Source organism: Phyllobates terribilis, unplaced genomic scaffold, assembly GCF_046119375.1.
Source record: "Phyllobates terribilis strain yellow unplaced genomic scaffold, ASM4611937v1 Scaffold_2__4_contigs__length_985480577, whole genome shotgun sequence".
Lineage (NCBI taxonomy): Eukaryota > Metazoa > Chordata > Amphibia > Anura > Dendrobatidae > Phyllobates > Phyllobates terribilis.
In genome coordinates, this window is record NW_027362762.1 from 513,406,945 (window position 1) to 513,551,123 (window position 144,179).

A 144,179-nucleotide genomic window follows, 5' to 3' on the forward strand; every position below is an offset into this window, starting at 1 on the left:
AGCTGGGGGCTGATATTAATAGCCAGGGAAGGGAGCCATGAATATTGGCCCCCTCCCAGGCTAGAAACACCAGCCGTCAGCCGCCCCAGAAATGGCGCATTCATAGGATGCGCCAATTCTGGCACTTAGCCTCGCTCTTCCACGCTGCCCTGGTGCGGTGGCAGGGGGTAATAGGGTTGGGGTTGATGTCAGCTTATAATGCCAGCTGACATCAAGCCCAGGTTAGTAATGGAGAGGCGTCTATAAGACACCCCCATTACTAACCCCATAGTCAAAGTTAAAAAAAACACAAACACCCAGAATAAAGTCCTTTAATTGAAATAAAGACACAATCCTTTATTGTTCTAAATTAAACCATACTTACCGTCACGCCCATTCCAGCTGAAGCCAACGATCTCCTGCAATAAAAGAAAAATAATAAAGCAACCTCATCCTTACCTTTCCATGGTTCCCACGACAGCTTCAGCTCTGCTACATCGAGATGACAGGCTGGACCGCAGCAGAACGCTGCCATCCAGCCTCTCATCCCGCAGACACTGAGAAGCGCAGGCTTGCTTGCGCTGCTCAGCGTCTCTCTGTGACGACATCCAGATGAGCCGAGTTCATGTCCAATGAACTCGGCTCACCTCATGCACGTCACTGACAGCGTGGGAAAATTCTCAAGCTGAAGCGGTGAGTGCAGGAGAATTCTCCCACGCTGTCAGTGACGTGCATAAGGTGAGCTCATGTCCAATGAACTCAGCTCACCTCCTGCACGTCACTGACAGCGTGGGAGAATTCTCCTGCACTCAGCGCTTCAGCGTGAGAATTCTCCCGCTGAAGCGCTGAGTGCAGGAGAATTTTCCCACGCTGTCAGTGACGTGCATAAGGTGAGCTCATGTCCAATGAACTCAGCTCACCTCCTGCACGTCACTGACAGCGTGGGAGAATTCTCCTGCACTCAGTGCTTCAGTGTGAGAATTCTCCCACGCTGAAGCGCTGAGTGCAGGAGAATTTTCCCACGCTGTCAGTGACGTGCATGAGGTGAGCCGAGTTCATTGGACATTAACTCGGCTCATCTGGATGCCCTCACAGAGAGACACTGTGGAGCGCAAGCAAGCCTGCGCTTCTCAGTGTCTGCGGGATGACAGGCTGGATGGCAGCGTTCTGCTGCGGTCCAGCCTGTCATCTCGATGTAGCAGAGCTGAAGCTGTCATGGGAACCATGGAAAGGTAAGGATGATGTTGCTTTATTATTTTTCTTTTATTTCAGGAGATCGTTGGCTTCAGCTGGAATGGGCGTGATGGTAAGTATGGTTTAATTTAGAACAATAAAGAATTGTGTGTTTATTTCAATTAAAGGACTTTTTTCTGGGTGTTGTGTTTTTTTTAAATACTTTACTAGAAATTCATGGTGGTCATGTCTAATATTGACGTGACCCCATGAATTTCGGGCTTAGGGCCAGCTGATAATGCCAAGCTGGCCCTAACCCCTTTATTACCCAGTGAGCCACCGCATCAGGGCCCTGGATGAGTTGGGTACAGCGCCAGAAGATGGCGTTTCTATGAACGCGCCATTTTCCGGGGTGGCTGCGGACTGCAATTTGCAGCGGGGGTGGCCCAGAAAGCTTGGGCCTCCCTGCGCTGCGGATTCCAGCCCCCAGCTGCCTAGTTGTACCTGGCTGGACACAAAAACAGGGCGAAGCCCCACGTCAATTTTCTTTTAATTATTTCATGAAATAATTAAGAAAAAAAGGGCTTCCCTATATTGTTGTGTCCGGCCAGGTACAAATAGGCAGCTGGTGGTTGGGGGCAGCCCGTTCCTGCCTGCTGTACCTGGCTGGACACAAATATAGTGCGAAGCCCCACGTCAATTTTTTTTAAATTATTTCATGAATTTCCTGAAATAATTTAAAAAAATTGAAGTGGGGCTTCGCACTATATTTGTGTCCAGCCAGGTACAGCAGGCAGGAACGGGCTGCCCCCATCCACCAGCTGCCTATTTGTACCTGGCCGGACACAACAATATAGGGAAGCCCTTTTTTTCTTAATTATTTCATGAATTTCATGAAATAATTAAAAAAAATTGAAGTGGGGCTTCGCACTATATTTGTGTCCAGCCAGGTACAGCAGGCAGGAACGGGCTGCCCCCAACCACCAGCTGCCTATTTGTACCTGGCCGGACACAACAATATAGGGAAGGCCTTTTTTTCTTAATTATTTCATGAATTTCATGAAATAATTAAAAAAAAAGTACGTGGGGCTTCGCCCTATTTTTGTGTCCAGCCAGGTACAACTAGGCAGCTGGGGGCTGGAATCTGCAGTGCAGGGAGGCCCAAGCTTTCTGGGTCCCCCCCCGCTACAAATTGCAGTCCGCAGCCACCCCGGAAAATGGCGCGTTCATAGAAGCGCCATCTTCTGGCGCTGTACCCAACTCATCCAGGGCCCTGGTGCGGTGGCTCACTGGGTAATAAAGGGGTTAGGGCCAGCTTGGTATTATCAGCTGGCCCCAAGCCCAAAATTCATGGGGTCACGCCAGTATTAGACATGACCGCCATGAATTTCTAGTAAAGTATTTAAAAAAAACACAACACCCAGAATAAAGTCCTTTAATTGAAATAAAGACACAATTCTTTATTGTTCTAAATTAAACCATACTTATCTCCTGCAATAAAAGAAAAATAATAAACCAACCTCATCCTTACCTTTCCATGGTTCCCACGACAGCTTCAGCTCTGCTACATCGAGATGACTGGCTGGACCGCAGCAGAACGCTGCCATCCAGTCTGTCATCCCGCAGACACTGAGAAGCGCAGGCATGCTTGCGCTCCTCACTGTCTCGCTGTGACGGCATCCAGATGAGCCGAGGTCATGTCCAATGAACTCGGCTCACCTCATGCACGTCACTGACAGCGTGGGAAAATTCTCACGCTGAAGTGCTGAGTGCAGGAGAATTCTCCCACGCTGTCAGTGATGTGCATGAGGTGAGCTCATGTCCAATGAACTCAGCTCACCTCCAGCTGACGGCTGGTGTTTCTAGCCTGGGAGGGGGCCAATATTCATGGCTCCCTTCCTGGGCTATTAATATCAGCCCCCAGCTGTCTGCCTAGCCTTTGCTAGCTATTAAATTAGGGGGGACCCCACGTCATTTTTTTTGGGGGGTCCCCCATTTTAATAGCTAGTAAAGGCTATGTATTCAGCTGGGGGCTGATATTAGTAGCTTGGGAAGCTCCGTGGGTATTACCCCCTTCCCAGGCTTCAAACATCTGCCCCAGCCGTCTGCTTAACCTCCGCTAGAGCCTAAAATTAAGGGGAACCCCACGCCAATTTTTTTAATAATAAATCCTTTATTTTAATACTAAATGACAAGTACAGTAACCAACACTATCACTGTACTTCATATATATGTGACTGACATGTTTCTATCTATCTAATCTATGTGTGATGCTCTATCTTTCTGTTCTAAATTGTCGGGTACCGCTGCTGAATTGCCGGCCGGCTTTTTTAAAGAGACAGTGCATGAAAACACTATTATTTTTTTAAATAAATCCTTTACACTAAATGACAAGTACAGTAAGCAACACTATCACTGTACTTATTATATATGTGACTGACATGTTTCTATCTATCTAATCTATGTGTGAAGCTCTATTCTTTCTGTTCTAAATTGTCGGGTACAGATGCTGAATTGCCGGCCGGCTTTTTTAAAGAGACGGTGCATGAAAACACTAATATTTTTTTTAATAAATCCTTTACACTAAATGACAAGTGCAGTAACCAACACTGTCACTGTGCTTCTTATATGTGTGACTGACATGTTTCTATCTATCTAATCTATGTGTGATGCTCTATTACTTCTTGTCTAAATTGTCGGGTACCGGTGTATGCCGCTGCTGAATTTACCGGCCGGCTTTTTTAAAGAGAGTGTCTTCTGAGCAGTTTGTCAGCTTTTGGACACCTTTGCAGGTGTTTTCTATGTGTTTCTATGTGTTTTTGTTTGCCTGCCATTATTTTTAACGGTGTTCGACGGTGTTCTAAGGTGTTCGACGAACAGTTCGATGAACAGTTCCTCGAACATCCCGGTGTTCGACGAACCGAACCGAACCCGAACACTACGGGGGTGGCTCAACACTACTGATGATGTCATCTGATGATGTCATAATCAACTGATGATGTCATCTGATGATGTAATCTAATTATTTCATCTGATGATGTCATCTGATGTCATAATCAACTTATGATGTCATCTGATGATGTCATAATCAACTGATGATGTCATCTGATGATGTCATCTAATGATTTCATCTCATGATGTCATCTGATGTCATAATCAACTTATGATGTCATCTGCTGTTGTCATCTGATGATGTCATAATCAACTAATGATGTCATCTAATCATGTCATAATCAACTGATGATGTCATCTCATGATGTGATCTGATGATGTCATTATCAACTGATGATGTCATCTCAAGATGTCATAATATACTGATGATGTGATCTGATGATGTCATCAGATGTTGTCATAATAAAATGATGATGTCATCTGATGTCATAATCAAATTATGATGTCATCTGATGATATCATAATCTACTGATTATGTCATCTGATGATGTCATAATTAACTGATGATGTCATCTGATGATGTCATCTGATATCATAATCAACTTATGATGTCATCTGATGATGTCATAATCAACTGATGATGTCATCTGATGATGTCATCTGATGATGTCATAATAAACTGATGATGTCATCTCAAGATGTCATAATATACTGATGATGTGATGTGATGATGTCATCAGATGTTGTCATAATAATATGATGATGTCATCTGATGTCATAATCAAATTATGATGTCATCTGATGTCATCTGATGATATCATAATCTACTGATGATGTCATCTGATGATGTCATAATTAACTGATGATGTCATCTGAAGATGTCATCTGATATCATAATCAACTTATGATGTCATCTGATGATATCATAATCAACTTATGACGTCATCTGATGATATCATCAGATGATATCATAATCAACTGATGATGTCATCTGATGATATCATCAGATGACGTCATAATCAACCAATGATGTCATCTGATGTTATCATCAACTGATGATGTCACCTGATGATGTCATCTGATTGTGTCATAATCAACTGAATGATGTCATCTGATGATGTCATCTGATGTCATAATCAACTTAAGATGTCAAGTGATGATGTCATCAGATGATGTCATTAACAACTGATGATGTCATCTGATGATGTCATCTAATGATGTCATCTGATGATGTCATAATCAACTGATGATGTAATCTGATGATGTCATAATCAACTGATGATGTCATCTGAAGATATCATCTAATGATGTCATCTGATAATGTCATCTGATGTCATAATCAACTTATGATGTCATCTGATGATGTCATCTGATGATATCATAATCAACTGATGTCATCTGATGATGTCATATTCAACTGATGATGTCATCTGATGATGTCATAATCAACCGATGTTGTCATCTGATGATGTCATCTGATCAATTCCCACTCATCTTATGATGTCATCTAATAATGTCATAATCAACTTAAAATGTCATCTGATGATATCATAATCAACTGGTGATGTCATCTGATGTCATAATCTACTTATTATGTCATCTGATTATGTCATCTGATGATATCAGAATCAACTGATGATGTCATCTGATGATGTCATTATCAAGTGATGATGTCATCTGATGATGTCATAAAAACTGATGATGTCATCTGATGATGTCATCTGTTGATATCATAATCAACTGATGTCATAATCAACTGATGATGTCATCTGATGATGTAATAATCAACTGATGATGTGATCAGATGATGTCATCTAATGATGTCATCTGATGATGACATAATCAACTGATGATGTCATCTGATGATGTCATCTGATGTCATAATCAACTGATAATGTCATCTGATGTTGTCATCTGATGATATCATAATCAACTGATGATGTAATCTGATGATGTCATAATCAACTGATGATGCCATCTGATGATGTCATAATCAACTAATGATGTCATCTGATGATATCATAATCCACTGATTATGTCATCTGATGTCATAATCAACTTATAATGTCACCTGATGATGTCATCTGATGATGTCATAATCAACTGATGATATCATCTGATGATGTCATCTGACGATGTCATAATAAACTGATGATGTCATCTCAAGATGTCATAATATACTGAGGATGTGATCTGATGATGTCATCAGATGTTGTCATAGTGAAATGATGATGTCATCTGATGATATCATAATCTACTGATGATGTCATCTGATGATGTCATAATTAACTGATGATGTCATCTGATGATGTCATCTGATATAATCAACTTATGATGTAATCTGATGATGTCATAATCAACTGATGATGTCATCTGATGATGTCATCTGATGATGTCATAATAAACTGATTATGTCATCTCAAGATGTCATAATATACTGATGATGTGATCTGATGATGTCATCAGATGTTGTCATAATAAAATGATGATGTCATCTGATGTCATAATCAAATTATGATGTCATCTGATGTCATCTGATGATATCATAATTTACTGATGATGTCATCTGATGATGTCATAATAAAATGAAGATGTCATCTGATATCATAATCAACTTATGATGTCATCTGATGATATCATAATCAACTTATGACGTCATCTGATGATATCATCAGATGATATCATAATCAACTGATGATGTCATCTGATGATATCATCAGATGATGTCATAATCAACCAATGATGTCATCTGATGTCATCATCAACTGATGATGTCACCTGATGATGTCATCTGATTGTGTCATAATCAACTGATGATGTCATCTGATGTCATAATCAAATTATGATGTCAAGTGATGATGTCATCAGATGATGTCATTAACAACTGATGATGTCATCTGATGATGTCATCTAATGATGTCATCTGATGATGTCATAATCAACTGATGATGTCATCTGAAGATATCATCTAATGATGTCATCTGATGATGTCATCTGATGTCATAATCAACTTATGATGTCATCTGATGATGTCATCTGATGATATCATAATCAACTGATGTCATCTGATGATGTCATATTCAACTGATGATGTCATGTGATGATGTCATAATCAACCGATGTTGTCATCTGATGATGTCATCTGATCAATTCCCACTCATCTTATGATGTCATCTAATTATGTCATAATCAACTTAAGATGTCATCTGATGATATCATAATCAACTGGTGATGTCATCTGATGTCATAATCTACTTATTATGTCATCTGATTATGTCATCTGATGATATCATAATCAACTGATGATGTCATCTGATGATGTCATTATCAAGTGATGATGTCATCTGATGATGTCATAAAAACTGATGATGTCATCTGATGATGTCATAATCCACTGATGTCATCTGATGTCATAATCAACTTATAATGTCGCATGATGATGTCATCTGATGATGTCATCTGCTGATGTCATAATCAACTGATGATGTCAACTAATGATGTCATCTGATGTCATAATCAACTGATGATGTCATCTGATTATGTCATCTAATGTTGTCATTTGATGATGTCATCTGATGTCATAATCAACTTATGATGTCATCTGATGATGTCATCTGATGATATCATAATCAACTGATGTCATGTGATGATGTCATATTCAACTGATGATGTCATGTGATGATGTCATAATCAACCGATGTTGTCATCTGATGATGTCATCTGATCAATTCCCACTCTTCTTATGATGTCATCTAATTATGTCATAATCAACTTAAGATGTCATCTGATGATATCATAATCAACTGGTGATGTCATCTGATGTCATAATCTACTTATTATGTCATCTGATTATGTCATCTGATGATATCATAATCAACTGATGATGTCATCTGATGATGTCATTATCAAGTGTTGATGTCATCTGATGATGTCATAATCCACTGATGTCATCTGATGTCATAATCAACTTATAATGTCGCATGATGATGTCATCTGATGATGTCATCTGTTGATGCCATAATCAACTGATGATGTCATCTGATGATGTCATTATCAAGTGATGATGTCATCTGATGATGTCATAATCCACTGATGTCATCTGATGTCATAATCAACTTATAATGTCGCATGATGATGTCATCTGATGATGTCATCTGTTGATGCCATAATCAACTGATGATGTCATCTGATGATGTCATCAGATGATGTCATAACCAACTGATGAAGTCATCTAATTATGTCATCTGCTGATGTCATAATCAACTGATGATGTCAACTAATGATGTCATCTGATGTCATAATCAACTGATGATGTCATCTGATTATGTCATCTAATGTTGTCATTTGATGATGTCATCTGATGTCATAATCAACTTATGATGTCATCTGATGATATCATCAACTGATGTCATCAGATGATGTCATAATCAACTGATGATGTAATCTGATGATGTCATCTGATCATGTAATCATAAACTGCTGATGTGATCTCATGATGTCATAAAAACTCATGATATCATATGTTGATGTCATCTAATGATGTCATCTGATGATGTCATAATCAACTGATGATGTCATCTGATGATGTCATAATCAACTGATGATGTAATCTGATGATGTCATCTAATGATTTCATCTGATGATGTCATCTGATGTCATAATCAACTTATGATGTCATCTGGTGATGTCATAATCAACTGATGATGTCATCTGATGATGTCATCTAATGATTTCATCTCATGAAGTCAACTGATGTCATAATCAACTTATGATGTCATCTGCTGTTGTCATCTGATGATGTCATAATCAACTGATAATGTCATCTAATCATGTCATAATCAACTGATGATGTCATCTCATGATGTCATCTGATGATGTCATTATTAACTGATGATGTCATCTCAAGATGTCATAATATACTGATGATGTGATCTGATGATGTCATCAGATGTTGTCATAATAAAATGATGATGTCATCTGATGTCATAATCAAATTATGATGTCATTTGATGTCAACTGATGATATCATAATCTACTGATGATGTCATCTGATGATGTCATAATTAACTGATGATGTCATCTGATGATGTCATCTGATATCATAATCAACTTATGATGTCATCTGATGATGTCATAATCAACTGATGATGTCATCTGATGATGTCATCTGATTATGTCATAATAAACTGATGATGTCATCTCAAGATGTCATAATATACTGATGATGTGATCTGATGATGTCATCAGATGTTGTCATAATAAAATGATTATGTCATCTGATGTCATAATCAAAGTATGATGTCATCTGATGTCATCTGATGATATCATAATCTACTGATGATGTCATCTGATGATGTCATAATTAACTGATGATGTCATCTGATTATGTCATCTGATATCATAATCAACTTATGATGTCATCTGATGATATCATAATCAACTTATGACGTCATCTAATGATATCATCAGATGACGTCATAATCAACTGATGATGTCATCTGATGATGTCATAATCAACTGATGATGTCTTCTGAAGATATCATCTAATGATGTCATCTGATGATGTCATTTGATGTCATAATCAACTTATGATGTCATCTGATGATGTCACCTGATGATATCATAATCAACTGATGTCATCTGATTATGTCATATTCAACTGATGATGTCATCTGATGATGTCATAATCAACCGATGTTGTCATCTGATGATGTCATCTGATCAATTCCCACTCATCTTATGATGTCATCTAATAATGTCATAATCAACTTAAAATGTCATCTCATGATATCATAATCAACTGGTGATGTCATCTGATGTCATAATCTACTTATTATGTCATCTGATTATGTCATCTGATGATATCAGAATCAACTGATTATGTCATCTGATGATGTCATTATCAAGTGATGATGTCATCTGATGATGTCATAAAAACTGATGATGTCATCTGATGATGTCATCTGATGATATCATAATCAACTGATGTCATAATCAACTGATGATGTCATCTGATGATGTAATAATCAACTGATGATGTGATCAGATGATGTCATATAATGATGTCATCTGATGATGACATAATCAACTGATGATGTCATCTGATGATGTCATCTGATGTCATAATCAACTGATAATGTCATCTGATGTTGTCATCTGATGATATCATAATCAACTGATGATGTAATCTGATGATGTCATAATCAACTGATGATGCCATCTGATGATGTCATAATCAACTAGTGATGTCATCTGATGATATCATAATCCACTGATTATGTCATCTGATGTCATAATCAACTTATACTGTCACCTGATGATGTCATCTGATGATGTCATAATCAACTGATGATATCATCTGATGATGTCATCTGACGATGTCATAATAAACTGATGATGTCATCTCAAGATGTCATAATATACTGAGGATGTGATCTGATGATGTCATCAGATGTTGTCATAGTGAAATGATGATGTCATCTGATGATATCATAATCTACTGATGATGTCATCTGATGATGTCATAATTAACTGATGATGTCATCTGATGATGTCATCTGATATAATCAACTTATGATGTCATCTGATGATGTCATAATCAACTGATGATGTCATCTGATGATGTCATCTGATGATGTCATAATAAACTGATGATGTCATCTCAAGATGTCATAATATACTGATGATGTGATCTGATGATGTCATCAGATGTTGTCATAATAAAATGATGATGTCATCTGATGTCATAATCAAATTATGATGTCATCTGATGTCATCTGATGATATCATAATTTACTGATGATGTCATCTGATGATGTCATAATAAAATGAAGATGTCATCTGATATCATAATCAACTTATGATGTCATCTGATGATATCATAATCAACTTATGACGTCATCTGATGATATCATCAGATGATATCATAATCAACTGATGATGTCATCTGATGATATCATCAGATGATGTCATAATCAACCAATGATGTCATCTGATGTCATCATCAACTGATGATGTCACCTGATGATGTCATCTGATTGTGTCATAATCAACTGATGATGTCATCTGATGTCATAATCAAATTATGATGTCAAGTGATGATGTCATCAGATGATGTCATTAACAACTGATGATGTCATCTGATGATGTCATCTAATGATGTCATCTGATGATGTCATAATCAACTGATGATGTCATCTGAAGATATCATCTAATGATGTCATCTGATGATGTCATCTGATGTCATAATCAACTTATGATGTCATCTGATGATGTGATCTGATGATATCATAATCAACTGATGTCATCTGATGATGTCATATTCAACTGATGATGTCATGTGATGATGTCATAATCAACCGATGTTGTCATCTGATTATGTCATCTGATCAATTCCCACTCATCTTATGATGTCATCTAATTATGTCATAATCAACTTAAGATGTCATCTGATGATATCATAATCAACTGGTGATGTCATCTGATGTCATAATCTACTTATTATGTCATCTGATTATGTCATCTGATGATATCATAATCAACTGATGATGTCATCTGATGATGTCATTATCAAGTGATGATGTCATCTGATGATGTCATAAAAACTGATGATGTCATCTGATGATGTCATCTGATGATGTCATAATCCACTGATGTCATCTGATGTCATAATCAACTTATAATGTCGCATGATGATGTCATCTGATGATGTCATCTGTTGATGCCATAATCAACTGATGATGTCATCTGATGATGTCATCAGATGATGTCATAACCAACTGATGAAGTCATCTAATTATGTCATCTGCTGATGTCATAATCAACTGATGATGTCAACTAATGATGTCATCTGATGTCATAATCAACTGATGATGTCATCTGATTATGTCATCTAATGTTGTCATTTGATGATGTCATCTGATGTCATAATCAACTTATGATGTCATCTGATGATGTCATCTGATGATATCATAATCAACTGATGTCATGTGATGATGTCATATTCAACTGATGATGTCATGTGATGATGTCATAATCAACCGATGTTGTCATCTGATGATGTCATCTGATCAATTCCCACTCTTCTTATGATGTCATCTAATTATGTCATAATCAACTTAAGATGTCATCTGATGATATCATAATCAACTGGTGATGTCATCTGATGTCATAATCTACTTATTATGTCATCTGATTATGTCATCTGATGATATCATAATCAACTGATGATGTCATCTGATGATGTCATTATCAAGTGATGATGTCATCTGATGATGTCATAATCCACTGATGTCATCTGATGTCATAATCAACTTATAATGTCGCATGATGATGTCATCTGATGATGTCATCTGTTGATGCCATAATCAACTGATGATGTCATCTGATGATGTCATTATCAAGTGATGATGTCATCTGATGATGTCATAATCCACTGATGTCATCTGATGTCATAATCAACTTATAATGTCGCATGATGATGTCATCTGATGATGTCATCTGTTGATGCCATAATCAACTGATGATGTCATCTGATGATGTCATCAGATGATGTCATAACCAACTGATGAAGTCATCTAATTATGTCATCTGCTGATGTCATAATCAACTGATGATGTCAACTAATGATGTCATCTGATGTCATAATCAATTGATGATGTCATCTGATTATGTCATCTAATGTTGTCATTTGATGATGTCATCTGATGTCATAATCAACTTATGATGTCATCTGATGATATCATCAACTGATGTCATCAGATGATGTCATAATCAACTGATGATGTAATCTGATGATGTCATCTGATCATGTAATCATAAACTGCTGATGTGATCTCATGATGTCATAAAAACTCATGATATCATGTGTTGATGTCATCTAATGATGTCATCTGATGATGTCATAATCAACTGATGATGTCATCTGATGATGTCATAATCAACTGATGATGTAATCTGATGATGTCATCTAATGATTTCATCTGATGATGTCATCTGATGTCATAATCAACTTATGATGTCATCTGGTGATGTCATAATCAACTGATGATGTCATCTGATGATGTCATCTAATGATTTCATCTCATGAAGTCAACTGATGTCATAATCAACTTATGATGTCATCTGCTGTTGTCATCTGATGATGTCATAATCAACTGATAATGTCATCTAATCATGTCATAATCAACTGATGATGTCATCTCATGATGTCATCTGATGATGTCATTATTAACTGATGATGTCATCTCAAGATGTCATAATATACTGATGATGTGATCTGATGATGTCATCAGATGTTGTCATAATAAAATGATGATGTCATCTGATGTCATAATCAAATTATGATGTCATTTGATGTCAACTGATGATATCATAATCTACTGATGATGTCATCTGATGATGTCATAATTAACTGATGATGTCATCTGATGATGTCATCTGATATCATAATCAACTTATGATGTCATCTGATGATGTCATAATCAACTGATGATGTCATCTGATGATGTCATCTGATTATGTCATAATAAACTGATGATGTCATCTTAAGATGTCATAATATACTGATGATGTGATCTGATGATGTCATCAGATGTTGTCATAATAAAATGATTATGTCATCTGATGTCATAATCAAATTATGATGTCATCTGATGTCATCTGATGATATCATAATCTACTGATGATGTCATCTGATGATGTCATAATTAACTGATGATGTCATCTGATTATGTCATCTGATATCATAATCAACTTATGATGTCATCTGATGATATCATAATCAACTTATGACGTCATCTAATGATATCATCAGATGACGTCATAATCAACTGATGATGTCATCTGATGATGTCATAATCAACTGATGATGTCTTCTGAAGATATCATCTAATGATGTCATCTGATGATGTCATTTGATGTCATAATCAACTTATGATGTCATCTGATGATGTCACCTGATGATATCATAATCAACTGATGTCATCTGATTATGTCATATTCAACTGATGATGTCATCTGATGATGTCATAATCAACCGATGTTGTCATCTGATGATGTCATCTGATCAATTCCCACTCTTCTTATGATGTCATCTAATTATGTCATAATCAACTTAAGATGTCATCTGATGATATCATAACCAACTGGTGATGTCATCTGATGTCATAATCTACTTATTATGTCATCTGATTATGTCATCTGATGATATCATAATCAACTGATGATGTCATCTGATGATGTCATTATCAAGTGATGATGTCATCTGATGATGTCATAAAAACTGATGATGTCATCTGATGATGTCATCTGATGATGTCATAATCCACTGATGTCATCTGATGTCATAATCAACTTATAATGTCGCATGATGATCTCATCTGGTGATGTCATCTGTTGATGCCATAATCAACTGATGATGTCATCTGATGATGTCATAATCCACTGATGTCATATGATGTCATAATCAACTTATAATGTCGCATGATGATGTCATCTGATGATGTCATCTGTTGATGCCATAATCAACTGATGATGTCATCTGATGATGTCATCAGATGATGTCATAACCAACTGATGAAGTCATCTAATTATGTCATCTGCTGATGTCATAATCAACTGATGATGTCAACTAATGATGTCATCTGATGATGGCATCTGATGTCATAATCAACTGATGATGTCATCTGATTATGTCATCTAATGTTGTCATTTGATGATGTCATCTGATGTCATAATCAACTTATGATGTCTTCTGATGATATCATCAACTGATGTCATCAGATGATGTCATAATCAACTGATGATGTAATCTGATGATGTCATCTGATCATGTAATCATAAACTGCTGATGTGATCTCATGATGTCATAAAAACTCATGATATCATGTGTTGATGTCATCTAATGATGTCATCTGATGATGTCATAATCAACTGATGATGTCATCTGATGATGTCATAATCAACTGATGATGTAATCTGATGATGTCATCTAATGATTTCATCTGATGATGTCATCTGATGTCATAATCAACTTATGATGTCATCTGATGATGTCATAATCAACTGATGATGTCATCTGATGATGTCATCTAATGACTTCATCTCATGATGTCATCTGATGTCATAATCAACTTCTGATGTCATCTGCTGTTGTCATCTGATGATGTCATAATCAACTGATAATGTCATCTAATCATGTCATAATCAACTGATGATGTCATCTCATGATGTCATCTGATGATGTCATTATCAACTGATGATGTCATCTCAAGATGTCATAATATACTGATGATGTGATCTGATGATGTCATCAGATGTTGTCATAATAAAATGATGATGTCATCTGATGTCATAATCAAATTATGATGTCATTTGATGATGTCATCTGATGATGTCATCATCAACTGATGATGTCATCTGATAATATCATCTGATGATGTCATAAAAACTGATGATGTCATCTGATGAAGTTATCTGATGATTCCATAATCAACTGATGATGTCATAATCAACTGATAATCAGATCTGATGATGTCATCAGATTATGTCATAATAAACTGATAATGTAATCTCATGATGTCATAATCAACTGATGATGTCATCTGATGATGTAATTATCAACTGATTATGTCATCTGATGACGTCATCCAATGATGTCATCTGATGATGTCATCTGATGTCATAATCAACTTATGATACAACCTGATGATGTCATCTGATGATATCATAATCAACTGATGTCATCTGATGATGTCATAATCAACTGATTATGTCACCTTAGGATGTCATCTGATGATGTCATCTGATTATGTCATATTCAACTAATTTTGTCATCTGATGATGTCATCTGATGTCATACTCAACTGATGATGTCACCTGATGATGTCATCTGATGATGTTATCATCAACTGAAGATGTCATCTGAAGATGTCATCTGATGATGTCATAATCAACTGATGATGTCATCTGATGATGCCATCTGATGATGTCATAATCAACTGATGATGTCATCTCATGATGTCATCTGATGATGTCATAATAAGCTGATGTTGTCATCTCAGGATGTCATAATCAACTTATGATGTCATCTGCTGTTGTCATCCTATTATATTATAATCAATTGATGATGTTGCCTGATGATGTCATAATCAACTGATGATGTCATCTCATGATGTCATCTAATGTTGTCAACTGATGATGTCATATGATGTCATAATCAACTTATGATGTCATCTGATGATGTCATCTGATGATATAATCAACTGATGATGTCATCTGATGATGTCATCTGATTATGTCATCTGATGATGTCAACTGATGATGTCATAATCAACTGAAGATGTCATCTGATGATGTCATTATGAACTGGTGATGTCATCAGATGCCATAATCAACTTATTATGTCATCTGATTATGTCATGTGTTGATATAATAAACGACTGATGATGTCATATAATGATGTCATCAGATGATGTCATAATCAACTGATTATGACATCTCCTGCGCATCATCCTCCTCCTCCTCCTCATGTTCAGCCTCCATCTCAGATATCACCACATCAGTTACAAGCTGGAAGCACTGCAGTACTGCCTCTGCCAAGCGGCAACAGGCTGTGCTGAAACTCATAAGCTTAGGTGATAAACCTCACACTGCTTGTGAGTTGTGGACAGCTGTGAAAGAGCAGTCAGATCTGTGGCTGAGACCACTGAACCTACATCCAGGCATGGTCATGTGTGACAATGGCTGTAACCTGGTGGCGGCTCTGAGGAGAGGCGAGATCACACACGTACCATGCCTGGCTCATGTGCTTAACCTCGTGGTTCAGCGGTTTCTAAAATCGTACCCCGAGTTGCCAGATCTGCTCGTCAAAGTACGCCGCCTTTCAGCTCATTTTCGAAAGTCGGCTACAGCTTCCGCCGCCCTTGCTGTGTTGCAGCAGCGTTTGCAGCTTCCGTCACACCGACTGGTGTGTGATGTCCCCACACGTTGGAACTCTACGCTCCACATGTTGCAAAGTATTTGTGAGCAGAAGAGAGCAGTTGTGGAGTACCAGCTGCAACAAGGTCGTCGATATTCAGGTCAGACTCCACACATAAGACCTCAGGAGTGGACCTGGATGTCTGACATATGTACCATCTTAACAAACTTTGAGGAGTTCACCAAGATGGTGAGTGGTGATGACGCCATCATTAGCGTCAGTATTCCACTTGTCTGTCTTTTGCAACGCTCTCTGCAGAGAATTAAAGAGGAGGCATTGCAGCCAGAGTATGATGAGATGGATCAAGAAGCCGTAGCGGTCGATTACACACAGCCCAACCTTATCTCATCCCAACGTGCATTGGGGGACAATGAGGGAGAGGAGGAGGAGGAGGAAGAACAGGAGCTTGTATCATGCACTGTAGACGGTAATACCTATACAACTGTCATACTGTCGGTTCAGCGTGGGTGGCCTGAGGACAGGGGGGAGGAGGAGGAGGAGAGCATGGTCAGTCGTCATCTTGGTGAGGACACGGAAGTCTTGCCCATTATCAGTCTGGCACGCATGGCTGACTTTATGTTACGCTGCCTTAACCGTGACCCTCGCGTTGTCAAAATGTTGGGTGACAGTCATTACTGGTTGGTGACACTTTTAGACCCCCGCTACAAGGAGAACTTTCACTCTCTTATTCCTGAGGTGGAGAGGTCTACAAAAATGGAGCAGTACCAGAAGGCCCTTGCTGCAGAACTGTTAAAAAAATTCCCATCTGAACACGCTAGCGGCAGAGGTCACAGTTCGTTGCCCAACCAAGGCGTACATGTGAGAGAGACGCAACTCCAATCCAGCAGAGACAAGGGAACACTGTCAACATTCTGGGACAGTTTTCTCAGGCCCTCCCTTCGGACAGACCCTGAGGCGCGGGGTACTCTCACAAGGAGTGGAAAGTTTCAAAAGATGGTGAGGAAGTAGCTTGCCGACCGTACCAGTGTCCTCCGTGATTCCTCTGTGCCTTTTAATTATTGGGTATGCAAGCTGGACACTTGGAATGAACTTGCTCTGTATGCCTTGGAGGTCCTGGCCTTCCCTGCCACTAGCGTGTTATCGGAGAGTGTTTTTAGTGCCGCTGGGGGAATTATAACTGATAAGCGCACTCGCCTGTCAACTGACAATGCTGACAAGCTGACCCTTATCAAAATGAACAAGGGCTGGATTGGGCCAGACTTCTCATCACCACCAAATGACAGCAGAGTAACATAAAGTCAAATCCACTGTGTTATTTCGGGAGGTGTATTTACATGCACCGCTTCACACCCACACATGGGTATACGCTTCCTCATTTCGGCTGTTTTATGTTCTTCTCCTTATCCTCAGCCTCCACCACCACTATACCACCAGGGTGACCGTGGTCCGTGTTGCATCATTGAAAGTTCCTCCGTCCTTATTTTTGTCATCTTTTGCTTGGAAGGCATAGGCAAAGACGATGGGAGACCCACTCCCCAATAATGGGAATAATGTTTGTAATATGCTGTACTGCATGGCTCTTGTAAGGGGCATTGCAAGTTCCTCCGTCCTAATTTTTGGCAGCTTTTGCTTGGAAGGCATAGGCAAAGACTATGGGAGACCCACTCCCCAATAATGAGAATAATGTTTGTAATACAGTCATATGAAAACGTTTGGGCACCCCTATTAATCTTAAGCTTAATGTTTTATAAAAATTGGTGTTTTTGCAACAGCTATTTCAGTTTGATATATGTAATAACTGTTGGACACAGTAATGTTTATGCCTTGAAATGAGGTTTATTGTACTAACAGAAAATGTGCAATCTGCATTTAAACAAAATTTGACAGGTGCATAAGTATGGGCACCCTTATCATTTTCTTGTTTTAAATACTCCTTCCTACTTTTTACTGACTTACTAAAGCACTTTTTTTGGTTTTGTAACCTCATTGAGCTTTGAACTTCATAGCCAGGTGTATGCAATCATGAGAAAAGCAACTTAAAGTGGCCACTTGCAAGTTGTTCTCCTGTTTGAATCTCCTCTGAAGAGTGGCATCATGGGCTCCTCAAACAACTGTCAAATGATCTGAAAACAAAGATTATTCAACATAGTTGTTCAGGGGAAGGAAACAAAAAGCTGTCTCAGAGATTTAACCTGTCAGTTTCCACTGTGAGGAACATAGTAAGGAAATGGAAGAACACAGGGACAGTTCTTGTTAAGGCCAGAAGTGGCAGGCCAAGAAAAACATCAGAAAGGCAGAGAAGAAAAATGGTGAGATCAGTCAAGGACAATCATCAGACCACCTCCAGAGAGCTGTAGCATCAACTTGCTGCAGATGGTGTCACTGTGCATCGGTCAACTATACAACGCACTTTGCACAAGGAGAAGCTGTATGGGAGAGTGATGCGAAAGAAGCCGTTTCTGCAAGCACGCCACAAACAGAGTCGGCTGAGGTATGCAAAATCACATTTGGAGAAGCCAATTTCTTTTTGGAAGAAGGTCCTGTGGACTGATGAAACCAAGATTGAGTTATTTGGTCATACAAAAAGGCGTTATGCATGGTGGCAAAAAAACACAGCATTCCAAGAAAAACACTTGCTACCCACAGTAAAATTTGGTGGAGGTTCCATCATGCTTTGGGGCTGTGTGGTCAATGCCGGCACCGGGAATCTTGTTAAAGTTGAGGGACGCATGGATTCCACTCAGTATCAGCAGATTCTTGACAATAGTGTGAAAGAATCAGTGACAAAGTTGAAGTTACGCAGGGGATGGATCTTTCAGCAAGACAATGATCCAAAACACCGCTCCAAATCTACTCAGGCATTCATGCAGGGGAACAATTACAATGTTATGGAATGGCCATCCCAGTCCCCTGACCTGAATATCATTGAACATCTGTGGGATCATTTGAAGAGGGCTGTCCATGCTCGGCGACCATCAAACTTAACTGAACTGGAATTGTTTTGTAAAGAGGAATGGTCAAAAATACCTTCATCCAGGATCCAGGAACTCATTAAAAGCTACAGGAAGCGACTAGAGGCTGTTATTTTTGCAAAAGGAGGATCTACTAAATATTAATGTCACTTTTCTGGTGAGGTGCCCATACTTATGCACCTGTCAAATTTTGTTTGAATGCAGATTGCACATTTTCTGTTAGTACAATAAACCTCATTTCAAGGCAGAAACATTACTGTGTCCAACAGTTATTACATATATCAAACTGAAATAGCTGTTGCAAAAACACCAATTTTTATAAAACATTAAGCTTAAGATTAATAGGGGTGCCCAAACTTTTTCATATGACTGTATGCTGTACTGTATGGCTCTTGTAAGGGGCATTAAAAGCGTCTTGTTAAGCTACTGGGACCTCCACATCTCTTCCAAGGGGCATTAAAATCATCTTGTTAAGCGACTGGGACCTCCACGTCTCTTCCGAGGGGCATTAAAACTGTCTTGTTAAGCTACTGGGACCTCCACATCTCTTCCGAGGGGCATTAAAATCGTCTTGTTAAGCTACTGTGACCTCCAACACTTTTCCAAGGAGCATTAAACCGTCTTGTTAAGCTACTGTGACCTCCAACACTTTTCCAAGGAGCATTAAACCGTCTTGTTAAGCTACTGTGACCTCCACGTCTCTTCCGAGGGGCATTAAAACCATCTTGTTAAGCTACTGTGACCTCCACCACTTTTCCATCGGACATTAAAACCGTCTTGTTAAGCTACTGTGACCTCCAACACTTTTCCAAGGGACAATAAAACCGTCTTGTTAAGCTACTGTGACCTCCACCACTTTTCCAAGGGGTATTAAAACCATCTTGTTAAGCTACTGTGACCTCCACCACTTTTCCAATGTTCATTAAAACCGTCTTGTTAAGCTACTGGGACCTGCACGTCTCTTCCGAGGGGCATTAAAACCATCTTGTTAAGCTATTGTGACCTACACTTGTCTTCCGAGGGGCATTAAAACCGTCTTGTTAAGCTACTGTGACCTCCACCACTTTTCCAAAGGGCATTAAAACCGTCATGTTAAGCTACTGTGACCTCCACCACATTTCCAAGGGGCATTAAAACCATCTTTTAAGCTACTGGGACCTCCACATCTCTTCCGAGGGGCATTAAAACTGTCTTGTTAAGCTACTGTGACCTCCACGTCTCTTCCGAGGGGCATTAAAACCATCTTGTTAAGCTACTGCGACCTCCACGTCTCTTCTGAGGGGCATTAAAACTGTCTTGTTAAGCTACTTGGACCTCCACGTCTCTTCCGAGGGGCATTAAAACTATCTTGCTAAGCTACTGGGACCTCCACGTCTCTTCCGAAGGGCATTAAAACCATCTTGTTAAGCTACTGGGACCTCCACATCTCTTCCGAGGAGCATTAAAACCATCTTGTTAAGCTACTGTGACCTCCATGTCTCTTCCGAGGGGCATTAAAATTGTCTTGTTAAGCTACTGTGACCTCCACCACTTTTCCAAGGGGCATTAAAACCTTGTTGTCAAGCTACTGTGACCTCCACGTCTCTTCCGAGGGGCATTAAAACCGTCTTGTTAAGCTACTGTGACCTCCAGCACTTTTCCGAGGTGCATTAAAACCATCTTGTTAAGCTACTGTGACCTCCACCACATTTCCAAGGGGCATTAAAACCGTCTTGTTAAGCTACTGCGACCTCCACGTCTCTTCCAAGGGCCATTAAAACCGTCTTGTTATGCTACTGCGACCTCCACGTCTCTTCCAAGGGCCATTAAAACCGTCTTGTTAAGCTACTGTGACCTCCACGTCTCTTCCAAGGGGCATTAAAACCATCTTGTTAAGCTACTGGGACCTCCACGTCTCTTCCGAGGGGCATTAAAACCGTCTTGTTAAGCTGCTGGGACCTCCACGTCTTTTCCAAGGGCCATTAAAACCGTCTTGTTATGCTACTGCGACCTCCACGTCTCTTCCAAGGGGCATTAAAACCGTCTTGTTAAGCTACTGTGACCTCCACCACTTTTCCAAGGGGCATTAAAACCATCTTGTTAAGCTACTGTGACCTCCACCACTTTTCCAATGTTCATTAAAACCGTCTTGTTAAGCTACTGTGACCTCCACCACTTTTCCAAGGGACAATAAAACCGTCTTGTTAAGCTACTGTGACCTCCACCACTTTTCCAAGGGGCATTAAAACCATCTTGTTGAGCTACTGTGACCTCCACCACTTTTCCAATGTTCATTAAAACCGTCTTGTTAAGCTACTGGGACCTGCACGTCTCTTCCGAGGGGCATTAAAACCATCTTGTTAAGCTATTGTGACCTACACTTGTCTTCCGAGGGGCATTAAAACCGTCTTGTTAAGCTACTGTGACCTCCACCACTTTTCCAAAGCGCATTAAAACCGTCTTGTTAAGCTACTGTGACCTCCACCACATTTCCAAGGGGCATTAAAACCATCTTTTAAGCTACTGGGACCTCCACATCTCTTCCGAGGGGCATTAAAACTGTCTTGTTAAGCTACTGTGACCTCCACGTCTCTTCCGAGGGGCATTAAAACCGTCTTGTTAAGCTACTGCGACCTCCACGTCTCTTCTGAGGGGCATTAAAACCGTCTTGTTAAGCTACTTGGACCTCCACGTCTCTTCCGAGGGGCATTAAAACTATCTTGTTAAGCTACTGGGACCTCCACGTCTCTTCCGAGGGGCATTAAAACCATCTTGTTAAGCTACTGGGACCTCCACATCTCTTCCGAGGAGCATTAAAACCATCTTGTTAAGCTACTGTGACCTCCATGTCTCTTCCGAGGGGCATTAAAATTGTCTTGTTAAGCTACTGTGACCTCCACCACTTTTCCAAGGGGCATTAAAACCTTGTTGTCAAGCTACTGTGACCTCCACGTCTCTTCCGAGGGGCATTAAAACCGTCTTGTTAAGCTACTGTGACCTCCAGCACTTTTCCGAGGGGCATTAAAACCATCTTGTTAAGCTACTGTGACCTCCACCACATTTCCAAGGGGCATTAAAACCGTCTTGTTAAGCTACTGCGACCTCCACGTCTCTTCCAAGGGCCATTAAAACCGTCTTGTTATGCTACTGCGACCTCCACGTCTCTTCCAAGGGCCATTAAAACCGTCTTGTTAAGCTACTGTGACCTCCACGTCTCTTCCAAGGGGCATTAAAACCATCTTGTTAAGCTACTGGGACCTAAACGTCTCTTCCGAGGGGCATTAAAACCGTCTTGGTAAGCTGCTGGGACCTCCACGTCTTTTCCAAGGGCCATTAAAACCGTCTTGTTATGCTACTGCGACCTCCACGTCTCTTCCAAGGGGCATTAAAACCGTCTTGTTAAGCTACTGTGACCTCCACCACTTTTCCAAGGGGCATTAAAACCATCTTGTTAAGCTACTGTGACCTCCACCACTTTTCCAATGTTCATTAAAACCGTCTTGTTAAGCTACTGTGACCTCCACCACTTTTCCAAGGGACAATAAAACCGTCTTGTTAAGCTACTGTGACCTCCACCACTTTTCCAAGGGGCATTAAAACCATCTTGTTAAGCTACTGTGACCTCCACCACTTTTCCAATGTTCATTAAAACCGTCTTGTTAAGCTACTGGGACCTGCACGTCTCTTCCGAGGGGCATTAAAACCATCTTGTTAAGCTATTGTGACCTACACTTGTCTTCTGAGGGGCATTAAAATCATCTTGTTAAGCTACTGTGACCTCCACCACTTTTCCAAAGGGCATTAAAACCGTCTTGTTAAGCTACTGTGACCTCCACCACATTTCCAAGGGGCATTAAAACCATATTTTAAGCTACTGGGACCTCCACATCTCTTCCGAGGGGCATTAAAACTGTCTTGTTAAGCTACTGTGACCTCCACGTCTCTTCCGAGGGGCATTAAAACCGTCTTGTTAAGCTACTGCGACCTCCACGTCTCTTCTGAGGGGCATTAAAACCGTCTTGTTAAGCTACTTGGACCTCCACGTCTTTCCGAGGGGCATTAAAACTATCTTGTTAAGCTACTGGGACCTCCACGTCTCTTCCGAGGGGCATTAAAACCATCTTGTTAAGCTACTGGGACCTCCACATCTCTTCCGAGGAGCATTAAAACCATCTTGTTAAGCTACTGTGACCTCCATGTCTCTTCCGAGGGGCATTAAAATTGTCTTGTTAAGCTACTGTGACCTCCACCACTTTTCCAAGGGGCATTAAAACCTTGTTGTCAAGCTACTGTGACCTCCACGTCTCTTCCGAGGGGCATTAAAACCGTCTTGTTAAGCTACTGTGACCTCCAGCACTTTTCCGAGGGGCATTAAAACCATCTTGTTAAGCTACTGTCACCTCCACCACATTTCCAAGGGGCATTAAAACCGTCTTGTTAAGCTACTGCGACCTCCACGTCTCTTCCAAGGGCCATTAAAACCGTCTTGTTATGCTACTGCGACCTCCACGTCTCTTCCAAGGGCCATTAAAACCGTCTTGTTAAGCTACTGTGACCTCCACGTCTCTTCCAAGGGGCATTAAAACCATCTTGTTAAGCTACTGGGACCTCCACGTCTCTTCCGAGGGGCATTAAAACCGTCTTGTTAAGCTGCTGGGACCTCCACGTCTTTTCCAAGGGCCATTAAAACCGTCTTGTTATGCTACTGCGACCTCCACGTCTCTTCCAAGGGGCATTAAAACCGTCTTGTTAAGCTACTGTGACCTCCACGTCTCTTCCAAGGGGCATTAAAACCATCTTGTTAAGCTGCTGGGACCTCCACGTCTCTTCCGAGGGGCATTAAAACCGTCTTGTTAAGCTACTGCGACCTCCACGTCTCTTCTGAGGGGCATTAAAACCGTTTTGTTAAGCTACTGGGACCTCCACGTCTCTTCCGAGGGGCATTAAATCTGTCTTGTTAAGCTACTGGGACCTCCACGTCTCTTCTGAGGGGCATTAAAACCATCTTTCTAAGCTACTGGGACCTCCACGTCTCTTCCGATGAGCATTAAAACCATCTTGTTAAGCTGCTGTGACCTCCATGTCTCTTCCGATGGGCATTAAAATTGTCTTGTTAAGCTACTGTGACCTCCACCCCTTTTCCAAGGGGCATTAAAACCTTATTGTTAAGCTACTGTGACCTCCAAGTCTCTTCCGAGGGGCATTAAAACTGTCTTGGTAAGCTACTGTGACCTCCACCACTTTTCCAAGGGGCATTAAAACCGTCTAGTTAAGCTACTGGGACCTCCACGTCTCTTCCGAGGGGCATTAAAACCATCTTGTTAAGCTACTAGGACCTCCACATCTCTTCCGAGGAGCATTAAAACCATCTTGTTAAGCTACTGTGACCTCCATGTCTCTTCCGTGGGGCATTAAAATTGTCTTGTTAAGCTACTGTGACGTCCACCACTTTTCCAAGGGGCATTAAGACCTTGTTGTTAAGCTACTGTGACCTCCACGTCTCTTCTGAGGGGCATTAAAACCGTCTTGTTAAGCTACTGTGACCTCCACCACTTTTCCGAGGGGCATTAAAACCGTCTTGTTAAGCTACTGTGACCTCCACCACATTTCCAAGGGGCATTAAAACCGTCTTGTTAAGCTACTGTGACCTCCATCACTTTTCCAAGGGGCATTAAAACCATCTTGTTAAGCTACTGCGACCTCCACGTCTTTTCCAAGGGCCATTAAAACCGTCTTGTTATGCTACTGCGACCTCCACGTCTCTTCCAAGGGGCATTAAAACCATCTTGTTAAGCTACTGTGACCTCCACGTCTCTTCCAAGGGGCATTAAAACCATCTTGTTAAGCTGCTGGGACCTCCACGTCTTTTCCGAGGGGCATTAAAACCGTCTTCTTAAGCTACTGGGACCTGCACGTCTCTTCCGAGGGGCATTAAAACCGTCTTGTTAAGCTTCTGCGACCTCCACGTCTCCTCTGAGGGGCATTAAAACCGTTTTGTTAAGCTACTGGGACCTCCACGTCTCTTTCGAGGGGCATTAAATCTGTCTTGTTAAGCTACTGGGACCTCCACGTCTCTTCTGAGGGGCATTAAAACCATCTTTCTAAGCTACTGGGACCTCCACGTCTCTTCCGATGAGCATTAAAACCATCTTGTTAAGCTGCTGTGACCTCCATGTCTCTTCCGAGGGGCATTAAAATTGTCTTGTTAAGCTACTGTGACCTCCACCCCTTTTCCAAGGGGCATTAAAACCTTATTGTTAAGCTACTGTGACCTCCAAGTCTCTTCCGAGGGGCATTAAAACTGTCTTGGTAAGCTACTGTGACCTCCACCACTTTTCCAAGGGGCATTAAAACCGTCTAGTTAAGCTACTGGGACCTCCACGTCTCTTCCGAGGGGCATTAAAACCATCTTGTTAAGCTACTAGGACCTCCACATCTCTTCCGAGGAGCATTAAAACCATCTTGTTAAGCTACTGTGACCTCCATGTCTCTTCCGTGGGGCATTAAAATTTTCTTGTTAAGCTACTGTGACGTCCACCACTTTTCCAAGGGGCATTAAGACCTTGTTGTTAAGCTACTGTGACCTCCACGTCTCTTCTGAGGGGCATTAAAACCGTCTTGTTAAGCTACTGTGACCTCCACCACTTTTCCGAGGGGCATTAAAACCGTCTTGTTAAGCTACTGTGACCTCCACCACATTTCCAAGGGGCATTAAAACCGTCTTGTTAAGCTACTGTGACCTCCATCACTTTTCCAAGGGGCATTAAAACCATCTTGTTAAGCTACTGCGACCTCCACGTCTTTTCCAAGGGCCATTAAAACCGTCTTGTTATGCTACTGCGACCTCCACGTCTCTTCCAAGGGGCATTAAAACCGTCTTGTTAAGCTACTGTGACCTCCACGTCTCTTCCAAGGGGCATTAAAACCATCTTGTTAAGCTGCTGGGACCTCCACGTCTCTTCCGAGGGGCATTAAAACCGTCTTGTTAAGCTACTGGGACCTGCACGTCTCTTCCGAGGGGCATTAAAACCGTCTTGTTAAGCTACTGCGACATCCACGTCTCCTCTGAGGGGCATTAAATCCATTTTGTTAAGCTACTGGGACCTCCATGTCTCTTCTGAGGGGCATTAAAACTGTCTTGTTAAGCTACTGGGACCTCCATGTCTCTTCTGAGGGGCATTAAAACCATATTTCTAAGCTACTGGGACCTCCACGTCTCTTACGAGGAGCATTAAAACCATCTTGTTAAGCTACTGTGATCTCCATGTCTCTTACGAGGGGCATTAAAATTGTCTTGTTAAGCTACTGTGACCTCCACCCCTTTTCCAAGGGGCATTAAAACCTTATTGGTAAGCTACTGTGACCTCCACCACTTTTCCAAGGGACATTAAAACCGTCTTGTTAAGCTACTGTGACCTCCACCACTTTTGCAAGGGGCATTAAAACCGTCTTGTTAAGCTACTGTGACCTCCATCACTTTTCCAAGGGGCATTAAAACCGTCTTGTTAAGCTACTGGGATCTCCACTTCTCTTACGAGGAGCATTAAAACCATCTTGTTAAGCTACTGTGACCTCCATGTCTCTTCCGTGGGGCATTAAAATTGTCTTGTTAAGCTACTGTGACGTCCACCACTTTTCCAAGGGGCATTAAGACCTTGTTGTTAAGCTACTGTGACCTCCACGTCTCTTCTGAGGGGCATTAAAACCGTCTTGTTAAGCTACTGTGACCTCCACCACTTTTCCGAGGGGCATTAAAACCGTCTTGTTAAGCTACTGTGACCTCCACCACATTTCCAAGGGGCATTAAAACCGTCTTGTTAAGCTACTGTGACCTCCATCACTTTTCCAAGGGGCATTAAAACCATCTTGTTAAGCTACTGCGACCTCCACGTCTTTTCCAAGGGCCATTAAAACTGTCTTGTTATGCTACTGCGACCTCCACGTCTCTTCCAAGGGGCATTAAAACCATCTTGTTAAGCTACTGTGACCTCCACGTCTCTTCCAAGGGGCATTAAAACCATCTTGTTAAGCTGCTGGGACCTCCACGTCTTTTCCGAGGGGCATTAAAACCGTCTTGTTAAGCTACTGGGACCTGCACGTCTCTTCCGAGGGGCATTAAAACCGTCTTGTTAAGCTTCTGCGACCTCCACGTCTCCTCTGAGGGGCATTAAAACCGTTTTGTTAAGCTACTGGGACCTCCACGTCTCTTTCGAGGGGCATTAAATCTGTCTTGTTAAGCTACTGTGACCTCCACATCTCTTCCAACCGGCATTAAAACCGTCTTGTTAAGCTACTGTGACCTCCACATCTCTTCCGAGGGGCATTAAAACCGTCTTGTTAAGCTACTGTGACCTCCACCACTTTTCCAAGGGGCAATAAAACCATCTTGTTAAGCTACTGGGACCTCCACGTCTCTTCCGAGGGGCATTAAGACTGTCTTGTTAAGCTATTGTGACCTCCACGTCTCTTCCGAGCGGTATTAAAACTGTCTTGTTAAGCTACTGCGACCTCCACGTCTCTTCCGAGGGGCGTTAAAACCGTCTTGTTAAACTAATGTGACCTCCACCACTTTTCCAAGGGGCAGTAAAACCGTCTTGTTAAGCTACTGCGACCTCCATGTCTCTTCCAAGGGGCATTAAAACCATCTTGTTAAGCTACTGGGACCTCCACGTCTCTTCCGAGGGGCATTAAGACCGTCTTGTTAAGCTAATGTGACCTTCACGTCTCTTCCTAGGGGCATTAAAACCGTCTTGTTAAACTACTGTGACCTCCACGTCTCTTCCGAGGGGCATTAAAACTGTCTTGTTAAGCTACTGGGACCTCCACGTCTCTTCCGAGGGGCATTAAAACCGTCTTGTTAAGCTACTGCGACCTACACGTCTCTTCCGAGAGGCACTAAAACCGTCTTGCTAAGCTACTGGGACTTCCACTCTTCGAACGGGCATTGCATTTCCTCCTAATTTTAGTCAGCTTTTGCTTTTCAAAGCATAGGCGAAAACTAAGGGAGACCCACTCCCCAATATTGGGTTGAAGGTTTTTAGTACGCTGTAATCTACGTCTGTTTCAAGGGGCATTGCAGTTCCTCATAATTTTTTGAAAGCCTTCCATTCACTGCTTAGGCCAACAGTGCACAGGAGACCCAGTTGCTATAAATGGAAAAAATGGTTTAGTTAAGGCCCTCTGACCTCCATGTCACTTCCAAGGGGCATTGGAGTGCCTATAATTTTTTGGTAGGCATTGCACTCACTGTATGCCCTATAACTGTGTAGCCGAACCGCTACTTTTGCTGCAGAAATATATCCTACAAGACATGTGTGGTTAACTGGCCTGATATTGATGTGAATGGTCCCTGTTCCTCCTGCTCTTTCTCCTTTGCCACCACCTCATCCATCATTTATCACCTGAAGCTTTGTTTTAACGGGAATCATAGAACTTGGATAGTAGCAGGAAAACATCCAGCAATCCACGGAGGAGGTAGGATATGCGCCAAAACGCTGACCACCTCAGGCCTAGCCGCTACTACATACATGCGCTTGCATTCCAAGAAAAAAAAGCAGATGCTAACTTTTATCATCATCATGCTCCTCACCTTGGCACTCTCAACTCCCCTGATGGAGAAGCCAGGGCCCAACAGAGGAGTCTGGTTCTCTGGTTGGCTCGTCTAATGCTGCCGTAAAGCAGGCCAGGCTAAGAAAAGTGTGGGGAAGGTTACCAGGACAAATAGTGGCGGCTGGGGACCGAGTATGGATACCTCACTGCCGAAGCAGCCATGAAGTTGTGGCCAGCTTCAGCCTCCTCCTAACTAAAAGGCCCATTTCAAGTGCAAGCTAGCAGTATGGTATTACAGCCTGATGGTGTGTGGGTGACAGACTGCATGTTTGCGCTTGCATTGCAAGGAATGGGGGAGGTACAATTGAACACTGCTCTGGGACAAGGACTTGCACAGGGATACTTGCAAGTCTGCATCTTGTGATGCGGCAAGGTTCACTTCTGATGGGCATACTTTTAGGCAGTGACCTGGGTGTCAGAGATGCTTCCAGGGGTCTTCCCTATGCTGTTCCCATGTCTTTTCAGCACTGTATGCATGTGTCACACAGCACATGGCCAGATAAGATTGTAAAATGTTAAAATGACATTTCCCGGTGAATGCATTTGTCACGGTTGAAAACAATACAAAAGTGCAAAAACGCATAAAAAATGCAACTTGTGAACATAGCCCAAGGTGTGGAGGAGTATTTTTTTGGGGGCTATTTATTTTACCTTATACACAAGTCTTTACCCTGGAAAGGAACTTCCTTAACATATTTCACAGGAAAGCAGTTTCAGTTTCGTTTTTGAACGTTTTATTGTGAGCCCTTAAAAGTGGCTTAATACCTCTGACCACGTTGTTGACAGCAGTGACCTGGGGGCCATAAATGCTTTCTGGGGCGATCCCCAAGCTGTCCCCATGTCATTTGAGCACTGTCACTATTGTTTTGGGCACTTGTTAGGCTTTTAAAAGACTGCCGGGGGTGCCGCCGCAAAAACGCTCGGGTCTCCCATAGACTAACATTGGGCTCATTGCTCGGGTCGAGCACCCGAGTATCACGGCGAGCTCTGCCCGAGCTTCGAGCACCCGAGCATTTTAGTGCTCGCTCAACTCTACTGATGATGTCATCTGATGATATCATAGTCAACTGATGTCATCTGATGATGTCATAATCAACTGATGATGTCACGTTAGGATGTCATCTGATGATGTCATATTCAACTGATTATGTCATCTGATGATATCATCTGATGTCATAATCAACTGATGATGTCATCTGATGATGTCATCTGATAATGTCATAATCAACTTATGATGTCATCTGATGATGTCTTCTGATGATGTCATAATCAACTGTTGATATCATCTGATGATGTCATAATCAACTGATGAAGTCATCTAATTATGTCATCTGCTGATGTTATTATCAACTGATGATGTCATCTGATGATATCATCTGATGATGTCAAAATCAACTTCTGATATCACATGATGATGTCATCTAATATCATAATCAACAGGTAGTAACTGACCCAACGTGGCAGGAGGACATGCATAGCGAGGCCAGCAGCACACAGGGTGAGGGAGGCAGAGTACCCCAACAGGCAGGAAGAAGCAGTGTGGTGACCGCACACAGAAGGCAGGCAACAGTTCCCCATAACACCAACACGAGGGACGTTGCCAGTACAACCTGTAGGTCTTCCAGAGTCTGGAATTTTTTTAAAGACTCTGCTCATAACCCCAAAAAGGCCATTTGTACCACCTACCATGCCAGCATCAGCAGGGGTGACAAAACTACCAGCCTGACCACCATCAGCATGATCAGGCACATGGCAGCAAAGCACCCGACTTTGTGGGGTGAACCCCAGGGTCCACAACCAGTGACAGCGGGTGTCACCACTGCTTCTTCCGCTGTTGTGCGTGCAATAGAACCACCTGTGGTGTATGCAAGGCAATCCCCTATCCATAATGCATGCAAAGATGCCCCCTCCTCTCAGTCTTCACTTGTTATGGCAGTTTCTCAAGAAACAGCATCAACGTCCACGTCCACGTCCCACCGCTGCGTTCAATTGTCCATATCCCAGACCTTTGAACGAAAGCGGAAATTCGCAGCTAACGTCCCACAGGCCACAGTCCTAAATTTGCACATTTCACGACTGCTTGCATTGGAAATGCTGCCTTTTAGGCTGGTGGAGACGGAATCCATCCGCAACCTTATGGCGGTGGTCATCCCTCGGTACTCGGTCCCCAACCGACAATATTTTGCCCGGTGTGCAATCCCCGCACTACACAAGCACGTGTCCCAAAAAATCTGCCGTGCACTCAACAACGCAGTTACTGGGAGAGTCCAACGGACACGTGGACAAGTGCTTGTGGCCAGGAATGGTACATCTCCCTGACGGCACAATGGGTAAACATAGTGGAAGCCGGGACCCAGTCGGACCTTGGGACGGAACATATCCTCCCCACACCGAGGATTGCGGGCCCTATGTCAGTCAGAATTGCCCCCACAGTGTACAGCTCCTGCGCATCATCCTCCTCCTCCACCTCATGTTCAGCCTCCATCTCAGATATCACCACATCAGTTACAAGCTGGAAGCACTGCAGTACTGCCTCTGCCAAGTGGCAACAGGCTGTGCTGAAACTCATAAGCTTAGGTGAGAAACCTCACACTGCTTGTGAGTTGTGGACAGCTGTGAAAGAGCAGGCAGATCTGTGGCTGACACCGCTGAACCTACATCCAGGCATGGTCGTGTGTGACAATGGCCGTAACCTGGTGGCGGCTCTGAGGCGAGGCGAGATCACACACATACCATGCCTGGCTCATGTGCTTAACCTCGTGGTTCAGCGGTTTCTTAAATGGTACCCCGAGTTGCCAGATCTGCTCGTCAAAGTACGCCACCTTTCAGCTCAATTTCGCAAGTCGGCTACAGCTTCCGCCGCCCTTGCTGTGTAGCAGAAGCGTTTTCATCTTCCGTCACACCGACTGGTGTGTGATGTCCCCACACGTTGGAACTCTACCCTCCACATGTTGCAAAGTATTTGTGAGCAGAAGAGAGCAGTTGTGGAGTACCAGCTGCAACAAGGTCGTCGATATTCAGGTCAGACTCCACATATAAGACCTCAGGAGTGGACCTGGATGTCTGACATATGTACCATCTTAACAAACTTTGAGGAGTTCACCAAGATGGTGAGTGGTGATGACGCCATCATTAGCGTCAGCATTCCACTTGTCTGTCTTTTGCAACGCTCTCTGCAGAGAATTAAAGAGGAGGCATTGCAGCCAGAGTATGATGAGATGGATCAAGAAGCCGTAGCGGTCGATTACACACAGCCCAGCCTCATCTCATCCCAACGTGCATTGGGGGACAATGAGGGAGAGGAGGAGGAAGAACAGGAGCTTGTATCAGGAGCTTGTATCATGCGCTGTAGACGGTAGTACCTGTACAACTGTCATACTGTCGGTTCAGCGTGGGTGGCTTGAGGACAGGGGGGAGGAGGAGGAGAGCATGGTCAGTCGTCATCGTGGTGACGACACGGAAGTCTTGCCCATTACCAGTCTGGCACGCATGGCTAACTTTATGTTACGCTGCCTTAACCGTGACCCTCGCGTTGTCAAAATGTTGGGTGACAGTCATTACTGGTTGGTGACACTTTTAGACCCTCGCTACAAGGAGAACTTTCACTCTCTTATTCCTGAGGTGGAGAGGTCTACAAAAATGGGGCAGTACCAGAAGGCCCTTGCTGCAGAACTGTTAAAAAAATTCCCATCTGAACACGCTAGCGGCAGAGGTCACAGTTCGTTGCCCAACCAAGGCGTACATGCGAGAGAGACGCAACTCCAATGCAGCAGAGACAAGGGAACACTGTCAACATTCTGGGACAGTTTTCTCAGACCCTCCCTTCGGACAGACCCTGAGGCGCGTGGTACTCTCACAAGGAGTGGAAAGTTTCAAAAGATGGTGAGGGAGTAGCTTGCCGACCGTACCTGCATCCTCCGTGATTCCTCTGTGCCTTTTAATTATTGGGTATCCAAGCTGGACACTTGGAATGTACTCGCTCTGTATGCCTTGGAGGTCCTGGCCTGCCCTGCCACTAGCGTGTTATCGGAGAGTGTTTTTAGTGCCGCTGGGGGAATTATAACTGATAAGCGCACTCGCCTGTCAACTGACCATGCTGACAAGCTGACCCTTGTCAAAATGAACAAGGGCTGGATTGGGCCAGACTTCTCATCACCACCAAATGACAGCAAAGTAACATAAAGTCAAATCCACTGTGTTATTTCGGGAGGTGTATTCACATGCACCGCTTCACACCCACACATGGGTATACGCTTCCTCATTTCGGCTGTTTTACCTTCTTCTCCTTATCCTCAGCCTCCACCACCACTATACCACCAGGGTGACCGTGGTCCGTGTTGTCATCATTGAAAGTTCCTCCGTCCTTATTTTTGTCATCTTTTGCTTGAACGGCATAGACAAAGACTTTGGGAGACCCACTCCCCAATAATGGGAATAATGTTTGTAATATGCTGTACTGCATGGCTCTTGTAAGGGGCATTGCAAGTTCCTCCGTCCTAATGTTTGGCAGCTTTTGCTTGGAAGGCATAGGCAAAGAATATGGGATACCCACTCGCCAATAATGGGAATAATGTTTGTAATATGCTGTACTGTATGGCTCTTGTAAGGGGCATTAAAACTGTCTTGTTAAGCTACTGGGACCTCCACATCTCTTCCAAGGGCCATTAAAACCATCTTGTTAAGCTACTGGGACCTCCTCGTCTCTTCCGAGGGGCATTAAAACTGTCTTGTTAAGCTACTGGGATCTCCTCGTCTCTTCCGAGGGGCATTAAAACTGTCTTGTTAAGCTACTGGGACCTCCACGTCTCTTCCGAGGGGCATTAAAATCGTCTTGTTAAGCTACTGTGACCTCCACCACTTTTCCAAGGGGCATTAAACCGTCTTGTTAAGCTACTGTGACCTCCAGCACTTTTCCAAGGGGCATTAAAACCATCTTGTTAAGCTACTGTGACCTCCACCACTTTTCCAATGTTCATTAAAACCGTCTTGCTAAGCTACTGGGACCTGCACGTCTCTTCCGAGGGGCATTAAAACCGTCTTGTTAAGCTACTGTGACTTCCACGTGTCTTCCGAGGGGCATTAAAACCGTCTTGTTAAGCTACTGTGACCTCCACCATTTTTCTGAAGGGCAATAAAACTGTCTTGTTAAGCTACTGTGACCTCCACCACCTTTCCAAGGGACATCAAAACCGTCTTGTTAAGCTACTGTGACCTCCACCACATTTCCAAGGGGCATTAAAACCATCTTGTTAAGCTACTGGGACCTCCACGTCTCTTCCGAGGGGCATTAAAACTGTCTTGTTAAGCTACTGTGACCTCCACGTCTCTTCCGAGGGGCATTAAAACCGTCTTGTTAAGCTACTGCGACGTCCACGTCTCTTCTGAATGGCATTAAAACCGTCTTGCTAATTTACTGGGACCTCCACGTCTCTTCCGAGGGGCATTAAAACTGTCTTGTTAAGCTACTGTGACCTCCACCATTTTTCTAAAGGGCATTAAAACTGTCTTGTTAAGCTACTGTGACCTCCACCACTTTTTCAAGGGTCATTAAAACCGTCTTGTTAAGCTACTGTGACCTCCACCACATTTGCAAGGAGCATTAAAACCATCTTGTTAAGCTACTGGGACCTCCACGTCTCTTCCGAGGGGCATTAAAACTGTCTTGTTAAGCTACTGTGACCTCCATGTCTCTTCCAAGGGGCATTAAAACCGTCTTGTTAAGCTACTGGGACCTCCACGTCTCTTACGAGGGGCATTAAAACTGTCTTGTTAAGCTACTGGCACCTCCACGTCTCTTCCGAGGAGCATTAAAACCATCTTGTTAAGCTACTGTGACCTACATGTCTCTTCCGAGGGGCATTAAAATTGTCTTGTTAAGCTACTGTGACCTCCACCACTTTTCCAAGGGGCATTAAAACCATCTTGTTAAGCTACTGTGACCTTCACGTCTCTTCCGAGGGGTATTAAAACCGTCTTGTTAAGCTACTGTGACCCTCCACCACTTTTCCAAGGGGCATTAAAACCATCTTGTTAAGCTACTGTGACCTCCACCACTTTTCCAACGGGCATTAAAACCATCTTGTTAAGCTACTGCGACCTCCACTTTTCTTCCAAGGGGCATTAAAACCGACTTGTTAAGCTACTGCGACCTCCATGTCTCTTCCAAGGGGCATTAAAACCGTCTTGTTAAGCTACTGTGACCTCCACGTCTCTTCCAAGGGGCCTTAAAACCATCTTGTTAAGCTACTGGGACCTCCACGTCTCTTCCGAGGGGCATTAAAACCGTCTTGTTAAGCTACTGTGACCTCCACCACTTTTCCAAGGGGCATTAAAACCGTCTTGTTAAGCTACTGTGACCTCCACCTCTTTTCCAAGGGGCATTAAAACCATATTGTTAAGCTACAGGGACCTCCACGTCTTGTCCAAGGGGCATTAAAACCGTCTTGTCAAGCTACTGTAAACTCCATCACTTTTCCCAGGGGCATTAAAACCGTCTTGTTAAGCTACTGTGACCTCCATCACTTTTCCAAGGGGCATTAAAACCGTCTTGTTAAGCTACTGCGACCTCCACGTCTCTTCCGACGGGCGCTAAAACAGTCTTCTTAAGCTACTGTGACCTCCACGTCTCTTCCGAGGGGCATTGAAACCGTCTTGTTAAGCTACTGCGATCTCCACGTCTCTTCCGAGGGGCATTAAAACCATCTTGTTAAGCTACTGTGACCTCCACCACTTTTCAAGGGGCATTAAAACCGTCTTGTTAAGCTACTGTGACCTCCACCACTTTTCCAAGGGGCATTAAAACCATCTTGTTAAGCTACTGCGACCTCCATGTCTCTTCTAAGGGGCATTAAAACCATCTTGTTAAGCTACTGGGACCTCCACGTCTCTTCCGAGGGGCATTAAGACCGTCTTGTTAAGCTACTGTGACCTCCACGTCTCTTCCGAGCGGCATTAAAACCATCTTGTTAAGCTACTGCGACCTCCACGTCTCTTCCGAGGGGCGTTAAAACCGTCTTGTTAAGCTAATGTGACCTCCACCACTTTTCCAAGGGGCAGTAAAACCGTCTTGTTAAGCTACTGCGACCTCCACGTCTCTTCCAATGGGCATTAAACCATCTTGTTAAGCTACTGGGACCTTCACGTCTCTTCCGAGGGGCATTAAGACCATCTTGTTAAGCTACTGTGACCTCCACGTCTCTTTCGAGGGGCATTAAAACCGTCTTGTTAAGCTACTGTGACCTCCACCACTTTTCCAAGGGGCATTAAAACTGTCCTGTTAAGCTACTGCGACCTCCACGTCTCTTCCGAGGGGCATTAAAACTGACTTGTTAAGCTACTGGTACCTCCATGTCTCTTCCGAGGGGCATTAAAACCATCTTGTTTAGCTACTGCGACCTCCACGTCTCTTCCGAGGGGCATTAAAACCGTCTTGTTAAGCTACTGGGACTTCCACGTCTCTTCCGAGGGGCATTAAAACCGTCTTGTTAAGCTACTGCGACCTCCATGACTCTTCGAACGGGCATTGCATTTCCTCCTAATTTTAGTCAGCTTTTGCTTTTCAATGCATAGGCGAAAACTAAGGGAGACCCACTCCCCAATAATGGGTTGAAGGTTATTAGTACGCTGTAATCTACGTCTGTTTCAAGGGGCATTGCAGTTCCTCATAATTTTTGGAAAGCCTTCCATTCACTGCTTAGGCCAACAGTGCACAGGAGACCCAGTTGCTGTAAATGGAAAAAATGGTTTTGATAAGGCCCTCTGACCTCCATGTCACTTCCAAGGGGCATTGGAGTGCCTATAAATTTTTGGTAGGCATTGCACTCACTGTATGCCCTATAACTGTGTAGCCGAACTGCTCCTTTTGGTGCAGAAACATATCCTACAAGACATGTGTGGTTGACTGGCCTGATATTGATGTGAATGGTCCCTGTTCCTCCTGCTCTTTCTCCTTTGCCACCACCTCATCCATCATTTATCACCTGAAGCTTTGTTTTAACGGGAGTCATAGAACTTGGATAGTAGCAGGAAAACATCCAGCAATCCTCCGAGGAGGTAGGATATGTGAAAAAACGCTGACCACCCAGGCCTAGCCGCTACTACATACATGCGCTTGCATTCCAAGAAAAAAAAGCAGATGCTAACTTTTATCATCATCATGCTCCTCACCTTGGCACTCTCAACTCCACTGATGGAGAAGCCAGGGCCCAACAGAGGAGTCTGGTTCTCTGGTGGGCTCGTCTAATGCTGTCCTAAAGCAGGCCAGGCTAAGAAAAGTGTGGGGAAGGTTACCAGGACAAATATTGGCGGCTGGGGACCAAGTATGGATACCTCGCTGCCGAAGCAGCCATGAGGTAGTGGTCAGCTTCAGCCTCCTCCTAACTAAAAGGCCCAATTTCAAGTGCAAGCTAGCAGTATGGTATCGCAGCCTGGGGGTGTGTGGGTGGCAGGCTGCATATTTGCGCTTGCATTGCAAGGAATGGGGGAGGTACAATTGAACACTGCTCTGGGACAAGAACTTGCACAGGGATACTTGCAAGTCTGCATCTTCTGATAATGCAAGTGTGTCACCCTACCTGGATGCCACAAGTGTAATTAAAGCTGTGTCTGAGAGCAAGGGGGAGGTTCTCTGGTTAGGGGAACATTAACATGCAATGCCTCCTGTCTCAGGCCAGTAGGGGGAGCAGGCTGCCCCTATAAAAGCTGGTACTGGGGACAGGGTTAGAGAGAACTGGATTGCCTGTCTCAGCTCTGAGACGTGTCCCAGAGTGGAGCAGGGACAGAAAGTTGATTGCACCTAAGAGGAAGTGTGGCAGTAGGAGAGAGCCACCAGCCAGAGACAAGAGGCGAAGAGAGCCTGTCTTGGCAGAGAAAAGACTTCATTTTACCAGACTCTGGTGTCTGAGGCTGGAAGGATTCCACATCCCCCAGCAGAGAACCAGTCCGCAAGGGACTGTACATTCCTTGGCCTAAGAAGCCTGGAGGCCCTGCCACGACCGAAGGGACCAGTAAAGCCGTACAAGGCTGGGAGCAGAAAGGAACCCACGTCGCAGGCCATACAGGCGAGAAAGCACGGAAAGCTCGGAAACGTGGGCTGTTATCCTATCAGGAGGAGATAGTCAGAAGGAGCGCAGAAAGCACGGTAGGCCTACACCCTCACCCTGACCAGGGCCAATTTCCCCGTTGCTCTCAGACATCCAGGTCCCCTCCTAGCTGGGACTGCTTGTGGGTCAGTTTACCTGTTTAGTAAAGACCCTGGACTGCAACCTGTTGTCTGTGTGCTCCTTGCTCCTCCAGCACTACCATCACTCCCACCATCCACTATACTGCCCTGGGGCCGCACTCTTCCCGTGGGGAGTCACACTACCATAGCTGCACACCTCATCAGCCCCAGCGGTCTGCATGCAGCGGCGGTTCCTAATAACCGCAATCCACGGGTGGCGTAGTCGGACATAATCAATATAACGGACTACCACTGGCCTGACCACCCTGAGCCACGGAACCGGGTTGCCACTACTACTCCCATCGTTCCCTATTGCCCGGATCCGAGTGCCCCACGGCCCAGGGGGCGAGTCAGCTTTGGCGTAGTCGGCAGGATTTCGTGCCCGCAACCACCGGGTACTGCGTGCCTGAAAAAGACTTTTGTAACTTACCTGTGGCAAAGTTTCCCGCCGTCCGGAGTCTTTTCCCGCCATCCGGAGCCGATTCCCGCCATCAGACACCATCTTGGACCGTTTCCCGCCGTCTTCTGCCGTCTTCCCGCCATCTGCAGCTGTTTCCCGCCATCGGACGCCATCTTCAGGACGCCGCGCGGGAAGAAGAGGGGCGTGGACGTCAAAACCGCGCGAGATCCGAAGCTCCGCCCCACGCTCCGACGCTGCGCAAGGTCCTGGAAGGGAGAGAGAGCGACGCTGACGTCATCAGGACGCGACGCCAGGTCCTCGTCCATAGCAGCAGCAGCGGAGCCGCGGCCTACAGAATCGGATCGTCGGAAGGTATTCCACGCTTAACTAGGGGGGAGGAAGATGTCGGACACAGAGGAGCCCACTGCCACCAACGCAGCTGCAGCAGCGGTGATGCCCTTTTCCCTGCCCTACATCCCTGGAGCGGCCTGGCTGCCCAAATACTCAGGGGAGCCCCATGCCCTAACTGACTTCAAGGAAAGGCTATACAGTTTGTTCCATGTTTACCCCTTGACAGAGGAACAGAAGGTCAGCATATTAACAGGGCAGTTAACTGGCGCAGCCCAAAGGGAGGTAAAATCATGGCCCACTGAGGAGAAAAGGACTGTGAAGGGTATTCTGGCCCGGCTGCGGGGTACCTTTGACACACGTACCTCCGCTGAGATTAAAATGAGGTTCTATGGATGTAAGCAGCGGGCACAGGACAGCATCAGAGACTATGCCCTAAATCTGCAGGAAGCCTTGAGGGCTATTCAACAAACTGACCCTGGCAGTGTGCAGGAAACGGATAAACTGCTAACAGAACAATTCATAGAGGGTCTGCTGTCTAGCGCCCACAGGGCCCAACTGCGCCTCATGTTCTTTCAGAACCCCGACCTGACCTTTGCCCAATTTAAGGACAGGGCCATAAGGGTGCTCCGTGAATCTGCAACCAGTGGCGCTATAAACCCCCGGTGCCCTGCTATCACCTACCACCAGGAGGCGGCGCCCTCCTCTATGGACTCCGTGGAGGCTGATGCACAGGCCCTGAACCAAGCCCCGTCGAAAGACCTGAACCACCAAGTCCAAGAGCTGACCAGGAGCGTTGCGGCGTTGACCAGGACCGTCCAAGCGTTGCAAGTGGACCCGTCAAGACCCATCGAGCTGGCTTCAAGTCCGGAGGATGTCCCGTGGCATCGACAGAGGAGGAAACCGTCGTTCCGAGGGAGGCCCACAGACCGCTACGCAGAGGATGGACAGCCCATTTGCCGTCGATGCAACCAGCCCGGACACATTTCCAGGTACTGTAATTTAAACGGGTCCAACCTGGGGCAGAGGGCCAACCCCCAGGCATAAGATCACCAGGCCCTTACAATTGGCGTAATAAGTACGTTGGGGGGCGCCCGGTTTTACCCGTTGTGCTGGACGGTATCCCCATGAGCGCCTTGCTGGATACTGGGTCACAAGTAACCACTATCCCTTATGTACTTTTTAAGCAGTATTGGACTGATGCTGATATCACACGGTATCCAGACAGTAACTTGAGCATCATCGCCAGTAATGGCTTACCCGTGCCGCAGATGGGGTTCAAGGAGATGACCATTAAAATTGGTAAAGTTGAACTGCCGGCACAGGGAGTGATTATTGTGGACATTGACCGTCATGAAAGTCACCCTAAAATAACTGTGGGTACTAACATAATTGAAAATTGTCTTTCAGAGGTAATTGTAATTCTACAACAGGTGGCGGTGAATGCTAGTTCCAGCCAACAGAGAGTCCTCAACAAGGAGATAAAAGCCCTGATGAGACGGCAGCAGGTAGAACTGTCTGGTGGTGAGATCGGTAGCGTAAGACTCAGTGATCCATTCCCCATTTCCATGCCTCCCAAAAGTGAAATGATGATCTGTTGTCGGACTGCAATCGGGTTGAGAGGTAGAGACTACCAAGCCATGGTAGAACCCGTGTACTCAGACAGCAGGCCCACCATTTTGACAGCCAGGGGGGTGGTTTATGTCCGTCATGGGAGGGTGCCCGTCCGCATCCTCAACATTGGGGAGAGGGAAGTACACTTACCCAGGTACGCTACACTCGCCAAACTGTTTGTTGTCAAACACCAAGCTATCAGGGCCGTGGAACCCTTGCCTCCATCTCCTCAGGCGGAGGGTAATGGCTCCCAGAAACAAAAGGAGGACTGGTGCCAGAAACTCCACATGGGTGCTGACTCCACTCCCCTGCACCAAAAACAAGGAGTCTACCGGGTGGTACAGGAGTACGAGAGAGTCTTTAGTAAGCACCCGCTAGACTTCGGCAGAGTAAAAGGGATAGAACACCACATCCCCACAGGGAGCCACCCACCAATAAAAGAGAGGCACAGACCTGTACCCCCTGCACATTATCAGAACGCCAAGGGTATGCTAAGGGAGATGAAAGAAGCTGGGGTCATTAGAGACAGCTGTAGCCCCTGGGCAGCCCCCTTGGTTCTGGTCAAAAAGAAAGACGGCACCATGAGAATGTGCGTGGACTATAGACAAATCAACCGTATCACTCACAAAGACGCATATCCGCTGCCTAGAATAGAAGAGTCTTTAACCGCACTAAAATCTGCTAACTTCTTTTCTACTTTGGACCTTACTAGCGGGTAGTGGCAGGTTCCTGTGGCAGAGGCTGACAAGGAGAAGACCGCCTTCACCACCCCGATGGGACTGAGCGAATTCAACTGCATGCCTTTCGGGCTCTGCAACGCACCAGGGACCTTCCAGCGGCTGATGGAATGCTGTCTAGGGCACCGAAACTTCGAGACGGTCCTCCTTTACCTGGACGACGTGATCGTCTATTCGAAAACCTACGAGGACCATCTAAAGCACCTGGCCCAGGTGTTCGAAGCCCTGGCAGGCTATGGCCTGAAGGTGAAACCATCGAAGTGTCACCTGCTGAAACCAAAGGTCCAGTACCTAGGGCACGTGGTAAGCGCGGAAGGAGTGGCCCCCGACCCTGACAAGGTCACGGCAATCAAGAGCTGGCCAAGCCCCTCGAACATCAAAGAGGTGAGACAGTTTCTCGGGTTGGTAGGCTACTACCGAAGGTTCATCCCCGGGTTCACCAAGATGTCAGCTCCTATGCAAGACCTCCTGATCGGACAGTCCAAGTCCAGAAGTCAAAAGCCACCCTTCAAGTGGGATAAACCGGAAGAGGAGTCCTTCCGCCAGCTAAAGTTGGCCCTCACTGGGGACGAGATCCTGGCCTACCCTGATTATGGCCAGCCTTTCATTCTCCACACAGATGCCAGTAATGTGGGACTGGGAGCCGTACTGTCCCAAAACCAACAGGGCAGAGAACGGGTGATCGCGTACGCCAGCTGGAAGCTGAGGCCCACTGAGAGGAACCCGGAGAATTACAGCTCCTTCAAGCTAGAATTCTTGGCGGTGGTGTGGGCTGTGACGGAACGCTTCAAGCATTACCTGGCCTCCGCAAAGTTCACCGTGTACACGGACAACAACCCGTTGACATACCTGGACAATGCAAGACTGGGTGCCCTGGAACAGCGGTGGATGGCCCGTCTCTCCAACTATGATTTCGTGATCAAGTACCGGGCAGGCAAAACCAACGCCAACGCGGACGCCCTATCAAGGATGCCTCACTTACCTGAAGGTGACGAAGACCCAGAAGAGCTGGAAGAGGTAGAACTCCCTGCGTTTCACCGGTATGGAGCCGCTCAACACTCTCACCGCGTGAAGGAGGAGGATCTAACAACGGTGATGATGAATCCCCTACCTCACCACAGCTGGGCCGAGACCCAAGATAGTGACCCTGCAGTCCGCCTGGTGAAAGATCTGCTGACCCGGGAAGACGCCCGCCTAGATCCAGATGCCCCAGAGAAAGCCAAGCAGCTGTGGAAGGAGAGGAGCAAGCTGTTCCTCTACGAAGGCAAGTTGTGCGGAAGGATTGTCAACCACCGGACGCACGAGCTGACCTGGCAAGTCGTGGTCCCAAGGCGGGATGCAGCTATGGTCCTGGGGGCTTACCATGACAGAGCGGGACACTTCGGTTGGAAGAGACTGGAGTTCCTGCTAAGAGGAAGGTTCTTTTGGGTCGGCATGAGAGGAGCTGTAGAAAAGTGGTGCAGAGACTGTGGCCCTTGTCACCTGAGGAGGAAGGACCGCACCAGCCAGAAGACACCCTTGAGGCCCATCGTCACCACGCAGCCTCTTGAGCTGGTAGCTCTGGACCACGTCAAATTGGCTCCAAGCCGGTCTGGATACATCTATGCCCTGACAATCGTGGACCACTATTCCCGTTTTCTAGTGGTGGTCCCGGTAAAGTACTTGACAGCCCAAACAGCGACCAGAGCCTTCCAGCAATATTTCTGCCGTCCACACGGGTATCCGGAACAGGTCCTGACAGACCAGGGTCCAGCGTTCGAGGCTGAAATCTTCCAGGAGTTCTGCAACCTCTATGGCTGTAAGAAGATTCGTACAACGCCTTACCACCCCCAAACCAACGGGATGTGTGAGAAGATGAACAATATAGTCATTGATCTCCTGAAGACGTTGCCCCTGGAGGAACGCAGCCTGTGGCCAGAAAAGTTGCCGGACCTGGTAGACATGTACAACAACATCCCGGTGAACGCTACAAACTGCACCCCGGCTTACCTGATGCGAGCTAGACCAGGTAAGCTGCCCGTAGACCTGGAGATGGGAGTCCTAATACCTGAGGACACCTCCCCGGATGCGGACTGGGATACGGAAAGGCAACTGCAGTACAAGAAGGTACAGGAGAGTGTGGAGAAGAGCCTGGCCCAGGTGAGAGAGAAGCAAGAAAGACTCTTCAATCAACACGCCCCTGCTGGTCCCCTAGAACCTGGTGAGCAAGTCCTAAAGTGAAAAAGAAGGCTACATAAGTTGGACGACCAGTGGGAAAGGGAACCCTACACCGTACTGCAGTCTGACCACGACAACCCAAAGGTGTGCGTAATCACCAAGGACGGAGGAGAAACCACTAGTGTCGTCTCCAGAGACCACCTCAAAAGGTGCCCCGAGCAACTCCGTAGTGCAGAAGAGGATCAGAGTGACCTTGAACCCGCAGAGGACAAGGAAGAAATAATCAGCACCGTTCTCGGAGAGTTCCCTCAGTCCTGGACTCGCATAAATGATGCTATAGTGGTACTCGTCCTGCATTTCCTGCAACCGGCCCAGCAACAACCAACACCAGAGCCGGAAGGTGAAGAGGAGCAAGCGGTTCCAGAGGCAGAAGAGCCTGTACCAGCAGCCCAGGAGAGTCAACACTCTGCTGACAGTGAGCCTGCCATGCCTGCGGTAAGCCAAAGAACCCGCAGACAGCTGCCTGCCCTACCTGTACACCCAGCTGGTAGCTGTACCCCTAACGCTAGTGGGGAAAGCCAGGTTAGTCCACCACCAGACAGTGGGCTACGTAGGTCAACCAGGAGCACAAAGGGACAGATACCCGCTCGCTGGAGAATATAGAGTGTACTAAAATTGTAAATAACCCTGTTGCCAAATGTTGAAATGTTTGCCAAAGTTACCTGCATGTTTATTGATAGTGTGTTTCAGTTTCTTGCAGCTACCGTAAGGACTCAAAGGTTATGGACTTTTATAACCGGGACCTGGTATGGACTGCATTCTGAGCCTAACCCAGGAATGAACTAAGACTGTGAAGGACTTGGGGTAGGACAGACCCCCACCTGGTTAAGGCTCCCGTTGTTTTTGGTGATATGGACACCCGGTCACAGGCCACACTGTGACCTTAAGAACTCAATTTGTGCGTCATCTGTCTATTAATGTTTTATTGTTATGCATATTGTCTTTGTTTACTGTTTAGTCCCGGAGTACTAAATTTCACTAGGGGGGAATGTGTCACCCTACCTGGATGCCACAAGTGTAATTAAAGCTGTGTCTGAGAACAAGGGGGAGGTTCTCTGGTTAGGGGAACATTAGCATGCAATGCCTCCTGTCTCAGGCCAGTAGGGGGAGCAGGCTGCCCCTATAAAAGCTGGTACTGGGGACAGGGTTAGAGAGAACTGGATTGCCTGTCTCAGCTCTGAGACGTGTCCCAGAGTGGAGCAGGGACAGAAAGTTGATTGCACCTAAGAGGAAGTGTGGCAGTAGGAGAGAGCCACCAGCCAGAGACAAGAGGCGAAGAGAGCCTGTCTTGGCAGAGAAAAGACTTCATTTTACCAGACTCTGGTGTCTGAGGCTGGAAGGATTCCACATCCCCCAGCAGAGAACCAGTCCGCAAGGGACTGTACATTCCTTGGCCTAAGAAGCCTGGAGGCCCTGCCACAACCGAAGGGACCAGTAAAGCCGTACAAGGCTGGGAGCAGAAAGGAACCCACGTCGCAGGCCATACAGGCGAGAAAGCACGGAAAGCTCAGAAACGTGGGCTGTTATCCTATCAGGAGGAGATAGTCAGAAGGAGCGCAGAAAGCACGGTAGGCCTACACCCTCACCCTGACCAGGGCCAATTTCCCCGTTGCTCTCAGACATCCAGGTCCCCTCCTAGCTGGGACTGCTTGTGGGTCAGTTTACCTGTTTAGTAAAGACCCTGGACTGCAACCTGTTGTCTGTGTGCTCCTTGCTCCTCCAGCACTACCATCACTCCCACCATCCACTATACTGCCCTGGGGCCGCACTCTTCCCGTGGGGAGTCACACTACCATAGCTGCACACCTCATCAGCCCCAGCGGTCTGCATGCAGCGGCGGTTCCTAATAACCGCAATCCACGGGTGGCGTAGTCGGACATAATCAATATAACGGACTACCACTGGCCTGACCACCCTGAGCCACGGAACCGGGTTGCCACTACTACTCCCATCGTTCCCTATTGCCCGGATCCGAGTGCCCCACGGCCCAGGGGGCGAGTCACAAGGATCACTTCTGATGGGCATACTTTTAGGTAGTGACCTGGGTGTCAGAGATGCTTCCAGGGGTCTTCCCTATGCTGTTCCCATGTCTTTTCAGCACTGTATGCATGTGTCACACAGCACATGGCCAGATAAGATTGTAAAATGTTAAAATGACATTTCCCGGTGAATGCATTTGTCACGGTTAAAAGCAATACAAAAGTGCAAAAACGCATAAAAAATGCTACTTGTGAACATAGCCCAAGGTGTGGAGGAGTATTTTTTGGGGGGTTATTTATTTTACCTTATACACAAGTCTTTACCCTGGAAAGGAACTTCCTTAACATATTTCACAGGAAAGCAGTTTCAGTTTCGTTTTTGAACGTTTTATTGTGAGCCCTTAAAAGTGGCTTAATACCTCTGACCACGTTGCTGACAGCAGTGACCTGGGGGTCAGAAATGCTTCCTGGGGCGATCCCCATGCTGTCCCCATGTCATTTGAGCACTGTCACTATCGTTTTGGGCACTTGTTAGGCTTTTAAAAGACTGCCGGGGGTGCCGTTACAAAAATGCTCGGGTCTCCCATAGACTAACATTGGGCTCGTTGCTCGGGTCGAGCACCCGAGTATCACGGCGAGCTCGGCCCGAGCTTCGAGCACCCGAGCATTTTAGTGCTTGCTCAACTCTACTGATGATGTCATCTGATGATATCATAATCAACTGATGTCATCTGATGATGTCATAATCAACTGATGATGTCACCTTAGGATGTCATATTCAACTGATCATGTCATCTGATGATATCATCTGATGTCATAATCTACTGATGATGTCATCTGATGATGTCATCTGATAATGTCATAATCAACTGATGATGTCTTCTGATGATGTCTTCTGATGATGTCATAATCAACTGTTGATATCATCTGATGATGTCATAATCAACTGATGAAGTCATCTAATTATGTCATCTGCTGATGTTATTATCAACTGATGATGTCATCTGATGATGTCATCTAATGATGTCAAAATCAACTTCTGATATCAACTGATGATGTCATCTGATATCATTATCAACTGATGTCATCTGATGATGTCATAATCAACTGATGATGTCTTCTGATGATGTCTTCTGATGATGTCATAATCAACTGTTGATATCATCTGATGATGTCATAATCAACTGATGAAGTCATCTAATTATGTCATCTGCTGATGTTATTATCAACTGATGATGTCATCTGATGATGTCATCTAATGATGTCAAAATCAACTTCTGATATCAACTGATGATGTCATCTGATATCATTATCAACTGATGTCATCTGATGATGTCATAATCAACTGATGATGTCACCTTAGGATGTCATCTGATGATGTCATCTGATGTCATATTCAACTGATGATGTCATCTGATGATGTCATCAGATGATTTCATAATCAACTGATTATGTCATCTGATGATGTCATCATCAACTGATGATGTCATCTGATGAAGTCATCTGATGATGTCATAGTAAACTGATGATGTCATCTGATGATGTCATCTAATGATGTCATCTGATGATATCATCTGATGTCATAATCAACTTATGATATCACCTGATGATGTAATCTGATGATATAATAATCAACTGATGTCATCTGATGATGTCATAATCAACTGATGATGTCATCTAATGATGTCATCAGATGATTTCATAATCAACTGATGATGTCATCTGATGATGTCATCATCAACTGATGATGTCATCTGATGATGTCATAGTAAACTGATTATGTCATCTTATGATGTCATCTGATGATATCATCTGATGTCATAATCAGCTGATGATGTCATCTGATGATGTCATCTGATGATGTCATAATCAACTGATGATGTCATCTGATGATGTCTTTTGATGATGTCATAATCAACTGATGATGTCATCTGATGATGTCATCTGATGATGTACTAATCAACTGATGATGTCATCTGATGATGTCATCAGATGATTTCATAATCAACTGATTATGTCATCTGATGATGTCACAATCAACTGATGATGTCTTCTGATGTCTTCTGATGATGTCATAATCAACTGTTGATATCATCTGATGATGTCATCTGATGATGTCATAATCAACTGATGAAGTCATCTAATTATGTCATCTGCTCATGTTATAATCAACTGATGATGTCATCTGATGATGTCATCTGATGATGTCAAAATCAACTTCTGATATCACCTGATGATGTCATCTGATGATATCATAATCAACTTATGTCATCTGATGATGTCATAATCAACTGATGATGTCACCTTAGGATGTCATCTGATTATGTCATCTGATGTCATAATCAACTGATGATGTCATCTGATGATGTCATCTGATGATGTCATTATCAACTGATGATGTCATCTGATGATGTCATCAGATGATTTCATAATCAACTGATTATGTCATCTGATGATGTCATCATCAACTGATGATGTCATCTGATGAAGTCATCTGATGATGTCATAGTAAACTGATGATGTCATCTGATGATGTCATCTAATGATGTCATCTGATGATATCATCTGATGTCATAATCAACTTATGATATCACCTGATGATGTAATCTGATGATATAATAATCAACTGATGTCATCTGATGATGTCATAATCAACTGATGATGTCATCTAATGATGTCATCAGATGATTTCATAATCAACTGATGATGTCATCTGATGATGTCATCATCAACTGATGATGTCATCTGATGATGTCATAGTAAACTGATTATGTCATCTGATGATGTCATCTGATGATATCATCTAATGTCATAATCAGCTGATGATGTCATCTGATGATGTCATCTGATGATGTCATAATCAACTGATGATGTCATCTGATGATGTCTTTTGATGATGTCATAATCAACTGATGATGTCATCTGATGATGTCATCTGATGATGTCCTAATCAACTGATGATGTCATCTGATGATGTCATCAGATGATTTCATAATCAACTGATTATGTCATCTGATGATGTCACAATCAACTGATGATGTCTTCTGATGTCTTCTGATGATGTCATAATCAACTGTTGATATCATCTGATGATGTCATCTGATGATGTCATAATCAACTGATGAAGTCATCTAATTATGTCATCTGCTCATATTATAATCAACTGATGATGTCATCTGATGATGTCATCTGATGATGTCAAAATCAACTTCTGATATCACCTGATGATGTCATCTGATGATATCATAATCAACTTATGTCATCTGATGATGTCATAATCAACTGATGATGTCACCTTAGGATGTCATCTGATTATGTCATCTGATGTCATAATCAACTGATGATGTCATCTGATGATGTCATCTGATGATGTCATTATCAACTGATGATGTCATCTGATGATGTCATCAGATGATTTCATAATCAACTGATTATGTCATCTGATGATGTCATCATCAACTGATGATGTCATCTGATGAAGTCATCTGATGATGTCATAGTAAACTGATGATGTCATCTGATGATGTCATCTAATGATGTCATCTGATGATATCATCTGATGTCATAATCAACTTATGATATCACCTGATGATGTAATCTGATGATATAATAATCAACTGATGTCATCTGATGATGTCATAATCAAATGATGATGTCATCTAATGATGTCATCAGATGATTTCATAATCAACTGATGATGTCATCTGATGATGTCATCATCAACTGATGATGTCATCTGATGATGTCATAGTAAACTGATTATGTCATCTGATGATGTCATCTGATGATATCATCTGATGTCATAATCAGCTGATGATGTCATCTGATGATGTCATCTGATGATGTCATAATCAACTGATGATGTCATCTGATGATGTCTTTTGATGATGTCATAATCAATTGATGATGTCATCTGATGATGTCATCTGATGATGTCCTAATCAACTGATGATGTCATCTGATGATGTCATCAGATGATTTCATAATCAACTGATTATGTCATCTGATGATGTCACAATCAACTGATGATGTCTTCTGATGTCTTCTGATGATGTCATAATCAACTGTTGATATCATCTGATGATGTCATCTGATTATGTCATCTGATGTTGTCATCTGATGTCGTATTCAACTTATGATGTCATCTGATGTCATCTGATGATATCACAATGAATTGATGATGTCATCTCATGATGTCATCTCATAATGTCATAATAAACTGATGGTTGTAACGGGTCTGGGAGGCGGAACCTCTGAGCAACTATACAAGGGGGCGGCCCTTGTAAGGAAGCGGGTGGCGCCCAGGAAAGACGGGCAGGTAGTCACAGCAAGTGACAGGGACAGTCTCTGGGAAAACGGGCAGGTGGTCATGGCAAGTGACCGGGACAGTCTCTGGGTAAACGGGCAGGTGGTCACGGCAAGTGACCGGGACAGTCTCTGGGTAAACGGGCAGGTGGTCACGGCAAGTGACCGGGACAGTCTCTGGGTAAACGGGCAGGTGGTCATGGCAAGTGACCGGGACAGTCTCTTGACAGGCGGGTGGTCACGGCAAGTGACGGCAGAGCCTCCAGGTAGGCAAGCAGGCTGGTAGCAGGTGGACGCTCCCAGGTGAGCGGGCAAGAGTCTCTGGACAGGCTGGTGGTCACAGCACGTGACGGCGGAGCCTCCAGGTAGGCTAGCAGACAGGTAGAAGGTGAGCGCTCCCAGGTGAGCGGGCAAGAGTCTCTGGACAGGCTGGTGGTCACAGCACGTGACGGCGGAGCCTCCAGGTAGGCTAGCAGGCAGGTAGCAGATGTGCGCTCCCAGGTGAGCGGGCAGACGGATCCATAGACAGACTGGCAGGGCTGGTAGGCAGACTGTCGGACCGCAGGAATAGTAGCAGGTTGATACGAGACAGGCAGGTATCAGACAGGAAACTGGCAGGAAACTGGCATGTAACTGGCAGGTAACTGGAAACGGGACCTGAGGGCTGAAGCAGAGTGATGAACTATGCTACAACATTGCTCGGGCACCTCCATTTTGGAGGAGGTGCCTTACATATGGTGAAGTCCTCCGGCCATTGGCCGGGGACTCCTTAGGACGGCGCGCGCGGCCGCTTTAAGAGAGGGGGAGCGCGCGCGCCCTAAGCACCGTGGCCGGGAAGGAGCACGCGCTGCTAGCAGAGCGGGAGGAAGACGCCGGGCACGGAGCGGAGAGGTGAGGGGAACAGCGTGCCTGCCTAGCAGGAGACAGGGACGCCGACGCTACAGTACCCCCCCTTTAGGCCCCCCCATTTTTAGGCAAGACAGAAATTTAGCAAGGATGAGAGGGGCATGGATGTTCTCCCGGGGCTCCCACGTTCTCTCCTCAGGACCAAACTCCTTCCAATCTACCAGAAAAAAGGTCTTTCCTCTTACCCTTTTGGTGGCCAGAATGTTCTCTACCTCAAACTCGTCTTCAGCAGAAACCGGAGCAGGAGGCGTACCTGTAGACTTGGAAAAAGAGTTAAGTACCACGGGTTTGAGGAGAGATACATGGAAGGAGTTAGGGATCCGCAAGCTGGCCGGGAGTTTCAATTTATAGGCCACCGGGTTGATCTGTTTGATAACCGCCAGTGGGCCGATGAACCGAGGCCCTAACTTGTAGGAGGGAATCTTGAGCCGGACATACTTGGACGAGAGCCAGACTTTATCTCCAGGACGGAATTGTGGAGGATCCAGGCGTTTTTTGTCAGCGTGTTTTTTCATCCGCTCGGACGACTGAAGGAGTGCGGATCGGGTATTCTCCCAAATGGAGGAAAATTCGCTAACGAGAGATTCCGCAGCCGGATTATCCACCGAGGTGGAGACGGGAAATGGGATCCGAGTATGCTGACCGAAGACTACAAAAAACGGGGATTTGGAGGAAGATTCGCTCTCGTGATTGTTGTAAGAGAATTCGGCCCATGGCAGGAGATCCACCCAGTCTGAATGGTGGGCATTAACGAAGTGCTGGAGATAACTGGTCAGGATCTGATTGATCCGCTCCACTTGACCATTGGACTGTGGATGGTAAGCGGAGGAGAAGTCCAAGGTGACGTCTAGCAGTTTACATGTGGCTCTCCAGAAGCGTGAGGTGAACTGAACCCCACGATCCGACACGATGTGGAGAGGCAGGCCATGAGGACGGAAGATGTGGCGGATAAAGTCTTTAGCCAGCTCGGGTGCAGACGGGAGGCCTGGCAGGGGAATGAAATGGGCCATTTTGGAAAAGCGGTCAGCGACCACCCAAATGACTGTACAACCGGCAGAGACAGGGAGATCTGTTATGAAGTCCACAGCTATATGCTGCCAGGGGGCAGCAGGTACAGGAAGCGGAAGGAGGCGACCGGCTGGCAGGTGTCTCGGAACCTTGTTGCGGGCGCAGGACACACAGGCAGAAACAAAGTCTATTACGTCCTTGTGCAGGGTAGGCCACCAGTAGTGCCGGGTAATAAGCTGGAGGGTCTTTTTCTGACCAGCGTGGCCAGCAAGTTTAGACGAGTGACCCCAGTGTAGGATCTTCTCCCGATCAGGTACAGTGACGAACGTCTTACCGGGAGGGAGACGATTTAGACTCACGGGAGCCACCTGCATTACTCTGGTGGGATCGATGATATGTTTAGGTTCCTCCTCGAGATCAGACACCAGAAAGGATCGGGACAAGGCGTCCGCTTTGATGTTTTTGTCAGCCGGGCGAAAATGAAAGCGAGCAAAAAACAAGGACCACCGGGCTTGGCGCGGGTTAAGTCTCTGGGCACTCTGGAGGTAAGCCAAGTTCTTGTGGTCAGTGTAAATTATTACCGGGTGAAGAGCCCCCTCGAGCAGGTAACGCCACTCCTCCAAAGCCAGCTTAATGGCCAATAACTCTCGGTCTCCAATAGAATAGTTGCGCTCAGAAGAGGAGAAGAGTTTGGAGAAGAAGCCGCAAGTTACCATTCTCCCGGAAGACGATTTTTGGGTAAGTACCGCTCCGGCTCCAGAGGAGGAGGCGTCAACTTCCAGGAAGAACTGCTTGTTGCCGTCCGGGCGATGCAGCACCGGGGCGGAAGAGAAGGCCTATTTTAAGGAAAGAAAGGCTTCCTCTGCTGCGGGTGGCCATTCTCTGGGATTAGTGCCCTTACGGGTGAGCGCGGAAATTGGGGCAGTCCGGGAAGAGAAGTGCGGTATAAAGAGGCGGTAATAGTTGGCGAAGCCCAGGAACCGCTGAATAGCCTTCAACCCCTCTGGTCGAGGCCACTTCTCGATGGCAGACAGTTTCTCAGGATCCATTCGTAGGCCGGTCTGAGAAATTATGTAGCCCAAAAACGGAAGCGAGGTCTGCTCAAAGAGGCACTTCTCATATTTAGCGCAGAGGTGGTTCTGCCTGAGCCTGAGCAGGACCTGACGAACATCCCTCCGGTGAGTCAGGAGATCCGGAGAGAAGACCAAGATGTCGTCCAGGTACACCGCTACGCAGGAGTAGAGAAGGTCCCGGAAGATGTCATTGACCAACTCTTGAAAGACGGCGGGAGCGTTACAGAGACCAAAGGGCATTACCAGATATTCATAGTGGCCGTCCCGGGTGTTGAATGCCGTCTTCCATTCATCCCCCTGACGGATACGGACCAGGTTATTCGCCCCACGGAGGTCCAGTTTGGTGAAGATTCTAGCCCCCCTCAGGTGGTCAAATAATTCAGGAATGAGCGGGAGGGGGTATTTATTCTTCACTGTAATCTGGTTAAGGCCTCTATAATCTATACATGGACGGAGTGAGCCGTCCTTCTTTTTGACGAAGAAGAAGCCTGCTCCCGCCGGGGAGGTAGATTTCCGGATAAATCCCCGGGCCAGATTCTCCTCAATATATTCAGACATGGACCGGGTCTCTGCTGCGGACAAAGGGTAGATACGCCCACGGGGAGGAGTAGAGCCGGGTATCAGGTCAATTGGACAGTCATATGGTCTATGAGGGGGTAATGTCTCTGCTTCTTTTTTATTGAAGACATCCGCATAAGACCAATAGGGAGCCGGTAGACTGGGTAGATTGACTGGGGTAGGAGAAGGACGAGCAGGATGAACGGGAACTAGACAAGTCTTATGGCAGTCCTGTCCCCAGCGAAGGACCTCTCCGGTCTGCCAGTCAAGCACGGGTGCATGTTTCTGGAGCCAAGGTAGACCCAGCAAGAGTGCGTGAGAGAGTCCAGGTAGAACATGAAAGGAGATGCTCTCAGAATGCAGCATTCCCACCTGCAGAGTTATGGATTCTGTGATGAGTTGGATAGGATGTGGTAAGAGGCCCCCATCCACGGCGGCGACAGATAAAGGTACGGCCAGAGGTTTGGTAGGAATGCGGTACCTCTCTACCAGGGATTGAGAGGTGAGATTACCAGCAGCTCCTGAGTCAAGTTGAGCCAGTTCGAAATAGCGGTTCTCTCCGCAGGTGATAGAGACTGACAGCATCAGGGATGGAGAGGGTTTACTTTTGTCTAGGGCGACCTCTCTGAGCGACCCTAGACACAGGCGTTTCCCGATCTCTCAGGGCAGGAACGGATCCGGTGCTCCTTACTGCCACAGTAGAAGCAGCTCCCCTCGGCACGGCGTGAGTCTTGACGGGTTTTGACCATCTTGGTCTGGTCGACCTGCATAGGCTCAGGTGAGTGTGCCTGGGGAGTAACGGAGGGAGTGACGGGTTTCTGGAAAGTAGGGGCTAGACGTGGAAACCTCCTCTCACGGGTGACCTCTTTGGCGCGCTCCTGGAACCGGATGTCAATCCGGGTGGCAAGTGTTATCAAGTCGTCGAGAGTGGTAGGAATGTCCCGACCGGCGAGTTCATCTTTAATACGGCCGGACAGACCCTCCCAGAAGACAGACACCAGAGCGTCATTATCCCAGGCCAGCTCCGAAGCAAGGGTACGGAACCGTATGGCATATTGGCCCACGGTGAGATCTCCTTGATGGAGGCGTAGCAGAGACGATGCGGATGAGGTCTTCCGTCCGGGTTCATCGAAGACTTTCCGGAAAGCCGTGAGAAAGGCTGGCAGGTCGGACACCAGGAGGTCTCCTCTTTCCCATAGAGGATTTAGCCAAGCCAGTGCCTCCCCCGTGAGATGAGACATGATGAAGGCAACTTTGGCACGGTCGGAGATAAACTGGTGGGACAGGAGTTCAAAGTGCAGGGTGCACTGGTTTATGAAGCCCCGAGCTTGAGCGGGGTCGCCTCCGAAGCGAGGAGGTGCAGAAAGCCGGGGTCCGGGGCAGGATACCAAGGTATTGGTGGGCAGCGGCGCTGCCGGGTTGCGGGTCATGACGCTAGCGGTGGTTGCTGGTGGAGCAGTCAGAGTGTCCAGGCGAGAGTTGACATTCCGCAGGTGACCCAGGATGAACTCCTGTTGGGACCTCTGACGGGACAGTTCATGACATAGGTCCGAGAGCGAGGGAGCTTGGGTGCCACCGGGTTCCATGGCCCGAGCAAACTGTAACGGGTCTGGGAGGCGGAACCTCTGAGCAACTATACAAGGGGGTGGCCCTTGTAAGGAAGCGGGTGGCGCCCAGGGAAGACGGGCAGGTAGTCACAGCAAGTGACAGGGACAGTCTCTGGGAAAACGGGCAGGTGGTCACGGCAAGTGACCGGGACAGTCTCTGGGTAAACGGGCAGGTGGTCACGGCAAGTGACCGGGACAGTCTCTGGGTAAACGGGAAGGTGGTCATGGCAAGTGACCGGGACAGTCTCTTGACAGGCGGGTGGTCACGGCAAGTGACGGCAGAGCCTCCAGGTAGGCAAGCAGGCTGGTAGCAGGTGGACGCTCCCAGGTGAGCGGTCAAGAGTCTCTGGACAGGCAGGTGGTCACAGCACGTGACGGCGGAGCCTCCAGGTAGGCAAGCAGACAGGTAGAAGGTGAGCGCTCCCAGGTGAGCGGGCAAGAGTCTCTGGACAGGCTGGTGGTCACAGCACGTGACGGCGGAGCCTCCAGGTAGGCTAGCAGACAGGTAGAAGGTGAGCGCTCCCAGGTGAGCGGGCAAGAGTCTCTGGACAGGCTGGTGGTCACAGCACGTGACGGCGGAGCCTCCAGGTAGGCTAGCAGGCAGGTAGCAGATGTGCGCTCCCAGGTGAGCGGGCAGACGGATCCATAGACAGACTGGCAGGGCTGGTAGGCAGACTGTCGGACCGCAGGAATAGTAGCAGGTTGACACGAGACAGGCAGGTATCAGACAGGAAACTGGCAGGAAACTGGCATGTAACTGGCAGGTAACTGGAAACGGGACCTGAGGGCTGAAGCAGAGTGATGAACTGTGCTACAACATTGCTCGGGCACCTCCATTTTGGAGGAGGTGCCTTATATATGGTGAAGTCCTCCGGCCATTGGCCGGGGACTCCTTAGGACGGTGCGCGCGGCCGCTTTAAGAGAGGGGGAGCGCGCGCGCGCCCTAAGCACCGTGGCCGGGAAGGAGCACGCGCTGCTAGCAGAGTGGGAGGAAGACGCAGGGCACGGAGCGGAGAGGTGAGGGGAACAGCGCCCCTGCCTAGCAGGAGGCAGGGACGCCGACGCTACAATGATGTCATCAGATGATGTCATAATCAACTGATGATGTCATTTGATGATGTCATAATCAACTGATGATGTCAGCTGATGATGTCTTCTGATGATATCATAATCAACTGATGTCATCTAATGATGTCATACTCAGCTGATGATGTCACCAAAGGATGTCATCTGATGATGTCATCTGATGATGTCATATTCAACTGATTATGTCATCTGATGATGTCACCTGATGTCATAATCAACTGATGATGTCATCTGATGATGTCATAATCAACTGATTATGTCTTCTGATGATGTCATAAACAACTGTTGATGTCATCTGATGATATCATCTGATGATGTCATAATCAACTGATGAAGTCATCTAATTATGTCATCTGATGATGTCATAATCAACTGATGATGTCACCTTAGGATGTCATCTGATGATGTCATCTGATGTCATATTCGACTGATGATGTCATCTGATGATGTCATCTGATGATGTCATAATCAACTGGTGATGTCATCTGATGCTGTCATCATCAACTGATGATGTCATCTGATGATGTCATAATAAACTGATGATGTCATCTGATGATGTCATCTAATGATGTCATCTGATGATATCATCTGATGTCATAATAAACTTATGATATCACCTGATGATGTCATCTAATGATGTCATAATCAACTGATGAAGTCATCTAATAATCTCATCTGTTGATGTCATAATCAACTGATTATGTCATCTGATGAAGTCATCTAATGATGCTGATGTCATCTAATGATGTTGATGTCATCTGATGTCATAATCTACTTATGATGTCATCTGATAATGTTATTTGATGATGCCATAATCAACTGGTGACGTCATCTGATCATGTCATCTGATGATGTCATAATCAACTCATGATGTTATCTGATGATGTCATAATCAACTGATGATGTGATCTGATGATGTCATCAGATGATGTCATAATCAACTGATGAAGTCATCTGATTATGTCATCTGATGTTGTCATCTGATGTCGTAATCAACTTATGATGTCATCTGATGTCATCTGATGATATCATAATGAACTGATGATGTCATCTCATAATGTCATAATAAACTTATAAATAAATCTGATGTTGTCATCTGATGTCGTAATAAACTTATGATGTAATCAGATGATGAAGTCATCTAATTATGTCATCTGCTGATGTTATAATCAACTAATGATGTCATCTGATGATGTCATCTGATGATGTCAAAATCAACTTAAGATATCACCTGATGATGTCATCTGATGATATCATAATCAACTGATGTCATCTGATGATGTTATAATCAACTGATGATGTCACCTTAGGATGTCATCTGATGATGTCATCTGATGTCATAATCAACTGATGATGTCATCTGATGATGTCTTTTGATGATGTCATAATCAACTGATGATGTCATCTGATGGTGTCATCTGATGATGTTATAATCAACTGATGAAGTCATCTAATTATGTCATCTGCTGATGTCATAATCAACTGATGATGTCATCTGATGATGTCATCTAATGATGTTGCTGTCATCTGATGTCATAATCAACTTATGATGTCATCTGATAATGTCATTTGATGATGCCATAATCAACTGATGACGTCATCTGATGATGTCATCTGATGATGTCATAATCAACTGATGATGTCATATTCAACTGATGATGTCATCTCTTGATGTCATCTGATGATGTCATAATAATCTGATGATGTGATCTGATGATGTCCTAATCATCTGATGATGTCATCAGATGATATAATAATCAACTGATGATGTCATCTGATGATGTCATCTAATGATGTCATAATCAACTGATGATGTCATCTAATGATTTAATCTGATGATGTCATCTGATGTCATAATCAACTTATGATGTCACCTGATGATGTCATCTGATGATATCATAATCAACTGATGATGTCATCTCTTGATGTCAACTGATGATGTCACTATGGATGTCATCTGATGGTGTCTTCTGATGTCATAATCAACTGATGATGTCATCTGATGATGTCATAATCAACTGATGACGTCATCTGATGGTGCCATCTGATGATGTCATAATCAACTGATGAAGTCATCTAATTATGTCATCTGCTGATGTCGTAATCAGCTGATGTCATCTGATGATGCCATCTAATGACGTTGATGTCATCTGATGTCATAATCAACTGATGATGTCATCTGATGATGTCATAATCAACTGATTATGTCTTCTGATGATGTCATAAACAACTGTTGATGTCATCTGATGATATCATCTGATGATGTCATAATCAACTGATGAAGTCATCTAATTATGTCATCTGCTGATGTTATTATCAACTGATGATGTCACCCGATGATGTCAAAATCAACTTCTGATATCACCTGATGATGTCATCTGATATCATAATCAACTGATGTCATCTGATGATATCATAATCAACTGATGATGTCACCTTAGGATGTCATCTGATGATGTCATCTGATGTCATATTCGACTGATGATGTCATCTGATGATGTCATCTGATGATGTCATAATCAACTGGTGATGTCATCTGATGCTGTCATCATCAACTGATGATGTCATCTGATGATGTCATAATAAACTGATGATGTCATCTGATGATGTCATCTAATGATGTCATCTGATGATATCATCTGATGTCATAATAAACTTATGATATCACCTGATGATGTCATCTAATGATGTCATAATCAACTGATGAAGTCATCTAATAATCTCATCTGTTGATGTCATAATCAACTGATTATGTCATCTGATGAAGTCATCTAATGATGCTGATGTCATCTAATGATGTTGATGTCATCTGATGTCATAATCTACTTATGATGTCATCTGATAATGTTATTTGATGATGCCATAATCAACTGGTGACGTCATCTGATCATGTCATCTGATGATGTCATAATCAACTTATGAGGTTATCTGATGATGTCATAATCAACTGATGATGTGATCTGATGATGTCATCAGATGATGTCATAATCAACTGATGAAGTCATCTGATTATGTCATCTGATGTTGTCATCTGATGTCGTAATCAACTTATGATGTCATCTGATGTCATCTGATGATATCATAATGAACTGATGATGTCATCTCATAATGTCATAATAAACTTATAAATAAATCTGATGTTGTCATCTGATGTCGTAATAAACTTATGATGTATTCAGATGAAGAAGTCATTTAATTATGTCATCTGCTGATGTTATAATCAACTAATGATGTCATCTGATGATGTCATCTGATGATGTCAAAATCAACTTAAGATATCACCTGATGATGTCATCTGATGATATCATAATCAACTGATGTCATCTGATGATGTTATAATCAACTGATGATGTCACCTTAGGATGTCATCTGATGATGTCATCTGATGTCATAATCAACTGATGATGTCATCTGATGATGTCTTTTGATGATGTCATAATCAACTGATGATGTCATCTGATGGTGTCATCTGATGATGTTATAATCAACTGATGAAGTCATCTAATTATGTCATCTGCTGATGTCATAATCAACTGATGATGTCATCTGATGATGTCATCTAATGATGTTGATGTCATCTGATGTCATAATCAACTTATGATGTCATCTGATAATGTCATTTGATGATGCCATAATCAACTGATGACGTCATCTGATGATGTCATCTGATGATGTCATAATCAACTGATGATGTCATATTCAACTGATGATGTCATCTCTTGATGTCATCTGATGATGTCATAATAATCTGATGATGTGATCTGATGATGTCCTAATCATCTGATGATGTCATCAGATGATATAATAATCAACTGATGATGTCATCTGATGATGTCATCTAATGATGTCATAATCAACTGATGATGTCATCTAATGATTTAATCTGATGATGTCATCTGATGTCATAATCAACTTATGATGTCACCTGATGATGTCATCTGATGATATCATAATCAACTGATGATGTCATCTCTTGATGTCAACTGATGATGTCACTATGGATGTCATCTGATGATGTCTTCTGATGTCATAATCAACTGATGATGTCATCTGATGATGTCATAATCAACTGATGATGTCATCTGATGGTGCCATCTGATGATGTCATAATCAACTGATGAAGTCATCTAATTATGTCATCTGCTGATGTCATAATCAGCTGATGTCATCTGATGATGCCATCTAATGACGTTGATGTCATCTGATGTCATAATCAACTTATGATGTCATTTGATAATGTCATTTGATGATGGCATAATCAACTGATGACGTCATTTGATGATGTCATCTGATGATGTCATAATAAACTGATGATTTCATCTGATGATGTCATCTGATGATGTCATAATCAACTAATGATGCCTTCTGATTATGTCATAATCAACTGATGATGTCATCTCATGATGTCATCTGATGATGTCATAATACACTGATGATGTCATCTGATCATGTCCTAATCAACTTTTGATGTGATTTGATGATGTCATCAGATGATGTCATAATCAACTGATGATGTCATCTGATTAAGTCATCTAATGATGTCATAATCATCTGATGATGTCATCTAATGATGTCATCAGATGATGTCATCTGATGACATAATCAGCTTAGGATGTCATCTGATGTTGTCATCTGATGATGTCATAATCAACTGATGATGTCAGCTGATGATGTCTTCTGATGATATCATAATCAACTGATGTCATCTAATGATGTCATACTCAGCTGATGATGTCACCATAGGATGTCATCTGATGATGTCATTTGATGATGTCATATTCAACTGATTATGTCATCTGATGATGTCATCTGATGTCATAATCAACTGATGATGTCATCTGATGATGTCATAATCAACTGATTATGTGTTCTGATGATGTCATAAACAACTGTTGATGTCATCTGATGATATCATCTGATGATGTCATAATCAACTGATGAAGTCATCTAATTATGTCATCTGCTGATGTTATTATCAACTGATGATGTCATCTGATGATGTCATCCGATGATGTCAAAATCAACTTCTGATATCAACTGATGATGTCATCTGATATCATAATCAACTGATGTCATCTGATGAAATCATAATCAACTGATGATGTCACCTTAGGATGTCATCTGATGATGTCATCTGATGTCATATTCGACTGATGATGTCATCTGATGATGTCATCTGATGATGTCATAATCAACTGGTGATGTCATCTGATGATGTCATCAGATGATTTCATAATCAACTTATGATGTCATCTGATGCTGTCATCATCAACTGATGATGTCATCTGATGATGTCATAATAAACTGATGATGTCATCTGATGATGTCATAATCAACTGATGAAGTCATCTAATAATCTCATCTGCTGATGTCATAATCAACTGATTATGTCATCTGATGAAGTCATCTAATGATGCTGATGTCATCTAATGATGTTGATGTCATCTGATGTCATAATCTACTTATGATGTCATCTGATAATGTTATTTGATGATGCCATAATCAACTGTTAACGTCATCTGATCATGTCATCTGATGATGTCATAATCAACTCATGATGTTATCTGATGATGTCATAATCAACTGATGATGTGATCTGATGATGTCATCAGATGATGTCATAATCAACTGATGAAGTCATCTGATTATGTCATCTGATGTTGTCATCTGATGTCGTAATCAACTTATGATGTCATCTGATGTCATCTGATGATATCATAATGAACTGATGATGTCATCTCATGATGTCATCTCATAATGTCATAATAAACTTATGATGTAATCAGATGATGTCATAATCAACTGATGATGTCATCTGATGATGTCATAATCAACTGATGATGTCTTCTGATGTCTTCTGATGATGTCATAATCAACTGTTGATATCATCTGATGATGTCATCTGATGATGTCATAATCAACTGATGAAGTCATCTAATTATGTCATCTGCTCATGTTATAATCAACTGATGATGTCATCTGATGATGTCATCTGATGATGTCAAAATCAAATTCTGATATCACCTGATGATGTCATCTGATGATATCATAATCAACTTATGTCATCTGATGATGTCATAATCAACTGATGATGTCATCTGATGAAGTCATCTGATGATGTCATTGTAAACTGATGATGTCATCTGATGATGTCATCTAATGATGTCATCTGATGTCATAATCAACTGATGATGTAATCTGATGATGTCATCTGATGATGTCATTATCAACTGATGATGTCATCTGATGATGTCATCAGATGATTTCATAATCAACTGATGATGTCATCTGATGATGTCATCATCAACTGATGATGTCATCTGATGAAGTCATCTGATGATGTCATTGTAAACTGATGATGTCATCTAATGATGTCATCTGATGATATCATCTGATGTCATAATCAACTTATGATATCACCTGATGATGTAATCTGATGATGTAATACTCAACTGATGTCATCTGATGATGTCATAATCAACTGATGATGTCATATGATGATGTCATCAGATGATTTCATAATCAACTGATGATGTCATCTGATGATGTCATCATCAACTGATGATGTCATCTGATGATGTCATAGTAAACTGATGATGTCATCTGATAATGTCATCTGATGATATCATCTGATGTCATAATCAACTGATGTCATCTGATGATGTCATCTGATGATGTCCTAATCAACTGATGATGTCATCTGATGATGTCTTTTGATGATGTCATAATCAATTGATGTCATCTGATGATGTCATCTGATGATGTCATAATCAATACATGATGTCATCTGATGATGTCATAATCAGCTGATGATGTCATCTGATTATGTCATAATCAACTCATGGTCATTTCATGATGTCATCTCATGATGTCATAATCAACTGATGATGTCATCTGATGATGTCCTAATCAACTGATGATGTGATCTGATAATGTCATCAGATGATTTCATAATCATCTGATGATGTGATCTGATGATGTCATCAGATGATATAATAATCAACTGATGATGTCATCTGATGATGTCATCTAATGATGTCATAATCAACTGATGATGTCATCTAATGATTTAATCTGATGATGTCATCTGATGTCATAATCAACTTATGATGTCATCTGATGATGTCATCTGATGATATAATCAACTGATCATGTCATCTTATCATGTCATCTGATGATGTCATCAGATGATGTCATAAGAAACTGATGATGTCATCAACTGATGATGTCATCAGATGTCATGATCAACTTATGATGTCATCTGATGATGTCATCATCAACTGATGATGTCATAATCAACTGATGATGTTGTTTGATGATGGCATAATCAACTTATGATGTCAACTGCTAATGTCGTAATCAACTGATGATGTCATGTGATGATGTCATCTAATGATTTCCATTGGCTGGACTGAAAGTTTTATTGTGAATAAATGGAAAAAGAAACACTGTGGATTTGAACTCATGACCTCTTGATTAAAAGACAGGCGCATTAGCCCAGTATGCCACTAGAATATCACAGATTGAAGCAGTTGTCAAGAAGGGCAGTGAACATTGAATCGCTAATTGCTAACTTCAAAACTAAATCCATTGATTTTACCTTGTAATTCTTTATGCCAATCTGTACAGTGTATGATGACATTATGTTCTTTATGAAAATAGAGTCACTGCAGACTTTTACCCTAAGGCTTGACAACCACGTTTAGGCTATTATACTACTACTTCATTGTCCACATTCCACTATGTTCTTTATGTGATCAAAGAATGAAGCAACATGTGCAGTGTATTGCAATATGTTTACTGCTGAAACAACTCCTTTTGCTAAACAAGCTGTTTTATGTCACATAGTCTTCTCAAAGTAGTGATGAGTTTACACGAAGGTAAACAGAAGGTTAGTTACTAGTGATGAGCGAGCACTAAAATGCTCGGGTACTCGTTGTTTGGGTCAAGCAAATTGAAATGCTTGAGTGATTGGTCCGAGTAACGAGCCCAATGTAAGTCTTTGGAAAACTCAAGCATTTTTCCGGCGCCCCCCTCGGTGGTCTGCAGAGGACCTAGAAATTGCCCAAATTGATGGGAACAGTGCTCAAATGACCTGGGAACAGCATGGGGAAGATCCCTGGAAGCATCTCTGACTCCCAGGTTACTGCTGTCAACAATGTTGTCAGAGGTATTACGCAACTTTTACGGACTCACAATAAAACATACAAAAACTAAACTAAAGTGGATTTTCCTGGGAAAAATGTTAAGGAACATTCTTTCCAGGGTAATGACTTGTATATAAGGCAAAATAAATAACCAAAAACAAAAATGCTCCTCTACATCTTGGGCAATGTTTACACGTAGCGTTTTTGATGTGTTTTTTCACTTTTGCATTGCTTTTAACGGTGAAAAATGCATTCACCAGGAAATGTCATTTTAACATTTTACTACCTTATGCCACCTTGGCCATGTGGTGTGTGACATGGGATCAGCATGGGGAAGATCCCTGGAAGCATCTCTGACTCCCAAGGCACTGCCTAAAACTGTAGTCATCTCATCAGACATGATCCTATATTACTGTGGTAATAATACAGACATTTTTGGCAATGTGACAAATCTTAAACTCCATTTAAAATGGGCAAGGTGTGTGTCAAGTGGCGGGGAAGTGAATGTTATGGTGATGGTGATAGTGCACGCAGAAGCTGTGGGCAAGATGTAACTGTGTCTTCTGAGGGAGCACAACAAACACCCACGTCTTGTCGAACTACCTTCCTGTCCCAATTTCTAGGGGGCCGCGGAACACCACTATTGAAGTCAGAGCAGTGTGAAAAGATTGTTCGTTGGATAGCAGATAAAGCTTCCAGTCAGTTTGCCACCACCACCACCCTGAGTTCCACATGGTCCAGTCTCAGTAGATATGAGTCTGGACCACATTATTATTATTACTTTATCGCCATTTATTCCATGGTGCTTTACATGTGAAAAAGGGGTATACATCGCAAAAACAATTACAATAATCTTGAACAAAAATGTGACAGTGACTGGTACAGGAGAGGAGACGAGAGGACCCTGCCAGCAAGGGCTCACAGTCTACAAGGCAAGGGTGAGGATACAGTAGGTGAGGATAGAGCTGGTCATGCAGCGGTATGGTGGAGTGAGGGTTACATCAGGTTGTACGCATGTCGCAAGAGGTGGGACTTTAGGTGCTTTTTGAAGGTTTCAACAGTAGACGAGAGTCAGAAATGGTGGGGTAGAGAGTTTCAGAGAAGGGTGGATGCACGGGAAAAATCTTGTATGCGATGGTGGGAAGAGGAGATAAGAGGGGAGTGGAGAAGGAGATCTTGTGAGGATCAGAGGTTGCGTGCAGGTAAGTTCCGGGAGACTAGGTCATGGATGTATGGAGGATGTTACGAGTCCAGGTGGTGGAACCTCTGTGCTTCGGTGCAAGGAGGGACCAGAGGGGCGTGACTAAGTGCCTACTCGGCCTGACCAAGGGCGCACAACGGCTCAGTCGACTCCATGAACCAGGGAGGAACCGAGCAGGGGGATGAGGTGCCACTCTGGAACTGACCTTGTGTGAGAGCAGGTGACTCCCACGGGTCAGATGGCAGGAACTGACCGTTACAGCAGATGAGCACAGCTGGAAGGCTGATGGGTGGTCCGGATAGATAAGCAGGCTGGTTCGGCGGATAGCCAGACGGGTGTTCCGGGTAGGCAAGCTGGCGGGCATGACAGGTAACAGGTAGGTGCTCCAGGTAGGCTGGCGGGCATGGCAGGTAACTGGCAAGTGCTTCCAGGTAAGCAGGCAGGTGAGCACGGCAGGTAACTGGCAGGCAGACTGGCAGACAGGACTGACAGGCAGACTGGCGGGCAGGACTGACAGGCAGCGGGACCTGAGGGCTGAAGTAAGTGTTAGCACACATAACAACAACGCTGCACAGGCACCTCCATATTGGAGGAGGTGCTTTAAATAGGGGAAGTCCTCCGGCCATTGTCCGGGGACTTTTTAGAATGGCGCGCGGCCCCTTTAAGAGGGAGGGACCACGCATGCGCCATAAGCACAGAGCCGGGGAAGCTGCGCGCAGTGCGCACCACAGTAGCTGCAGGATGGGAGCCAGAAGATGCCGGACCAGGGCCGTGGCGGTGAGGGGAACGGCGTCTCTGCCCAGTAGGAGGCACAGATGTCGATGCTACAGTACCCCCCTTTTACGCCCCCCCTTCTTTAAGCCCGAGAGAAATTTTTTAAGAAGATGAGGGGCATGAATGTTCTCCATGGGTTCCCAAGACCTCTTCTCCGGGCCAAACCCCTTAGAATCCACAAGAAAGTCTTTCCTTTTACCCTCTTGGTGGCCAAAATGTTATCTACCTCAAAGACGTCCTCAGCGGAGACTGGAGCTGGAGAGGAACCTGGATAGTCAGAGAAGGAATTAAGGACAACAGGTTTGAGGAGGGATACATGAAAGGAATTGGGAATCCGTAAGGTGACCGGGAGTTTCAGCTTGTAGGCCACGGGATTGATTTGGTTCAGAACCTCGAACGGACCAATGAACCGCGGATCCAACTTATAGGAAGGTATCTTGAGACGGACATATTTGGAGGAAAGCCAGACCTTGTCTCCCGGACGGAATTGAGGCGGATCCAGACGTCTCTTATCAGCATGTCTCTACATCCGCTCGGAGGATGGAAGAAGTGCAGATCTAGTGTCTTCCCAAATAAAATTCGCTGACAAGAGGCTCTGTGGCAGGATTGTCCACTGAAGAGGAGACGGGAAATGGAATCCGGGGGTGTTGACCATAGACCACAAAGAACGGGGATTTAGTAGAAGACTCGCTCTCATGGTTGTTATAGGAGAACTCGGCCCAGGGCAGGAGCTCAACCCAATCGTTATGGTGAGCATTTACGAAGTGCCGGAGAAAGCTGGTAAGGACCTGGTTGATAGGTTCCACTTGACCATTGGATTGAGTGTGATAAGCAGAGGAAAAATCCAAGGAGACATCCAGAAGCTTGCACATAGCTCTCCAGAAGCGCAAAGTGAACTGAACCCCACGATCAGACACAATGTGGAGAGGTAGGCCGTGGAGACGGAAGATGTGAAGGATGAAGTCCTTAGCCAGCACAGATGCAGACGGAAGACCAGGCAGAGGGATGAAGTGGGCCATTTTAGAGAAGAGGTCAGCGACCACCCAAATGACTGTACAATAGTGTTGAGCCACCCCCGTAGTGTTCGAGTTCGGTTCGGTTCGTCGAACACCCGTGTGTTCGCCGAACTGTTCGTCGAACACCTTCGAACACCGTTAAAACCAATGGCAGGCAAACAAAAACACATAGAAACACATAGAAAACACCTTCAAAGGTGTCCAAAAGCTGACAAACTGCTCAGAAGACACAACTAACACATGGAAAAGTGACAAGTACATATAGTCATGCGAAAAGAAAAGAGGTGGAGGAGTAAAAGGAGGGGGAGACACAGATATAGGCATGTCATGCCCTTCTAAAATCCAAAAAGTGAGAAGCCGAGACGGCCAGTCCGCTCCTGCCCGTGCCACCTCCGTGTCGCCGGGTTTGTGCCAGAGCCGCGGTGAACCCTGACGGCCAGCCCCCCTCTCCCAATACTGGTGCCTGTCTGCTGGTGGGTCGAGAGAGCCCCCCTGTGGTGGAGGCAGCTCTAAGCTTTTTAATTTAAATTGTCCCTCTAATTTGAATGAATACACTTTAAATCCATTTACAAGGATCTATTGGAGGGCAAGTCTCATGCCAGCAGCCGCGTAATTCCAGCTCCAGTAGCGTCCACTAAAGCTGCTGCAGTTAAAAAGCTTTTATAAGGATCGAGCTCGGCTGTCCACCGCAAGGCATCCTAGTGCCAGTCCCAGCCCCTATGCCTTGGGGTGCCTCCTGATGCTCTTCACTAAGTATCCCGTGGTCCCGAAGCATTTCCTTTGAAAAAATTAAGTGTCCAAACTACAGGTGGTGTAGCTTGCTTAACAGCCGGGATAATCCGCTGACTAGCAGACACTGCTACTAGGCACAAAGTATTTCCTGGGCTAGATGCAGTTAAAAATTTGTAAGTAGATACTCTCGTTGGATGCTGAGAAAGCATTCCATAGAGTCTCCTGGCACGCCATATATGATTCTCTTAAAAAGCTTGGGGTAGGGGTCTAGGGGACCCTTTTATAGCCAAAATCACGGCCCTGTATTACAATACGTCACCTAGGCTGAAGATAAATGGAACTGTAGCACCGAGGGCTCGGTTGCTACAGACGTATTGCACCTCACCCAGAGGTGTGATATCTCACTCTCAGATAAGGATGGAGTGTGGATCAGGACCCGACACCTGCATGCATTACACCACATTGCCGTGGGGCAGGGCGACCAATATGCCCCTGAGATGGGCACGACAGTCCCTGTCCCTGGCTGGAGTGGGGGGAGGGAACACTGAGGAAGGGGAACCCTGCAGTGCAGGAGCAGGGAGGAAGCAGTTCCTGGGTGCATTGAGAAGGGAGTATAAAAGGTGGGCACCATCTTAGTTCAGTGCAGAGAAGTCTGAGCAGAAGTGGCAGGGAGCAGGGGCTCTGCATGAGCTCTGCTCCGGAGGCGGGCCTAGTAACAGAGGCCCAGGCCTGGAAGAGGGAGAAGGAAGGAAGAGGAGCGGAGAAGGCTCCAGGAACGAGGAATGAAGGGATCCCAGGGGTGCGGACGGGCGAGTCGCCACCGCACGCCCGAATCCACCTGCGTGGAGGGGTCAGGCCAAAGGGGGAGACCGGTCCCCGAACTAGTGGAGGCAGGAAGCGACCCTCAGCTAGAAACCGGAGGCTCTGACATTTTATGTGGCGCAGCCCCTTGCTCCACCCGCTAGGAAGGCACCACATAGGGTCAGGGAAACTGGCGCCAAGTTTACCAAGAGGAGGCCCGAGGCAGCCGGACAGAAGTGTTGGTAAGAAAGGCCAGACAAAGGACACACAAAGGGGGTCCTGTGAAGCGCTCCAAAGTTATCTGGGAGTTGTCTGAGCCCCTCACCTGGTGAGCACAGTACGACGTGGGCAGCCGTTACCTGCAGACGTGGTCTGGATAATAAGAACTGTGAGTAAAGGCCCTGAACTGCATCACTGACTCCGTGTCGTTACTGCTGCTGCCCTGCACCATCACCCCCATCCTCCGCATACACTGCCCTGAGGCTATACTCCTCCCGTGGGGAGTTATGCTACGCTCTGCTGCACCCACAACACCAGCCTTAGCGGTCTGCCCTGTAGCGGCGGTTCACTCTGACCGCAATCCACGGGTGGCGTAGTCGGACATTTAAACATCAAAACCACATAAATAGTTCCGCCACTGGTTTGACCGCCCTGAGCCACGGAACCGGATCGCCGCCACGAAGACTACAACCACCAGCATCCACCAAAAAGGGTCCGGCTCCGGGTGTCCCAAGGCCCAGGGGGTGCGTCAGAACATTTTCATCACCTTTCACAATCACCAATGGGACAAGGCAGGGATGTCCTCTGTCCCCTCTCTTATACATCCTAGTGACGGAGCACCTGCTCTCATCAATTCGCCATAACCCCAATATTAGGTGGATTGAGGTGGGAGGCACCGAGTACAAGTGCTCTCTATTTGCTGATGATGTCCTAGTATATATCACTCAATCACATATATCCATCCCTGCTGTTATGGCTGAAATAGATCACTTTGTTACATGGTAAAATTTTAAAATCAATGCAGCGAAGTCTGAGGCCCTCGATGTCTCCCTCCCTAAATCCATATAGGATTCCATCCAGTCCAACTTTCCCTTTGCCTGGCCCTCACAGGGTATCAAATACTTAGGAATTCCTATTCATAGAGACCTCTCCCATCTATGTTATCTTAATTTTGGGCCCTTTATTGAACAATTCCATACAGACCACGGTTGGCAAGTTAGAACTGTAAGATTCACTACGTGAACCACTGGTGTTTTGTGGAAAAGCACATGTACACCGCGTTCCAAATTATTATGCAAAAAGTGTTTAGGAGTGATAAGGGAAGAATTTGTTTGTCAGTTAAACTCATTGATGGTGATGTGTGTCAGGGCTCTTTATATCACTGTAAGCAATTGCAGACACCTGTGCTAATTAGTTTGGCAGGTGTGTCCAATGAAAGGCAAGACTACTTAAGAAGGCTCTCTCACATTATTAAGCAGCCTACATTTTCTGCCAAAATGGGAAAGAAAAAGGATGTGTCGGCTGCTGAGAAGCAACAAATTGTGGAGTGTTTAGGTCAAGGCATGACTACAATCAACATTGTGCGATGATCAGGATGAAGTGTCTTGGCAATCAAGAAGTATGTAGCTGATTCACAGTACACACGTGTGCGTGCTGATAAGGGCAAATTGAGGACTCTTTCCTACAGGCAATTACGTCAGGTTGAAAGAGCAGCGGCAAAAAAGCCTTGTCATAGCAGCAGACAAGTTTTTGAAGCTGCTTGTGCCTCCAACGTCCCCCGAACAACAAGATGCAGGGTCCTTCAGAGGTTTGCAGCTGTGCATACGCCATCCTGTCGACCTCCTCTATCCACTTCACACAAGCAGAAACGGCTCCAGTGGGCCAAACATTACATGAAGACTGATTTCAAAACTGTTTTGTTCACGGATGAGTGCCGTGCAGCGCTCGATGGTCCAGATGAATGGAGTGGAGGATGGCTGGTTGATGGACACCCCACGCAAACACGGCTACAGCGCCAACAAGGAGGAGGTGGAGTAATGTTTTGGGCTGGAATCATGGGGAGAGAGATTGTCGGCCCCTTTAGGATCCCTGAAGGCGCTAAAGATGAACTCCATAATGTATGTGGATTTTCTCAAACAGCACTTCCTGCCATGGTTCAAGAAGAAGAACCGTGTATTTCACAGCAAGATCATTTTTCTGCATGATAATGCACCATCTCATGCTGCACATAAAACATCTGCATCTCTGGCTGATATGGGCATAAAAGGGGACAAACTTATGGTGTGACCCCCATGCTCCCCTGACCTCTACCCCATTCAGAACCTTTGGAGCATCATTAAAAGGAGTGTCTATGATGGCGGGAGGCAGTTCACATCTAAGCAACAGCTCTGGGAGGGTATTCTGTCCTCATGCAAAACAATTGAAGCAGAAACCATCCAAAACCTGACAAATTCAATGGACGAGAGAGTTCAGAAGCTCCTTTCGAACAAGGGGTCCTATGTGAAAATGTAACATCACCTAGAATAAAGTTTTGAGTTGAAAACTGTTTGATTTCAGTTTCTAACAACCTGCTAATGCTTATAATTTCAAAAATGACCATTTTTTTGGTCTTTATTAAAATGAAAAGGTTGATCGAAAAGTTTGGGGGATCTAAGAGTGTGGCAACCCAGTAGTCATGATTACTTCGAATTCTGACAATATGAGGGTCATGCTGCAGGTAGTGCAGCAAGAAGGCACTTATGTGTCTTGCGCATCTCGGAGCCCCAAAATTATTTTCCGGGCTAGATGCAGCTAAAAATTATTTTTAATTTTAAATCTGGTGAAGCTTATTATAGATGGCCTAATAGGATCAGTGCTGCACACTGCTACAAAGCCCAAATTATTTTCCAGTCAAGATACAGATAAACATGATTAGTAATTTGAAAGCTTAAAACGGTTGGTAGGGTGATTTTAACCAATCATCAAGCTTTTACTCTCCCCAGGATGACACAGGGGTAGAAAAGTCGTTTCGGATCCATGATTTGTTCATCTTTATGAACGTGAGTCTGTCTACATTATCAGTGGAGAGCCGCGTGCGCTTATCTGTCAGTACACCACCAGCAGCGCTGAACACACGTTCAGACAGAACGCTGGCTGCGGGGCATGACAAGATCTCCAAGGCGTAAGTGGCTAGCTCCGGCCATTTATCCAGATTGGAAGCCCAAAAAGAGCAAGGGTCCAGTGACACAGTCGTGGCTTCAATGTTTACTTGGAGATACTCCTGTACCATCGTCTCTAGGCGTTGACTATGTGTCAGACTTCTTGTCTCCTGTGGCCCTGCAAAGGATGGGCTAAAAAAGTGGTGAAATGATTCCGCAAAATTGATGTTACCAGCAGATACTGTGGTTCTGTTACGGTTTGAGTGCTGAACACTTGACGGTCCCACGGTTGGCAAGTTGGAACTGTGAGATTCACTACGTGCACCACTGGTATTTTGTGGAAAAGCACATGTAAGATTCTGCAACAGTCTCTGCTGATACTCCTGCATGCGTGCATCCCTTTCTATGGCAGGAATAATTTCTGCAAATTTACTTTTGTACCGGGGATCTAACAGTGTGGCAACCCAGTAGTCAGGATTATTTCTAATTCTCACAATTCGAGGGTCATGTTGCAGGTAGTGCAGCAAGAAGGCACTCATGTGTGTTGCGCATCCAGGAGCACCAAGTCCCTGTTGTGTTGGTGGCGAGGTAACAATCATGCTTCCTTCCTCTGTCCTCTCCCCCCAACCTCGCACAACAGAAATGTGATCAAGGTCTCCCTCATCTGATGAGTCTTCCATCAGTTCGTCCTCCACTTCTTCCTGGGCTCCTGCACCTTCCTCACTAGTTTGGCTGCTACCATGCGCCCTGGTAAAATCATCTCCCCCACCCTCACATGCCTGCCGCCCTGGTGCTGCCGACCGTCTGGACCTTGCAGATGTTAGCCCTTCCGCATACAACTCCTCCTCCTCTACTTCCTCCACCTCCTCTTGTGCCACCACCTGACTCCGAATTCTGTTTAACATGTGCTCCAGCATGTAAATCACCGGAATAGTCATGCTGATAATGGCATCGTCAGCACTAAACATCTTCGTCGCCATTTCAAAACTGTGCAGAAGGGTGCATAGGTCCCTGATCTGAGACCACTCCTCCAGCGTGATTTGCCCCACCTCTGAATCTCGTTGGCCCAGGCTATACGTCAGAACGTATTGCACCAGGGCTTGTCGGTGCTGCCACAGTCGCTGCAACATGTGCAGAGTTGAATTCCACCGGGTAGGCACATCGCATTTTAGCCGGTGAAGTGGCAGGCCCAACGACTTCTGTAGAGATGTAAGTCGCTGAGCTGCGGGATGTGAACGGCGGAAGTGAGCACACAGCGACCGTGCCCTCTGCAGAAGGCCATCTAGTCTGGGATAGTGGGCTAAAAATTGCTGGACAACCAGGTTCAACACGTGAGCCATACAAGGCACGTGTGTGACATTGCCCCGGTGAAGGGCCGCACCCAGGTTTGCAGCATTGTCGCACACGGCCTTCCCTGGTTTCAGGTCCAGTGGAGACAACCATTCATGAAATTGGTTCTCCAGAGCTGACCACAACTCCTCAGCTGTGTGACTCACATTTCCCAGACATTTCAATGTAAAAACCGCCTGATGACGTTGAGCCCTACTGCCAGCATAGTAAGGAGGTGTGCAGGATCCCTTCTGCGCAGTTAGAAAGCTTGTGGCATGACCAGACAGGCTTTGGGTGCAGGTGGAAGACCGAGAGGAGGTTGAGGAGGCAGAAGCAGTGGAGGAAAAATGACATAAAGAGGATTGACGCACAACTCGTGGGGACGGCAAGACTTGGACAGCAGCCCCTTGTCCTGCTGTCACCATAGTTACCCAGTGCCCAGTCAGCGACATGTAACGCCCCTGTCCATGCCTACTCGTCCAAGTGTCTGTGGTGAAATGCACCCTGTCACACACAGAGTTTCTCAAAGAAGCGGTGATGTTGTGTGCGACATGCTGGTGGAGCGCAGGCACACCTTTCTTTGAGAAGTAGTGCCGACTGGGCATCTGGTACTGGGGCACTGCGACGGACATAAGGTCTCGAAAATCCTCTGTGTCCACCAGGCAGAAAGGCAGCATTTCTGTAGCCAAGAGCTTGCAGATGGTGAAATTCAACCTCTTAGCTTTCTCATGGCTAGGAGGAAATGGTCTTTTACTTGTCCACATCTGAGGGACCGAGGGCTGGCTATTGTGCTTAGACGGGGTTGATAAGGGTGTCCCCGGCAAACTGCCGGTCTGTGAGGAAGATGCAGGCGGACATGTTAGGTTGCCTTGATCCAAAGGTGGTGCTATCGATGTCGGACAGCGCTCAAGACCAGCTGGTGTTACCACCTCCAAAGAAAATGATGACCTGCCAATCACGCTGGCTGTTGCGGGTAAAGAGGTGGCAGGTCTGCGCCCCAAAACAGGTGTGACTGCTGTCCCCCCAGTCACAGAGGATGAAGAGGCCGCGGATGCACAAGATATGGCAGACGGTGGTTGGCCCGGCCGGCTAGACCGCATTGTAGCACACTGAGCTTCCCACTGCAACTTATGCTTCATGTCCATGTGCCGGTTCATGCATGAAGTACTCAAACTATGTATTTTTTGGCCTCTACTTAGCTTTTGCTGACAAATGTTACAGATAACACGAGTTGGGTCATCTTTATCGATCTGAAAAAATGCCCAGGCTATGCAAGGCTTAGCACCCATGCGACCTGAAGAGCCACCACGACTTGTGGTGAGAGGCAGAGTTGTGTTTGAGGATGCAGTTGTTGACGTGCTTCCAGTACTACGTCTCTGTCCAGGAAGGCGCAACCTGACCTCGTCGTCACTAGCATCTTCCTCCACCTCCTCTGCTGACCTCATCTCTTGGCTGACTGTGGGTTGACAGTAAGTGGGATCTCCGACCTCATCATCATCACCCTGTGCGTTATCACACCCGTCGTCCTCAGAGCCAACCTGTTCCTGCCCTGACAAAAAACTAAAGTTGTCGCTCCAATCAGGTATTTGAGTCTTATCATCGTCTTCCTCATTGTCTCCACCAACAGGAGTTACAGTTTGGGAATGAGGGTCTACATTATGGTCAGAACCTTCTGCGTCTGGTCCTGGATCCAACTCATAAAGATTCTGGGCATCAGTGCAGATCATTTCCTCGTCTGGATTCACAGAAGCGCTGGAGTCGACCTCTGATTCCCAGGCTATAGTATGAGTAAACAGCTCTGCAGACTCAACCATCTGTTCTACCTCATACTCAGACGGGCAGCTGGAGATTTGGGAGCTGTGAGGAAGCAAGTGCGATTTGGGTGACACCTTTGAGGACTGGAGTATTTGTGATGTTGAAGTTGATGTGGAGGAGAGCCCACTTAAAGGAGCACTTGATATCCGTTGAAGCACCTGCTGTTTTTGTGCCTCATCTGGAATTTGTAGCGATTGGCGTGGCCGTAAGAAAGGGATCTTATCACATTGTCCGCTAAAAGAAGTAGACATTTTAGTTTGGCTGGAAGATGGTCTTTCTTCTGCACCTACCCCACGGACACAACCTTTTTTCCCCTTCCCAACACGCCTATTCCCCTTTCCACCAGCAGCAGGCTTTTTTCCACTCATTTTGGTGGTTAACTAATTCACAACTCTGGAGTTGTTTGCACAAAAAAACAATGGATGGTAACCGAGCAGAGCTGAGTGGCCAAACTGTGGTATTAGGCCAAAACTATTGGCTGGGTTAGATGCAGAAAAAAATTATTTTTAATTTGCAACCTGATGGAGGTCAGTATAGATGGACTAATAGACCAAGTCCCACACACCGCTAGAAGCCCAAATATTTTTTCAGAGCTAGATGCAGAAAAATTTTTTATTCAATTTGCAACCTGATGGAGGTCAGTATAGATGGACTAATAGACCAAGTCCCACACACTGCTAGAAGCCCAAATATTTTTTCAGAGCTAAATGAAGAAAAAAATTATTTTTAATTTGCAACCTGATGGAGGTCAGTATAGATGGACTAATAGACCAAGTCCCACACACTGCTAGAAGCCCAAATATTTTTTCAGAGCTAGATGCAGAAAAAAATTATTTTTAATTTGCAACCTGATGGAGGTCAGTATAGATGGACTAATAGACCAAGTCCCACACACTGCTAGAAGCCCAAATATTTTTTCAGAGCTAGATGCAGAAAAAAATTATTTTTAATTTGCAACCTGATGGAGGTCAGTATAGATGGACTAATAGACCAAGTCCTACACACCGCTAGAAGCCCAAATATTTTTTCAGAGCTAGATGCAGAAAAAAATTATATTCAATTTGCAACCTGCTGGACGTCAGTATAGAAGGACTAATAGAACAAATCCCACACACTGCTAGAAGCCCAAATATTTTTTCAGAGCTAAATGAAGAAAAAAATTATTTTTAATTTGCAACCTGATGGAGGTCAGTATAGATGGACTAATAGACCAAGTCCCACACACTGCTAGAAGCCCAAATATTTTTTTAGAGCTAGATGCAGAAAAAAATTATTTTTAATTTGCAACCTGATGGAGGTCAGTATAGATGGACTAATAGACCAAGTCCCACACACCGCTAGAAGCCCAAATATTTTTTCAGAGCTAGATGCAGAAATTTTTTTTATTCAATTTGCAACCTGATGGAGGTCAGTATAGATGGACTAATAGACCAAGTCCCACACACTGCTAGAAGCCCAAATATTTTTTCAGAGCTAGATGCAGAAAAAAATTATTTTTAATTTGCAACCTGATGGAGGTCAGTATAGATGGACTAATAGACCAAGTCCCACACACTGCTAGAAGCCCAAATATTTTTTCAGAGCTAGATGCAGAAAAAAATTATTTTTAATTTGCAACCTGATGGAGGTCAGTATAGATGGACTAATAGAACAAGTCCCACACGCTGCTAGAAGCCCAAATATTTTTTCAGAGATAAATGAAGAAAAAAAATATTTTTAATTTGCAACCTGATGGAGGTCAGTATAGATGGACTAATAGAACAAGTCCCACACACTGCTAGAAGCCCAAATATTTTTTCAGAGCTAGATGCAGAAAAAAATTATTTTTAATTTGCAACCTGATGGAGGTCAGTATAGATGGACTAATAGACCAAGTCCCACACACCGCTAGAAGCCCAAATATTTTTTCAGAGCTAGATGCAGAAAAAAATTATATTCAATTTGCAACCTGCTGGAGGTCAGTATAGAAGGACTAATAGAACAAGTCCCACACACTGCTAGAAGCCCAAATATTTTTTCAGAGCTAAATGAAGAAAAAAATTATTTTTAATTTGCAACCTGATGGAGGTCAGTATAGATGGACTAATAGACCAAGTCCCACACACTGCTAGAAGCCCAAATATTTTTTCAGAGCTAGATGCAGAAAAAAATTATATTCAGTTTGCAACCTGATGGAGGTCAGTATAGATGGACTAATAGAATGATGCTATGCCCAAAAGATTTTACTTCACTAGGTGCAGTAAAAAAATTGGTATTCTATACACATTTGGTATATCTTGCAACACAGATAGGCTACTCCACTGACTAACACACTCTGCAATAGGCCAAAAAGGATTAGCTTTGCTAGATTCAGCCAAATGCTGTGAAAAAAACTTGCACAGCACTGGCACAGACCTGCCTGGCAAAAACTGATAGGAACTGATGTAACCTAGTCCTGAAAAGGACTCCAATTACAATTAGTCTTTACTCCCACAATCTATCTATTTAAGAGCACAGACCTGCCTGATAAAAGTCGTAGGAAATGCTGTAACCTAGTCCTTAAAAGGACTGCAATCACAACTATTCCCTACTCCCAAGCTATCTGTATATTTGTGCGAAAATTGGCTTGAAATTAACAAGGTATAGCGCACACAGCAACAGCGGTGCCGTCTAACACGCAGCTGCAGCAGTGAGAAAATGGTGGCGACGGGGAAAATGGCTTGGTCTTATAGGGCAAGGACATGTGACATACACTGCCAATCACACATGCCCTTGCTTGTGTGAAAAAAAGCACTTCGCTCCGTGTGTGCGCTGCTGATAGGCTGACAGATTGCACCTCCCCACTGCAAATGCGGGAAAGAGAAAAAAAAATGGAGATCTTCATTGTTCCTGCAGAGATCCATCCCCTGCCCCTCCCCCCGCCCCGCTGTACACTCAAACTGCGTATTAACATTAATTTTCATCATTACTGAGAAAAAATCCAGTTATGATTTTGGTGCACGAACAGTTATCGAACATAACCTCGAACAGCCGAATTTTTCTCAAATTGTTCGTGTTCGCCGACCGGCTCGAACACCGCCCAAAACAGCTCGAATTTGAGATTGGCGAACAGTTCGAGTAGAACAACGCTCATCTCTACTGTACAACTGGCAGAGACAGGGAGATCCGTAATGAAGTCCATAGCTATGTGTTGCCACGGAACAGAAGGCACGGGAAGAGGAAGGAGACAGCCGGAAGGAAGGTGCCAAGGAACCTTGTTACTGGCACAGGAGGAACAAGCTGCGACGAAGTCCGCAACATCCTTGTGCAGAGAAGGCCACCAGTAATGTCGGGTGATGAGCAGAAAGGTCTTCCTCTGACCAGCATGACCGGCTAGTTTGGATGAATGGCCCCAGAGTAGAACCTTCTTACGATCTGGAACCACCACAAAGGTCTTACCGGGTGGAAGAAGAGACAGATTAAACGGAGCCACAGTCATTACTTTGGAGGGGTCGATGAAATGTAGAGGCTCCTCCTCTTGGTCAGTGGACAGGAACGAGAGGGATAAAGCGTCAGCCTTAATGTTCTTGGCCACTAGGCGGTAATGCAGAGTGAAGCAGAATTTGGAAAAGAATAGAGACCACCTGGCCTGACGCGAAGTCTTTGGGCGTTTTGTAAATAGGCAAGGTTTTTGTGGTCAGTGTAGATGGTAACGTCACTCCTCTAGTGCCAATTTGATGGCTAGTAGCTCACGATCTCCTATGGAGTAGTTGCGCTCGGACGAGGAGAAGAGCTTGGAGAAGAAGCTGCAGGTTACCATTCACCTGGATGGGGTTTTCTGGGTGAGTACCGCTACGGCTCTGGAGGAGGATGCATCTACCTCCAGGAAGAACTGCTTGTTGCAATCCGGACGGTGCAGCACAGGGGCAGAGGAGAAAGCTTGTTTTAGGGAGACGAAGGCCTGCTCCGCTCCGGAAGTCTATTCCCTGGGATTTGCTCCATTACGGGTGAACGTGGAGATAGGTGCGGTCCGAGAGGAGAAATGACGGATGAAGAGGCGGTAATAATTTGCAAAGCCCAGGAATCACTGAATCGCCTTCAACCCCTCCGGTCAGGACCACTTTAAGACGGCAGAGACCTTCTCGAGATTCATCCGCAGACCAGTCTCGGAGATAATATAGCCCAGGAACGGAAGGGAGGTCTGCTCAAAGAGACATTTCTCAAATTTTGCGTATAGGTGATTCTGCCGGAGCCTTAGCAGAACCTGACGAACATCCCTCCGTTGTGAGGGTAGATCCGGAGAGAAGACCAAGATATCGTCCAGATACACCACCACGCAAGAATACAGGAGATCACGGAAGATGTCATTAACCAGCTCCTGGAAGATGGCTGGAGCATTACAGAGGCCAAAGGGCATCACACGATATTCATAGTGACCGTCCCAGGTGTTGAATGCCGTCTTCAACTCGTCTCCCTGGCGGATCCGGACCAAATTGTACGCCCCACGAAGATCGAGCTTGGTGAAGATCTTCGCGCCTTTAAGGTGGTCGAACAGCTCCGAGATGAGAGGCAGGGGGTACTTATTCTTGATGGTAATCTGGTTAAGACCCCTGTAATCGATACAAGGACGTAGTGAGCCGTCTTTCTTCTTAACGAAGAAGAATCCTGCTCCTGCCAGGTAGGTAGATTTCTGGATGAATCCCCTAGCGAGATTTTCTTCTATGTACTCAGACATGGCCCGGGTCTCAGCCAGCGACAAGGGGTAGATACGCCAGCGGGGAGGAGAAGCACCAGGTACCAGGTCAATTGGGCAATCAAACCGCCTATGAGGTGGAAGTGTCTCTGCCTCCTTTTTGTCGAAGACGTGCGCATAGGACCAGTAGGGTGCCGGCAGACCAGGTAGATTAGCCGGAGTAGACGGAGGTCGAGCTGGACCGGGGGAGGAGGGGAGGGACTGGACCAGGGGAGGAGTCCTGAGGAGATAATTTGCATATTCCCACTGCATTTTGGGGTAAGTGAAGAGTCTCCGCGAGCTCAAAGAACACTGGATTTTGGCTGTTGGAGCTGAAAAGAGGACATCGGTAAACCAGGGGAGGAGTCCTGAGGAGATAATTTGCATATTCCCACTGCATTTTGGGGTAAGTGAAGAGTCTCCGCAAGCTCAAAGAACACTGGATTTTGGCTGTTGGAGCTGAAAAGAGGATATCGGTAAACCAGGGGAGGAGTCCTGAGGAGATAATTTGCATATTCCCACTGCATTTTGGGGTAAGTGAAGAGTCTCCGCGAGCTCAAAGAACACTGGATTTTGGCTGTTGGAGCTGAAAAGAGGACATCGGTAAACCAGGGGAGGAGTCCTGAGGAGATAATTTGCATATTCCCACTGCATTTTGGGGTAAGTGAAGAGTCTCCGCGAGCTCAAAGAACACTGGATTTTGGCTGTTGGAGCTGAAAAGAGGACATCGGTAAACCGCGCGCCAGAAGGCGCGCGCATTTTGAAGCTTTTTTTTAAGCTTTTTTCACTGTTTTCAGAACATTAACAATAAGAACATGGAAGAGTCCAGGAGCCATTTGGTGAGCTGCATATCCTGCTACATGTTCACAGATTTGCCAGTGAAAAAGCCAAACTTCACATGCCAGAAATGCAAGCTTGTGTCCCTGTTGGAGGAAAAGTTGCGAAATCTAGAAGAGAGGTTAACTACCTTGAAAATCATTAAGGAAGGTGAAGAGTTCTTAGACAGAGCAGAATTATCTCTTCATGATTCAGAAAGAGAAGAAGTTCAAACTGCACCTGACGAAACAGAGGAATGGAAGCATGTGACCCACAGAAGCAGGAGGATCGAGAGGCAGTCAGCATCCATACTGCTCAGGAACCAGTACCAGGCTCTCACGCAGGAGAACCATGAAGAAATACAGCAAAATAAGACTTTGCCAGCAATGAATAACCTTGTAAGCCCTCAGAATCCTCCTGGATGGAGAAAGAAGAATGTTGTGAAGAAAAAACGGAGAGTGGTGGTCATGGGGGATTCCCTGTTAAGAGGAACAGAGGCCGCAATCTGCAGACCAGACATAACCTCAAGAGAAATGTGCTGTCTTCCAGGAGCAAAAATTAAAGATGTGTCTGACAGGATATCAAGACTCTTAAGACCTACAGATCACTACCCATTCCTGCTAATACATGTGGGGACAAATGACACCGCAAGAAAGGACCTGGAAACCATCTGCAGTGACTTTGAAGACTTAGGCAAGAAAGTGAAAGAATTGGGAGCGCAGGTGGTCTTCTCATCCATCCTCCCAGTGGATGGCCATGGAACAATGAGGTGGAATAAGATTCTACAGGTGAACAACTGGCTACGTCGATGGTGCCGTCAACAAGGATTTGGATTTCTGGATCACGGAATGAATTACCTATACGATGGACTACTTGCTAGAGATGGGGTGCACCTTACGAAGACTGGAAAACATGTATTTGGAAGTCGCCTTGCTACACTCATCAGAAGAGCTTTAAACTAGAACAATGTGGGAAGGGAAGCAAAAGGCCAGAAAAAGCCATACAGCTGACAAATACTATTGAGATCTCTGCTACTGGAAGTGGAAAAGAAGAACAAAGATAAAACAATTTAAATAATAAAAATATGGGAGGAAGAGAAACCAATCACAAACTAAAATGTTTTTATACAAATGCACAAAGCATGGGCAACAAACAAGGAGAATTGGAACTACTAATGCAGGAAAAGGAATATGATGTCATTGGAATCACTGAAACTTGGTGGGACGATACACATGATTGGAATAAAAGGCTAAAAGGATACAACTTATTTGCAAGAAACAGACTTGATAAACGAGGAGGAGGTGTTGCATTGTATGTTAGAAAAGCGTATATCTGCACAGAGATTGAAGCAGAGACTGGGAGTTCTGTGGAAACTGTTTGGGTAAGAATACAAGGAGAGAACAACGGAAAGGACACCATTGTAGGCATTTACTACAGGCCACCTGGGCAAGCTGAAGATATGGATGAACTCTTTATGTATCAAATGACCAAGTTCTCCAAAAAATATGACGTAGTGGTCATGGGAGATTTCAACTATCCAGACATTTGTTGGGAATCTCTCTCAAGTAAAACTAACAGGTCAAGCAAATTCTTATCCTCTCTTGCTGACAACTTTATCTTCCAAAAGGTAGTGGAGAAAACAAGGGGATCTGCTACTTTGGATCTAATCCTTATAAACAGGGAGGAAATGGTTGAGGAGGTAAAGGTGGCTGGGACCCTAGGAGGCAGCGATCATGCTATTATAGAATTTTGGATAACTAGAGGAGGAAGACATGTGAAGACTCAAACTTCAAGGTTAGATTTTAGAAAGGCAGATTTTAAGAGACTCAGAAAGAGAATAGGAGGGATCCAATGGCTGGATGTCCTTAAGGACAAAAATGTCCAGGAAGGATGGGAAATTTTTAAAAATGAGATTCTCAAAGCACAATCGTTAACAATCCCGAAAAGTAGGAAGAATGGGAAGTATTTAAGGAAACCAGGATGGATGAACACAGAACTTAAACACATGCTAAAAAGAAAGAAAGAAATGTTTATTAAATGGAAAGAGGGAGGCATATCTAAAGAAGATTATAATGCAGTCTGCAGATCCTGCAGGGCACGTATCAGGTTAGCTAAAGCTGACAATGAATTAAGGCTTGCAAGAGATGTCAAAATCAATAAAAAAGGATTTTGGGGGTATGTCAAAAGAAAAGTCAAAGATGCTATAGGATTTTTACAGGATGAAAATGGAGAAATGGTAAGAGAGGATGTTGAGAAGGCCGAACTTTTTAATTCCTATTTTGCATCTGTTTTCTCTCAGAAAGAAAATGTAACATCAACTGATCTTCACTGTCCTTTTAAAGAAATAGAGGAACCCAAGTTATCTGTAAACAGAAAGATTGTGAGGGAATATTTAGTGAACATAAATGAGTTCAAGTCTCCAGGTCCAGATGAATTACACCCCAGAGTACTGAAGGAGATCGTAGAAGAAATTTTAGAACCACTCTCCATAATCTTTGAAAATTCTTGGAGAACAGGAGAAGTCCCAGAAGACTGGAGAAGAGCAAATGTTGTTCCTATCTTCAAAAAGGGGAAGAAGGTGGACCCAGGGAACTATAGGCCGGTGAGTCTGACTTCTATACCAGGAAAGATCTTTGAACAAATTATTAAGCAACATGTATGTAAGTACATGGATAAGAATGAAGTGATTAACCAGAGTCAGCATGGGTTTGTAACTAACAAGTCATGTCAGACTAACTTAATTTCCTTCTATGACAGAATCACTGACTGGGTGGATCAGGGAAATGCTGTAGATATAGTATATCTTGACTTCAGCAAAGCATTTGACAAAGTATCTCACACCATCCTTATTGAAAAAATGACCAAGTATGCAATGGACCAGGCAACTGTTAGGTGGATTCATAACTGGCTTAGTGATCGGACTCAAAGGGTGGTTGTAAATGGCTTCACATCCAGCTAGATGAATGTCTCAAGGGGGGTACCACAGGGCTCCGTCCTGGGACCTGTATTGTTCAACATCTTTATCAATGATTTAGATGAAGGAATTGAGGGTAAACTGATTAAATTTGCTGATGACACAAAGCTAGGAGGGATAGCTAATACTAGAGAAGAGAGAGAGAGGATTCAAAAAGACCTAAATAAACTGGAGCAGTGGGCAGCAACCAACAGAATGGTTTTTAACAGGGAAAAATGCAAAGTACTACATCTGGGCAATAAAAATGAAAAAAGCATATACAAAATGGGAGGAATAGAGCTAAGCAACAGTACATGTGAAAAAGACTTAGGTATACTAATAGATCATATACTGAACATGAGTCAACAGTGTGATGCAGCAGCAAAAAAGGCAAATACAATTCTGGGATGTATTAACAGAAGCATACAGTCTAGATCACGTGAAGTCATTATCGGTCTTTACTCCTCTTTGGTCAGACCTCATCTGGAATACTGTGTACAGTTTTGGGCACCACATTTTAAAAAAGACATAGACAAACTGGAGCAAGTTCAGAGAAGAGCGACCAGAATGGTGACTGGTCTGCAAACCATGTCCTATGAGGAACGGTTGCAGGATTTGGGAATGTTTAGCTTGCAAAAAAGAAGACTGAGAGGAGACTTAATAGCTGTCTACAAATATGTCAAGGGCTGTCACATTGTAGAAGGATCATCTTTATTCTCATTTGCACAAGGAAAGACTAGAAGCAATGGGATGAAACTAAATGGGAGGAGACACAGATTAGATATTAGAAAAAACTTTTTGACAGTTAGGGTGATTAATGAGTGGAACAGGCTGCCACGAGAGGTGGTGAGTTCCCCTTCAATGGACGTCTTCAAACAGAGGCTGGACAGACATCTGTCTGAGATGATCTAGTGAATCCTGCTTTGAGCAGGGGGTTGGACCAGATGACCCAGGAGGTCCCTTCCAACTCTACCATTCTATGATTCTATGATTCTATGGACAAACCGGAACCAGGCAGTACTCATGGCATTCCTGCCCCCAATGGAGCACTTCACCAGATCTCCAATTCAGGACGGGTTCATGTCTCTGAAACCAGGGTAGACCAAGTAAGAGGGAGTGAGAGAGACCGGACAGCACATGAAAGGAGATCTTCTCCGAGTCCAGCATTCCCACCTGAAGGGTTACAGGCTCTGTGAGGAGCAAGATGGTCTTCAGAAGAAGTCTTCCATCCATGGAAGTGACCGCCAACGGTTCAGCCAGATGTATGGTAGGAATCTGATACCGCTCCACAACAGCCTGTGAAATGAGATTCCCAGTGGCTCTGGAATCCAGGTGGGCAGTCTCAAAGAAGCGGGTCTCACCACTGGAAATAGAAGCAGATAGAATCAAGGGTGGAGAGGATTTACTCTTGCCTAGGACGACCTCTCTAAGTGGTCCTAGACACTGGAGTTTCCCAACTTCACAGGGCAGGAACGGATCAGATGCTCTTTACTGCCACAATAGAAGCAACTCCCCTCAGCTCGGCGCGTCTCCAGGCGAGACTTGACCATCATGGTTTGGTCAATTTGTATAGGCTATGGGGAGCATGTCCGAGGAATAGCTGGTTGCGAGGCTGGGCTTTGGAATACAGGAGCGAGACGCGGAAGTCTTCTTTCCCAGGTAGTCTCCTTAGCTCGTTCCAAAAAACGGATGTCAATCCGTTTAGCTAATGACACTAGGTCATCCAAGGTGGAAGGGATGTCACGACTGGCTAGCTCATCCTTGATCCATCTGGAAAGAACCTCCCAGAAGGTGGACACCAGGGCCTCATTGTTTCAGGCAAGCTCAGATGCGAGGTTTCGGAAATGTATGGCATACTGGCCCACGGTGAGACTCCCTTGGCGGAGATGGAGAAGTAAGGAGGCAGTAGAAGATTTTTGTCCGGGCTCATCGAAGACCTTCCGGAAGGCAGTGAGGAAAGCCAGAAGATCGGACTCCAGGGGATCCCCTCTCTCCCACAGAGGGTTTAGCCATGCCAATGCCTCCCCGGTGTGGTGAAACATGATGAATGCCACCTTGGCCTGGTCGGAGGGGAACTGATGTGCCAGGAGTTCAAAGTGCAGCGTGCACTGATTTAGGAAACCCTGACATAAGACAGGGTCACCACCAAAACGTGGAGGCGCAGAGAGCCGGGGTCCAGAGACGGATGCCATAGCGCCAGTAGGTTGAGGTGCCACCGTAGCGGGTGCCGCTCGGCTAGAGACGGACACAGACGGGGTGGACAGCGTGTCCAGGTGGGAGTTGACAGACCACAGGTAGGACAGGATAGTTTCCTGTTGGGATCTCTGATGTGAAACCTCCTGGTACAGGTCAGAGAGCGAAGGAGCCTGGGGGCCACCGGGTTCCATGGCCTGTGCAAACTGTTACGAGTGCGGGTGGTGGAACCTCTGTGCTTCGGTGCAAGGATGGACCAGAGGGGCGTGAGTAAGTGCCTACTCGGCCTGACCAAGGTTGCATGGCGGCTCAGTTGACTTCGTGAACCAGGGAGGGACCGAGCAGGGGGACCAGGTGCCACTCTGGAACCGACCTTGTGTGAGAGCAGGTGACAGTGGATGAGCACGGCTGGAAGGCTGACGGGTGGTCCGGATATATAAGCAGGCTGGTTCGGCGGATAGCCAGACAGGTGCTCCGGGTAGGCAAGCTGGCAGGCACGACAGGTAACAGGTAGGTGCTCCAGGTAGGCTGGCGGGCATGCACTACAGGTAACAGGCAGGTGCTTCCCGGTAAGCAGGCTGGCGGGCACGGCAGGTAACTGGCAGGTGCTTCCAGGTAGGCTGGCGGGCATGCACTACAGGTAACAGGCAGGTGCTTCCCGGTAAGCAGGCTGGTGAGCACAGCAGGTAACTGACAGGCAGACTGGCGGACAAGACTGACAGGCAGACTGGCGGGCAGGACTGACAGGCAGCGGGACCTGAGGGCTGAAGCAAGTGTTAGCACACAGAACAACAACCTTGCACAGTCACCTCCATATTGGAGGAGGTGCTTTAAATAGGGGAAGTCCTCCGGCCATTGTCCGGGGACTTTTTAGGACGGCGCGCGCGGCCCCTTTAAGAGGGAGGGACTGCATGCGCGCCCTAAGCACAGAGCCCGGGAAGCTGCGCGCAGTGCGCTCCACAATAGCTGCAGGACGGGAGCTGGAAGACGCCGAACCAGGGCCGTGGCTGTGAGGGGAACGGCGTCTCTACCTGGCAGGAGGCAGAGACGCTGACACTACAGAGGAGACAGGTTGTGGATGGCTTTTGCATGCCAAGATTAGGGTTTTGAACTGGAGTCTCTGAGCAATGGGGAGCCAGTGAAGGGATTGACAGAGAGGAGAGGCCAGGGAATAGCGAGGGGACAGGTGGATTAGTAGGGTAACAGAGTTTAGGATAGATTTGAGGAATGCTAGAGTGTTAGAAGGGAGGCCACAGGGTAGGAGGTTGCAGTCGTCGAGAAGGGAGATAATGAGTGTGTGCACTAGTGTTTTTGTAGATTCGTGGTTGAGGAATGTGCGGATCTGGGAGATTTTTTTACTTGGAGTCGGCATCTTCCTCACCCTGATCCTCCTTCCTCCCACCATTCCGAGAGCCCTGAGACAACTGATCCCACACTTGGACACTCCGAAGAGCTGTTTTGTTCATCTTTTCATTTATAGATTCTGGCCTCTCGCTCGGTTCGCTCGGAAGTGGAAAAAGCTTGGATATGTGGTTTGAAGGAAAGATTAGAGTCCAGGGTTACCCCACGAGCTGTTCACTTTTCCATCTATAAATTCGGGCACATCTACTGGCCAGGTTCGAACAGGGCAACAGAAGATCGCATGTAGCGATTTGAGCAGCCATGGTTACCTGAAGGTGATGGTGGGAAAGTGCAATTACGGTCACAAGAGGTGGATAATGATGAGACACAATGAACAGAAAATCAGAAGGAGGACCATGGTGCGGAAGTAGAAAACGAAGTGGTGAACGAAGTCACTGACACAACCTGGCAAGGGGACATGTAGAGCGAGGATAGCAGCACGCGGGGGAGGGAGGCATAGCACAACAATAGACAGGAATAAGCAGTGTGGTGGCTGTTAGAACTCTTCTGTTAGGTTTTTTCTATCTTGCTGGTCACATGACCATTTTTGCCTATTTAATCCTGCTCCACCCTCCTGGCCTTGCTGGACTTCATTGTAATTTCTACTCTTAAGCTAGCCTGGTGCTTAGTTACCTTTCTCAGTCAGTTTAGCTAGGTCTTCGGACCTTTATGTTCTATGTTGTGTGTTTGTCTTTTACTGCTACTGTTAGAACCTTGCTGTTAGGTTTTTTTTCCTTTGCTGGTCACATGACCTTGTTGGCCTATTTAATCCTGCTCCGCCCTTCTGGCTTTGCTGGACTTCATTGTATATCTACTTTCTAGCTAGCCTGTGCTCTGTATCTAACTCTGTTAGTTTGCTTGGTCTACGGACCTCTAGGTTCTATCTATTTTGTTTGTTCGTCTGTCTGCTGCTATTTCTGTTAGGAGGTGTCCCATATTCCTCCCAGTCCTTAGTACTTGTAGGGATTCCCTCCCCAAATCTATAGGTCTCCGTACAGACTAGATTAGGACTTTAGCAGGTCTGATCGCAGGATCAGGTTCCCTGTTACATCGTAGGGATTCAGCTGAGTCTTATAGTAGGGACAGATCTCCTCTCTTTCCTTAGCTTTGGTAGCAGAACATAACAGTAAGTCCAGCCTGTAAATTCTCTAAGGAAAGATTTTTTTTTGTTCCATCATGGTGTCGGTTCAGGATTTGGCTAAACACCTGCAGGGACTCTCTCTGGAAGTGGCCGAGCTCCGTCAGCACGTGAGTAACTGTCCTGGAGCATATTTCTTGGAGCCTAAGGTATGTTTGCCGGATTTATTTTTTGGTGAACATCGAGAATTTTTTTCATTTAAAAATGCTTGCTTATTGTATTTTCGTTTGAGACCCAAGTCCTCTGGGGATGAATCCCAGCGCGTAGGGTTCATAATGTCACTTTTGCGCAAAGAGCCTCAGGAGTGGGCCTTTTCTTTGCAACCTAGTGATACATGCTTCAGATCAGTGGATAGTTTTTTTTCTGCTTTAGGACTATTATATGATGATCCTGACCGTGTGGCATCAGCTGAGACTGAGTTGAGACGTTTAAAACAAGGATCAGGTAATATGGAAAAATATTGTACACATTTTCGTCGTTGGTCCACTCAAACAGGGTGGAACGATTCTGCTCTGAAAAGTCTATTTCTTGCTGGGCTCAGTGAAAAGGTTAAAGACCTGCTAATTGCTTATCCTACACCTGAGGATTTGCAACAGGCTATGCAATTAGCTATACGGGTGGACAGAAGACTGCGTGCTAGGGTTAATGAGAGCAAATCCTCTGCTATGTCAGTTTCTGGTTATGATAATGTGTGTACTAACAGTGGTGAACCGATGGAGATTGGATCGGTGGCACCTCGCTCTCAAGAAAAACACCGTCGTTTTTCAGAAGGCTTGTGTTTCTATTGTGGAAAATCTGGTCATTTGATTAAAGGCTGTGAGCTTCGTATGAAGAAAGAAAAAAAAATGGTCAGTCACGCCCGTATTGCCTGTTTAAATTCCAAGGGTATATTTTTAGCTGCTTCCACGATTGCTCAGGAAAAATTAATGGAATTTCGGGTGTTTGTTGATTGCGGGTCTACACTGAATGTTATTGATGGGGGATTCGTGGAAAAACTCAATTTAAAACCTGAACCTTTATCATCCCCCATTGCTGTGGTTTCTGTGGATGGCTCCCCTTTGAAGAATATTACTCTCAAGGTCAGTGAATTTCCTCTCACTATTAATGGTGTTCACCATGAGAAATTGGATTTGGTAGTGTTGAATAACTTGCCTTCTCCAGTAATATTGGGTTTGCCCTGGTTAAAATTTCACAATCCTGTACTGGATTGGTCTACCAGTGAAATTAAATCCTGGAGCCATAAATGTTATGACAAGTGTTGTAACGGGCGTATTGCAGCTTTGGATAGGGGAGAATTGCCTGTTCCTATTCAGGATTTTTGGAGAGTTTTTTCTGAGAAAGAATCGCAGGTTTTGCCTCCCCATAGAGACTATGATTGTTCTATTGAATTTGTCCCTGGAGCGACTCTTCCTAAAAGTCGTTTATTTAACCTTACTATTCCTGAGAGGAAGGCTTTGGAGGAATACATACAGACAAGTTTGGCCGCCGGTCACATTAGGCCCTCTAAGTCTCCTGTGGCGGTTGGATTTTTTTTTGTAAAAAAAAAGGACGGCGGTTTACGTCCTTGTCTGGATTTTCGTGAGATTAACAAAATTACGGTACGCAATCCTTACCCACTGCCATTGATTCCTGATCTGTTTAACCAGTTATTGGGGGCCAAGTGGTTCTCTAAAATTGACCTTAAGGGGGCATACAATCTGTTGCGCATGAAGGAGGGTGATGAATGGAAGACTGCTTTTAACACTCCTGTGGGTCATTTTGAGAATCTGGTTATGCCTTTTGGTCTTACTAATGCTCCTGCATTTTTTCAGAATCTGATTAATGACATCCTTAGACCTTTGATCGGTAAAAATGTGGTTGTGTATTTGGATGACATTTTGATTTATTCGCCAGATCTGGAGTCTCATTGGCGGAGCGTGCGTGAGGTATTACAGTTATTAATGGACAATTCGCTTTTTGCTAAGCTGGAGAAATGTGAGTTCGCTGTACAGAGAATTAGTTTTTTGGGCTACATTATCTCCAGCAAAGGTTTTGAGATGGATCCGGTTAAGGTTCAGGCTGTGCAGGAATGGCCTAGGCCTATTGGTTTGAAATCAATACAGAGGTTTTTGGGTTTCGCCAATTACTATAGAAAATTCATAAAAAATTTTTCTAGTATTGTCAAACCTCTGACTGATCTCACCAGGAAAGGTGCTGATGCGGTTCAGTGGTCTTCTGAGGCCATTGAAGCTTTTGTGTATCTCAAGGAGAGGTTCACCTCTGCTCCCATCCTTATGCAGCCTGATGTTACTAGGCCGTTTTTGGTTGAGGTTGATGCTTCCTCTGTGGGGGTTGGCGCAGTATTGTCTCAGGATAACGGGGATGGATTACATCCCTGTGCATTTTTTTCAAAAAAATTTTCGGAGACTGAATTGAATTACGATATTGGTAATCGGGAATTATTGGCTATTAAACTCGCATTTGAACACTGGCGCCACTTCTTGGAAGGTGCGGAATTTCCCGTTCAGGTTCTTACGGATCATAAAAATCTGATATATCTTGACGCTGCCAAGCGCCTGAATGCCCGTCAGGCTAGGTGGGCACTGTTTTTCTCGCGGTTTAATTTCTCCGTTACTTACATCCCTGGTACTAAGAATGTTAAGGCGGATGCCTTGTCTCGCAGTTTTTCTCCCATAGTCGGTGCTGAGAAAGAGGAAAACATTTTACAAGAAGGTGTTGTGATAGCTGCTTTAGACTCCGTTTTGGAAGATGAGATTCTTAAAGCTCAGGAGAATGCCCCATCTAACACTCCTCATGGGAGGTTGTTTGTGCCTGGGACCTTTAGGAGAGATTTGTTTGTTGAGTGTCACGAATCTCGGTTGGCAGGTCATCCCGGAATCTCTGAGACCAAGAGACTGGTGGGTCGCAGTTTTTGGTGGCCTGGATGGCAGAAGGAAGTCATTAAGTGGGTGCGCCAATGTACTATATGTGCTAGATCTAAGTCCTCACATACTCCTGCTGCGGGGTTGCTTTGTCCTTTGGAGGTCCCCAGTGCTCCTTGGACACATTTGGCTATGGACTTTATAACTGACCTTCCCCCCTCTGAGGGTTTTACTGTCATCTGGGTGGTCGTGGACCGTTTTAGCAAGATGTGTCACTTGGTTCCCTTCGTCAAACTGCCCTGCGCTAAAACTCTCGCTAAGGCCTTTGTCAAGGAAATTGTCAGACTTCATGGCGTTCCTACTGACATTGTTTCTGATAGGGGTCCTCAGTTCGTGGCTCGTTTTTGGCGTGCCTTTTGTGACAGGTTGGGAATTCATTTGTCGTTTTCGTCCGGATATCATCCTGAATCTAATGGCCAGACAGAAAGGAAAAACCAGGATGTTGAGCAGTTCTTGCGTTGTTTTGTGGCAGACAATCAAGAGGGGTGGTCTGAGTTTCTGCCACTTGCCGAATTTGCTCTGAACAATCATACATCTTCTTCTGCTGGTTGTTCGCCTTTTTTTTGTTGTTCTGGGAGACATCCGTCGTTTGGGTCGTTCTCCAAGTTGGGATCTGCCGTGCCTGAGGAGGAGAATTTTTCCGGTGATTTGGAAAGAGTTTGGACGGATGTGCGTGGTAATCTTCAGGAGGCCAACAGAAAATCTAAAGACTACTTTGATAGGAAACGACAGGAGGTTTTGTTCGCTGTTGGTGACATGGTTTGGTTGTCCTCTAGGAATCTGCGGTTGAGGATTCCTTCTAAGAAATTGGGTCCCAAGTTTGTAGGGCCCTTTAAGGTGCTTCAGGTTGTCAACCAATCTGCTGTTAGGTTGGAGGTTCCTACCTCCTGGAGAATTAATCCGGTCTTTCATGTCTCTCTGTTAAAAAAAGCTGTTGTGTCGGATGGTGACGCCTCTGCCTCTGTTCCTCCGGTGGTGGAGGACGGGGAATATGAAATTTCTCGCATCCTTGACTCTAGACGGTATAGAGGTAGTTTGCAGTATCTTGTGGCCTGGAAAGGTTTCGGACCCGAGGATAACTCTTGGGTGAGGTCAAATGATGTTTCCGCGTCCAGACTTATCAGAGCGTTTCACAGGAGATTTCCTGATAAGCCTGGTCCTAGGGGATCCGGAGGATCCTCTTAGAAGGGGGGGTACTGTTAGAACCTTGCTGTTAGGTTTTTTTTCCTTTGCTGGTCACATGACCTTGTTGGCCTATTTAATCCTGCTCCGCCCTTCTGGCTTTGCTGGACTTCATTGTATATCTACTTTCTAGCTAGCCTGTGCTCTGTATCTAACTCTGTTAGTTTGCTTGGTCTACGGACCTCTAGGTTCTATCTATTTTGTTTGTTCGTCTGTCTGCTGCTATTTCTGTTAGGAGGTGTCCCATATTCCTCCCAGTCCTTAGTACTTGTAGGGATTCCCTCCCCAAATCTATAGGTCTCCGTACAGACTAGATTAGGACTTTAGCAGGTCTGATCGCAGGATCAGGTTCCCTGTTACATCGTAGGGATTCAGCTGAGTCTTATAGTAGGGACAGATCTCCTCTCTTTCCTTAGCTTTGGTAGCAGAACATAACAGCTACAATCTCTGCTAGGAGGTGTCCAACTTTATCCCAGTCCCTAGTTCTTGTAGGGATCCCTCCCTTGCATCTATAGGTCTTCGTACAGACTAGCCGAGGACTTTAGCGGGTCTGATCGCAGGGATCAGACCTACATCGTAGGGATCTAGCTTAGTTCTATTGTAGGGATAGATCTCCTTTCTTTCCTTAGTGCTTGTAGCAGATCATAACAGTAAGTCCAGCCCAAAAATATCTCTAAGGAAAGACCTCCAGTTTCCATCATGGTGTCGGTTCAGGATTTGGCTCAACACCTGCAGGGACTCTCTCTGGAGGTGGCCAGGCTCCGACAACACGTGAGTAGCTGTTCTGGAGCACATTTTGTGGAGCCAAAGGTACGTTTGCCTGATTTATTTTTTGGTGATCAACAAGATTTTTTTTCCTTTAAAAATGCTTGTTTGTTGTATTTTCGTTTGAGACCCAGATCCTCTGGTGATGAATCACAGCTCATAGGGTTCATAATGTCACTTTTGCGCAAAGAACCTCAGGGATGGGCCTTTTCTCTCCAACCTAGTGATCCATGCTTTAGATCAGTGGATAGTTTTTTTTCTGCTTTGGGTTTGTTGTATGATGATCCTGATCGTGTCTCATCAGCTGAGACTGAATTGAGACGTTTGAGGCAGGGATCAGGTAATGTGGAAAAATATTGTTCTCACTTCCGTCGGTGGTCTGCCCAGGTGGGGTGGAACGATTCAGCTTTGAAAAGTTTGTTTCTTGCGGGGCTAGGTGAAAGGGTTAAGGATTTGCTGATTGCTTATCCCACACCTGGAAACTTGCAGGAGGCAATGCAATTAGCTATACGGGTGGACAGGAGACTGCATGCAAGGGTTAATGAGAGTAAATCCTCTGCCATGTCAGCTCCGAGTCTTGAGAGGGTCTGTACTGACTTTGGAGAGCCGATGGAGATTGGGGCGATGGCACACCGCTCTCAGGAAAAAGACCGCAGATCTTCTGAAGGTTTGTGCTTTTATTGCGGGAAATCTGACCATTTTATTAAGAACTGTGTGCTTCGTATGAACAAAGAAAAAAAAAAGGTTAGTTACGCCCGTATTGCCTTTTTAAATACTAAGGGGGTATTTCTTTCTGCTACTACTGCTGCTCAGGAAGAATTAATTGAATTTCGGATATTTGTGGATTGTGGTTCTACTCTGAATGTGATTGATGGGGGATTCTTGGAAAAACTTAAATTAAAACCCAAACCTTTGTCATCCCCTATTGCTGTGGTTTCTGTCGATGGCTCCCCCTTGAAGAGTGTTACTCACAAGGTCTGTGAATTTCCCCTCACTATTAATGGTATTCACCAAGAAAATTTGGATTTGGAGGTATTAAATAATTTGCCTTCTCCAGTAATTTTGTGGTTACCCTGGTTAAAATTGCACAATCCTGTACTGGATTGGTCTACCAATAAAATTAAGTCCTGAAGCCCTAAGTGTTATGACAAGTGTTGTAACAGACGTATTGCTGCGGTGGAAAAAGGGGAATTACCTGTACCTATTCAGGATTTTTGGAGAGTTTTTTCTGAGGAGGAGTCACAAATTTTGCCTCCCCATAGAGACTATGATTGTACCATTGAATTTGTCCCTGGAGCGACTCTTCCTAAAAGTCGTTTATTTAATCTTACTATTCCTGAGAGAAAGGCTTTGGAGGAATACATACAGAAAAGCTTGGCCGCCGGTCACATTAGGCCTTCCAAGTCTCCTGTGGCTGTTGGATTTTTTTTTTGTTAAAAAAAAGGACGGCGGTTTACGTCCTTGTCTGGATTTTCGTGAGATTAATAAAATTACTGTACGCAATCCTTACCCACTGCCATTGATTCCTGATTTGTTTAACCAGTTAGTGGGGGCCAAGTGGTTCTCTAAAATTGATCTCCGGGGGGCATACAATTTGTTGCGCATGAAGGAGGGTGATGAATGGAAGACTGCTTTTAACACTCCTGTGGGTCATTTTGAGAACCTGGTTATGCCTTTTGGTCTTACCAATGCTCCAGCATTTTTTCTGAATCTTATTAATGACATCCTTAGACCTTTGATCGGCAAAAATGTGGTTGTGTATTTGGATGACATTTTGATTTATTCACCGGATCTGGAGTCTCATTGGCGGAGCGTACGTGAGATATTACAGTTATTAATTGACAATTCGCTTTTTGCTAAGCTGGAGAAATGCAAGTTCGCTGTACAGAGAATTAGTTTTTTGGGCTACATTATCTCCAGCGAGGGCTTTGAGATGGACCCTGTGAAGGTTCAGGCGGTTCAGGAATGGCCTAGGCCTATTGGTTTGAAATTCATACAGAGGTTTTTGGGTTTCGCCAATTATTACAGAAAATTCATTAAAAAAATTTCTATTATTGTCAAACCACTGACCGATCTCACCAGGAAAGGTGCTAATGCGGTTCAGTGGACTACTGAGGCCATTGAAGCTTTTGTGTTTCTAAAGGAGAGGTTCAGCTCTGCTCCCATCCTTATGCAGCCTGATGTGACTAAGCCGTTTTTGGTTGAGGTTGATGCTTCTTCGGTGGGGGTCGGTGCGGTGTTGTCTCAGAAAAACAAGGATGGAGTACATCCCTGTGCTTTTTTTTCAAAAAAATTTTCTGAGACTGAACTTAATTACGATATTGGTAATCGGGAATTGCTGGCTATTAAACTCGCATTTGAACACTGGCGTCATCTCTTGGAAGGTGCTGAATTTCCCATTCAGGCTTTCACTGATCATAAAAATCTGATCTATCTTGATGCTGCCAAGCGCTTGAATGCCCGTCAGGCTAGGTGGGAACTTTTTTTCTCGCGGTTTAATTTTTCCGTTACTTACATCCCGGGTACCAAGAATGTTAAAGCTGATGCTTTGTCTCGCAGCTTTTCTCCCATGGTCGGTGCTGAGGAGGAGGGGAGCATTTTACAAGAAGGTGTTGTGATTGCTGCATTGGACTCCGTTTTGAAAGATGAGATTCTTAAAGCACAGGAGAATGCCCCATCTAACACTCCCTATGGGAGGTTGTTTGTGCCTAGGACCTTTAGGAGAGATTTGTTTGTTGAGTGTCATGAGTCTCGGTTGGCAGGTCATCCAGGAATTTCTGAGACCAAGAGACTTGTGGGTCGCAGTTATTGGTGGCCTGGATGGCAGAAGGAAGTCATTAAGTGGGTGCGTCAATGTACGGTGTGTGCTAGATCTAAGTCTTCACATACTCCTGCAGCGGGGTTGCTTTGCCCTCTGGAGGTTCCTAGTGCACCTTGGACACATCTGGCTATGGACTTTATTACTGACCTTCCCCCCTCTGATGGTTTCACAGTCATCTGGGTGGTCGTGGACCGTTTTAGCAAGATGTGTCACTTGGTTCCTTTCATCAAACTGCCCTGCGCTAAGATACTCGCTAAGGCCTTTGTCAAGGAAATTGTCAGACTACATGGCGTTCCTACTGACATTGTTTCGGATAGGGGACCTCAGTTCGTGGCTCGTTTTTGGCGTGCTTTTTGTGACAGGATGGGAGTTCATTTGTCATTTTCATCCGGATATCATCCTAAGTCTAATGGCCAGACAGAAAGGAAGAATCAGGATGTTGAGCCGTTCTTGCGTTGTTTTGTGGCAGACAATCAGGAGGTGTGGTCTGAGTTTCTGCCACTTGCTGAGTTTGCTCTTAACAACCATACATCCTTTTCTGCTGGTTGTTCGCCTTTTTTTTGTTGTTCTGGGAGACATCCGTCTTTTGGGTCATTCTCCAAATTGGTATCGGCTGTGCCTGAGGAGGAGAGTTTTTCCGGTGATTTGGAGAGAGTTTGGACGGATGTGCGTGGTAATCTTCAGGAGGCTAACAAAATATCTAAGAGGTACTTTGATAGGAAACGGCAAGAGGTTTTGTTTGCTATTGGTGACATGGTTTGGTTGTCCTCTAAGAATCTGCGGTTGAGGATTCCTTCTAAAAAATTGGGTCCCAAGTTTGTAGGGCCCTTTAAGGTGCTTCAGGTAGTTAACCAATCTGCTGTTAGGTTGGAGGTTCCTACCTCCTGGAAGATTAATCCGGTGTTTCATGTTTCTCTGTTGAAAAGAGCTTATGTGTCGGATGGAGACGCCTCTGCCACTGTTCCTCCGGTGGTGGAGGACGGGGAATACGAAATTTCCCGCATCCTAAATTCTAGACAGTATAGAGGGAGTTTGCAGTATCTTGTCGCTTGGAAGGGTTTCGGACCCGAGGTTAACTCATGGGTGAGGGCGGATGATGTTTCTGCTTCCAGACTTGTCAGAGCGTTTCACAAGAGGTTTCCTGATAAGCCTGAGCCTAGGGGATCCGGAGGATCCTCATAGAAGAGGGGGTACTGTTAGAACTCTCCTGTTAGGTTTTTTCTATCTTGCTGGTCACATGACCTTTTTTGCCTATTTAATCCTGCTCCGCCCTCCTGGCCTTGCTGGACTTCATTGTAATTTCTACTCTTAAGTTAGCCTGGTGCTTAGTTACCTTTCTCAGTCAGTTTAGCTAGGTCTTCGGACCTTTATGTTCTATGTTTTGTGTTTGTCTTTTCTGCTTCAATTTCTACTAGGCGGTGTCCAACTTTATCCCAGTCCCTAGTTCTTGTAGAGATCCCTCCCTTGCTTCTATAGGTCTTCGTACAGACTAGCCGAGGACTTTAGCGGGTCTGATAGCAGGATCAGGTTCCCCGTTACATCGTAGGGATCTAGCTTAGTTCTATTGTAGGGACAGATCTCCTTTCTTTCCTTAGTGCTTGTAGCAGATCATAACAAATTTCCTCCTAGTCATGACAAAGCTAAGAGGTTGAATTTCACCATCTGCAAGCTGTTGGCTACAGAAATGCTGCCTTTCCGCCTGGTGGACAAAGAGGATTTTCAAGACCTTATGTCCGTCACAGTGCCCCAGGACCAGATGCTCAGTGGCACTACTTCTCAAAGAAAGGTGTGCCTGTGCTACACCAGCATGTCACACACAACATCACCGCTTCTTTGAGAAACTCTGTGTGTCACAGGGTGCATTTCACCACAGACACTTCGACGAGTAGGCATGGACAGGGGCGTTACATGTCGCTGACTGGGCACTGGGTAACTATGGTGACAGCAGGACAAGGGGCTGCTGTCCAAGTCTTGCCGTCCCCACGAGTTGTGCGTCAATCTTCTTTATCTAGAAGTTCCTCCACTGCTTCTGCCTCCTCAACCTCCTCTCGGTCCTCCACCTGCACCCAAAGCCTGTCTGGTAATGCCACCCACTTTCTAACTGCGCAGAAGGAATCCTGCACACCTCCTTACTATGCTGGCAGCAGGGCTCAACGGCAACAGGCGGTGTTTACTTTGAAATGTCTGGGAAATGTGAGTCACACAGCTGAGGAGTTGTGGTCAGCTCTGGAGACCCAGTTTCATGAATGGTTGTCTCCACTGGACCTGCAACCAGGGAAGGCCGTGTGCGACAATGCTGCAAACCTGGGTGCGTCCCTTTGCCGGGGCAATGTCACACACGTGCCTTGTATGGCTCACGTGTTGAACCGAGTTGTCCAGCAATTTTTAGCCCACTATCCCGGACTAGATGGCCTTCTGCAGAGGGCACGGTCGCTGTGTGCTCACTTCCACCGTTCACATCCCGCAGCTCAATGACTTACATCTCTACAGAAGTCGTTGGGCCTGCCAGTCCACCGGCTGAAATGCGATGTGTGGACACAGTGGAATTCAACTCTGCACATGTTGCAGTGACTGTGGCAGCACCGACAAGCCCTGGTGCAATACGTTCTGACGTATAGCCTGGGCCAACGAGATCCAGAGGTGGGACAAATCACGCTGCAGGAGTGGTCTCAGATCAGGGGCTTATGAAGTTGACGCGCCCCCTGGGCCGTGGGGTACCCGGAGCCGGGCCGGTAGACACGGGGGGTTGTAGTCACTGTGGCGGTGACCCGGTCCGTGACCCAGGGCAGTCAATCCAAGGGTAATTTGTATATATGGGTTTTATAATGTCCGACTACGCCACCTGTGGAGTGCGGCCAAAGGGGCCGCCGCTGCGGAACAGTCCTCTGAAGCTGGTGGTTTTGCAGCAATGGTATTATTACTCCCCACAGAGAGTGTAGCTTTAGGGCAGTGTGGGTGGATGATGGTGGTTGTAGTGCAAGGAGTCAGTAATGAACACAGAGTCCGTGTGATGCAGTCCCAAGATCTTTACTCACAGTTGTTGCAGTCCAGATTACAGGTACCAGAGCAATTTCCCCAGTCGTGCTGTGCGTACTCAGTGAGGGGCTCAGTCCACCCCCAGATAGTTCCGGAGTGCTTAGCAGGACCCCCTTCTGTGTGTCCTTTCTCTGGCCTTCTCCCTGCACCTCACACCCAGTGACACTTTTATCCGGTATCCTTGGGCCTTAGCGGGCGACGTGTGTTCCGTCCCCTGGGCCCTATGTGGCTACCTTCTTAGTGAGACTGGTGTGGACTTTGGCCTGCAGTACATGAAATGCTGCAGCCTCCGGTTTCTAGTTGAGCCTTGCTGTTTCTCCGCTAGTTGAGGGACCGGTTCCCCTTATCTGGCCTGACCCTTCTACCTCCTGATAGCAGCGGGCGTACGGGTGGACTTCTGCACGGCCCATACCCCTAGGGTCCCTTCGGTTCCTGGAGCCTTCCTGCTCCCACTCCTCTCTTCTCTCCTTCAGTCCTGGGCCTCCCAGGCTAGGCCCGCCTCCGGAGCAGAGCTCATGCAGAGCCTCTGCTCCTGTCACTTCTCCTCCTCTGACTGGCTTGCTCTTTATAAGATGGCTTCCTATTTATACTCTCCCTGTCATGTGCTCCCCTAAGCTGCTTTCTCCACCCACACCCACTACATAGGACCCTCCCGCCAGCTAGGGACCTGGGACTGTGCTCTCCCTTAGGAGCAATCTCGCCCTACCCCCACTGTGGGTATGTGTTGGATGCAGGTGTTAGGGTCCCGAGCCATACTCCTTCCTTACCTGAGGGTGAGATACCACACCTCTGGGTGAGATGCAGTACCTCTGTGGCGACTGAACCCTCAGGGGCGCCACACACCCTTCTGCACAGTTTTGAAATGGCGATGAAGATGTTTAGTGCTGACGATGCCATTATCAACATAACTATTCTGGTGATTTACATGCTGGAGCACACGTTAAGCAGAATTCAGAGTCAGGTGGTGGGACAAGAGGAGGTGGAGGAAGTAGAGGAGGAATCGTATGCGGAAGGGATAACATCTCCAAGGTTCAGACGGTCGGCAGCACCAAGGCGGCAGGCATGGGAGGGTGGGGGAGAGGGATTAACCAGGGCGCATGGTAGCAGTCAAACTGTTGAGGAAGGTGCAGGACCCGAGGAAGAAGGGGAGGACGAACTGGCGATGGGCATGTAAGACTCATCAGATGAGGGAGACCTTGATCACATTTCTGTTGTGTGAGGTTGGGGGAGAGGGCAGAGGAAGGAAGAATGATTCTTACTTCGCTACCAACACAACAAGGACTTGGTCCTCCTGGATGCGCAAGACACATGAGTGCCTTCTTGCTGCACTACCTGCAACATGACCCTTGGATTGTCAGAATTCGAAGTAATCCCAACTACTAGGTTGCCACACTCTTAGATCCCCGGTACAAAAGTAAATTTGCCGAAATAATTCCTGCCATAGAAAGGGATTCACGCATGCAGGAGTATCAGCAGAGACTGTTGCAGAATCTTACATGTGCTTTTCCACAAAACACCAGTGGTGCACGTAGTGAATCTCACAGTTCTAACTTGCAAACCGTGATACTGTCGAGTCTTCATGACTCAAACCGTAACAGTAACACAGTATCTGCTGGTAACAGCAATTTTGTGGAATCGTTTCACCACTTTTTTAGACCATCCTTTGCAAGGCCACAGGAGACAAGAAGTCTGACACATAGTCAACGCCTAGAGAGGATGGTACAGGAGTATCTCCAAGTGAACATCAAAGCCATGACTGTGTCACTGGACCCTTGCTCATTTTGGGATTCCAATCTGGAAAAATGTCCGGAGCTCGCCACTCACGCCTTGGAGATCTTGTCATGCCCTGCAGCCAGCGTTCTCTCTGAATGTGTGTTCAGCGCTGCTGGTGGTGTGCTGACAGATAAGCACACGCGGCTGTCCACTGAGAATGTAGACAGACTCACGTTCATAAAGATGAACAAATCATGGATCCGCAAGGACTTTTCTACCCCTGTGTCGTCCTGGGGAGACTAAAAGCTTGAGGATTTGGTAAAATCACCTCACCAACCGTTTTGAGCAACTCTGGGGCAATTGATGCCACTTAAGTGGTGTCTGTGCCACAGCTTTTGGAAAAAATGGAGACTCTTTTTGGAGCCCCCTTGCTGTGTTTTACGTGACATTGGCATCGTCAATTCCAGGTGGGTTGGGTCGCACCCCCCCTTTTAACTGTAAGAAACTACATACACTATGGTTTGGAGTAACACAGATGGTTGAGTCTGAAGAGCTGTTTACTCAGAGGTCCGCTCCAAAGCTTCAGTGTCTGCTAGTTAGCGCAGAATTTTTAACTGCATCTAGCCTAGGCAATACTTGGGGCATAGTAGCCCAGCTGCGAAGCAAGCTGCACCACCTGTGTATCTAATAAGAATTTTTAAATGCATCTAGCCTAGGCAGACTGTGGGGACCCCCAACCAAACCCAGACGCTGAGCCCCCCTACCGCCCCCCTTTCCTTGACAATACTATAATGTAACTCTTACAACTGGATGGGTGAGGATCGGTCACAGCTTTATTAACTCTTTATACTCATTCCATTAGAAAGGCATTTTATTTCTAAAATAATTCAGCTTGTTGCAGCATGCCCTGGGTCTCCATACCGGAAAATTGACCAACAAGTGTAACTCTCCAACATGTCCTTTCTATTTCCAGGCCACGGAGGATCCTGCATACTCGTATGCAGGACTCTGATCCCCATTCATCACTCTTAACGCTTGTTCCAGTCCGTCCTGGAGTCCTGACAGGAATATGTCCAGTCCAATATCCATTAAGTGAACACTGTCGGGCCGTATGAGGCCTGCTTTATCTCCTTCCAGTTGTCGGTGTTGTATCACTACACCGCCTCTGTCTCTTCTAAATTTTGCCATCCGAATATTTATTACCTGCCTTGTCCGTTCAATGGCCGTGATGTCTCGCGCACCTTGCCATACCGCTATCGGCACAATCTCTGACCATACTATAGTTAGTTTTGTGAAAAATTCTCTGAAGCGCTCAGTGTCTAGTTTCATTATTGCCATTAGCTATGCGCTCTTGTGATGACCTAGGTCGTTTCCCCCGGCCTGTATAACTAAGATGACCGGACCTCTTGCCTCTCTCCCTACCTTGATTACCTTGCTATAGCAGGCTTCTAATACCTCTCCAGTTGAAATATGTGTTATGAAACTCTAATTTCCTCCCGCCTGGGCGGACTTTCGCCCTTTTTTCTGCCCAATATATATACAAGTGGCCTATCACCCACACTGTTGGCTTAGCGTCACTTGTAAAAGAAACAAACCACGTTAGGATAACAAGTCCGGTCTTATGTATCTCGCCAAACACATGGATCGCGATCTCCCTATCCTCTGAACTTCCGTTTCTGACAGTCCTGCTCTTGCTGCTTCCGTGGCCGCGCCTATGCGGAATGAGTGTGTCCTGTAATCTTTGGGGTGGTTCCCTGCCGATGTTATGCATTTATTAAATATAGCTTGGAACTGGTATCTTGATAATGGCATTCCATCAATGTGTGATGGGAAGAAATTACTTTGTGATCTGATGGTTATATATGTTTTTACTATTGTTACCCGACTCAGTGTACCATTTGTGGGTTGTAGAAGTACCCAAGTGCCCCTGCCCGCTGGAACCGTTTTCGATTGGCGTATGCGTAAAGGTATTGCATTATTGGCTATGACTACGTCCTGGTGTAATAAGCCTCCACTGGTGGTAATTTTGGATTGAGGGACTAATTCGCTTATGCATAGCGCCCCGAAGAAGGCGATCGCAAATGCAGTAGACAGTAGTGTTGCTTCAAATTGTGAGTGTCATGTTAATGGTGTTAGGGATATGATGTGAGAAATCAGTTTTAGTGACACGGGACGGGACGTCTACACTCCTGACTTGGCTGACCCCTTTTCCACCCTTTTATGGATTGTCTGATGATGAATCTCTTTGTCACATCTCCCAAATTCAGTAGTTGGAAGTGAAATGCTACTCCGGTCAGACACCGCTTCGCTCACGCCCCTAATATGCCCCTCATCATTAGCTGGTGGAGAAATTCTATGGTGACTTGTAATCTGGCTTGTTCCCATTGGTCAACCCGTCTGCCTGCTACAAGTCGTGTCCACTCTTCCCATGCCTTACCGTATGCTTGCCACGTCGACGGGGCAACTGACGCTCTGATTAATGGCATCAACTATTCGCCACTAGATCCCATAGGGAGGGTGGGCAACTGTTGCCCGATGGGTGGGCGTTGGGGAGGAGCTCTGTGAAAATCTGCCAATTGAATTGTGATAAAGCGTTAGCAGCAGCTTTAGACCCCTCAGCATCGTGGCTAGCGCGGACCCATACATTGTGTTTTAGGCACAGGAATGCTAGCCGGCGTAGTAGGCCTAGCACTGGGAGAGACGATGATGCCATCTTATTAATGCAGTGCGCTAGGCTGGTGTTTTTTGTTATGAAGCGTATATTTTTGTTAGCCAGGCGCGCGCCCCATATTTCTATTGCTACCACTATTGGGAAGAAAAATTATTTTCTGTGCTAGATGCAGCTAAAAATTATTATTAATTTCAAAGCTGGTGGAGCTTGGTATAGATGGCTTAATACAATGAGTACCACACACTACTACTATGGTCAAAATATTTTCCAAGCAAGATGCAGCTAAAAATTATTAGTAATTTGAAAGCTGGTGGAGCTTAGTATAGATGGCCTAATAGAATGAGTACCACACACTGCTAATATGCCCAAAATTATTTTACAGGCAAGATGCAGCTAAAAATTATTATTAATTTGAAAGCTGGTGAAGCTTGGTATAGATGGCCTAATACAATGAGTACCACACACTGCTACTAAGCCCAAAATTATTTTCCGGGCTAGATGCAGCTAAAAATTATTATTAATTTCAAAGGTGGTGGAGCTTGGTATAGATGGCCTAATATATTGAGTACCACACACTGCTACAGGCCCAAAAGGTTTTACTTGGCAAGGTGCAGTAAAAAAATTATATTACATACACAGGTGGTGTAGCTTGCAACACAGATAGGCTACTCCACTAACTAACACACACTGCAAGAGGCCCAAAAGGATTTGCTTAGCTAGATTTAGCCAAATGCTGTGAAAAACACTTGCACAGCACTAAAACAGACCTGCCTGGCAAAAAGTGATAGGAACTGATGTAACCTAGCCCTCAAAAGGGCTGGAATTACAACTAGTCACTAATCCCAACCTATCTGTCGATTTAAGAGCACAGACCTGCCTGCTAAAAGTGCTAGGAACTGTTGTAACCTAGCCCTCAAAAGGGCTGCAATTACAAACTAGTCCCTACTCCCTAAACCTTTCTGTCTATTTAAGAGAAAATTTGCTTGCAATTCAGTTACACAATATAGCGCTAACAGCAGCAGCAGTGCCGTCTAACACTCAGCTGCAGCAGTGAGAAAATGGTGGTGACGGGGAAAATGGCAGGGTCTTATAGGGCAAGGATATGTGACATACACAGCCAATGACACATGCCCTTGCTTGTGTGAAAAAAAGCACTTCGCTCCGTGTGTGCGCTGCTGATAGGCTGACAGACTGCTCCTCCCCACTGTAAATGCGGGAAAGAGAAAAAAAAATGGAGATCTTCATTATTTCTGCAGAGATCCATCCCATGCCCCTCCCCCCACCCCGCTGTACACTCAAACTGCGTATTAACATTAATTTTCATCATTACTGAGAAAAAATCCAGTTACGATTTGGGTGCACGAACAGTTATCGAACATAACCTCGAACAGCCGGATTTTTTTCAAATCGTTCAGGTTCGTCGAACGGCTTGAACACCGCCCAAAACAGCTCGAATTTGAGATTGGCGAACAGTTCAATTCGAACACCGCTCATCTCTAGTGATAATAGAGTGCAAATACCAGCGTAGTAAGGTTCATTAATCAACTATATCTTAAAGGTATTAGCACATTGCTCACCAGGTAAAGAGGGGCCTAATCCAGAGTGGGACAGCACAGGAGCGGAACGGTGGCCTAGATACTTGTTTCGCCGGTATGATACAATATGCAGAGGAGGTAAGAGAGGAGCCTGGAGAGCTTTTCTGCCATTCTCTCCCTTAGGACACGGCCCCACTATCAGTATTTGGTCAGTAATTTTTCTCAGGAGTGGGAGCCAAAACCAGGTGAGGAACAATCAGAGAAAAGGTATAATAGAAACAAGTCACCAATTGTGCGATTATCACCCACTTGTTTTGGCTCCTACTCCTGAGAATAAATCCTGACCAAATACTGATAGTGGGACAGTGGTCTTACCTCCACAATCATCTTCTGTCCTGTTGTTGTCAGCATCATTTAATTTCTGCCCCCTGTTGTCAACTTGTGGTGCTGCTATTAGTCTGATAGGGTTGAAATGAGGAAAGTGCCACCACAGGGGAATAGTATTTTGGGTGAGAATGCTACAGTCAGTGGGATAAGGCTGAAAAGGGGGACAATGCTGCTGATAAAGGAGGAGAAATTATTATATACATGTGACGCGCCCCCTGGGCCTAGTGTGGATGTGTGTGGGTTACCCGGAGCCGGGTCTCTGGGGGTTGTAGTCTCTGTGGCGGCGACCTGGTCCCGTGGCTCAGGGTGGTCAGGCCGATGGCAGTCTTTTAGGGGTTTTAGGTTAATTGTCCGACTACGCCACCTGTGGATTGCGGTCAGGGTGTACCGCCGCTGCGAGGCAGTCCGCTGAGGCTGGTGTGGTGTGCGCAGCAAAAGATGGGATAACTCCCCACGGGAGGAGTATGGCCTCAGGGCAGGGAATGTGGATGATGGGAGTGATGGTGCGCGGGCGTCCCAGCACTAGTAGTGCTGGTGCGGCGATGAAGCAAGAACGACTCAGAGTCTTTGCAGTGCAGTTCAGGGTCTTTACTGGTGATATTAAGGCAGACCCTGCCGGGAGTACTGGCTAGCATAAGGGGCCTGGTCAGTCTGCGAGCAAACAGGAGTTCCCTTGGCCAGGTGGAGTTGTAGGCCTCCCCGTCTATCTGCACTCTTTCTGGCTACCTTGCTGTAAGCGGGTAGAAGTAGCCCACGTCCCTGAGTAGAAAGTGTGGTGCTCACCCGTATGGCTGGTGACTTGGGGCCTTCTGTTAGCCTCCGCTCCTGGATGGCGGTGCTGGTCCCTTCCTTGTGACTGAGTCTCCGGGCTTCTATAGCCAGAGGACCTGGAATCCCCTGTCGGCTGGATATCAGTCCCCACAACCTCGGACTCCGTTGTCCGGTTATCAGATTCTTCTGCCAGGGCGAGCTATATCTCTGCTTAGCTTCCAGCCCTTGGTCTTCTGCTCCTACAGAGCTCCTGCTGTAACTCTCCCTGTGTCTGGAACTGTCTCCAGGCTCTGACTCAACTGACTAATCCCGCCCCAGACCCAGTTTATAAGGGCAGATCCCTCCCCTCCCAGGTCTGGGCAGGAAGTGTTGCATGATTAAGGGCTCCTGACCAGAGAAACCTCCCACTTGCTCTCAGACGTAATATTTCTATTACTGTGGCAACCAGACCCCTGGAGTGCCACACATGCAACCTATTCTAATAAAATACAAATATTGTATATGCTATAGGTTTCTTTATTATCTCTCCCCTATTTTGGGGATATATATGCTCCATGTTTTCTCATTGTTCTAATGATAAAGGAGGAGAGTTTGGAGATAATTCTGTTTTCTGTACAGGGCAGAGTTTCACAAACTTTTTCTACTGATGCCTCATCAGACAGATCAAAATAGTGCACAGACCTCTCAGAAAGACCTGTGTGATGCCTGGGACTTACCATAATAAATTTAAAAAATATCTGTCAATGTTCCTTTTTGGTCTCCTGAACCAAATTTATTAAAGTAAGTACACAATTATATTCATATAATTAGGCCCATATACCAGAATGGGGGCGACATATACCAGGATGGGGGAGCCATATACCAGATTGGGGGACAAACACCAGGATGGGGGTGACATGTACCAGGAGAGGGAACATATACCAGGATGGGCAACGCATTATACTATATGAGGGACTATGGGCTGTGCATTATATTATATGTAGGACTATTGACTGTGCATTATACTACACAGATGACTATGAGCTGTGCATTATACTACATGGATAACTATGAGTTGTGCATTATACTATATGGATGACTATGGGCTGTGCATTATACTGTATGGAGGACTATGGGGGGTGCATTATACTGTATGGAGGATTATGGAGGATGCATTATATTATTTGGACGACAATGTGGAGTGCATTATGCTATATGGAGAACTATGGGGTACATTATACTATATGGAGGACTATGGGGAGTGCAGAGTGCATTATACTGCTATGGGGCCCCATGACTTCTATGTTAACCCCTGGTGAGTATAGTGGTTTACTTGTGGGTAGAGGTTCTGGCTCAATATTTGTCGGGTGAAGACAATCCCCAGAATGCAGACGACCTCGTCAGCCTAGTAGAGAGGTGCCAGGTCGTTGAGAAATCCCTCGGGAAACCAGGTATGGTCACTTCCCCGTACTGGGATACCCAAAAGGGGGCAGGTTCACCACAGAAGGGGCTCAGAGCCACAACTGCGGGGCGTCCCACTTCCACTGAAGGTACCACAAAGACTGCTGTGAGGGATATCATTTGTTGGCGGTGTCACAAGTCTGGACGCGTAGCCTCTCGGTGTCATATGTCCTCTTATCCAATGGACTGCAGCCTAGGCAGATGGTGTTCATATTATGCTTATCCAGCCTGTAGTGTGGACGGTCAACCCGGCGAGGGGCCGCAGGCTTGCGCCATGTCCATTAATGGAGTAAGGGTGCTTGGCCAATTGGACTTTGGGAGTCTGGTGACCCTAATCAGTGACACCCTTCCCCACCAGCTGATCCCTACCAAAATTTTGGGCGTCCGCTGCATACATGGGGACGCCAAGAATTACCCAGTGGCCAGTGTGACAGTCAGAACAGACTGTGGCGCCCAATCCCATGAGGTCAGGGTGGTCAGGGACCTGATACATCCCGTCATATTGGGGAGTGATTTTCCCTTGTTCTGGGACTTGTGAGGGAAAGGATCCAAACTGAGTCACGTGGACAAAACCCATGACACAAGAGAAATACCCCGGTCGACATCGGAAGTAGATGAGTTCCTATTGTGTGTCCTTGCCAGCGACGAGGACGAGACTGTGACCAAGGTGGCCGACCTCCCTGAATTAGAGGTGCCTGGAGAGATCTTTAGGTCAGCTCAAGTTCAGGACTTGACCTTGAAAGGGGCGTGGGACAATGTTACTGTCTGTAATGGTGTAGCTCAAGAGCCGGAGGCAGACACCAGGTACCCACACTTTGCAGTTCAGGGGGAGCTATTATACCGGGTAACTAAACTAAAAGGTGAAGAGGTAGTGGAACAGCTGTTGGTTCCAGGGTCATACCGTCGGAGGGTGTTGGACATGGCCCACTCACATATTCTGGGGGGACACCTAAGGGTTGAGAAAACCCAGGAGAGAATAATGAGGAGGTTCTATTGGCCAGGATGTTACCGGGAAATCTTAGACTATTGTAGGTCCTGCTCCACCTGCCAGATAACCACACCCACCTCCCATTTCTGTAGTCCCGGTGATAGAGGACCCCTTTGAGAGAATTGCTATGGACCTAGTGGGGCCATTAGTCAAATCAGCCCGGGGCCACCAATACGCCTGGTGGTCATGGACTATGCGACCCGGTATCCAGAAGCGGTACCGCTAAGGAACTCATCAAGTAAGTGCATAGCCAGGGAACTTGTCCATATATTTGCCAGGACCGGTCTGCCGAAGCAGATACTAACTGATCAAGGGACTCCATTCATGAGCAAGGTAAGCTGTGTAGGGTCCTCCAGATTACCCAGCTATGAACATCTGTTTACCATCCACAGACAGACGGCCTAGTAGAGCGCTTTAATAGAACCTTAAAAGCGATGCTCAAGAAGGTCTTAGAAAAGGATGGACGTGACTGTGACTACCTGCTGCCATTCCTGCTTTTCTTGATAAGGGAGGTTGCACAAGCCTCCACTGGCTTTTCCCCATTTGAGTTACTGTATGGACGACATCCGCGAGGGCTCCTAGATATCATTAAGGAAACCTGGGAAGCCGAGGTTACACCACAAAAAAAGAAAAGCGATCAGCGTGGCTGAGGCAGTTCCAGCCTGAGGATTGTGTTTTGATCCTAATTACTATCGTTGAGAGCAAGTTCCTGGCCAAATGGCAAGGCCCGTACGAGTTGGAGGAGAAAATCAGTGAAGTTAATTATAAAGTCCGCCAACCTGGCCAAAGATAGACGCATCAAGTGTACCATGTGAACCTGCTCAAGCCGTAGCGAGACCGGGAACCTGTGGAAACTCCTTGCCTGGGAGCCACTCCCAGAGGCAAGATGGAAGAGGTCACGATAGCAGAGACTCTATCGCCGGCCCAGAAGCAACAATGTCGAGAACTGCCACAGCGGAATCGTGACCTGTTGTCAGAGTTGCCGGGGCATGCTCAGGTGGTAGAGCATGACATGCTAACAGAGCCGCATATACAAGTGAACCTGAAGCCCTACAGGATTCCTGAAGCACGCCGAGAGGTGATCTCAACCGAGGTGAAAAGGATACTAGACCTCCGGGTGACAGAAGTGTCGAAGAGTGGATGGTCGAGTCCTATCGTCCTCATGCCAAAACACAACGGGGAGTGGAGGTTTTATAACGACTACCGCCGGCTGAATGAGGTGTCCAACTGTGACGCATACCCGATGTCCCGCGTCGACGAACTCATCGAGAGGCTTGGACCGGCGAGGTATATCAATTCACCACCCTCGACCTGACGAAGGGCTACTGGCAGATCTCCGTGTCTCAGTCGGCCAAGGAGAGAAGACGGTTTTCTCGACACCTGATGGGTGTTTCCAATACACTTGGATGCCGTTCGGACTTTAGGGGGTACCAGCCACCTTCCAGAGGGTTATGGATCAGATCCTAGCCCCACATAAGAAGTATGCTGCTGCCTACCTTGATGACATTGTGATCTTTAGCCCAGACTGGGTTAGTCATCTACCTAAGGTACAGGCGATTCTGGATGCTCTAAGGAAGGCGGGATTTACAATAAATTCGAAAAAATGCACCTTTGGAAAGGAAGAAGCCAAGTACTTGGGCTATGTCATCGGGAGAGGCGAGTTAAAGTCACAAGTCAATAAAGTGGAGGCAATCCAGAACTGGCCGCAACCGCTCTCCAAAAAGCAAGTGAAAGCGTTCCCAAGAATGGTGGGATATTACTGGCGGTTTATCTCAAATTTTGCCATGATGCCTGCCACTCACAGATCTCCTCAAAGATACCAGATCAACAATGGTGAAATGGACGGAGGAAACAGAGACATCGTTCCAACGGTTGAAGCTAGCACTGTGTAAGCAGCCGGTCCTGGTCGCACCAGACTTTGAGAAAGAGTTTGTGGTCCAGACAGATGCTTCAGAAGTTGGTCTAGGAGCCGTATTCTCTCAAGAGATAACTGGGGAAGAACATCCCATTCTTTATCTGAGCTGGAAGCTCTCGTCCTGCGAGAAACTACGCGATAGCAGAAAAAGAGTGTCTAGCAATAAAATGAGCCGTAGATACACTGAGATACTAACTACTAGGCCGGAAGTTTAAACTAGTTTTAGACAATGCCCCGTTGAGATGGTTGAGAGAAAAGAGAGGTAAAAATGCCCGGGTAACTAGGTAGTTCTTAGCACTACAAGACTTTAATTTTCATGTAGAGCACAGGCCCGGGAAACTGCATGGAAATGCTGATGCCCTCTCTAGAATTCCCTGTCTGGTGTCTGAAGGTGCCCAAACCCCCGGCTTTGGGAAGAGGGGGGGATATGTAACAAAGTGACTGGCAGAATATTGGAGGAGAGATATGTGTCTCTGAGACTTTTTGCTTCAGTGACGTAAAAAACATGGAGATTGGTTAATAGCCAGAGTTACAAGGACATGCTATACAGATGGATAGCTAAGTGCTGGGAGTGAAGCTATCCACCCTATCTCCACTCCAGGGTGTGGTTTAGGGGCTATAAAAAGCCAGCTGTTTGACTCAGGAGGTGGTAAGTATCTGGAGGACAGCTCCAGAGAGAGGAGCGTGTGTTTGTTCCTGCTAACCCTGAACTGTGTGGGTTTTTTGCTAACCCGGAGTGGCCAGACCACGGCTGGTGCAAGGACTTTGCTGGACTCTTTCCTTATTTTGTTTGCCGTTAGGCCGGATGGGCTGTGTTTCTTTTCATGAACTTTACATTGGTTTATGCTGCTCAAATAAACCAACTGAAAATTTAAAGAGACAATGTTCCGTTTATATCTCAATGCATAGCCGAGTGAGCCGATCTACCACAAAATATATATACCATAATGAGGGACATATACAGGTGCATCTCACTCCATGCCACGCCGCATTGATGCAGTAACTGATGCAAAAGGAGCCCCAACCAAGTATTGAGTGCATTTACTGAACATACATTTCATTAGGCCAACATTTTGGATTTTAAAAACATTTTTCAAGCTGGTGTAATAAAGTATTCTAATTTACTGAGATAATGACTTCTGTGCTCTCATTGGCTGTAAGCCATAATCATCAACATTAACAGAAATAAACACTTGAAATAGATCACTCTGTTTGTAATGACTCTTTATAATATATAAGTTTTACTTTTTGTATTGAAGAACTGAAATAAATTAACTTTTTGATGATATTCTAATTTAGTGAGATGCACCTGTATTATATTCCAGGATGGAAGACATATATATCGAGGGGGGGGTGGGGTCTTGCACTGGGGCCCATCAGACTCTAGTTACACCACTGATAATGATCGTAAACACATGTCAAAATCCACAATAGACTACCTCAAAAATCGCAAGCTGAAGGTTTTACAATGTCCCTCACAGTCCCTTAATATGAACATCATTGAAAATCTGTGGCTCTCAAAATAGCACTGCATGCAGGATGAGCAGATTGCTATAGAGTTGGTCAGTAAGTCTCCCCTCTGGGTGAGATAATCTGCTCCACAGACCTGTGAGCACGATTGCAGAGAGATGCTTCCTGCTCTCACACTCATCTATGTGAAGCAGAACGATATCACCCAGAAGGGAGGGGGGAGACTCACTGACACACTCCGTAGCAATCTGCTCCCTGTGCTGTCAGACTTGTGAGAATACATTGTGCTCACTGGGGGTGGTAAGTTGGGGGGAGTCGGGCCTCTTATGATGAGAGGAGCTGCGCAAACTAGACCAGCTTATTGGCCACTACGAGGACGGAAGGGAATAACACCAGGGGGTGCCAGGGAGCATACTTTAGAAGATAAAAGCTTGGTATTTATTGAATGGAGCATAATTTTTAATAAATGTAAATTACAAAACCATTTATTTACACCTTTTCTGCTTGGTTAAAAGTATTCTTCATGGTGGCGCAACCCTTTTAACTGTTCACAATAACAGTAATTTTGACCAGGTCTGTCCAAACTTTTACATGCCCGTGTAAAGGGCTCAGGTAGATGTAGTAGCATCCACTGGAAGCCCAAAGCTCACTCCTGGATGAAGACGAGGACTCCAACCCCATCTGCAACCTGGAGGACTGGTATCTGTTTATACTCTGTGTAGGGGAGTGTCATTTATATCTAATGCAGTGGCATACTGCCAATGGCCACTATGGGGCCCTTGAGCTAGAGGGGCCCGGTGCCACGCCCACCCTCTACCCATCAGCGCCCGCACTCCGGCCGTCAGTATGAGAAATTATGATTGAGGAGGAAGCGTTAGCTGACTCTTCCACCCCCATTATTCTGCCTCGGCGTCTGACGTGTCAGAGCAGCGGGCGCAATGATGTCATTACAGGAGACCGAAGCATCGGGTGGAACGAGGAGAGGTGAGTATTGTATTAATTTATTTTTTTAAATGAGTGACTTGTGGCCAAATAGAGCATGGAGGACCATGGGGAGTACATTATATTGTATGGAGGACCATAGGGAGTGCATTATATTGTATGGAGGACCATGGGGAGTGCATTATATTCTATGGAGGACCATGGGGAGTGCATTATGTTGTATGGAGGACCACGGGGAGCGCATTATATTGTATAGAATACCATGGGGAGTGCATTATATTCTATGAAGGACCATGGGGCGTGCATTATACTATATGGTGGATTGTGGGGGGCGCATTATACTATATGGAGGACTATATGGGGCCTATTATACTATATGCAAGGCTATATGGGGCCTTTATAATATTTGGAGGGCTATGTGAGGGGCCATTATGCTGTATTCAAGCAATTATACAGTGTGAAGGTTTGTGTGAGGTTCATCATAGTGTGTAGAGGCCATTATACTGTTTGAAGGGCTAGTGCGGGCCATTATATAGTGTGTAGAGGTGAGAGGCCATTATACTGTATGTAGGCCTATTATACTGCATGGAGAGCTGTGTGAGGTTCACAGTTGGGGGATCATACTGTGTTGGGGTCACCATACTTTGCCTTGGGAGTTGAGGTGGGGTACAGTAGGGTCATTATACTGTGCATGTGGAGGCTACCATAGAGGAATTCACCATGGGGGTATCATACTGTATTTGGGGGTCACTTTTGTTGGCATTATACTTTATGGGGGCAATGAAATAGGAATCTAGAACTTCAGCAGGAGGAAAATTACTATGTAAAGGTTGGAAATTTGTGAGATATGCTCTTCTGTGACTCCAACAATTATTTATTTATTTTTTTGGGAGAGGGCAATTAGAACTTCTGCTATAAGGCCCCATGATTTCTATGTATACCCTTAATCTCATGTATTATAGTTAACTGTGGATTACATAGTGATGTGAAGATTGTGGCAGTAAAGGGTCGATCATCTGGATCAGAACGGCGCCAACACATGGGATTGCTAACAAGTTCAACTTTTAACAGTGTCTGCATCCTCAGAACATGGATTTAGTTGTAAACTATGGAAAACAGAGAGACATTGGACCGCTGTCCACCAACTTAAATTGTCAGACTTTTGAAAAAAGTTTTTAAATTTCCAGAAGTCAATGTAAAAACTTCCAAGCTATATTTGGTTCATCCAACTTAAATGGAACCTGTCAGCAGGATTTTGCTAAGTAAACTACAGGCAGTGTCATGTTGGGGTTTCGGCACTGATTGATATGATACCTGAGGTGAAGAAATTCATCTTGCGGTTCTTGTGCAATGAGTGTTTGCAGTTTTGCTTTAATGATATGCCCGTGCTCCGGGGCAGGACTGTAGGCAGGGTCTTTCCTTGGAGCTCTAGGCCAGATCAGCAAGAAAGGACCTGCCCACAGGTCTTTTCTTGCTGATCTGGCCTAGAGCATCAAAGAAAGACCCAGCCTACAGTCCTGCCCAGGAGCACGGGCATATCATTAACTCAAAACTGCAAACACTGATTATACAAGAACCACAAGACATATTTCTTCGCCTCAGGTATCATATTAATCAGTGCAGAAACCCCAACATGACACTGCCTGAATCCTATTTAATTTTGGGATGTGAATCACTATTAGGTTGAAGGTGCAACCTTTAACCCTTTAAGGACCGAGCCACTTTGTAGGTTAATGACCGGACCTCATTTTTTAAATCTGACCATTGTCACTTTATGTGGTAATAACTGTGGAAAGCTTCAACGGATCCCACTGGTTCTGAGATTATTTTCTCTTGACAAGTTGTACTTCATGATAGTGTTAAAATTAGTTCAATATGACTTGTGTTTATTTGTGAAAATATTGGAAATTTGGCGAAAATTTTGCAATTTTCAAACTTTTAATTATTATGCCCTTAAACCAGAGAGTTATGTCACACAAAATAGTTAATAAATAACATTTACCACATGTCTGCTTTACATCAGCACAATTTTTGAAATATCATTTTTTTTGTTAGAAAGTTATAAGGGTTAAAAGTTGATCAGTGATTTCTAATTTTTACAGCAAAATTTACAAAACCATTTTTTTATTTTTTAGGGATCACATTTGAAGTGACTTGGGGGGGGGGGGCTGTATGACAGAAAATACCCAAAAGTGACACTACTCTAAAAACTGCACCCCTCAAGGTGCTCAAAACCACATTCAAGAAGTTTAACGCTTCAGGTACTTCACAGGAATTAATGGAATGTGGAAGGAAAAAATTAACATTTTACCTTTTTTCACAAAAATTTTACTTTAGCCCCAAACTTTTTACTTTCACAAGGGTAACAGAAGAAAATGCACTGTACAATTTGTTGTGCAGTTTCTCTTTAGTATGCCGATAGCCAATATGTGAAGGAAAACTACTGTTTGGGAGAATGGCAGGGTTCAGAAGGGAAGGAGTGCCATTTGACTTTTTGAACCCAAACTTTGCTGGAATCATTAGCGGAAGCCTTGTCGCATTTGGAGAGCCTCTGATGTACCTAAACAATGGAAACCCCCCACAAGTGACCCCATTTTGGAAACTAGACCCCTCAAGTAAGGTATCGTGATGTGTGGTGAGCACCTTGAACCCCCAGGTGCAGGGCCGGCGTCAGCACCCGGCGCACCCGGACAAATGCCGGGGCCCTGAGCAGGCAGAGGGGCCCACTGGCGGTCGCGCACCCCGCTGGGCTATGGGCGGAGGAGAGCGGTGTCAGCGCCCGCCCTTCTCCGCCGCTTGCTCAGGGCCCCGGCAGCTGGATACTTACCTCTACCCGTGCCTCCGCAGATCAGCTGTCTTCCTGCTCTGCGCTCCCTTTGACGTCTCAGGTCAGAGGGCGCGGTGAAGTCTTTACACCGCGCCCTCCCCTGAGCCGTCACAGGGAGCGCAGAGCGGAAAGACGCCGCCAACGCTGGAGTCCCGACCCGAGCAGCTGCAGCAGGTAGCAGGTGAGGAGGAGGGAGGTGAGTATTTGATTTTTTCTTTTAATGTATGGAGGCATGGGGCAGTATAAAGAGAAAGGGGGGGCATCCTGCATGGGGCATTATAAAGAGAGGGGGGGACATCCTGCATGGGGCATTATAAAGAGAAGGGGGGGTATCCTCCACGGAGCATTATAAAGAGAGGGGGGGTATCCTGCATGGGGCATTATAAAGAGAGGGGGGGACATCCTGCATGGGGCATTATAAAGAGGGGGGGTGACATCCTGCATGGGGCATTATAAGGTGGGGAACAGCCTGCATGGGGCATTATAAAGGGGGGGGGCAGCCTGCATAGTGCATTATGTGGGGGGGGGAAAGCCTGCATGGAGCATTATAAGGGGGGGGGGCAGCCTGTATGGGGCATTATGTGGGGGGTAACAGCCTGCATGGAGCATTAAAAGGGGGGGGCTGTATGGGGCATTATGTGGGGGGTAACAGCCTGCATGGAGCATTATAAGGGGACCAGTATCCTGTATGGAGCGTTATATGAGGGCCAGTATTCTGTATGGAGCCTTATATGGGGGCCAGTATTCCGTATGGAGCCTTATATGGAGGCCAGTATTCCGTATGGGGCCTTATATGGGGGCCAGTATTCCGTATGGGGCCTTATATGGGGGCCAGTATTCCATATGGAGCCTTATATGGGGGCCAGTATTCCGTATGGAGCCTTATATGGGGGCCAGTATTCCGTATGGAGCCTTATATGGGGGCCAGTATTCCGTATGGAGCCTTATATGGGGGCCAGTATTCCGTATGGAGCCTTATATGGGGGCAAGTATTCTGTGTGGAGCGATTCACCGGTTTCTGAGCTATTGTGGAATTTACAATAGATATCACTCATGTAATGTAAGAAGTGAAATCTTTGCATTGTACTATATATATTTATATATATATATATATATATATATATATATATATATATATATTTCTCCGCCGTATCTCTGCATCATGAATCGTGGTATGTGTTAAAGGGGCCCACTGAGACTCTTTCGCCCGGGGCCCAGAAAAACCTGGAGCCGGCCCTGCCCAGGTGCTTTACAGAAGTTTATAACGTAGAGCCATGAAAATAAAAAATCACATTTTCCCCACAAAAATGTTCTTTTAGCCCCAAATTTTGCATTTCCACAAGGGTAACAGGAGAAAATGGACCACACAATTTGTTACAACAATTTCCCATGTGGAGTCTAATCACCATTATCGTAGGAACTCAAATATAGTAATTCAACAACATGATCACAGGCTTAATTAAGGCCCAAGATACAAAAGAGTATTTGTATCCTAAAATAGTCTTTATTGAAAATATATTAAAAACAGTGCAAGAAAAAGTATCAGAGTGCAACTAAAAAAGCAGGGTAATTTAACACATAATCAACAGGCAAAATGTTAACTGCAAGTCCAAAAATATCAACACCAACAAAGTTAATTTAAATCAATTTTTCACTTCATCCCATAAGTTTACTCATGGTTCTAGGAGTATAGTCAATACGTACTATACAGGTGATGTTTAAACACAAGTTGGTACATCCCTGTAAAATAACATCTATACTTACTATTCAAACGGAAAAGACATTCTCTGATGCCAATATAGTAGATTCACATGGTATGCTATAGCTAGCTTCACCACAAGATGGTGCAGAAAGTGCTATGTGCCTGCAATTTGTGCAGAGTTTGTAGATCGAATGTAACCATGAAAAGAGTGTAAAGATATAACCAGCTGTTACTTAAAGGTAAATGTGGATGAATTGTTCACCCTGTGGCTCCAATGTGCGTTTCACCAATTTTCTTCATCAGGGAGCGTGCCCAAACGGGATTACCGGGCAGGTATACAATGGGGAAAATAAGTATTTGATACATTGCCGATTTTCCAAGTTTTCCCACCTACAAAGAATGGAGAGGTCTGTAATTTTTATCATAGGTGCACTTCAACTGTGAGAGACAAAATCTAAAAAAATCCAGAAAATCACATTGCATGATTTTTATACTTCAGCGCGACCCGGGAGCATAATTCAAATGTGTGAGCGGTGCCAGCCCTGACTGAATTCAAGGATCACACCCCAATTACTGAACGAGCAGGTATCATATACATTTATAAAATTCTTTATACTCATGATATAAGCACCGATTTTAATGAAAAAAGTGTGTTAGTGATGCACATTGCAGTATACATAGTAGATAGGACATGACAGATTCCCTTTAATTGCACCTATTTGAACTCGTTACTAGTGTTGAGCGAACATGCTCGACACTGCTCGGTACTCGCCCGAGCATCACGCTACTCGGGATGTTCGGCGAGCACCGAGCATTTCCGGGTTACTCGGGCGGGAGCTCGGGTCTCCGCCCTGCATGTTTGGCGCTCTTTACAGAGCCAATGAACATGCAGGGATTGCCAGCCAGTCACTGTAATGCTGCAGCCATGTTGGTTGTGGGCATTACAGTGATTGGCTGGCCGCACAGCGTCACCTCGAGTATTTAAAACGGGGCGCCGCCATCTTGGACACAGTCGCTCCGGATTAGACAGTGTAGGGACAGCGCTGCTGATTTAGGGAGAGACATAAACTGCGAAATAGTTAGTGTAGGGTCTGTAAAGGCTGCCAGAACAAACAAACAGTCCTTTTCAGGACTAATATCCATCCCAGATACCAGGCAGGCAGGCTGTATAGGAGACACAGTGGTTATACCAGCAAACGCTGCATTACAGTCCTGTGTGCTCCTGTTGCTGAAATTGCTGGACTTAGCACCAGGTTTCGGGGGCCAGGAAAAATCCTCTTTTTTCATCTAAATCCTCCTTTTTTTTCCTCCTTCACACTGTACAAATACCCATCTTATTAACCTTTTGGTGTGTCCACCCCACCCCCGCAAAAAAAGCGTGTCTCTGATTTTTCAGACACAAATATAACTGCTGAAAATAGTCTGGGGTAGGCTAGAGAAACAGAAGTGTTGTTTTGCACTTCCACGATTCGAACCTCTGCATTATCCATTTTGGGCCATTTGTATCTAAAAAAAAACAGTTTGAGTGTGTCGCTCACTGTTCAGCCACAAATATCTCTATTTAAAAAAGTGTGGTATACCCCAGTAAACAATAACTGTGGTTTTGCCATCCCACGGTAAAAAATCTCTATTATTCAGCTTTTGGTAGTTTTTTCCGTAAAGAAAAACAGTAGTGTCTCCTGCCTGTTGTGACACAAAAATATATCTGTTGAAAATAGTCTTGTGTAGACCCGACATCCCAGTGTGGTTTCGCAGTTCCACGGGTCAAATCGCTGTACTATCCAGTTTTGGGCCTTTGGTATCTAAAAAAAAAGCAGTTTGAGTGTGTCGCTCACTGTTCAGCCGCAAATATCTCTATTTAAAAAAGTGTGGTATACCCCAGTAAACAATAACTGGTTTTGCCATCCCACGGTAAAAAATCTCTATTATTCAGCTTTTGGTAGTTTTTTCCGTAAAGAAAAACAGTAGTGTCTCCTGACTGTTGTGACACAAAAATATATCTGTTGAAAATAGTCTTGTGTAGGCCCGACATTCCAGTGTGGTTTCGCAGTTCCACGGGTCAAATCGCTGTACTATCCAGTTTTGGGCCTTTGGTATCTAAAAAAAAAAGCAGATTGAGTGTGTCGCTCACTGTTCAGCCGCAAATATCTCTATTTAAAAAAGTGTGGTATACCCCAGTAAACAATAACTGTGGTTTTGCCATCCCACGGTAAAAAATCTCTATTATTCAGCTTTTGGTAGTTTTTTCCGTAAGGAAAAACAGTAGTGTCTCCTGACTGTTGTAACACAAAAATATATCTGCTGAAAATAGTCTTGTGTAGGCCCGACATCCCAGTGTGGTTTCGCAGCTCCACGGGTCAAATCGCTGTACTATCCAGTTTTGGGCCTTTGGTATCTAAAAAAAAAGCAGTTTGAGTGTGTTGCTCACTGTTCAGCCGCAAATATCTCTATTTAAAAAAGTGTGGTATACCCCAGTAAACAATAACTGTGGTTTTGCCATCCCACGGTAAAAAATCTCTATTATTCAGCTTTTGGTAGTTTTTTCCGTAAAGAAAAACAGTAGTGTCTCCTGACTGTTGTGATACAAAAATATATCTGTTGAAAATAGTCTTGTGTAGGCCCGACATCCCAGTGTGGTTTCGCAGTTCCACGGGTCAAATCGCTGTACTATCCAGTTTTGGGCCTTTGGTATCTAAAAAAAAAAGCAGTTTGAGTGTGTCGCTCACTGATCAGCCGCAAATATCTCTATTTAAAAAAGTGTGGTATACCCCAGTAAACAATAACTGTGGTTTTGCCATCCCACGGTAAAAAATCTCTATTATTCAGCTTTTGGTAGTTTTTTCCGTACAGAAAAACAGTAGTGTCTCCTGACTGTTGTGACTCAAAAATATATCTGTTGAAAATAGTCTTGTGTAGGCCCGACATCCCAGTGTGGTTTCGCAGTTCCCCGGGTCAAATCGCTGTACTATCCAGTTTTGGGCCTTTGGTATCTAAAAAAAAAGCAGTTTGAGTGTGTCGCTCACTGTTCAGCCGCAAATATCTCTATTTAAAAAAGTGTGGTATACCCCAGTAAACAATAACTGGTTTTGCCATCCCACGGTAAAAAATCTCTATTATTCAGCTTTTGGTAGTTTTTTCCGTAAAGAAAAACAGTAGTGTCTCCTGACTGTTGTGACACAAAAATATATCTGTTGAAAATAGTCTTGTGTAGGCCCGACATCCCAGTGTGGTTTCGCAGTTCCACGGGTCAAATCGCTGTACTATCCAGTTTTGGGCCTTTGGTATCTAAAAAAAAAGCAGATTGAGTGTGTCGCTCACTGTTCAGCCGCAAATATCTCTATTTAAAAAAGTGTGGTATACCCCAGTAAACAATAACTGTGGTTTTGCCATCCCACGGTAAAAAATCTCTATTATTCAGCTTTTGGTAGTTTTTTCCGTAAAGAAAAACAGTAGTGTCTCCTGACTGTTGTGACACAAAAATATATCTGTTGAAAATAGTCTTGTGTAGGCCCAACATCCCAGTGTGGTTTCGCAGTTCCACGGGTCAAATCGCTGTACTATCCAGTTTTGGGCCTTTGGTATCTAAAAAAAAAGCAGTTTGAGTGTGTCGCTCACTGTTCAGCCGCAAATATCTCTATTTAAAAAAGTGTGGTATACCCCAGTAAACAATAACTGTGGTTTTGCCATCCCACGGTAAAAAATCTCTATTATTCAGCTTTTGGTAGTTTTTTCCGTAAGGAAAAACAGTAGTGTCTCCTGACTGTTGTAACACAAAAATATATCTGCTGAAAATAGTCTTGTGTAGGCCCGACATCCCAGTGTGGTTTCGCAGTTCCACGGGTCAAATCGCTGTACTATCCAGTTTTGGGCCTTTGGTATCTAAAAAAAAGCAGTTTGAGTGTGTTGCTCACTGTTCAGCCGCAAATATCTCTATTTAAAAAAGTGTGGTATACCCCAGTAAACAATAACTGTGGTTTTGCCATCCCACGGTAAAAAATCTATATTATTCAGCTTTTGGTAGTTTTTTCCGTAAAGAAAAACAGTAGTGTCTCCTGACTGTTGTGATACAAAAATATATCTGTTGAAAATAGTCTTGTGTAGGCCCGACATCCCAGTGTGGTTTCGCAGTTCCACGGGTCAAATCGCTGTACTATCCAGTTTTGGGCCTTTGGTATCTAAAAAAAAAGCAGTTTGAGTGTGTCGCTCACTGATCAGCCGCAAATATCTCTATTTAAAAAAGTGTGGTATACCCCAGTAAACAATAACTGTGGTTTTGCCATCCCACGGTAAAAAATCTCTATTATTCAGCTTTTGGTAGTTTTTTCCGTAAAGAAAAACAGTAGTGTCTCCTGACTGTTGTGACACAAAAATATATCTGTTGAAAATAGTCTTGTGTAGGCCCGACATCCCAGTGTGGTTTCGCAGTTCCACGGGTCAAATCGCTGTACTATCCAGTTTTGGGCCTTTGGTATCTAAAAAAAAAGCAGTTTGAGTGTGTCGCTCACTGTTCAGCCGCAAATATCTCTATTTAAAAAAGTGTGGTATACCCCAGTAAACAATAACTGTGGTTTTGCCATCCCACAGTAAAAAATCTCTATTATTCAGCTTTCGGTAGTTTTTTCCGTAAAGAAAAACAGTAGTGTCTCCTGACTGTTGTGACACAAAAATATATCTGTTGAAAATAGTCTTGTGTAGGCCCGACATCCCAGTGTGGTTTCGCAGTTCCACGGGTCAAATCGCTGTGCTATCCAGTTTTGGGCCTTTGGTATCTAAAAAAAAAGCAGTTTGAGTGTGTCGCTCACTGTTCAGCCGCAAATATCTCTATTAAAAAAACTGTGGTATACCCCAGTAAACAATAACTGTGGTTTTGCCATCCCACGGTAACAAATCTCTATTATTCAGCTTTTGGTAGTTTTTTCCGTAAAGAAAAACAGTAGTGTCTCCTGACTGTTGTGACACAAAAATATATCTGTTGAAAATAGTCTTGTGTAGGCTCGACATCCCAGTGTGGTTTCGCAGTTCCACGGGTCAAATCGCTGTACTATCCAGTTTTGGGCCTTTGGTATCTAAAAAAAAAGCAGTTTGAGTGTGTCGCTCACTGTTCAGCCGCAAATATCTCTATTTAAAAAAGTGTGGTATACCCCAGTAAACAATAACTGTGGTTTTGCCATCCCACGGTAAAAAATCTCTATTATTCAGCTTTCGGTAGTTTTTTCCGTAAAGAAAAACAGTAGTGTCTCCTGACTGTTGTGACACAAAAATATATCTGTTGAAAATAGTCTTGTGTAGGCCCGACATCCCAGTGTGGTTTCGCAGTTCCACGGGTCAAATCGCTGTACTAACCAGTTTGGGCCTTTGGTATCTAAAAAAAAAGCAGTTTGAGTGTGTCGCTCACTGTTCAGCCGCAAATATCTCTATTTAAAAAAGTGTGGTATACCCCAGTAAACAATAACTTTGGTTTTGCCATCCCACGGTAAAAAATCTCTATTATTCAGCTTTTGGTAGTTTTTTCCGTAAAGAAAAACAGTAGTGTCTCCTGACTGTTGTGACACAAAAATATATCTGTTGAAAATAGTCTTGTGTAGGCCCGACATCCCAGTGTGGTTTCGCAGTTCCACGGGTCAAATCGCTGTACTATCCAGTTTTGGGCCTTTGGTATCTAAAAAAAAAGCAGTTTGAGTGTGTCGCTCACTGTTCAGCCGCAAATATCTCTATTTAAAAAAGTGTGGTATACCCCAGTATACAATAACTGTGGTTTTGCCATCCCACGGTAAAAAATCTATATTTTTCAGCTTTTGGTAGTTTTTTCCGTAAAGATAAACAGTAGTGTCTCCTGACTGTTGTGACACAAAAATATATCTGTTGAAAATAGTCTTGTGTAGGCCCGACATCCCAGTGTGGTTTCGCAGTTCCACGGGTCAAATCGCTGTACTATCCAGTTTTAGGCCTTTGGTATCTAAAAAAAAAGCAGCTTGAGTGTGTCGCTCACTGTTCAGCCGCAAATATCTCTATTTAAAAAAGTGTGGTATACCCCAGTAAACAATAACTGTGGTTTTGCCATCCCACGGTAAAAAATCTCTATTATTCAGCTTTTGGTAGTTTTTTCCGTAAGGAAAAACAGTAGTGTCTCCTGACTGTTGTAACACAAAAATATATCTGCTGAAAATAGTCTTGTGTAGGCCCGACATCCCAGTGTGGTTTCGCAGTTCCACGGGTCAAATCGCTGTACTATCCAGTTTTGGGCCTTTGGTATCTAAAAAAAAAGCAGTTTGAGTGTGTTGCTCACTGTTCAGCCGCAAATATCTCTATTTAAAAAAGTGTGGTATACCCCAGTAAACAATAACTGTGGTTTTGCCATCCCACGGTAAAAAATCTCTATTATTCAGCTTTTGGTAGTTTTTTCCGTAAAGAAAAACAGTAGTGTCTCCTGACTGTTGTGATACAAAAATATATCTGTTGAAAATAGTCTTGTGTAGGCCCGACATCCCAGTGTGGTTTCGCAGTTCCACGGGTCAAATCGCTGTACTATCCAGTTTTGGGCCTTTGGTATCTAAAAAAAAAGCAGTTTGAGTGTGTCGCTCACTGATCAGCCGCAAATATCTCTATTTAAAAAAGTGTGGTATACCCCAGTAAACAATAACTGTGGTTTTGCCATCCCACGGTAAAAAATCTCTATTATTCAGCTTTTGGTAGTTTTTTCCGTAAAGAAAAACAGTAGTGTCTCCTGACTGTTGTGACACAAAAATATATCTGTTGAAAATAGTCTTGTGTAGGCCCGACATCCCAGTGTGGTTTCGCAGTTCCACGGGTCAAATCGCTGTACTATCCAGTTTTGGGCCTTTGGTATCTAAAAAAAAAGCAGTTTGAGTGTGTCGCTCACTGTTCAGCCGCAAATATCTCTATTTAAAAAAGTGTGGTATACCCCAGTAAACAATAACTGTGGTTTTGCCATCCCACGGTAAAAAATCTCTATTATTCAGCTTTTGGTAGTTTTTTCCGTAAGGAAAAACAGTAGTGTCTCCTGACTGTTGTAACACAAAAATATATCTGCTGAAAATAGTCTTGTGTAGGCCCGACATCCCAGTGTGGTTTCGCAGTTCCACGGGTCAAATCGCTGTACTATCCAGTTTTGGGCCTTTGGTATCTAAAAAAAAGCAGTTTGAGTGTGTTGCTCACTGTTCAGCCGCAAATATCTCTATTTAAAAAAGTGTGGTATACCCCAGTAAACAATAACTGTGGTTTTGCCATCCCACGGTAAAAAATCTATATTATTCAGCTTTTGGTAGTTTTTTCCGTAAAGAAAAACAGTAGTGTCTCCTGACTGTTGTGATACAAAAATATATCTGTTGAAAATAGTCTTGTGTAGGCCCGACATCCCAGTGTGGTTTCGCAGTTCCACGGGTCAAATCGCTGTACTATCCAGTTTTGGGCCTTTGGTATCTAAAAAAAAAGCAGTTTGAGTGTGTCGCTCACTGATCAGCCGCAAATATCTCTATTTAAAAAAGTGTGGTATACCCCAGTAAACAATAACTGTGGTTTTGCCATCCCACGGTAAAAAATCTCTATTATTCAGCTTTTGGTAGTTTTTTCCGTAAAGAAAAACAGTAGTGTCTCCTGACTGTTGTGACACAAAAATATATCTGTTGAAAATAGTCTTGTGTAGGCCCGACATCCCAGTGTGGTTTCGCAGTTCCACGGGTCAAATCGCTGTACTATCCAGTTTTGGGCCTTTGGTATCTAAAAAAAAAGCAGTTTGAGTGTGTCGCTCACTGTTCAGCCGCAAATATCTCTATTTAAAAAAGTGTGGTATACCCCAGTAAACAATAACTGTGGTTTTGCCATCCCACAGTAAAAAATCTCTATTATTCAGCTTTCGGTAGTTTTTTCCGTAAAGAAAAACAGTAGTGTCTCCTGACTGTTGTGACACAAAAATATATCTGTTGAAAATAGTCTTGTGTAGGCCCGACATCCCAGTGTGGTTTCGCAGTTCCACGGGTCAAATCGCTGTGCTATCCAGTTTTGGGCCTTTGGTATCTAAAAAAAAAGCAGTTTGAGTGTGTCGCTCACTGTTCAGCCGCAAATATCTCTATTAAAAAAACTGTGGTATACCCCAGTAAACAATAACTGTGGTTTTGCCATCCCACGGTAACAAATCTCTATTATTCAGCTTTTGGTAGTTTTTTCCGTAAAGAAAAACAGTAGTGTCTCCTGACTGTTGTGACACAAAAATATATCTGTTGAAAATAGTCTTGTGTAGGCTCGACATCCCAGTGTGGTTTCGCAGTTCCACGGGTCAAATCGCTGTACTATCCAGTTTTGGGCCTTTGGTATCTAAAAAAAAAGCAGTTTGAGTGTGTCGCTCACTGTTCAGCCGCAAATATCTCTATTTAAAAAAGTGTGGTATACCCCAGTAAACAATAACTGTGGTTTTGCCATCCCACGGTAAAAAATCTCTATTATTCAGCTTTCGGTAGTTTTTTCCGTAAAGAAAAACAGTAGTGTCTCCTGACTGTTGTGACACAAAAATATATCTGTTGAAAATAGTCTTGTGTAGGCCCGACATCCCAGTGTGGTTTCGCAGTTCCACGGGTCAAATCGCTGTACTAACCAGTTTGGGCCTTTGGTATCTAAAAAAAAAGCAGTTTGAGTGTGTCGCTCACTGTTCAGCCGCAAATATCTCTATTTAAAAAAGTGTGGTATACCCCAGTAAACAATAACTTTGGTTTTGCCATCCCACGGTAAAAAATCTCTATTATTCAGCTTTTGGTAGTTTTTTCCGTAAAGAAAAACAGTAGTGTCTCCTGACTGTTGTGACACAAAAATATATCTGTTGAAAATAGTCTTGTGTAGGCCCGACATCCCAGTGTGGTTTCGCAGTTCCACGGGTCAAATCGCTGTACTATCCAGTTTTGGGCCTTTGGTATCTAAAAAAAAAGCAGTTTGAGTGTGTCGCTCACTGTTCAGCCGCAAATATCTCTATTTAAAAAAGTGTGGTATACCCCAGTATACAATAACTGTGGTTTTGCCATCCCACGGTAAAAAATCTATATTTTTCAGCTTTTGGTAGTTTTTTCCGTAAAGATAAACAGTAGTGTCTCCTGACTGTTGTGACACAAAAATATATCTGTTGAAAATAGTCTTGTGTAGGCCCGACATCCCAGTGTGGTTTCGCAGTTCCACGGGTCAAATCGCTGTACTATCCAGTTTTAGGCCTTTGGTATCTAAAAAAAAAGCAGCTTGAGTGTGTCGCTCACTGTTCAGCCGCAAATATCTCTATTTAAAAAAGTGTGGTATACCCCAGTAAACAATAACTGTGGTTTTGCCATCCCACGGTAAAAAATCTCTATTATTCAGCTTTTGGTAGTTTTTTCCGTAAGGAAAAACAGTAGTGTCTCCTGACTGTTGTAACACAAAAATATATCTGCTGAAAATAGTCTTGTGTAGGCCCGACATCCCAGTGTGGTTTCGCAGTTCCACGGGTCAAATCGCTGTACTATCCAGTTTTGGGCCTTTGGTATCTAAAAAAAAAGCAGTTTGAGTGTGTTGCTCACTGTTCAGCCGCAAATATCTCTATTTAAAAAAGTGTGGTATACCCCAGTAAACAATAACTGTGGTTTTGCCATCCCACGGTAAAAAATCTCTATTATTCAGCTTTTGGTAGTTTTTTCCGTAAAGAAAAACAGTAGTGTCTCCTGACTGTTGTGATACAAAAATATATCTGTTGAAAATAGTCTTGTGTAGGCCCGACATCCCAGTGTGGTTTCGCAGTTCCACGGGTCAAATCGCTGTACTATCCAGTTTTGGGCCTTTGGTATCTAAAAAAAAAGCAGTTTGAGTGTGTCGCTCACTGATCAGCCGCAAATATCTCTATTTAAAAAAGTGTGGTATACCCCAGTAAACAATAACTGTGGTTTTGCCATCCCACGGTAAAAAATCTCTATTATTCAGCTTTTGGTAGTTTTTTCCGTAAAGAAAAACAGTAGTGTCTCCTGACTGTTGTGACACAAAAATATATCTGTTGAAAATAGTCTTGTGTAGGCCCGACATCCCAGTGTGGTTTCGCAGTTCCACGGGTCAAATCGCTGTACTATCCAGTTTTGGGCCTTTGGTATCTAAAAAAAAAGCAGTTTGAGTGTGTCGCTCACTGTTCAGCCGCAAATATCTCTATTTAAAAAAGTGTGGTATACCCCAGTAAACAATAACTGTGGTTTTGCCATCCCACAGTAAAAAATCTCTATTATTCAGCTTTTGGTAGTTTTTTCCGTAAAGAAAAACAGTAGTGTCTCCTGATTGTTGTGACACAAAAATATATCTGTTGAAAATAGTCTTGTGTAGGCCCGACATCCCAGTGTGGTTTCGCAGTTCCACGGGTCAAATCGCTGTGCTATCCAGTTTTGGGCCTTTGGTATCTAAAAAAAAAGCAGTTTGAGTGTGTCGCTCACTGTTCAGCCACAAATATCTCTATTAAAAAAACTGTGGTATACCCCAGTAAACAATAACTGTGGTTTTGCCATCCCACGGTAACAAATCTCTATTATTCAGCTTTTGGTAGTTTTTTCCGTAAAGAAAAACAGTAGTGTCTCCTGACTGTTGTGACACAAAAATATATCTGTTGAAAATAGTCTTGTGTAGGCTCGACATCCCAGTGTGGTTTCGCAGTTCCACGGGTCAAATCGCTGTACTATCCAGTTTTGGGCCTTTGGTATCTAAAAAAAAAGCAGTTTGAGTGTGTCGCTCACTGTTCAGCCGCAAATATCTCTATTTAAAAAAGTGTGGTATACCCCAGTAAACAATAACTGTGGTTTTGCCATCCCACGGTAAAAAATCTCTATTATTCAGCTTTCGGTAGTTTTTTCCGTAAAGAAAAACAGTAGTGTCTCCTGACTGTTGTGACACAAAAATATATCTGTTGAAAATAGTCTTGTGTAGGCCCGACATCCCAGTGTGGTTTCGCAGTTCCACGGGTCAAATCGCTGTACTAACCAGTTTGGGCCTTTGGTATCTAAAAAAAAAGCAGTTTGAGTGTGTCGCTCACTGTTCAGCCGCAAATATCTCTATTTAAAAAAGTGTGGTATACCCCAGTAAACAATAACTTTGGTTTTGCCATCCCACGGTAAAAAATCTCTATTATTCAGCTTTTGGTAGTTTTTTCCGTAAAGAAAAACAGTAGTGTCTCCTGACTGTTGTGACACAAAAATATATCTGTTGAAAATAGTCTTGTGTAGGCCCGACATCCCAGTGTGGTTTCGCAGTTCCACGGGTCAAATCGCTGTACTATCCAGTTTTGGGCCTTTGGTATCTAAAAAAAAAGCAGTTTGAGTGTGTCGCTCACTGTTCAGCCGCAAATATCTCTATTTAAAAAAGTGTGGTATACCCCAGTATACAATAACTGTGGTTTTGCCATCCCACGGTAAAAAATCTATATTATTCAGCTTTTGGTAGTTTTTTCCGTAAAGATAAACAGTAGTGTCTCCTGACTGTTGTGACACAAAAATATATCTGTTGAAAATAGTCTTGTGTAGGCCCGACATCCCAGTGTGGTTTCGCAGTTCCACGGGTCAAATCGCTGTACTATCCAGTTTTAGGCCTTTGGTATCTAAAAAAAAAGCAGCTTGAGTGTGTCGCTCACTGTTCAGCCGCAAATATCTCTATTTAAAAAAGTGTGGTATACCCCAGTAAACAATAACTGTGGTTTTGCCATCCCACGGTAAAAAATCTCTATTATTCAGCTTTTGGTAGTTTTTTCCGTAAGGAAAAACAGTAGTGTCTCCTGACTGTTGTAACACAAAAATATATCTGCTGAAAATAGTCTTGTGTAGGCCCGACATCCCAGTGTGGTTTCGCAGTTCCACGGGTCAAATCGCTGTACTATCCAGTTTTGGGCCTTTGGTATCTAAAAAAAAAGCAGTTTGAGTGTGTTGCTCACTGTTCAGCCGCAAATATCTCTATTTAAAAAAGTGTGGTATACCCCAGTAAACAATAACTGTGGTTTTGCCATCCCACGGTAAAAAATCTCTATTATTCAGCTTTTGGTAGTTTTTTCCGTAAAGAAAAACAGTAGTGTCTCCTGACTGTTGTGATACAAAAATATATCTGTTGAAAATAGTCTTGTGTAGGCCCGACATCCCAGTGTGGTTTCGCAGTTCCACGGGTCAAATCGCTGTACTATCCAGTTTTGGGCCTTTGGTATCTAAAAAAAAAAGCAGTTTGAGTGTGTCGCTCACTGATCAGCCGCAAATATCTCTATTTAAAAAAGTGTGGTATACCCCAGTAAACAATAACTGTGGTTTTGCCATCCCACGGTAAAAAATCTCTATTATTCAGCTTTTGGTAGTTTTTTCCATACAGAAAAACAGTAGTGTCTCCTGACTGTTGTGACTCAAAAATATATCTGTTGAAAAGAAGTCTTGTGTAGGCCCGACATCCCAGTGTGGTTTCGCAGTTCCCCGGGTCAAATCGCTGTACTATCCAGTTTTGGGCCTTTGGTATCTAAAAAAAAAGCAGTTTGAGTGTGTCGCTCACTGTTCAGCCGCAAATATCTCTATTTAAAAAAGTGTGGTATACCCCAGTAAACAATAACTGGTTTTGCCATCCCACGGTAAAAAATCTCTATTATTCAGCTTTTGGTAGTTTTTTCCGTAAAGAAAAACAGTAGTGTCTCCTGACTGTTGTGACACAAAAATATATCTGTTGAAAATAGTCTTGTGTAGGCCCGACATCCCAGTGTGGTTTCGCAGTTCCACGGGTCAAATCGCTGTACTATCCAGTTTTGGGCCTTTGGTATCTAAAAAAAAAGCAGATTGAGTGTGTCGCTCACTGTTCAGCCGCAAATATCTCTATTTAAAAAAGTGTGGTATACCCCAGTAAACAATAACTGTGGTTTTGCCATCCCACGGTAAAAAATCTCTATTATTCAGCTTTTGGTAGTTTTTTCCGTAAAGAAAAACAGTAGTGTCTCCTGACTGTTGTGACACAAAAATATATCTGCTGAAAATAGTCTTGTGTAGGCCCGACATCCCAGTGTGGTTTCGCAGTTCCACGGGTCAAATCGCTGTACTATCCAGTTTTGGGCCTTTGGTATCTAAAAAAAAGCAGTTTGAGTGTGTTGCTCACTGTTCAGCCGCAAATATCTCTATTTAAAAAAGTGTGGTATACCCCAGTAAACAATAACTGTGGTTTTGCCATCCCACGGTAAAAAATCTATATTATTCAGCTTTTGGTAGTTTTTTCCGTAAAGAAAAACAGTAGTGTCTCCTGACTGTTGTGATACAAAAATATATCTGTTGAAAATAGTCTTGTGTAGGCCCGACATCCCAGTGTGGTTTCGCAGTTCCACGGGTCAAATCGCTGTACTATCCAGTTTTGGGCCTTTGGTATCTAAAAAAAAAGCAGTTTGAGTGTGTCGCTCACTGATCAGCCGCAAATATCTCTATTTAAAAAAGTGTGGTATACCCCAGTAAACAATAACTGTGGTTTTGCCATCCCACGGTAAAAAATCTCTATTATTCAGCTTTTGGTAGTTTTTTCCGTAAAGAAAAACAGTAGTGTCTCCTGACTGTTGTGACACAAAAATATATCTGTTGAAAATAGTCTTGTGTAGGCCCGACATCCCAGTGTGGTTTCGCAGTTCCACGGGTCAAATCGCTGTACTATCCAGTTTTGGGCCTTTGGTATCTAAAAAAAAAGCAGTTTGAGTGTGTCGCTCACTGTTCAGCCGCAAATATCTCTATTTAAAAAAGTGTGGTATACCCCAGTAAACAATAACTGTGGTTTTGCCATCCCACAGTAAAAAATCTCTATTATTCAGCTTTCGGTAGTTTTTTCCGTAAAGAAAAACAGTAGTGTCTCCTGACTGTTGTGACACAAAAATATATCTGTTGAAAATAGTCTTGTGTAGGCCCGACATCCCAGTGTGGTTTCGCAGTTCCACGGGTCAAATCGCTGTGCTATCCAGTTTTGGGCCTTTGGTATCTAAAAAAAAAGCAGTTTGAGTGTGTCGCTCACTGTTCAGCCGCAAATATCTCTATTAAAAAAACTGTGGTATACCCCAGTAAACAATAACTGTGGTTTTGCCATCCCACGGTAACAAATCTCTATTATTCAGCTTTTGGTAGTTTTTTCCGTAAAGAAAAACAGTAGTGTCTCCTGACTGTTGTGACACAAAAATATATCTGTTGAAAATAGTCTTGTGTAGGCTCGACATCCCAGTGTGGTTTCGCAGTTCCACGGGTCAAATCGCTGTACTATCCAGTTTTGGGCCTTTGGTATCTAAAAAAAAAGCAGTTTGAGTGTGTCGCTCACTGTTCAGCCGCAAATATCTCTATTTAAAAAAGTGTGGTATACCCCAGTAAACAATAACTGTGGTTTTGCCATCCCACGGTAAAAAATCTCTATTATTCAGCTTTCGGTAGTTTTTTCCGTAAAGAAAAACAGTAGTGTCTCCTGACTGTTGTGACACAAAAATATATCTGTTGAAAATAGTCTTGTGTAGGCCCGACATCCCAGTGTGGTTTCGCAGTTCCACGGGTCAAATCGCTGTACTAACCAGTTTGGGCCTTTGGTATCTAAAAAAAAAGCAGTTTGAGTGTGTCGCTCACTGTTCAGCCGCAAATATCTCTATTTAAAAAAGTGTGGTATACTCCAGTAAACAATAACTTTGGTTTTGCCATCCCACGGTAAAAAATCTCTATTATTCAGCTTTTGGTAGTTTTTTCCGTAAAGAAAAACAGTAGTGTCTCCTGACTGTTGTGACACAAAAATATATCTGTTGAAAATAGTCTTGTGTAGGCCCGACATCCCAGTGTGGTTTCGCAGTTCCACGGGTCAAATCGCTGTACTATCCAGTTTTGGGCCTTTGGTATCTAAAAAAAAAGCAGTTTGAGTGTGTCGCTCACTGTTCAGCCGCAAATATCTCTATTTAAAAAAGTGTGGTATACCCCAGTATACAATAACTGTGGTTTTGCCATCCCACGGTAAAAAATCTATATTTTTCAGCTTTTGGTAGTTTTTTCCGTAAAGATAAACAGTAGTGTCTCCTGACTGTTGTGACACAAAAATATATCTGTTGAAAATAGTCTTGTGTAGGCCCGACATCCCAGTGTGGTTTCGCAGTTCCACGGGTCAAATCGCTGTACTATCCAGTTTTAGGCCTTTGGTATCTAAAAAAAAAGCAGCTTGAGTGTGTCGCTCACTGTTCAGCCGCAAATATCTCTATTTAAAAAAGTGTGGTATACCCCAGTAAACAATAACTGTGGTTTTGCCATCCCACGGTAAAAAATCTCTATTATTCAGCTTTTGGTAGTTTTTTCCGTAAGGAAAAACAGTAGTGTCTCCTGACTGTTGTAACACAAAAATATATCTGCTGAAAATAGTCTTGTGTAGGCCCGACATCCCAGTGTGGTTTCGCAGTTCCACGGGTCAAATCGCTGTACTATCCAGTTTTGGGCCTTTGGTATCTAAAAAAAAAGCAGTTTGAGTGTGTTGCTCACTGTTCAGCCGCAAATATCTCTATTTAAAAAAGTGTGGTATACCCCAGTAAACAATAACTGTGGTTTTGCCATCCCACGGTAAAAAATCTCTATTATTCAGCTTTTGGTAGTTTTTTCCGTAAAGAAAAACAGTAGTGTCTCCTGACTGTTGTGATACAAAAATATATCTGTTGAAAATAGTCTTGTGTAGGCCCGACATCCCAGTGTGGTTTCGCAGTTCCACGGGTCAAATCGCTGTACTATCCAGTTTTGGGCCTTTGGTATCTAAAAAAAAAGCAGTTTGAGTGTGTCGCTCACTGATCAGCCGCAAATATCTCTATTTAAAAAAGTGTGGTATACCCCAGTAAACAATAACTGTGGTTTTGCCATCCCACGGTAAAAAATCTCTATTATTCAGCTTTTGGTAGTTTTTTCCGTAAAGAAAAACAGTAGTGTCTCCTGACTGTTGTGACACAAAAATATATCTGTTGAAAATAGTCTTGTGTAGGCCCGACATCCCAGTGTGGTTTCGCAGTTCCACGGGTCAAATCGCTGTACTATCCAGTTTTGGGCCTTTGGTATCTAAAAAAAAAGCAGTTTGAGTGTGTCGCTCACTGTTCAGCCGCAAATATCTCTATTTAAAAAAGTGTGGTATACCCCAGTAAACAATAACTGTGGTTTTGCCATCCCACAGTAAAAAATCTCTATTATTCAGCTTTTGGTAGTTTTTTCCGTAAAGAAAAACAGTAGTGTCTCCTGATTGTTGTGACACAAAAATATATCTGTTGAAAATAGTCTTGTGTAGGCCCGACATCCCAGTGTGGTTTCGCAGTTCCACGGGTCAAATCGCTGTGCTATCCAGTTTTGGGCCTTTGGTATCTAAAAAAAAAGCAGTTTGAGTGTGTCGCTCACTGTTCAGCCACAAATATCTCTATTAAAAAAACTGTGGTATACCCCAGTAAACAATAACTGTGGTTTTGCCATCCCACGGTAACAAATCTCTATTATTCAGCTTTTGGTAGTTTTTTCCGTAAAGAAAAACAGTAGTGTCTCCTGACTGTTGTGACACAAAAATATATCTGTTGAAAATAGTCTTGTGTAGGCTCGACATCCCAGTGTGGTTTCGCAGTTCCACGGGTCAAATCGCTGTACTATCCAGTTTTGGGCCTTTGGTATCTAAAAAAAAAGCAGTTTGAGTGTGTCGCTCACTGTTCAGCCGCAAATATCTCTATTTAAAAAAGTGTGGTATACCCCAGTAAACAATAACTGTGGTTTTGCCATCCCACGGTAAAAAATCTCTATTATTCAGCTTTCGGTAGTTTTTTCCGTAAAGAAAAACAGTAGTGTCTCCTGACTGTTGTGACACAAAAATATATCTGTTGAAAATAGTCTTGTGTAGGCCCGACATCCCAGTGTGGTTTCGCAGTTCCACGGGTCAAATCGCTGTACTAACCAGTTTGGGCCTTTGGTATCTAAAAAAAAAGCAGTTTGAGTGTGTCGCTCACTGTTCAGCCGCAAATATCTCTATTTAAAAAAGTGTGGTATACCCCAGTAAACAATAACTTTGGTTTTGCCATCCCACGGTAAAAAATCTCTATTATTCAGCTTTTGGTAGTTTTTTCCGTAAAGAAAAACAGTAGTGTCTCCTGACTGTTGTGACACAAAAATATATCTGTTGAAAATAGTCTTGTGTAGGCCCGACATCCCAGTGTGGTTTCGCAGTTCCACGGGTCAAATCGCTGTACTATCCAGTTTTGGGCCTTTGGTATCTAAAAAAAAAGCAGTTTGAGTGTGTCGCTCACTGTTCAGCCGCAAATATCTCTATTTAAAAAAGTGTGGTATACCCCAGTATACAATAACTGTGGTTTTGCCATCCCACGGTAAAAAATCTATATTATTCAGCTTTTGGTAGTTTTTTCCGTAAAGATAAACAGTAGTGTCTCCTGACTGTTGTGACACAAAAATATATCTGTTGAAAATAGTCTTGTGTAGGCCCGACATCCCAGTGTGGTTTCGCAGTTCCACGGGTCAAATCGCTGTACTATCCAGTTTTAGGCCTTTGGTATCTAAAAAAAAAGCAGCTTGAGTGTGTCGCTCACTGTTCAGCCGCAAATATCTCTATTTAAAAAAGTGTGGTATACCCCAGTAAACAATAACTGTGGTTTTGCCATCCCACGGTAAAAAATCTCTATTATTCAGCTTTTGGTAGTTTTTTCCGTAAGGAAAAACAGTAGTGTCTCCTGACTGTTGTAACACAAAAATATATCTGCTGAAAATAGTCTTGTGTAGGCCCGACATCCCAGTGTGGTTTCGCAGTTCCACGGGTCAAATCGCTGTACTATCCAGTTTTGGGCCTTTGGTATCTAAAAAAAAAGCAGTTTGAGTGTGTTGCTCACTGTTCAGCCGCAAATATCTCTATTTAAAAAAGTGTGGTATACCCCAGTAAACAATAACTGTGGTTTTGCCATCCCACGGTAAAAAATCTCTATTATTCAGCTTTTGGTAGTTTTTTCCGTAAAGAAAAACAGTAGTGTCTCCTGACTGTTGTGATACAAAAATATATCTGTTGAAAATAGTCTTGTGTAGGCCCGACATCCCAGTGTGGTTTCGCAGTTCCACGGGTCAAATCGCTGTACTATCCAGTTTTGGGCCTTTGGTATCTAAAAAAAAAAGCAGTTTGAGTGTGTCGCTCACTGATCAGCCGCAAATATCTCTATTTAAAAAAGTGTGGTATACCCCAGTAAACAATAACTGTGGTTTTGCCATCCCACGGTAAAAAATCTCTATTATTCAGCTTTTGGTAGTTTTTTCCATACAGAAAAACAGTAGTGTCTCCTGACTGTTGTGACTCAAAAATATATCTGTTGAAAAGAAGTCTTGTGTAGGCCCGACATCCCAGTGTGGTTTCGCAGTTCCCCGGGTCAAATCGCTGTACTATCCAGTTTTGGGCCTTTGGTATCTAAAAAAAAAGCAGTTTGAGTGTGTCGCTCACTGTTCAGCCGCAAATATCTCTATTTAAAAAAGTGTGGTATACCCCAGTAAACAATAACTGGTTTTGCCATCCCACGGTAAAAAATCTCTATTATTCAGCTTTTGGTAGTTTTTTCCGTAAAGAAAAACAGTAGTGTCTCCTGACTGTTGTGACACAAAAATATATCTGTTGAAAATAGTCTTGTGTAGGCCCGACATCCCAGTGTGGTTTCGCAGTTCCACGGGTCAAATCGCTGTACTATCCAGTTTTGGGCCTTTGGTATCTAAAAAAAAAGCAGATTGAGTGTGTCGCTCACTGTTCAGCCGCAAATATCTCTATTTAAAAAAGTGTGGTATACCCCAGTAAACAATAACTGTGGTTTTGCCATCCCACGGTAAAAAATCTCTATTATTCAGCTTTTGGTAGTTTTTTCCGTAAAGAAAAACAGTAGTGTCTCCTGACTGTTGTGACACAAAAATATATCTGTTGAAAATAGTCTTGTGTAGGCCCAACATCCCAGTGTGGTTTCGCAGTTCCACGGGTCAAATCGCTGTACTATCCAGTTTTGGGCCTTTGGTATCTAAAAAAAAAGCAGTTTGAGTGTGTCGCTCACTGTTCAGCCGCAAATATCTCTATTTAAAAAAGTGTGGTATACCCCAGTAAACAATAACTGTGGTTTTGCCATCCCACGGTAAAAAATCTCTATTATTCAGCTTTTGGTAGTTTTTTCCGTAAGGAAAAACAGTAGTGTCTCCTGACTGTTGTAACACAAAAATATATCTGCTGAAAATAGTCTTGTGTAGGCCCGACATCCCAGTGTGGTTTCGCAGTTCCACGGGTCAAATCGCTGTACTATCCAGTTTTGGGCCTTTGGTATCTAAAAAAAAGCAGTTTGAGTGTGTTGCTCACTGTTCAGCCGCAAATATCTCTATTTAAAAAAGTGTGGTATACCCCAGTAAACAATAACTGTGGTTTTGCCATCCCACGGTAAAAAATCTATATTATTCAGCTTTTGGTAGTTTTTTCCGTAAAGAAAAACAGTAGTGTCTCCTGACTGTTGTGATACAAAAATATATCTGTTGAAAATAGTCTTGTGTAGGCCCGACATCCCAGTGTGGTTTCGCAGTTCCACGGGTCAAATCGCTGTACTATCCAGTTTTGGGCCTTTGGTATCTAAAAAAAAAGCAGATTGAGTGTGTCGCTCACTGTTCAGCCGCAAATATCTCTATTTAAAAAAGTGTGGTATACCCCAGTAAACAATAACTGTGGTTTTGCCATCCCACGGTAAAAAATCTCTATTATTCAGCTTTTGGTAGTTTTTTCCGTAAAGAAAAACAGTAGTGTCTCCTGACTGTTGTGACACAAAAATATATCTGTTGAAAATAGTCTTGTGTAGGCCCAACATCCCAGTGTGGTTTCGCAGTTCCACGGGTCAAATCGCTGTACTATCCAGTTTTGGGCCTTTGGTATCTAAAAAAAAAGCAGTTTGAGTGTGTCGCTCACTGTTCAGCCGCAAATATCTCTATTTAAAAAAGTGTGGTATACCCCAGTAAACAATAACTGTGGTTTTGCCATCCCACGGTAAAAAATCTCTATTATTCAGCTTTTGGTAGTTTTTTCCGTAAGGAAAAACAGTAGTGTCTCCTGACTGTTGTAACACAAAAATATATCTGCTGAAAATAGTCTTGTGTAGGCCCGACATCCCAGTGTGGTTTCGCAGTTCCACGGGTCAAATCGCTGTACTATCCAGTTTTGGGCCTTTGGTATCTAAAAAAAAGCAGTTTGAGTGTGTTGCTCACTGTTCAGCCGCAAATATCTCTATTTAAAAAAGTGTGGTATACCCCAGTAAACAATAACTGTGGTTTTGCCATCCCACGGTAAAAAATCTATATTATTCAGCTTTTGGTAGTTTTTTCCGTAAAGAAAAACAGTAGTGTCTCCTGACTGTTGTGATACAAAAATATATCTGTTGAAAATAGTCTTGTGTAGGCCCGACATCCCAGTGTGGTTTCGCAGTTCCACGGGTCAAATCGCTGTACTATCCAGTTTTGGGCCTTTGGTATCTAAAAAAAAAGCAGTTTGAGTGTGTCGCTCACTGTTCAGCCGCAAATATCTCTATTTAAAAAAGTGTGGTATACCCCAGTAAACAATAACTTTGGTTTTGCCATCCCACGGTAAAAAATCTCTATTATTCAGCTTTTGGTAGTTTTTTCCGTAAAGAAAAACAGTAGTGTCTCCTGACTGTTGTGACACAAAAATATATCTGTTGAAAATAGTCTTGTGTAGGCCCGACATCCCAGTGTGGTTTCGCAGTTCCACGGGTCAAATCGCTGTACTATCCAGTTTTGGGCCTTTGGTATCTAAAAAAAAAGCAGTTTGAGTGTGTCGCTCACTGTTCAGCCGCAAATATCTCTATTTAAAAAAGTGTGGTATACCCCAGTATACAATAACTGTGGTTTTGCCATCCCACGGTAAAAAATCTATATTATTCAGCTTTTGGTAGTTTTTTCCGTAAAGATAAACAGTAGTGTCTCCTGACTGTTGTGACACAAAAATATATCTGTTGAAAATAGTCTTGTGTAGGCCCGACATCCCAGTGTGGTTTCGCAGTTCCACGGGTCAAATCGCTGTACTATCCAGTTTTAGGCCTTTGGTATCTAAAAAAAAAGCAGCTTGAGTGTGTCGCTCACTGTTCAGCCGCAAATATCTCTATTTAAAAAAGTGTGGTATACCCCAGTAAACAATAACTGTGGTTTTGCCATCCCACGGTAAAAAATCTCTATTATTCAGCTTTTGGTGTTTTTTTCCGTAAAGGAAAACAGTAGTGTCTCCTGACTGTTGTGACACAAAAATATATCTGTTGAAAATAGTCTTGTGTAGGCCCGACATCCCAGTGTGGTTTCGCAGTTCCACGGGTCAAATCGCTGTACTATCCAGTTTTGGGCCTTTGGTATCTAAAAAAAAAGCAGTTTGAGTGTGTCGCTCACTGTTCAGCCGCAAATATCTCTATTTAAAAAAGTGTGGTATACCCCAGTAAACAATAACTGTGGTTTTCCTCTTCCGCGGTTCTAATCTACTCTTTATTACCCTTTTTCCATTGATAGTGCAAGTGTAAGCTATTTTACTTCATTTACAATGGGCAAGGCGCGTGGCAAGGGACGTGGAAGTGGACGTTCTGGTGATGGTTCGTGCAGAGGACGTGGCCGTGGCCAAGGTGAAAATGTGCCACAACCAACAGCCACATCTTCTCGCTCCCACTTCTTGACCGAATTACTAGGGAAGCACAGAACAACACCAGTATTGAGAACTGATCAGTGTGAACAGGTTATTAATTGGATAGCAGATAATACTTCCAGTTACCTGGGCACCACCACGTCCGGTCTGTCTTCCACACGGTCAACTCTTAGTAGCCGTGAGTCTCGACCGCATACTCCTCCTCACCCTGATGCTCCTTCCTCCCACCATGCCGAGTGTCGTCAGACAGCAAGTGATCCCACACTTGGACACTCTGAAGAGCTGTTCACTGGTCCATTTCCATATTAGGGCCCCTCGCCTGATACGCTTGAAGTGGTGGAAGAGGAGATCCCATGTTGCGATGCCCAAATATTTGAACAGTCACGGCCACAGGAAGTCGACGTTGGCAATCTGTCACAAGAGGTGGACGACACAATTGCCAGGAAGTGAGGAGGAGGATAGTGGTGCGCAAGTGGAAGAGGAGGAGGTGGTGGATGATCTAGTAACTGACCCAACGTGGATGGAGGACATGCAGAGTGAGGCCAGCAGCACACAGGGGGAGGGAGGCAGAGTACCCCAACAGGCAGGAAGAAGCAGTGTGGTGGCCGCAGACAGAAGGCAGGCAACCGTTCCCCGTAACACCAACACGAGGGACGTTGCCAGTACAAGCGGTTGGTCTTCCAGAGTCTGGAATTTTTTTAAAGACTCTGCTGATAACCCCAAAAAGGCCATATGTTCCACCTGCCATGCCAGCATCAGCAGGGGTGACAAAACTACCAGCCTGACCACCACCAGCATGATCAGGCACATGGCAGCAAAGCACCCGACTTTGTGGGGCGAAACCCAGGGTCCACGACCAGTGTCAGCGGGTGTCACCACTGCTTCTTCCACTGTTGTGCGTGCAATGGAACCCCCTGTTGTGTGTGCAAGGCAATCCCCTGTCCATACTGCATGTAAAGATGCCCCCTCCTCTCAGTCTTCACTTGTTATGGCAGTTTCTCAAGAAACAGCATCAACGTCCACGTCCCACCGCAGGGTTCAATTGTCCATATCCCAGACCTTTGAACAAAAGCGGAAATTCGCAGCTAACGCCACACAGGCCACAGTCCTAAATTCGCACATTTCACGACTGCTTGCATTGGAAATGCTGCCTTTTAGGCTGGTGGAGACGGAATCCTTCCGCAATCTTATGGCGGTGGCCGTCCCTCGGTACTCGGTCCCCAGCCGACACTATTTTGCCCAGTGTGCCATACCCGCACTACACAAGCACGTGTCCCAAAGCATCTGCCGTGCCCTCAACAACGCAGTTACTGGGAGAGTCCACCTCACAACGGACACGTGGACAAGTGCTTGTGGCCAGGGACGGTACATCTCTCCGACGGCACACTGGGTAAACATAGTGGAAGCCGAGACCCAGTCGGACCTTGGGACAGAACAAAGTCTCCCCATACCGAGGATTGCGGGCCCTATGTCAGTCAGAGTTGCCCCCACAGTGTACAGCTCCTGCGCATCCTCCTCCTCCTCCTCATGTTCAGCCTCCATCTCAGATATCACCACATCAGTTACAAGCTGGAAGCATTGCAGTACTGCCTCCGCCAAGCGGCAACAGGCTGTGCTGAAACTCATAAGCTTAGGTGATAAACCTCACACTGCTTGTGAGTTGTGGACAGCTGTGAAAGAGCAGGCAGATCTGTGGCTGAGACCGCTGAACCTACATCCCGGCATGGTCGTGTGTGACAATGGCCGTAACCTGGTGGCGGCTCTGAGGCGAGGTGAGATCACACACGTACCATGCCTGGCTCATGTGCTTAACCTCGTGGTTCAGCGATTTCTTAAATCATACCCCGAGTTGCCAGATCTTCTCGTGAAAGTACGCCGCCTGTCAGCTCATTTTCGCAAGTCGGCTACAGCTTCCGCCGCCCTTGCTGTGTTGCAGCAGCGTTTGCATCTTCCCGCACACCGACTGGTGTGTGATGTCCCCACACGTTGGAACTCTACCCTCCACATGTTGCAAAGGATTTGTGAGCAGAAGAGAGCAGTTGTGGAGTACCAGCTGCAACAAGGCCGTCGATATTCAGGTCAGACTCCACACATAAGACCTCAGGAGTGGACCTGGATGTCTGACATATGCACCATCCTGACAAACTTTGAGAGGGCCACCAAGATGGTGAGTGGCGATGACGCCATCATTAGTGTCAGTATCCCACTTGTCTGTCTTTTGCAACGCTCTCTGCAGAGAATTAAAGAGGAGGCATTGCAGCCAGAGTATGATAAGATGGATCAAGAAGCCATAGCGGGCGATTACACACAGCCCAGCCTCATCTCATCCCAACGTGCATTGGGGGACAATGAGGGAGAGGAGGAGGAGGAGAAGGAAGAACAGGAGCTGCTATCATGCATTGTAGACGGTAGTACCTGTACAAGTGTCATACCGTCGGTTCAGCGTGGGTGGCCTGAGGACAGGGGGGAGGAGGAAGAGGAGGAGGAGAGCATGGTCAGTCGTCATCTTGGTGAGGACACGGAAATCTTGCCCGTTACCAGTCTGGCACGCATGGCTGACTTTATGTTACGCTGCCTTAACCGTGACCCTCGCGTTGTCAAAATGTTGGGTGACAGTCATTACTGGTTGGTGACACTTGTAGACCCCCGCTACAAGGAGAACTTTCACTCTCTTATTCCTGAGGTGGAGAGGTCTACAAAAATGGGGCAATACCAGAAGGCCCTTGCTGCAGAACTCTTAAAAAAATTCCCATCTGAACACGCTAGCGGCAGAGGTCATAGTTCGTTGCCCAACCAAGGCGTACAGGCGAGAGAGATGCAACTCCAACCAAGCAGAGGCAGGGGAAAACTGTCAACGTTCTGGGACAGTTTTCTGACACCCGCCCAGCTTACAGGCCCTGAGGCGCGGGGTACTCTCACAAGGAGTAGAAAGTTTCAAAAGATGGTGAGGGAGTACCTTGCCGATCGTACCAGCGTCCTCTGTGATTCCTCTGTGCCTTTTAACTATTGGGTATCCAAGCTGGACACTTGGAATGAACTCGCTCTGTACGCCTTGGAGGTCCTGGCCTGCCCTGCCGCTAGCGTGTTATCGGAGCGTGTTTTTAGTGCCGCTGGGGGAATTATAACTGATAAGCACACTCGCCTGTCAACTGACAATGCTGACAAGCTGACCCTTATCAAAATGAACAAGGGCTGGATTGGGCCAGACTTCTCATCACCACCAAATGACAGCAGAGTAACATAAAGTCAAATCCACTGTGTTATTTCGGGAGGTGTATTCACATGCACCGCTTCACACCAACACATGGGTATACGATTCCTCGTTTCGGCTGTTTAATCTTCTTCTTCTTATCCTCAGCCTCCACCACCACTATACCACCAGGGTGCCAGCATTGCAAGTTCCTCCGTCCTTATTTTTGGCAGCTTTTGCTTGCAAGGCATATTCAAATACTATGGGACACCCACTCCCCAATAATGGGACTTATGTTTGTAATATGCTGTACTGCATGGCTCTTGTAAGGGGCATTGCAAGTTGCTCCGTCCTAAATTTTGGCAGCTTTTGCTGGGAAAGCATAAGCAAATACTATGGGACACCCACTCCCCAATAATGGGACTTATGTTTGTAATATGCTGTACTGCATGGCTCTTGTAAGGGGCATTGCAAGTTGCTCCATCCTAATTTTTGGCAGCTTTTGCTGGGAAAGCATAAGCAAATACCATGGGACACCCACTCCCCAATAATGGGACTTATGTTTGTAATATGCTGTACTGCATGGCTCTTGTAAGGGGCATAGCAAGTTGCTCCATCCTAATTTTTGGCAGCTTTTGCTGGGAAAGCATAAGCAAATATTATGAGACACCCACTCCTCAATAATGGGACTTATGTTTGTAATATGCTGTACTGCATGGCTCTTGTAAGGGGCATTGCAAGTTGTTCCGTCCTAATTTTTGGCAGCTTTTGCTTGGAAAGCATAAGCAAATACTATGGGACACCCACTCCCCAATAATGGGACTTATGTTTGTAATATGCTGTACTGCATGGCTCTTGTAAGGGGCATTGCAAGTTCCTCCGTCCTTATTTTTGGCAGCTTTTGCTTGCAAGGCATAAGCAAATACTATGGGACACCCACTCCCCAATAATGGGACTTATGCTTGTAATATGCTGCACTGCATGGCTCTTGTAAGGGGCATTGCAAGTTGCTCCGTCGTAATTTTTGGCAGCTTTTGCTGGGAAAGCATAAGTAAATTCTATGGGACACCCACTCCCCGATAATGGGACTTATGTTTGTAATATGCTGTACTGCATGGCTCTTGTAAGGGGCATTGCAAGTTGCTCCGTCCTAATTTTTGGCAGCTTTTGCTGGGAAAGCATAAGCAAATACTATGGGACACCCACTCCCCAATAATGGGACTTATGTTTGTAATATGCTGTACTGCATTGCTCTTGTAAGGGGCATTGCAAGTTGCTCTGTCCTAATTTTTGGCAGCTTTTGCTGGGAAAGCATAAGCAAATACTATGGGACACCCACTCCTCAATAATGGGACATATGTTTGTAATATGCTGTACTGCATGGCTCTTGTAAGGGGCATTGCAAGTTGTATACGTGTGTGGGATACCCGGTGCCCGGTCTCTGGGGTCTGTAGTCTCCGTGGCGGTGACCCAGTCCCGTGGCTCA